Source organism: Lygodium microphyllum, chromosome 8 (assembly GCF_053477565.2).
Source record: "Lygodium microphyllum isolate KBCC chromosome 8, Lygodium_microphyllum_v1.1.10, whole genome shotgun sequence".
In the NCBI taxonomy this organism is placed as follows: domain Eukaryota; kingdom Viridiplantae; phylum Streptophyta; class Polypodiopsida; order Schizaeales; family Lygodiaceae; genus Lygodium; species Lygodium microphyllum.
In genome coordinates, this window is record NC_141142.1 from 162,934,851 (window position 1) to 163,079,029 (window position 144,179).

The window sequence follows — 144,179 nt, forward strand, 5'->3', positions numbered from 1 at the left end:
TCCAAAGTGTCTACAACCATCTAGTAGTCTATCGTGTGGAACTTTATCAAATGCTTTTTGAATACCCACAAAGCAGTAGTAGAGTCTCTCTCTTTCTCTTTCTCAATCATAGCCCTTGAGGTGAAGATGTAGTCTAGTGTAGAGAACCCTTGTGTGAATCAAGCATCTTTCACAACTCTTAGTCGCCCTCTCTTAACATAGGCACTCAACTTGGCCTCTATCATTGCTCCATAGATCTTGGCTATTGTTTGTCCCATTGTAATGGTAATGTAGTTGCCTGGATCTAGAAGATCTCTAAATTTGTGGATATGCATAATGGTGTGCATAGTCCACTCCTCTAGAAAACCTTCTATCAATGCCCTATTAAACATAAATGCAAGCAAGTGCTCACCTATATGCCTATATGATTCATCAATCATCCATGGTGTGTAGATGCTCAATAGCCTTCCTCACCATATCATCTGTGAAGAAAGTGGATGTGGTAAGGCAAGGCTCTGTGTGCTAGCTGTGTGTTGAGAGATTGAGTTGAATTATGCACAAAGAGAGTAGAGTAGAGTAGAGTAGTTTATTATTGTCCATGGAAGGCCAAATTATGATCCATGGGACATTTACTAATATTCAATGATTCTCCTCCCCCATGGTAGGAAAGGGTAGCTACGGTGAAAGAACAATCTATGCAGCGCGGTTCTCTCAAAAGCGTAACATGCGGGTGATGAGGGCCCCTAACTTCGATATAGGAGTAGTGGTCAAAAACTGGTGAAGTGGTCCCTGTAAAGGGATATCAAAGTCAGCCCGTATATGTGCATACGCTGGGCATGTCATAATCATGTGCTCCTCTGATTTTACACTATGTAGTCCACACAGCTTGCATAACCTTGTCTCTCTTACCTGTCTAGTCCAAGCACCTATCTCGATCAATAAAGGGTGTGATCGAGTTCGAAGTCGTGCAATACTTAATCTAAATACCACTGAGAGCGGGTTGGCTATGTATGGCTGCGTGTGTGCCTCTACCTGCATGTAGGATTCCCAACATAAAGGATAGATATGCATAATGTAATAAGCAAGTTTGCCATTTGCTCCCTTGCTTTGATGTTTTGCTTTATATGCTCATAAGAGGTCTAATTGAAATGTGTCCATGCATATATCTTTGGATGCCATATCTAGATATCTATCCACTCCCCACCCTTTAAACTATTTTCACATATCCAGCACCTATCCTGTTGAAAGCACTTTACTTTTCCATATTTTCTGTAAGCGTGTGCTAGCATCCCATGCCCGTTTGGGGAGCCTATTGTCATCCATTTGACGTATTTGGGTGGCATATCTCAGAACTTGGATCATAGCATGTACCTCAATTGGTCGACGGGGCCAGTTTTCAAAAGCATAAGTACATATGGTGTGGTGCTTGTGATGCCCAAATGTCTACGAATAAAAGCTTTTTGCAGCTTCTCAATGTCGTTCCATGCAAATGAGGAGATACTCCTCCCCACACTTCCACTCTATATAATACCGTCTGTTTAACATATGCATAAAAAATCATACAACTTATTTTCCAGCATTTAGTAAATGTATGGTTGCAGTCGTTTTCAAAGTGATAATACTTACTTTTTCCTACCGCTAATCGCCGCTCCACACATGTATGCCATTTGTGGTCTGCAAGTAACTCAATCCCCAAGTATTTAAAAGTAGATGCTACCTCTATAGACTGTCCCGCATAATGCACTTTTGGTGGGGTCTTTGATTGCTTGGTGCACATAGCCATTAGCTTTGTTTTTTATACATTCATCGTCAAACCACTATCTTGACAAGACTGTTCAAGAATCCCCATGAACTGCTGCATACATTCCCTAATATATGTAAAGAAGACCACATCATTTGCATAAAGCAAGAGCAAGATGGTAAACATACCAATATGCGGGCTTTTGGCTTCCTCTTCATTCATAGCCGTGAGAAGTATTTCCTCTAGCTTATAAATGCATAAACCAAATAATGTAGAGGAGAGCGGGCAACCTTGTTTGACTCCCATATTACTCTCAAATACTTGTGACAACCCATTGCGACCTCTGAGGCGGCACACCATTCGTTGATATATCGTGTAGATTCCCATGCATAGATCATTTGGGATCCCTAATTCTTGCATTCGTTGCCGTACGCCAACCCTTGGTACGATGTCAAAAGCCTTCTTAAAATGCACAAAATAGCATTGCAAGGTTGCTCCCTCAAGCTGACTCTCATCCATAAGCACACGTTAAGTAACCAAATGGTCTATGGTGTTATGACCAAGGCGAAAACCTGCTTGTCCATAAGCTCATTTGTTATTACTTTCTACCCATTTACTCAATTGCATTTCCAGGATAGTGCTAAATAGCTTTGCCATGGCTGAACTGACCATAATCATGCGATAGTTTGTGAGCAGATTGCAATCTCCTCCCTTATACAATGGTTGTATCCAATTCTCCTGCCATTCTTGGGGAAAACCAAATGCAAAAGCATGATGTATCACATGCAACATAAACAGTCTCGTCTCCTTTGTTGTCCATTTCAACATCTCCGCATTCAACTGCAAAGTATCACATGCTTTTCCATTAGCCATCTTGTTGAGGGCTACCTCCAATGTTTCTAAAGTGAACAGAGCACTAAATGACTGTGTATGTACATCACATTTGATGGGTTGTACCCCTTTATGCATGTAATGTTGTGTGTAAAGAGAGAGAGAGAGAGAGAGAGAGAGAGAGAGAGAGAGAGAGAGAGAGTGTGTGTGTGTGTGTGTGTGTGTGTAGTTATTTGAAGAGGAGTTTGAAACCTTGCCTTTTTCGTACCAAAGAGCTAATCGATCCTTAGGATACTATTGTTTTGATTCTAGGGAGAGCATGGATATTTGTTATGGGGTGTTTAATATATGCATGTTTAGTCGCTAACATGAAGCTTGGATTATAGCCCTTATTTTGGAAAGGAATGAATTTGGAGATTAGTTTCTTGCAGCAATCTATAGTTTTCTAAGATTTATGTATTGGTTCATGAAACTTTCAATTGTTGCTATGTGGGATATATAATAGTAGTAGGTATTCTCAAGGTGCTAACAATATTGTGGAATAGATTGCCTTCACATGGCTTATTTACTTTCTTATTTACTCCTTACACAAATGGTTTGTAGGATGCGGAGTGGTTAAATATGCTTGTCTAGTGAATAAGATTGATCAAGATGCTTTGTTGGAAATTTGAGGTATAAGCTTAAAGTAAAATATGATTTTCTTTAGAAATTCAAAAAAGTACATGATGTTATTTAGTAGGAGTGTAGGAGACATAGGTCTTACCATGGTACAAGAGAATCGGTTTAACATAACTTGGCGTGGCCTCTCACAAGCTACAAATCTTTGATGAAGAAATGATGCTAGCAAAAGAGTGGAAAATGAAAGATTGGGCTAGTTGTCACAATAGAACTAAGGATGAAGCATATTGTATCCACTAACCTTACAAGTAGAGACTCCTATGCAAATTTGAGATGCAATCACAAGTTTGGATATGCAAGTTCAAACAAAAATAACAAAAGATGAATCTTAACGAAGGCCACACAAAATATTTTCAATTAGCTTAAAAGCATGTGTGGCGGAGGAAGATGTGGAGGCCATAAAAGATAAATAATTCATGTGATCCAAATGCTTATAGTTAAAATAAATTACATGCAACTAGATGGACATGTATGTGTGGAAGAGATGATGGGATTTAATCGTCACTACAACAATGCATGAGACAAGCAACTTAGAATGGATGAATATTTGGAAAAGACCATCTGATTATGCAATCAAATTTGTTAATGGTTTTAGAGGTGGAGATTCAACATCATGCATTTTGAAAGCGCATATTTCAGACACCTATCAACATAGTTTTAGGTCTCATCCATCTATTTTCATCAAGCCTCTTAGACCATTGTGACCTTGAGATTAGATAAAAAATTGGTGGAAATATTATCATGAGAAATCAATAATTTAATACACGGGTCAAAACGCATGTAATCATATACAAATGTAAACTAGCAAAAGCTAGGTAAAGTATATGTCCACTGCATCCAAGCACCTCACTCAACAGCTTTATTATATTGACATCCACAACTACCTTCACATGCATATACTTCGTAGTCCATAGTTCTATGGTTATTTTCATGTCTTAGAATCCATATAGCTTCCTTTATGCAATGGTGATGTATGATGCTTATGACCTCATCCATATGCTTTGTTACCATTATGCTTTTAGCTTTGGCAAAACCATCCTTGTCTAGGAGCACATCAATTACATGCTGGAGAAACTAACACCCTCACACACTTGAGACAATGAAATTGTAGGCGAGTAATCCAAAAGCCAAAGTTGCCTAACGATCTTTCTTTGCATCTTCATAATTCTTTTCCTTTTACCATGTGCTATTGACTCGGATATGTTGCTTAGCAAATCTTCAAATATACTAAATTCTTCATTTGTAACATTCTCTCAGACTCATAATAAATGAGTTTAACTTCCTAACTAGGGGGACACTTTTTTTAAATCAACCAACAAGTCACACACTTCTCTGAGAACCGTTTGACATGAATTCAAGGCCATACCAACCATATAAGTTTGTCAAACATTTGAATTCACATGAAATACACATCATCACAATCAAAATTTGCAATGGTGCCAATTTTTTATCCCATTCGTTTGGTTTGAAATTGAAAAATCAAATCCCCAACGATATGCTTAAGCCTTTGTTTGGCAACTCTCATTGAATGCATACAAACAAGATTCCATCAACAATGCTCGTTAAAAGCATACAAGAACGATCTAAACTCTCGCTTCCAAAGTATCATGACATGTTATTGATAGCACATCCACATCAACAAAGTTTTATTATTCAGTTTGAATTCTTTCGAGTATTCTATTTAACAAACTTCTATAACACAAGAAAGGTGGAGGTTTTTCTTCAAAACAAAATGATAAACAAGAGTGGAGAAGACACATGTATTTAACTAGCTTGCTAGATCTCCGGACACTTGGTTGAGGCTAAGGCAAATAACAATCTAATAACAAAGCCGTTAGGGTAGAGGGGCCAATTACGAAACAGGTGCCAGTTATGAGAGAGTTGCTTGGTATTGTGAGGGGCAATAAATATATAATCTTTTTTGACATAGATACATGTGAGAGGTATACATCATAATGTTTGCTCTTAGCACTAAAGATTTGGATTCCTTGTAGCAGTGAGCCCTAACAATTGGGCTGCTCCTTGTATATGTATGGAGTATATTCTAGACTATCATAAGCCTTCCAGAATCCGTTTGAGAGGAAACAGACTCAACATCTGGCATTATTGCTTCAGGTTGTATCTGCCGGTCTCCAACTGTCTGCAACCGCTCCTGCTCTGAACCGATCGCATGGCCATGCTCATTCACAGCTCTTCTCCATCTCCTTAAACATACACAGACAGCATTGCAACTTATTGCCAGACTAAATCCAGTAAAAACTGCCATCAGGATCGCCACCACTGCAGGCTTTACACGTGCCTGTGCAAAAGGGAAACATCTACTTCTTAGTTGCCAAATTTTGGAAAAAATTTGGGCGTAATCTAACAAGCAAGAACTGCATAATTATCTAAATAATAAGCATGACGCATCATTATAATTGCAAGGCCAAAGGAAGAGTTCGGTCACAATATTACCATTTCCACAGTCAATCACAATATTACGGTTTGCACAGACAACCTTGGCAAAGCTCTCAAATTCAGGAAATAATATATGCGGTGGAAATGTGTTTAGCTGCAAAATAATTAAGCTGTTATTTGCATTAGATACATTAACTCTCAACACCCCAACCAAGCAAATCAAAGAAAAGACACATTTCTACCACTAGGGCTTTTTCGGGAGGTGATGGTTGTCTCCAACAGTCTGGTACCTTGCAGTTGCAGAATGTCTTTATCCAGAAGCAGGCAACCTGATCTATAAGCTAGGAAGATCAATTCTAAGGCATGTGGATGGCTGTTTTGGACTCAGTAATGACTGTTTTAGAGCCAGAACTGTTTGGCCTGCTTGTCTGGTTCTATAGTTGATTTGAGCATTTATGTGTACTTTGGCTAGGTCCTATGTTTTGTGGCATTTAGGATTAGATCTGTTGCGACAAATAGCAAGAGAAATAACTGATGAACACTGAAACAGATGAACAAGAAAGCAAAACAACACATGAACTCAATAAATGATGAAACAGGCCATGGAATCCACATACCAGAGCATTCGAAGTTGTGTACAAACCACGCAGGCTATGGCAACTACCAAAGTGCCTCTAGTTTCCCTCTCCAACGTATACAGATGTGCAACGAATGAAGGAGAATGGAGAGGAGGCACCTATAAATAAGTCAAGGGACAAGGACCGAGATGACTATGTCAGATATAAGTAGCTGCCCAACTGCCCACCCAAATGCCCAAATACAACCAACAGAACCCATGAACTGTACTAGTGCTGATACCCTCTCAGATCATACGTGACAAATTCAATGAAATATACAATGATAGTCAACAACGTGGCCCTAATGCTTGAGGCATTGGAGAATCATCAGGGATGACAACACACTAGAGCTAGAAGACTGATTCCGTGGTCACTGCAGCCTTGACCGAGCCACAAGAATCTGTATCAAAACCTTAGTATGATGGAGTCTGTGGAAGCCTTGCCCTTGGTCTCCTTTTGCTTCTGCGATGTCACTAATTTCTTGCAGTCCTTCCAAAAATACCACTTCTCACCACAAAAGTAGCATTGCCCCTTCGTCATCGTCGTCTTCTTCTACTCACTCCTCTCTGAAGCAGAAAATGCCTGATCATGGATGCTCCTAAACTGAGATGGTGCCCTCCCTTGTAACGTAGTGCAGACTCAAGCTCTAATAACATGAAGGTCATATGCTGGGAATTGACTAAAGCTGATGATGTCTAGACTTGTAAGGGGATTGCCAGATTCTTTGTGAGTTTTATATTATGTTATGATTGGTTGGTAATTTTCAGCATGTGTTGGGCATATGGAATGGTTGAGCAACAGTGCGCAATGTTGTGTTAACTATGATGCCTTGTGGAAATTCCAATCTACTATTTTTCTTTTGATGCATTTGGCAACACAATCGAGGACAATTGCAAGGATTTTAAGGGGGAAGGCTGTCATGAGGACATGTATTTGTGAAACCTGACTTAACATGCGGATTAATTTTTAATCAGATGGTTAAGTAAATATTGAACATGTGAGGTGTAACCAGGATTAGAGTAAATTTATGAGCCCGAGGCTCGAGGAAATCACAGGATGTCAAAGGCAAAACTTGCTATAAGTTATGCCACACAGATACTTGGGTGTATCTCGTGCCAATTGTTGGCTTAGGTCATTGATACCAGGATAGTGACATTTAATGATACCTAATGCCAATCTTATGGTCAAAGATGGCGTAGAGACACTCGGAAATGGAAAATGCCTAGACAATTTAATTATTGGCCAATCAGATTATTTTTCAAGGCACTGAAATCATTATTAGATTAATTTTCAGTATTTAAAGACTGAAAAATAATATTTAATTATGAATAATGCTGAAAAAACCGTTTGGGAAGGCTGCCACTAGTCCAAAATGCCCATGCAAGACTAAAAAACGTCTTTAGAGGCTAGAGAGGCATTTTTAGTTTATTCAACCTACAAGAGAAAGGGAGGAGATGTTGTTGGTCTAATTTGCAGCCATTGGAGGACCTTCTGAGGCAGCCATGGGCAGGAGAAGACCAATCAACAGCAGGTGACAGCATCTAAAGGCTGTTGAGATAGGGCAGCAATAGTAAATGATTGATTTTCTTTAGTTCTTTGCATCTACAAGCTGTTGGGACAGGGCAACAATAGTAAATGACAGATTTTCTTCAGTTCTTCGCGAAGAAAGTCTGAATTTTCTCTCCCCTCAGCATTCTCTCTCATCTCCCAACCTTTCTACGGCCTTGCTCCAAAGATTACAGCATTGAGATCACCACAGGCTGAGAAATTTCAGATTTATCTGTTGTAAATCCTAATTTGCAACAAAAATTAGGGTTTAGCAAGCAGCCTCAAGAAGCATGTCAGAAATTGGAAGTGGAGGAATCAACAAATCATTGAATTTCGGGCATTTTCTATCTCCATCAAACCAAGTGAAGGCCAATTGACTGCCCAAATCAAGGGGCAAATCAGATTGAAAACTTGCTGGTCATTTTGGACAGCAAGGGGAGTTGGAATACCTTAAGGGATTCGGAGAATCCTATTGTACATCAACTTCTTCTTCAATTAAGTTAAATAAATACCGAAAGGGGCACCAGTTTTGGGGCCAACAGGGTGTCCAATGTCCAAGATTATATGGTAAAGTGTGCATTTCAGTTTTGTGAATTTGTTAATTGCTATAAATAGTGCTTGATCAAATTATTTACCGCCCTATCCGAGGAGAAAGGCTGGTTACAACATCTCAAACCATATCTGTGCTGAAGAAGGTGAAGGAAGTGCGTCTACTTTCTCATAGTCAAGGGAGAGGAGGCTGTCCAAGCAGCTAGGAGAGGAGGCTCAATAGAAAGCTCGAGAGGCTACAAAATATATAAAAAAGAGGCCCGAGGATCCCATTGGGCTTCATTTGTGTTTTGCTACTAGGTAATCTCTCTCTCTCTCTCTCTCTCTCTCTCTCGTGAAGAAAACTGCTAGGGTTTCATTGAGGACACCCAGAGTGTACGAACATGATAGAAACACAAAGAGACAAATGTAGACACAGAGAACAAAACTCAAACCCTAAACGCAAAACTCAAAACTCAAACACAAACACAAGAAGGGAGAGAAAGAACGCAAATCTGAAGTAAATGAATGTTGTAAATGAATGTAAGAATGTACAATGTGCTCAAGGGCAGAGCAATGTCGGAGTGTCACGTCCACCGGAGACGGACCCCGAGTCTGTGACCACCAATCAATATGTCTGAGGAGGTAGATGCTGTAAACGCAAGTGCCAGCAGATGCTGATCAGCAAACGCAAATAGTAGCAGTGTGTGTGATGGTTGGCAGCTGTCCCAGACAGCAAATGCAGATCTGAAATTGCCGCAGGATGATGAACAGCTGACGCCTAGGCTGCACAGGTGCAAAGGCAAGCTGAAACAATGTCTGAAGTGGCTGGCGATGACTGGATGATCAGATCGCAGCAGCAGACGATGATGTCGCCAGCAGCTGACGTTAGCATGGATGAAGGCACCAGCAATAAGAGCAAACACGGATGGAGTGGCAGCAGTCACGAGGACTGGACAGCCATGTGGGGAGGAGACTGATGGCTGAAATCTGCACGTGGAGTGAGAACCCTGCACAGACAGAACAAAGGCTGAATGGGGGCAGCCTGTCCATTTATAGATGCGGAAGGGTGCCCCAAAAATTAGGGTTTTTGAGAGACCACTGAAACTCTCGGATCGCTCCCCTTTTTAGGGTTTTTCATTAATTAAGTGTGTTTTGGGGCTGTTTAAGAATGCTAATTAGCTGAAAAACGTGTTTTAGCTCAACATCTCTCTCTCTCTCATGTGAGTAGTAGGGTAGACCTGCCGATTGGCAACCCACCACCTAGAGTGTGTGTGTGTGTGTGTGACACAGTGTGTACACATACACTTATGTGTGTGATAGAAGGGGCATTTCAACTAGCATTCACCATAAATTTGGCGTATGCGTATAATGAGAATTAACGAGCCAATCCTCTACTATCACTCATTGTGAACATGGACCAACAGGCCATGGGTCGTGTGCTCTACGTCTCTAAGTGGCTCTGTCTAAGGTGACTCATGTAATGGAGCCATGAATCAGTGTGGAGTACAATATCTGTAACTCCAAAGAAGTTAGTAAGGATGCACTGCCATGAATCCCCAAGGTGCCTCCCTTGAGATTGTAAGAGGTAATCTCTATATTGGTGCAACTTCAAGAGGAAGAGTCCAAGGCAATACTGATACTTAAAACATCATGTTTCGCAAAAGTCCAAGGCAATATTCATACTTAAACTACCATATTTCCCAAGTAGAAAAAGAAAACCATTATCTAAGAGAAAACGTTCAGCTAGGAAAGGAACACAACTAGAAGGAGACTAAAATACTAGGGATGATACAATGGGAAACCAGACATGCTACAAGGTAAAAAGGGATCGGCATCATCACATTTTATTTCTCATGGATCTATCCAACATGGATAAGCTAAAGCATCAAGGTATGGCTGCTTGATGGCGTACCAATATCGTCTGTCCTCCAGTATGCTTCGAGCAGAGATGTAGACCTTACAGGCCATGGGCAACGTGCTCTACATCTCTCCATGGAACTATCTAAGGTGACTCAGTGTGATAGAACTGCAATACAATCTAAAATGTGCTCTAAAGTGTCAGATATAGCCACAGCTCTGGAAAATTCAGTAAGGATGTGTTGCCGTGTATCCCAAAGCTGCCTCCCTCAATTGTAGGAGCCACTCCATGTGTTGGTGCAGCTCCAAGGGGAAAAATCCAAGACAGTGCTAATCTGGGAAGTCTGTCACCCTAGATACTCATCCAAATCCTTTTCAGAACAGGGAGTGAAATCGCCCTCTAATCACATAATACACTGGGCACCTGCATATATAGTGCTCCTCACATCTCTGGCTCAAGCTGGGAAAGCTGGCAGATCCGGTCATCTGAGGAGAGGGAATTTGCTCCATAGCGGCCTAACTGGTGGGAAGATGTGCAGAGTCGACTGGTCAATGGTACACCACACTCCATAGGAAAGGTGTGTGTCCATGTATCTCAGACAAATTACAAAACCACCAGGCAACAGATGTAGAAGATGGTTTTGGTAGAAGCCTTCTTTGTCCCTAGCTCCTCAGTAGTGTCAATGAAGTCCTGGCTGTATGTAACTGAATAATATGCATCCTGATGATCATGTTGAGCTCCCTTGACTTAGCTCTAAGAAAGGGGAGTCCATGCTCTACAGTAGAGGCAGAAGGTGATCCATACAAAGCCCGTGCAGTTGCAGCCATGTGGTCATCTAAGCAGTTTAGCAATCAGCCACCAATGTAGTTGTGATGCTAACTGTCTAGTTGACTCCAAAGCAAGTCTAGAGTACCTGTGTCTCAGGGGACTCCAAAGCTTGAGGATCTAGGAACCAAGATGGCATAAGTTGGCATAATCAATAACTTGTTACCATCACAATAGAAGCTGCAAAGTGCCATTACATGCAATCTGAAGTTTACAAAAGTACCAAAGCAGTCAGTATATCAGCATGGATTCAAAGTAACAGAATGCAATCAGATCTTTACTGTTCAGTTTCACCTTATCCACAAGGGTGTGTTTCCGCTGTTATGTTTCAACCTTACCTATATCCCCTGTTTTCTCAGAAGCATTTTGTTAAACAAAGACGTGAGACAAAGCCTATTATGCTAACAAGGTATATTTTGATACCAAAACAGCTTCAGTAGAATTTGGATCAGTCTAAGATTTGACAAAATCACAGCATACAGACATGTTCATTGGCCTCAAGATTAAAGTTCCTTACCACTGAGTAGAACAAGTGTGCAAACAAAGTCACAAGACCAAACTGGAGTGCAGCATAGATCCACATGTAATTATTTGCTGCCAACAGAAGAGTTAGTCAGTCCAGGAAATCCTTCCTAGATTGCAGCTGAACCACGTTGTCATGAATGGTTGAATCGGATCAAATGCTACAAGTCTTTCTGAAAAGCTGAAGCAAATCATCTCACTGCAGTGAAATGAAGATGAAAATGTGCAACATGATAACAAATTGAAAAGACTTAAAGCTTACCAACAGTAGAAGCTGTAAGTGAGGCCAGAAACCCTAGTACACAAGCAAAGGGAAGTGCGATTGCAAGTGCAGCTGCACCCATGTCACCCATCTGTTGAGTAGTTAGTAAAGCAAAAAATTATATCCCTTACAAAGTTTTACAAAAGCTTCTGGTTTGAGTGTCCTACCAAAAGTTGTTCAAGGAAGCAAAAATAGCCCAACATGCTTATCATGACAAGGACTGGTACATCTTGCCAAACACTGCAACAGAGCTATAAAATTTGGTGAGATGAAGAAAATCACTGGAACCTTTGACATTGCAGGACTGTTAAAACCTCCACATGTTGGAAGAAACACTCAATCAAATGGGCGTATGGAAAAATGCATAACAGGTCGACTAGCTGAGTCAATGCATGTGGCAAACCACATTGAAGATTCTGACTGAAGAAAGATATGTTTCATGTGCAAATAAAAGCAAGGGGCATCAGCATTCTGTAGTCAGTTTTATGTGCGAAGCATGTATATCAATTTCCAAAGAGGCCTCAAATAACCACAGCCCTAAAGAGGCCTCAAGTAACCACAACCCTATGAAAAGTGATTTCCTCCAACCCAAATGATGGGAAGGCTGTGAATGAATTCTTCCCAACCACTCCCGAGTCCTAGCACTGCCCCCTTCCCAAGCCATATTTGTCTTTACACTCCAAGGTAACCGCGAAATATTTCACCCCCGAAACGTTTCACCCCTGAAACACCGAAACATTTCACACTGAAACATTTCACCTTTGGGCAAGTTGCAAGTGAAACGGTTAAACAATACACATGAGATAGTTTTCTTTACAAACAATGAGTTACAACTTGCACATTTATACCATGCAAATCCTTTCATATCTAAAAGTGATCTGTATCCTATATGTAGAGCGCCCAAAAACTCAAAAAAGTAAGAAAAATCTTTTTTTTTTTCTATTTTAAAATCATGTTTCACTGGCCGTTTCACTTGGGGAATTTCATATTTCAATGAAACGTTTCAGCTGTTTCGTGTTTCAGTGCCAGCAAAACACATTTCGCGGTTAGCATGTTATAGTCTCCTTTCTTAAGTAAGCAACACATGAAAGCCAGCATGAGCACCAAAGATGCCATCAGAACCATGAGGCTAGGATGTGGTCCAAAACCTGTAGTTAAATAAAACCTAATCCCAAGCATGCTCCTAGCTCAAAGAGTGAGCCTCAGAGAAACAAAGTAAGACCATCCTGAGAGAATCGTAAGCCCATCAGATAAAACAGTCATAATAGAAACAGTGGTATGCAAGATGAAAACACTTAATGAGAGAGTTAGAGATACTTGGCGCACTTATCAATCAGCCCGAAAAAACACAAGAGTTCAACAGTCCACACATACTTCAATCATGCATTTGTCATCAAAAGATACAAACAATAACCACAGTCAGAAGCAGGCCCAGCCCAAAAAATACAATATCCAAGAGATTTTAGAATAGTAGGTGATGATAGCAACAGTAGCAGCAAAGGCAGCAGTAAAAACTGCAGGATTCAGTACTTGAAGGAAAGGAAAAACAGGTTCTCTGCCCCAAAAAAAGGATCACCCAGCTGATAGACAAGCCACCCTGCAAGAGACGAAGGGCTATATATGGGGTTGTAACTTGTACTACTAGCGTCTTAGCCCACTTGCTGATCACATCAGAATAGAAATAGACTATTATGATGGCTAGGATAGCATACAAAGGCCTTTGATCATGATGATAGCACATATGATCAGGAGTAACCCCACATCCCATTGTTAGAGCAGAGTGAGAGCAGCACCTATAGTTAGGGATATGAAGAAACTGCTAGGGTTTGCACTGGAAACACAAAGTGTATGACCATGACAGAAACACAAAGAGATAAACAGTGACATGCAAAACTCAAATCCTGGATGCAAAACATAAAACTCAAAACTCAAAATGCAAAAACACAAACACAAACAAAAAGAGAAGAAGAACTCTAAAGTGAATGAATCAATTAAATGAATGTAAGAGTGTACAGAATGCTCAAGAGCAAAACAACGAAGTGTCAGAAGTGTGTGACGTCCACTACAGACACATCACGAGTGCTATAACCACTGGTCGGAGATGAGAGAGTGCTGAATAGTGAAGGGCAACAAGCTAGTTGCCAAAACACAGCAGTTTGAGGCTGAAATCTAGTAAGCACAGCAGTGTACCACCAAAGAAGGCTGAAAACTCATTAGTCAAGAAAACTGTCAAGGGACAACAGGAGAGGTGTTTGCTAATGTTGGCAACCTACAAATAGCAAAAACTCAAGTACTATAGCAATCGCCTGGTGAGAGAGATTGTAGCAGCCTGTCACTTAGCACCAAATGCTGAAATCACAAGCTGATCAGGTGCTATGATGACACAACAAATGGAGACCTCCAAACAACATGGCGATAGTTGGAAGCATGCCACCTAGGATTGGATGGGGATGGGCTGCAATCGTGATGGCTAGACAGCAGATGGTAGGTAGCTAATGACTTAAATCTGCATAGAAAAGTAAGAAACCTACACAAAAGGATGGGCTGAATGGTGGGTAGCCTGTCTATTTATTGACGTGGATGGACCCTCCCAAATTAGGGTTTGCATAGAAACTCTCTCGAACTGCTTCCCATTTTAGGGTTTTTCATTAGTTAAGCATGTTTTAAAGATGTTTAAGAGACTAATCAACATGTAATACATATTTTTACTCAACACCTCCTCTCATGCCCAAAACAAAGCTAGAAAGAAAGGCCAACCCAATTTTATCCCAAGGCATCCCACCGCAAAGTAGCCAGGGCATTGAAAAAAGGATGCATGGTGGTTGCCCAACGATCTACCAAGACTACAAAGACGATGGTCATCTTACCAAGGGAGTCCAAGTAGTCACCCCAAAGAAGCCAAGGCATTGAACAAAGGGTGCACATCGATTGCCCACTGTCCTACCAAGTCCCGCAAAGGTGAATGGAATTGCATTGAACTCTTTTTTGTAGGGGGTGAAAGATGTGATTGAATATGGTTTGTAGTGTATTAAGTAATTGTGCCCATATGGGAGAATGAAAAGAGATGGTTAGATCCAACATACCTTAAAACAAACAAGCTAACCCAACCACCCTCGAGGAAAAGGGTGATCGAGGAGGAGTGGTGGGATGTAAGAACCATCAGTGGAGATAGCTCAAGATCCGCTCAAGGGTGCTCTACACAATGAGATACATAATATGCTACATGTTGAGAATGCTCATATAGTAGGGCCCACTTGGACAATATTCCTCGTGGGAAAATTGTTCACTTGCCCAAGTGCCCATTACAAAGATGATGAAATTATGCAATACAAAGGAGAAGATACAACAAGGGGGGGAGGCCGATGTCGAAGACAAGTGCTGAAACCTGTAGAATACCATGAAAGGATAGGGACCCCCTCTTAACCCTGGATGTTAGTACCGAAGAAGGAAAAGAAGCCTGATGCCGACCTTCATGTGATACTGAGAACCGTGATGATAGATGAAGATAAGAACAAAGATGAAGCATCCCAACTCAAAGAGGAAGGTAGAAGTCACCGCCATGATAGCATCAAGAGAGACGTTGTATGATTTACCTCACGAGGGGAAGCCTTCATACTAGTAGAAGAGCAAATATCCTAGAAAGATGAAACCATGAAAGAAATGGTACACAGCCCATATCTCCATCCCAGAAAGGACCTGTGCAAACCTACATGTTAGTCTTACATTAAAATACGAAACCCTACAAGAGAGATGAAAATCTGCAAGACAAAGGTCAATAGTGAGATGCTCAAAAGCAAAACAAAATAGAAAGTAAAGTTTATTTAGAAAGTAAAGCTAAATAAACATTGCAATGAGGGTGTATGTGTGAGTGAATGTAGCAAAAGACTAAAGAAGAAAAGACTCCAAATGGGGCATCTATCGCATATATCCATCAATAGATCTGCCAATGAAGCACCTAACAAGTGGAAAAATGGTTCTAGATGAAGTGCAGCAAATGACCTAGGAATGGATGCAAAGAGTGCAATGGGTAAGGAGCTAGCAAACCAATCAACTAATCCTTCAAGAGTCCTAAAAGATGTAGGCTATTGAGGCTCTCTGTGTGCCGCATGTCTAGTAGCCACTAGGGTAGATAGAGCAGATAGGGAAGCAACGGCAGGCATAGCCCTACTACACTGCCCAACAAGAGTGGAGACACTCATAGCAATCTGCCGAGGTTTCTTAGGAGGAAAACCTTAGATCTCAGTACGATACTCCTCGCCCACATGGCCCGATCTCCAACAGTGTATGCAAAATCTATTTTTCTTAGGAAGTTCTTGCCAGATGGGTTTTGTTTCTTTGGTTCCATCAGAGGAAGGGGTGTCCCCCTTGTTTTGAGATTCTGTTGCATCTTGTGGGTTCTTGCCACCTCCAGTTTGCCCTTGCGAAGAAGAGGCAACCATACCCCTCTCTGAATACGAGTATGTGGAGGATTTCTTGTGGACTTGATTATGCAGCCTTCCATAACGCAAGACTTGACACTTGAACTCATAAAAGGTCGGCAACCAAGGCAATGAGTTTATCTATTGAATGAAATGGAAGTACTTTTTAGGTAGCTTATTCAAAAAGAACATAACCTGATCATTATCTAACTTCAGAGAGCCAATAGTGTTGAGCTAAAACACGCTTTTCAGCTGATTAGCATTCTTCAACAGCCCCACATCACACTTAATTAATGAAAAACCCTAAAAAGGGGAGTGGTCAGAGAGAGTTTCGGTGGTCCCCCAAAGACCCTAATTCTTTGGGGCACCCTTCAACATCTATAAATAGACAAGCTGTCCCCATTCAGCCTCATCCCTTTTTGCAGGTTTCTCACCCTTGTGTGCATATTTTAGCCGCCCCTTAAGAATCGGTTTCGTCCTCGAAAACGATATTTGGAAGGTCTAACTGTAAATCGGGAAACCTTTTCTTTAAAGTACTTACTCGCTCCCATGTTGAGCTTTCTTCTGAACAATCTTTCCACTTAACCAAATATTCTTGATAAATAGTATTCCTCGTTCGTCTATTACGAACATTTAATATTTTTTCTGGTTCATGTGGATTAGATTGGTCATAGAATAACTCCTCAATGTCATCATTTAAGACTAAATTATCCAAATCACCCAGCTTCTTCCTTAATTTGCTTACATGAAAAACTGGATGTATTTTACTACCAATAGGTAGTTGGAGCTTGTAAGCCAATTCTCCCACCCTTTTAAGTATTATGAAAGGACCACAATACCTTGGTGAAAGCTTTGGACAATGTCCCTTTTTCATAGTTTTAGTTTGTTCAGGCACCTTAAGATAGACCAATTCTCCTTCTTCAAAGGAGATGTCTCTTCGGTGAGGATCTGCATATGCTCTAGCTCGACTTTGAGCCTTTTTAATATTTTCTTGAGCAAATTTTAACATATTATTCATATCCTCCAAAAAGTCTTTAGCTGCCTGAACCTTTTCCTTATGCAGTCCTACTGCAAAAGGAGCTCTGGGCTGAAACCCATACATCAACATAAATGGACTATATCCAGTGGAAGAGTGTTTGGCACTGTTATATGCAAACTCTGCTATCGGTAAATACTCTTCCCAATTAGTTTGCCTTTTACTCACATATGCCCTAAGCATATCTTCAAGAATTTGGTTAACCCTTTCAGTTTGCCCATCAGTTTGGGGATGATCCGCCGTACTCATGCTAAGTTTAGTATCCAATTTCCTAAATACCGCACGCCAAAAATGGCTATCAAATTTTCTATCTCGATCAGAAATTATATTTGCCGGAAGGCCATACAATCGGTATATGTTCTCTACGAACAATCTAGCCAATTCTGGTGTTTTAACATCAGTTGAAGTTGGAATAAACCTAGCCATTTTGGTTAACCTATCCACAATTACCCACACAGAGTCGTGCCCCCTCTGTGTTCTAAGTAAAGCAACAATAAAGTCCATGGAGATACTCTCCCATTTTCCCGAAGGAATTTCTAATGGATGGAGAAGTCCTCCCATTTTTAATTTTTCAGCTTTATTAACCTGGCATTTATTACATTTGACCACATAGTCAAGGACGTCCTTATTCATTCCAGGCCAATAGAACTACCTTTTAATAAGACTATAAGTCTTATTAACTCCTGGATGTCCCGCACTAGGGGTATCATGACACTCAAAGAGTATCTGGCGCCTTATTTCTATATCTTTCGGGACACATACCCTACCCTTGTAGAGTAAATAACCATTATCAATGGTAAAATTCTTCCACTTGAATCCAGTTTGAGCAACCCCTGATGCTCCATTTCCTAGTTGAACATCCTCAGATATTCCTTCCTCAGTAGAAGCACTTTCATTTGGATCCCCATTTTTTATTACTTCCCATATGTTGGAATATGCCGGATCAACCTGACATTTCCCTTTTAAAGATTCAAGCAAATTGGAAGTGAACTGAGTAAAACTCAATTCATTAATGATGGGCATTCTGCTGAGTGCATCAGCTACTATATTATACTTTCCTTTTCTATATCTTATTTCATAGTCGAACTCTTGGAGGAGTTCGGCCCATCTGGCTTTACGCCCATGTAAATCTGGTTGATCATTAAGCCACTTAATGCTTTCATGATCCGATAAAATCAAAAGTTTGGCACCATACAAATAGTGCCTCCATTTCTTCATTGCATGTACTATTGCATACAACTCCCTCTCATAAACAGAATAATTCTGTTTTGCACGATCTAATTTCTTGCTTTCAAAAGCAATTGGTCGACCTTCTTGTAATAAGACCGCGCCTATTGCCTTATCACTGGCATCAGCTTCAACCACAAATGGTTTATTGGGATCCACTATTAATAATACTGGAGCTGTAGCAATAGCTACCTTAAGTTTTTGAAAACTTTCATTTTGGTCTGTTCCCCAATTAAAACTTTTCCCTTTCCCTTTAAGTTGGTCTGTCATTGGAACAGCTATTTTGGGATAATCTCGAATGAATCTACGATAAAATCCAGATAAACCTAGGAAGATCTGCAGCTCTTCCAGGTTCCGTGGAGGTGGCCATTCAATAATTGCCCTTACTTTTTCTGGATCCATGTTGATTCCCTCTTTCGAGATAATATGCCCTAGATATTTGACCTCTTGTGCAAAGAATTCACATTTAGTTTTCTTCGCATAAAGGGAATGTGTTCTTAACAGTTGGAATACTAATAATAAGTGTTCCAAATGTTCTTCTCTTGATTTACTAAAGATCAAGATATCATCCAAAAAGACTACCACAAAATGTCCTAGGTAGGGCCGTAAAACACTATTCATCAGCTTCATAAAAGTAGCTGGTGCATTAGTGAGACCAAAAGGCATCACCAAGAAATCATAATGCCCGTATCTAGTACGAAATGCCGTTTTGGAAATATCTTGTGCCTTAATTCTTATTTGGTGATAACCTGATCTTAAGTCTATCTTTGTGAAGAATTTTGCCCCTTGCAATTGATCAAAAAGATCTTCCATTCTGGGCATAGGAAATTTATTCTTCACCGTTATTTTATTAAGTGCTCTATAGTCAACACAAAGTCGCATAGAACCATCTTTTTTCTTTACCAATAAAATTGGTGAAGCCCAAGGTGAATTACTAGGTTGAATAAATCCTTTATCCAGGTAATCCTTAATTTGTCTCTCAACTTCTTGATGCTGTGTTTTACTTAACCTATATGGTGGTTTTGAAATTGGGTGTGTATCCTTATTTATATCAATTGGGTGATTTATTTCACCCCTATCTGGTGGAAGGCCACTAGGTAAATCAGAAGGAAACACATCTTTAAAATCATCTAACAAACTGTTCAATTCATTATTTACATTCAATTCGCAAACATAAGAAAATTGTTGCTTTATATTACAGGAAGTAAAAGTATTTTGTACAGGAAAAGACCATAGCATATATACCTCACAAACTTCCTTCTTTATCAGCTTTTGAACTTCAGTAGAACACAGCAAAGGATTATCAGATACTTCATGTTCACCTTGAATGACAAAAGTCTTACCATCCCTTTCAAATTCCAGTGTATTATGGTGATAGCTCCGTTTTAAGGATGGTTCCAATCCCCATAGCCACTCCCTCCCTAGAGCAATATCAGCTCTTTCCATATTCATTATTTGGAAATCAAGCTTATCTTTATATCCTTGAATCTCGATTTCCAAATTGGATACCATTGTATCCCATATTTTATTGTCTTGGCCTTGCATCATACGCACAACATATTGATGCTCACTGTTTTGTTGGGGAAGTTTCAATTTTTTGACAAGTGCATAATTTATAAAATTATGTGTGGCAGAGTCATCAATCATAACTCTAACCCGTTTTCCAACTATCAATCCATGTACTCTAAGTAAATCATGTGGCCCAAAAGTAGGCTGCCACAAAGAAGTTGACATACAACACTTATGTTGTACATCCATGTGCAAGACCTTTAAAGATTTATACTTTTCATGACCCTTTAATTCTAAGGTCTGCACTACATGGATTTGTTTTTCTTTTCCCTTGCCCTTGTCCTTTCCTTTGTCTTCCCCCTTTTTCTTTTGAGGGCAATTCCAAGCAGCATGGTTAGGGGATAGGCAATTAAAACACAATTTTTGTTTTTTGGCCTTATCAAAGTCATCAGGACTTAGCTTTGGCCTCATATATGGTTTCTTTTCAAAAGGTTGTTTTTAACCTTTGAAAAATGGCATTTTTCTTTTAAATTTGCCCACAAATTTTGAGGTTTCTAATTCCTTAGACTTGGGCTCCATATCAGTGAGACTGGTGAGTGTACCTGGACGCGTGCTATCTTCATAAATTAATGCAAATTTAATTGCCTCTTCAAGCGTCTTAGGTAAACTCCGTTTTACTTCCTTTTTACAGGCTTTATCCAGTCCCCTAATGAATCCTCTTGTTTTTTGGAATTCATCAATTCCTTCTAGTTTGAGGATTATCTCACGATATTCCTCCAAATATGTCAGTAGGGGTCGTCCCTTTTGTCTGACATAATCCCAATCTTCCCAATTTCTTTCCATTTCATTTTCAGGAAGAAATTCTTTTAAAAATACGGATTCAAATTGAGCCCAAGTTCAGGTATTTTATTCGCTTCCTTTAAGGTTCGCCACCACTTATATGCTTTGGGCCCCAAAGTTAAACTGGCCTCCAATGCTTGGAGATGTGGTGGTGTATTTTTTAATTTATGTAAATCTTCCCATTTTTGGAGGAAATTAAAGATTGTATCTTTATTCCTATCTTTTTCCTCCCCGTAAAATTGAGGTGGTTTCATATCCTTTAAAACCAGATTATCCCTCAATTTATGATAGGTTTGGGGTTCTTTAGAATCTCGAATGGTCGCATCTAAATCTTTCGATGAAGATGGGACATCTGAGATTTCTATTTTATTTTTATCTTTTTCCAACAATAAAGTTAGCTGAGATTTTATTTCAGTAAGTGTTTGAGTTAAAAACTCCATTTGAACCCCCTGAGTTTGCACACGAGCAGAAAGATCATCAAATTGCTCTCTCGTGGCAAAAAATTCTTCCCATTGTTCTTCTTGTATGTCTGGTTCATGGGGATCTACCATAGGTTGATCCCCGGAACTAGAACTTTCCATTACCCTTTCTTTGTCTTTCTCTGCCATTAATACACTGGAATTGGAAAGCAAAAATAAGAAATTTGCATACAAGATAAAATACTTCCCTGATTTTTTATGGCAGGCTGCGGCTTCAGTTGTGTATGAAGTTTTCTGCCTGTCTCACAGCAGTCGCAGTCTTATTCGCCTCAGGAGCAGTCCTGTCCGTCAACAGCAATCTGACACTGGCAGCTCCATTTCTGAGCTGGTTGGTCCTCGCGGATGCTGACGGCTGCCTGCCTGGTCTAGTTGGTCTTCGCGCTGGTCTGGTTGGTCTTCGTGACCCTGGTCCTTACGTTTTTTTATTATTCTTTTCTGTCCGTAACGAGACGGGTCGCCTTGATGTGGTGTAATCGTTTCCTGCCCGCAACGAAATGGTCACATTAATGTGACGTGACGTGGCTTCTCCTTTTAATTTTTTTCTTCGCGGCCCGTTTTCTTATGTGACGGGGCAGGGCGGAAATACTGCACGCGACGGGACAGGGTAGACGACACGCTTTCACTCGTGACGGAACAGGATACTTCTGACTGATGGCCCGCTTCTTGACTGACGGCCTGACAGATTCTTGTTTGATCAGAAACATAGGCTCTGATACCAATGTTAGATTACGGGAAACAGATTTTTTCAATCCAATGGAAGCACGAGTGTTCTTCACCTCCCAGCCACGCCTAGATAAGTGCTGGCCTTCAAACTTATCTCTTTGCCAGCCGTCAACTGGCTGGAGTCCTACTATTTCTGGACTCCCTTACTCTCTAGGCTCCCCTTGACCCCGTTCGGGCGCCCAAGAGCCCGAACGGTCACTCTCGTGCATGTTCCCCTAAATTTACCTTAATGTAACATTAAATATCCCTTTTAATGTCACATTTCACACTTATGACCTTAATGTAACATTAAATATTACTTTTAATGTCACAGCAACAGTCTGTCACCTGGCACCAAATCTTGAAAAAGCAAGCTGATTAGGTGCTATGATGACATAGCAGATGGAAACTTCCAAAAAACTCAATGATGGCTAGAAATAGACAGCCTAGGGCTAGATGGTGATGGGCTGCAATTGGTGAGGGCTAGACAGCAGATGGTAGGTGGTTGATGGCCGAAATTTGCGTAGTGGTGAGAAACTTGCACAAAATGATGGGCTCAATGGTGGGCAACCTATCTATTTATAGATTTGGATGGGCCCTATAACCAACCTTCCTTCCGTGGATGGGTGGTAAATCCCTGATTACAACTTAATTACAGCAACAAACAATTAATGCAAATCTGAAAATACAAAATTACCTATTGATCTTGGACAATGCACACCCAATTGGGCCCAAAATTGGCACCCCTTTCGGTATCTCTTTAGCTTTATTGAAGAAGAAGTTGATTTACAATGGGATTCTCTTGATCCCCTTCGCAATCCAAACTCGCCTTGCTGTCCAAAGTGACCAGCAAGTCTTCAATCTATTTTGCCCCTTGATTTGGGCACTTAATTGGCCTTCACCCACTTCATAGACGATGGAAATGCCCCAAATTCAATGGCTAGCTAGTCCTCCACCTGAATTTAGCTGAAATTCACCTTCAGCCTTATTGAACCCAAGTCTTGGAGCTTCCAATTTCTAGCACGCTTCCCAAGGCTGCTGCTAAATCCTAATTTCTATTGCTGAGAAATTTACAATTTCTCTGCCTCCAAGGGTCCAAATGCTGAGATCTTCGGAGCAAGGCTGCGAAATGGCTGGGAGATGAGAGAGAAAGCCGTAGAGAGAGAAAATTCAGAGTTTTGTCACGAAGAATGATTGAAAATCAGTCAAATGCAGGTGCTGCCCTGCCACAACGGCTTGTAGATGCGAAGAACTAAAGAAAATCAATCATTTACTATTGCTGCCCTATCTCAACAGCCCGTAGATGCTATCACTTGCTGTTGATTGGTCTTCTCCTGCCCTTGGTTGCCTCAAAAGGTCCTCCAATGGCTGCAAATCAGACCATAGCATCTCCTCCCTCTCTTTTGCAAGCTGAATCACTAAAAATGCCTCTCTCCAACCTCTAAAGACGTTTTTCAGTCTTGCATGGGCATTTTTGACAAGTGGCAACCTTCCCAAATGGTTTTTCCAACATTATCCATAATTAAATATTAATTTTCAGTCTTTAAATACTGAAAATTAATCTAATAATTATTTCGGTGCATTGAAAAATAATCTGACTGGCCAATAATTAAATTGGCTAGGCAACTTCCATTCTCGAGTGTCTCTGCGCCATCTTTGACCATCAAATTGGCGTTAGGTACCATTAAACGCCACTTCTCTAGTGTCACCAAAACTGACACTTATGGCCATTTGAATGACCTAGGCCAACAATTGGCACCAAATACCACCAAGTACCTTTGTGGCATAACTTATAGCAACTTTTGCCTTTGATATCCCGTGATTTTTCCGGGTCCCGGGCTTGTAAATTTACTTTAACCCCAATTGTACCTCAAATGTGCAACATTTACTTAATCATGTGATTAAAAATTAATCCACATGTTAAGTGAGGTTTCAAAAATACATGTCCTCATAACAGACCCTCCCAATTAGGGTTTGTATAAAAACTCTCTCGAACCACTCCCTGTTTTAGGATTTTTCATTAATTAAGCATGTTTTGGAGCTACTTCAGAGGCTAATCAACATGTAATACATTTTTTAGCTCAACAATGGAGGCACTCTTCAAGGCAATGAATTTTTGGCAACTCCCATATCATAGATACTCCAAATTGGCACTAACTTCATCTAGTCAACTAGCGGCAAAGGGCAAGAAAAACTATTGGGTTTCATATATAACTATTTGGATGAGCCTACACAGTTTGGATACCGACTGCCTTCCATCTTTTGACTACAGTCTTGACTGCCCTATACTTTCTCTCCATCGATCAAGGTTAAACCAGGTGATAACAATTAATTTCTTGAGGACTGAGACAACGAGAACATACCACTCCCTCCAGGATCGAGAATGGAGTTCTACCAAAGTCACTTCTTGCATCTCTCTAATGATTGATTCACTATTGAACCAGCATACATGGATACCCATCTCTCTCACAAGATACAAATTGCTATCGAATGGATTCACACCTCCTCCCATAAGCTATTGATGGAGACAAACAAATAGAAAAATACTCCACTAGAGGATAGAACTTGCCAACTTTGTGGCTAAGAGCATGAGATAGAGTAGCACTATATACGCAAATGCAAAGTACACGATGACATACAAGGACGGTACCACTATCTCTTTCGTGATGGTTTTGGACTGCTTCGTTGTATCATTAAGTACAAGGACCAGAGATGCCTGGGTCTTTTCCTCCTAGAGCTCCAAAGGTGCCACACAACACTACTGCAAGACAAGAGGCCAACTCACCCAAAGAGGCCCACACAAAGAGCAATGATAGACCTTTCCCTCATATCAAATGCTATTGACACTACTAGCCTAGCAAAGACAAGCTGCCCCACCAAACACCTTCCATTCCACACCGTGGAGTCACATTGGATAGAGCCACTTCAGTTCGCCGAGCACGACGACCCTATCTACCATGACCACGTTCGAGAAGCCGCACTACAACCGTATCAAAGCCATTATCACGAAACACCGAGGAGTCACCACCAAGCATATCAATGGAGTAGTTAGGGACTGTATCATAGCAGAGATCATGTGTATATCTTGAGATCAACTATAGCCCATAGTCTCCACCATAGTTTCTATAAATAATTCTATCAAATTAGGTTTTCCCTATCTTTCTACCAATGGGACAACACTAGAGTCTAGACATTGTTCTACTCTAGCATAGTCTCATCGTACAATTATTCTCAATATTGTTTCATAGGCTACTTACTTATTTTACTATTATCTTCACCTTACTGACAAGATGACATTAGACATAGATATACTCTAGTTTTTGTCTCATAGGCCACATTGGCCTTCTATATACAAGTTGATGGTAAGCTCTCCATAATGGGTGAGAATGGAAGTTTAACAACAAACGTATTAGGGGAGTGGTTCTCGAAACAAATCACTTTGAGATGCAAGTGAGACTCTCATCTCAATGCTCATGCCAGTGGTAGCCGCTCTTCAATTGGGTGGTGGCGGCCTGGAGATAAATACAATGATGATAATAACAAAGTAGATGAGATGTTCTTTCTATGGTGCCTCATTATTTTGTTTTGGATTATGGCCCTCATTTGGATCAAAATGCCTCATTGATTTTTCCATCAACTATTATTTGTTTGATTGTAATAAGTAAAAACAATTTCACAAAATAAAAATTGGGCCTTGTTTGGAATAAAAACGGCCTATTTATTGCCTTTCTTTAAGACTTTATAAGCCTTAAGGCTTAGTCATGCATAGTTGGCAATTTTACTTGCACATGGATTAAGTATATAGAGATTTTAACCTTAAAAATTTATATCTCAGCCAATTGGACTACTCACGAAGTTTTCAAGATGATAATTTCCTTGGAGGTTGGTGCTTAGTAACTTGAGAATCGGAAACATCTCTTTTTTTTTTCGTAAAAGGTAATTGTATTAATTACGAAAAAAGTACATGATTACTTGATTACAAGATACATGACGACAATCTAAGTCATCATGTGAAGAGATTCTAAGTACTACAAGTTACAACGTTATGGCAAGGATGCAGAGGAAATTGCCCTATGCCAGGGACGTAAGTCGTCCCTAGAGAGCAAATCAGAATGCCGGAGAAGATCCAACTGCCAATACAAGAGGCCCTTAAGCCTGGCAATATGCCGCTGAATATTATAGGCGGAGTCAAAAAGAAAAGCATTCCGAATGGTCCAGTTATGCCAGCAGCCCCAATATCGAAGAAAATGATACACGAGCTTCATATGTGGCTGTGCAGGAGCGGGGTATTTGGGCTGCCCGAAAACCCAATCAAAGGGGCGCAGGGTGGAACCAACCACTCCTTGCCAAACAGCCGACAAAAATAACCAGACTTTCTTTGCGATGGGGCAAGAAATAAATCGGTGGCGGGCGGATTCCACAGCAGTGGTGCAAAAGAAACAGTGGCCATTGGAGATTCGTCGCTTGGAGAGAGCCGAAGCAAGCGGAAGACCACCAACCATCATTCTCCAAAGAAAAACTTTACATTTGAAGGGTGTCTTGTTCAACCAGCCCACCATCACAGTAATCGGAAACATCTCTCTCTCTCTCTCTCTCTCTCTCTCTCTCTCTCTCTCTCTCTCTCTCTCAAGGTTGATGTGTACGTATTGTATGTAATGTACGGTGCGTATTTGTATGTTGTTCCGTACAGTTAAATTTTTGTGTAAAAATATGTACCATTGTAAAAAATATCAATCTATATGGCATTTCATATCAAAATAAACATAAAAAGATCCAAATACATTTTAAATTGTGAGAGAGACCTACAAAACAATCTAATAAGGTCTTTGCTAATATGCATTTGATTAGTAATCACAAAACCCTTGCTGCACGTTGTAAAACTTGTTACTTCAAAAATCAAATATCAGATACCAAAACCAGTTTTCAATCAGAGATCAATCTTCAATCACCAATCACCACTCTTAGCTCTATATAGACTGATGAATCAGTGTATACACAACAAAAGTCTGGACTCTCATTCATGTTAAAAGGCTGCAAATGCATCAAAACAAACTGAATACAATGCACATACTACATAGCAAGCTGCAACACTACATCATAGAAATGTCTTCAAAAGGCCCATAAGGGCTAGTCCAGATTCTAGACTCCACAATGAAACGTGATCTAAGAGTCAAAACTCCTCATCAGATGATGATGATGACGATGCACCAGAAGAGAGCAAGTCCCCATCTATCAGGACATTGCCCTCGTCGTCATACTCAAACTCTGCCATAAATGATAACCGGCACATGTGATGATGTGAAAGCTGTGAGAGGGACTTGAGAGGGAGCGAGAGAGAGACGAGATTAATCATGTAGTACATTGGCTGCTCGCGGTTGAGAGAGAGAGAGTACGAGACAGAGATGCATCATGAGGGACCAAGGCCATGAGCGAGAGAGAGCCTGAGAATTACCTGGTTGCAATGTGCACAGTGTGCGAAGACAGAGCGAAACAAAGAGCTACAGGCGAAATTCCGAAATAAGCCCAAATTCGAACGTTGAAGTTCAAAAAGGGGTTTTCAAAAAAAATAAACGTATGGATCAATCCGTACGTATGTAGGGTTGCAACCTCTCTCTCTCTCTCTCTCTCTCTCTCTCTCTCTCTCTCTCTCTCTCTCTCTTTGTAAAAGGTAATTGTATTAATTACGAAAAAAGGTACAAGGTTACATGATTACAAGATACACGATGGCTCTAAGCCACCGTGTGTGAACTTGTCAGTACAAAACACGGACTGAGATACACAAGTCATGGCAAAGACACAGAGGAAATTGCCCTATGTCAGGGAAGCAAGTCTTCCCGAGGGAGCAAGTCAGAGTGCCGAATGAGATCTATCTGCCAAAGCGAGAGGCCTTTAAGCCTGGCAATGTGTCCCAGAACATTAGAGGCCGAATCAAAAAGAAAGGCATTCCAAGTAGTCCAATTATGCCAGCATCCCCAGTATCTGAGAAAATGGAACAAGGTCTTCATATGCAACTGTGCCAGTGCAGGGTATTTTGGGCGTACAAAAACCCAATCGAAAGGACTCATTGAGAAACCAACCACAGCTCGCCAAACTGCTGACAAAAGTGACCAGATTTTCTTAGCGAGAGGGCAAGAGATAAATCGGTGACGGGCCGATTCCACAATAGTGGTGTAGAAGAAACAGTTGCCGTTAAAGATTCGACGCTTGGAAAGGGCCGAGGCAAGAGGAAGACCACCAATCATTACCCTCCAAAGAAAGACCTTGCATTTGAAAGGTGTCTTGTTCACCCAACCCTCCATCACAGTTGCCTTCCACCATGACTGAGATTTCCGCAGCCCCCATACAATATTAGCTTTAGTGACCAGCCATTGATGATCTTTAATTAGAAGATGGTACACCTAGTTAGCCGAGGCCTTTTCCAAATTTAACCGACCTCCAAGGACCCAGTCCTGCCAAGGGCGATCCACAGCAAGGGCAAGAAAGGGTTGCTTGCTCTAGAGCACTAACAAAAGCTGTTCCCATAAATTATGGTATCCACGAGGGATTCGGAAAAGCCTCCTGGCAGTACGAAATGATATGAAGACATTACGACTAGCAAGGGTGGCATCTGCAACTAAGGTCAAGTCCAAACGGACCATGCAGTTAAATTTTGGCCTAAGCTCCTGTTTGCCTTCCCATGAAAGTAATCTCGAGGCTGCCAACAATTCCAGTTGAAAAAAGTTAGTATTTACGCGGTCCTTCGCTCGAGACCAACGCGCCTTCTGAAGTACCAATTGCTAGGAGCCGACCAAATGAACAAGCAGAGATAAGGAAGGACTCGAAAACCGAGAGTCTGCATTAAGCACATGCCACCAAGAGCCTCGAATTTGTGTATTCCCATGCAGAAGCCCGCGGTCCTCAAGAAAATAACGGGCTATAGCGGCCCACGGGTGATGCTCCACACACATGGCACGAAAAAGAGACCAACGAAGTGACAACATATGAGTTTTGGCATCCAAAACAGCCCCACCACCCAGGCGTTTGGGGGTACATGTATGCGACCACGAAATCCACGAAATACCGGCATGCAATGAATCCTTCTTCCATAACATGAAACGAATGGGCCGGGTGAGAGCATTCAAAGTAGTAGGAGTCCAAGGCAGCAATGGTAAGAAATATGTGAGCATTGGCAGCATAATTGTTTGAGCCACTTTGAGGGGAACATGGAAGAGCCAAGCTTGCGACTTCCAATAGAGAAACTTCGCTGCCAGTTTCTGTGAAATCCACTATAGTAGTTGTTTTGACCGAACATCAACACCCAAAGGCCCAAGATGCCTGACAATGGAACCACGGGGCACAACCTGTCCCTGCCAGCCCAATGACTGTAAATCGGACTCCGTACAACTGAGAAGGGTCGATTTGAAAGTATTGATACGAAGACCAGAAGCCTGACCAAAGAGCGTCCAGACATCTAATGCCTTGCGAATATTGTCCTTATCCGCACGTAAAATCATAAAACTGTCATCTGCCAAAGATTGACTAACGAAGTGTTGACCAAAAGGAAGAGACAATCCGGCCAACTGAGCAGAAGCTGCCATGGAGGATAACATCGACAGAACCGGATGAGTCGCCAGGGCAAAGAAGAGAGGACTCAAAGGACAACCCTGTCTCACAGAACGTGCCAAGACAAAGGGCTCTGTAATACCACCATTTAGCATAACTCGCGAAGAGGCCGCCGCACTAATGGTGTAGATCAAGCGGGACATCCGAGTGCCAAAGCCCATCGTAGACATAAGTTCTGCAATGAAAGACCAGTCTAAATAGTCAAACGCTTTTTCCAGATCCAATTGGATCAATACCACTTCCTGACTAGAGTGCCTTGCATAGTCAATAGCCATTTGCACATTTAAGATATCAAGTAGAATGTTGCGGCCCTTAATGAAACCATATTGAAAAGGATGCACAATGGCCGGAAGATGTTTGTGGAGCCGATTCACCAGCACTTTGAAAAAGATTTTATACATCGAACCCATCAAAGAGATTGGTCTCCAATGTTGCAACATTGACGGCGAAGGAACCTTTGGAAGCAATTTGATAAGCCCTTCTTTCCATGAGGAAGGCATGAACCCTGTTTTCCAAACCTGCTGAAACATAGCCGTCAATGGCTTCACCAGTTGGGTAGCAGAACTCTCAAAGAATTCATTGGTGAGACTATCCCAACCGGGACTTTTATCCTTAGGTAGGCGCAACAAAACATCCATAACCTCCTCCTCACAAATATCAGACTCCAAAGTAGTTTGCATATCAAGTGGAACCTGATGTCGGACCAGATCATAGAAGACTGAACGTGCATGCGTAACCTGGTCAAAAGGTGACTGAGAAGAACCAAGAAGCTCCAGAAAATAATTCCCGCACATATTAACAATAGTCTGAGGGTCCGTGACCATTTGACCCTCTGAATTCTAGAGTCTAGTCATATTTTCTCGAGCCGGAGAGGCATGCAGCGCACGAAAGAACTTATGAGTTTGACAAGCACTATCTTACAAATTCTCAATCAACTTTTGTAATTTGGTCTGCTGATAAGATTTCAGCTGAAACTCTTTAATAAGATCAGCCAAACGCATTGCCAATGAAGACAGCAGAAATTCATCATCTGGAGTGTCTACCAGCAGAGAACGAACCAAAGCCAATAAGTCCTCCACTGCGTGTCGACGCCGCCGACAAAGAGAGGCATGGTGGATCCCATACTGCCGAGCTATCCGCTGCACATTGGAGAGCAATCGTTCAAAGCAAGCAGTGCCCTCAGAGGCGAAGTCCAATAAAAATCTATCAATCAATTGCTGCATATAGCCCCGAAAGAGCAAATGCTTCAAACAAGAGGAGTTGAAACGTAAAGGGAGTCTATCCAGCAGTTGCATAAAAGGTGCAATGGGTTGTGCAAGTATCTCAAGCTGGAGAGGGAAATGGTCCGACAAGGCATATTGCTGCAAGACTGTCATTTCCAGCATCTCAGGAAGAAAATCATCATCCTGCATGATGTACATTCGGTCCAACCGCGACCATGTAGTGGCATACTACGCCGAATGAAAAGTAAACCCTGTAGAAGAAGGGTGTAGCCAGGACCATAGATCTTGCTTAAGCACGGCAAGAGCAAACACATTCCACACCCGACTTTCCGGAGTGTCCATCACCGAATGCCCTGAAGTGGATTGTGAAGAATCAACACACATATTAAAATCCCCCATCAAAAAACCTTGTCTGCCAAGTGACAAGGAGGTCTTCAAGGTATTCCAAAGATCCCGGCGGAATAAAGGATCATTCGGAGCATATAGGCCCAGCAACCATAAGATTTTTCCTTCAAATAAAACTTCAACCACCACAAAGCGGCCATGTACATCATTTTTAATAAGAACCGGCTGATATTTCTCATGTACAATCATAAGCACACCAGAATAATGCCCAGCGGGTGTCCCTGCATAAAATAAGCGAAACCCATGGCAATCCACAACTTTTCTTGCTTCACCATGACTCTTGTGCTCTACCGCACACAAGACATCCCACTCATTCTCATGCAATACAGTCCACATGGCATGTTGCTTAGGGCGAGAACAAAAGCCTCGCACATTCGACGTCGCTATCTTCATGTGTATTCAAAAAGAAAATCACGAACGAGGCACCACTTGCCTCGATTTAACCTTTCCTGCTAGAAATATCCACTGTCTTGGGGATGGAACGGGGATAACGATGATCCCATGGCGTAATCACATTCCCTCGAGTATCAAAAGCCAACTTAGCAGGTAGGCCCTTTGGACCGTCGGTATATACTTTCCTAGAAGACTGATTACGGGGAGCAGAAGGAACCATAGTACGCGCAGCGTGCTCCGAAGACAACATTTCTTTCCTGCGCATATACGTGTGCATGGAATCTTGTGAAACATTAGGCCCAGTAGCTGCCAAGCCACCATCAACCTTTTTACCTTTTTTGGGATGTGCCTCTACCCAATCATTGCCACGGGAATCCAAACCTGAAGCAGGTTGTTTACCTTTATCCAGAACTTTATGTGGCTGGGGTGCATCTTGGGACGGAGCATCAAGCACCATGTCTTCCATCGGCAGTGCAACATGCTCATCATCTGAAGATGGTTTCTTCTCTAGGCATTCGGTCATAAAATGCCCCAATTTTCCACACGAAAAGCAGTGTCCTGCAAAGTTGCCCCATTTCAAACGAAAGTGCAAAGGATGCATGCCAGAGCAATTAATACAAAGCCATGTAGGCCTTTTCCTAGCAGTGTCCCATAACATACACAAACGGTTGCAATTCATGGCCCTTAGGCTCGGGGGGACCAGAACAGTTCCCACAACGGCCATGGCATCCTTTAACAACGGCCAATAGACAGCCGGGCAGTTTTCCACTTCAACCCACACCGGGCATTCACGTTGAAGGAGGTGCAGAAAGTCTGCCATAGGACGCCATGGCACAACATGGACCAAACGGCGATCAAAGAACAATGGCAGTTTAGACAAAAGCTCAGCCCGATGCGTCTCAGATTTCAATAGTACCTCATAGAAGCCTCAGGGCCCAACAAAAATCTCCTCAACACACTCCCCCTGTAGTAAATGATGCAACCACTGGCGAATGTGGGAAAGCACTGGAGTCCTTCCAGTGAAGAAGAGTATAACAGCACGGTCGTAAAACACCGAAAAAGAGCGCAATACACTTTTCGGGTCCACCGTGGCTTCCAGAACATCGTCAGTTCCAGAGTCAAAAAACGCTACATGATTGTGTTGGACATACTCGCCAAGTAGAGCGTTGGCAAACTCCAGTAAATGCTCCTAGTTAATATCCTGTGAATCCACAGAGTCAGAGGCAACCTGAGCATACGAGCGTTCCTGATGATCCATTATCTCTTCTGACGTATGCTTGGAGCGTTTGCCCGCAGGCTGGAAGTCCGGACCAGGGGGCATCTCCTCCATACACGGAACCATATCCTCTGGTTCCTCTGTATCAGAATCCGAACCAAGGGCTGCCACCGTTTGGTCGATAAAAGCCAAATCCAGTCCAGCCATGGTGTTTTAGTATGTGTGCAAGTCGGATGTCACACCAGGAGGCTCGCGGAAGACCGAGACAACACAAGTCTGTGTGTGTGTGTGTGTGTGTGTGTGTGTGTGTGTGTGTGTGTGTGTGTGTGTGTGTCTTGCTATAGCACAGATCTCTGTCTGCTGAGTTAGAAATCTGCTCCCCTGTAAGCTGGTTTCTCACACAGCAAAGGCCAACCCTCTACTGTATCACAGAATTCTTTCTGCTGTGCCAGAAACCTACAAGACTGCGTGTCAGTCGCTCTTAGTACAAGGGATTTGAAGGCCAGAAGAGATAGGGGACTGACGGTGAAGTCAGCAGTGCAGCCGCCTCCCGTTTGTACTGCTCCCGCTAGCTGATTCCCTCCCTCGCCTGTTGTAGATGCGATCACGGGGGTGGTGGGACAGAGTGCGCACAGGATAGGACAAGGACATCTGGAAGGCAAGGGCGGAATTCGACAGGTCTGGCAAGGAAGACAGACTGCGCCCGCTCTCTCTTACGCGCGTACCTGCTGTACAGAAGGTCAGGGTCATTGGGCAGGAAAAACGGCGTAGATTCGCCTTCGCTGGCTCACGGTCCGGCTGCACGCAGGGTCAAGTCGATCCTGTGCAGCCCTGGGGAAAGGATTCACGCGACGCGTAGGGCAGGGCGGCGCGCAGGGCAAGGATCCGCCATCGTTCCGTTAGCAGCTCTCTCTCTCTCTCTCTCTCTCTCTCTCTCTCTCTCTCTCTCTCTCTCTCTCTCTCTCTCTCTCTCTCGTAAAAGGTAATTGTATTAATTACGTAAAAAAGTACAAGATGACTTGATTACAAGATACATGACGACAATCTAAGCCATCATGTGAAAAGGTTCCTAAGTACTACAAGTTACAATGTTATGGCAAGGATGCAGATGAAATTGCCATATGCCAGGGACGTAAATCCTCCCTAGAGAGCAAATCAGAATGCTGGAGAAGATCCAACTGCCAATACAAGAGGCCCTTAAGCCTCGCAATATACCGCTGAACATTATAGGCGGAGTCAAAAAGAAAGGCATTCCTAATGGTCCAATTATGCCAACAGCCCCAATATCGAAGAAAATGATACATGAGCTTCATATGTGGTTGTGCAGGAGTGGGGTATTTGGGCTGCCCGAAAACCCAATCAAAGGGGCGTAGGGTGAATCCAACCACTCCTTGCCAAACAGCCGACAAAAATAACCAAACTTTCTTTGCGATGGGGCAAGAAATAAATCGGTGGTGGGCTGATTCCACAGCAGTGGTGCAAAAGAAACATTTGCCATTGGAGATTCGTCGCTTGGAAAGAGCCGACGCAAGCGGAAGACCACCAATCATCACTCTCCAAAGAAAGACTTTACATTTGAAGGGTGTCTTGTTCAACCAACCCTCCATCACTGTTGCCCTCCACCATGACCGGGATTTACGTAATCCCCATAAAGCATTCGCTTTGGTAACTAGCCATTGATGATCTTTAATCAGAATATGATAAACTTGGTTAGCAGAAGCTTTGCTTAAAGTCAGCCGGCCTTGTAGGTCCCAATCCTGCCAGGGATGATCTGAAGCAAGGGCAGGAAAGGGTTGTCTGCTCTGGAGCATCCGCAAAAGCTGTTCCCATAAAGGCCTATATCCCCGAGGGATCCTGAAAAGCCTCCGAGCTGTACGAAAAGATATAAGCACATTGCAACTGGCAAGGGTGGCATCCGCAACTGAAGACAAGCCCAAACGGGCCATCCGGTTGAATTGTGGTCTAAGCTCATGTTTACCTTCCCATGCAAGTAAACGCGAGACTGCCAGTAATTCCAATTGAAAAGAGTTAGTAGCCAAGCGATCCTCCGCTGGATGCCACTGGGCCTTCTGGAGGACCCGTTTCCAGGAGCATACCAAATGAGTAAGCAGCGACGAAGAAGAACTGGAGAACCTCGAATCAGCATTAAGAACATGCCACCAAGAACTCCTGATTTGGGTATTGCCATGTAGAAGCCCATGGCTCTCAAGGAAATAACGGGCTATATCGACCCATGGATGATGATCCGAGCACATGGCGCGGAAAAGAGACCAACGGAGTGCCTGCATGTGAGTTTGGGCATCCAAAATAGCTCCGCCACCCATGCGTTTGGGGGTGCACGCATGCGACCAAGAGATCCAGGAAATACCTGCATGCAATGAGTCCTTCTTCCATAGCATGAAGCGAATAGACTGAGTAAGAGCATTCAGAGTCGTAGTAGTCCAGGGCAACAATGGCAAGAAATATGTGAGCATTGGCAACATAATTGTCTGGGCCACTTTGAGGCGAATATGGAAGGGCCAGGCTTGAGATTTCCAATACATAAACTTAGCCACCATTTTCTGGGAAATCCACTGCAGAAGCTGCTTTGGTGGAACGTCAACACCCAAAGGGTACCCAAGGTGCCTAACAATGGAGCCACGAGGAACAACCAGACCCTGCCAGTCCAAGGACTGCAAGTCCGACTCCGTGCAGCTGAGAATGGCTGATTTGAGCGCATTGATACGAAGGCCGGACGCCTGACCAAAGATGCCCCAAACATCCAATGCTCGTCGAAGGTTGTCCTTGTCCGCACGCAAAATCATAAAAGTATCATCCGCCAGGGATTGGCTAATGAAGTGCTGTCCTGTAGGAAGCGACAGACCGGCCAACTGAGAAGAGGCTGCCATATGGGATAACATTGAAATAACTGGATGTGTCGCAAGGGCAAAGAATAGAGGGCTCAAAGGGCATCCTTGTCTGACAGAGCGGGCAAGGACAAATGGCTCAGTAACACCTCCGTTCAGCATGACTCGCGAAGACGCTGCAGCGCTGATGGTGTAGATTAGACGCGACATCCGGGGACCAAAGCCCATAGCAGACATAAGTTCAGCCACGAAAGACCAATCCAGATAGTCAAAAGCCTTTTCCAGGTCCAGTTGAATCAGTACTACCTCCTGATTAGAATGCCTTGCATAATCAATAGCCAGTTGAGCATTCAATACATTGTGCAGAATATTGCGGCCCTTGATGAAACCATACTGTAGAGGGTGCACAATGGCCGGGAGATGCTTATGAAGCCGATTCGCCATTACTTTGGAAAAGATTTTGTACATTGAATCCATCAAAGAAATGGGTCGCCACTGTGTCAACTTAGATGGCGAAGGAACTTTGGGAAGTAGTTTAATAAGGCCTTCTTTCCATGAGGAAGGCATAATCCCCGTTTGCCACACCTGCTGAAACAACGCCTGCAATGGCTTCGCCAGTTGGGTAGCAAAAGCTTCAAAGAACTCGTTGGTGAGACCATCCCAACCCGGACTTTTATCCTTGGGCAAGTGTAACAAGACGTCTATCACCTCTGCCTCACAAATATCGGACTCCATAGTAGCTTGCATGTCCTGTGGAAGCTGATTGCGGACCAGGTCAAAAAAACCCGAACGGGCCTGAGTTATTTGGGCTGAAGGTGGAGAAGTGGAGCCGAGAAGGTCACGGAAATAATTCCTGCACATATGCACAATAGTCTACGGATCCAGGATAAGGTGGCCTTCTGCATCCTCGAGTCTGGTCATATCTCTCTCTCTCTCTCTCTCTCTCTCTCTCTCTCTCTCTCTCTCTCTCTCTCTCTCTCTCTGCACGGGCTGACGGGCTGGCTGACGGAATGACGGGCGGGCTGACGGGCGTGCTGACGGGCGTCTGACGGGCGTGGACGAGCGTCTGACGGGCGTCTGACGGGCGGGACTGTCGTGAGTGCCGCCACCAGGGAGCTGCTCTGCAAGGTCACGTCTCTGCACAGGGAGACAGCCACTGTCCTGCAGGACACGAATGTACTTAGAATGACATGAATGCTGGCTTGTCTGCTGTGTCCTGGGTGAATGTTCTGTGGCAGCAGTGACGAATGCAGACACTCTCAGATTGCACTTACTCTCTCAGACTGACACAAATGCAGGCACTGTGAATGTACTGTGGCAGCAGTGACGAATGCAGACACTCTCTCAAATTGCAGACACTCTCTCAGACTGACATGGATGCAAACTGACATGAATGCAGACACTGTGAATGTATCGTGGCAGCAGTGACGTATGCATACACTCTCCCAGATTGCAGACACTCTCTTAGACTGATATGAATGCAGACGCTGTGAATACACTGAGATTGCAGATATACTCAGACTGATGTGAACCTTGCATGCTGTGTGGACTGGAAACCTACGGGATCTCAAACTGATGCACATTAACATTTCATGTTACAGTCATACCTTATGATGCAGTCACATTGACAGTCTATGATATACTGTCTCTAGTTCATGCTAGAGTGATAGTTTATGTCACTGGCTTACTACTCTACCCAGACTGTAAACAGTTTATGCTATAGCGCATACTATAATTACGATGGAAGAAACTGACAATGAAGGAATCACAAAACCAGCCATGGAGACAATGTTTCATACACCGCCAAAGAACACGAGATACAAAACCTATGGGCGTAAAACCCGAGATTGGAATGTCTCTCCAGGGTCGAGTAGATATGGGAAGACATCCCGCAAAATTAATGAAACACTATATGAGGAGATGTTGACCATACTCCGTGCTGAAATACGTACCATGAGGAAGGAAATGGAAAAGGACATACAAGAGCAGGTTCGAGCTGAAATGATGGAAGAACTAAAAAAGAAGATGCAAACTTTGGATGCACGCATGGCAGAGAAAGACTCATTGATCTCTAATCTACAAGAAGAACTAGACGAATGCAAAAAGAAACTGGACACACAAAAGGAACCACAAACCACACCGGAACTACAAAAAGAAATGGATGTTTTAAAAAAGGACATGCACACCTATGCAAGTGTGGTGGAAGGCACCCAAAAGAAAATGGAGAATGTTGAGAATACCGTCAAAGAAAATGCAGAATGGATAGATGTGGCAAAAAAGAACAAAGGAATGCATGGCAACAAAGTAGAAGTCATGAATGCCACCTTGGAAGAAGAGGCAAAAAGGCGGGTACGCGCACTCCACGTAAGAGTGGTTGGACTAGACGAGAAAAGCTCCCCAATTGAAGATGCTACAGCTCTTGCCACCAAAATTGGAGCTACAAATGTACCCATCGTTGGGGCTTGGCGAGTCGGGAAGGCTGACACAAAAACAAAAGTCCTCATCTTGAAGTTTGGAGACCTGGAAAAGAAGAGAGCCTTCCTCTCTAAGAGGATCGCTCTCAAAGGAGAAAAGATCTACCTAGATGAAGACCTCACCCCAGCCCAGTTAGCCCATAGGAGGGAAAATATGCCACGTGTTCTAGAGGCACGGAAAGCAGGTAAATGGGCTGTATACAGAGATGGAAGAGTCATCATCACAGAGAAAAGGACGGCATGACGGTGCGCGGCCTATGAGACCCTGAAGTTCACACTGTGGAATTGCAATGGCTCCCTTAAGACAGATGTAGGTTATTTTGAGGATACTTTCAAAGGTATAGACATTGCTATGTATACTGAGACACATCAATGTAAAGACAGCCGTTTACCTGATGTATATGGATACAGATGGGAAAGTGTATATCGCCCTCAGCCTAGACGGCCTGGAGGGACGAGGGGATCAGGAGGTGTGGCAATTCTATTTAGAGAAGAGCTCCGAGATACAGTCCAAGTGGTACATAGAGATGTAGAGGCAAGATACATGTGGATCAGGTTACGTACAAGCAGAACTCGCGACATGTATATTGCCATATGCTATTTTCCCCCTGCATACTCTAAGTTTGCCCCTAAAGAGGCATCCCCGTATACACCACTATATGAGGACATAATGGGATACATGAGAATTGGGGATGTTCTACTAGCAGGAGACTTTAATGCACGCACAGGAAACAACCAATCTGCTTTCTTTGACACTAGTGATGAGATGTTCAGAGATATTGCATTAGATGAAGTGGGATTAGTTAGATCAGCCCAAGATAGAGAGATAACAGAATATGGAACACACCTACTGGCACTAGGAAGTGCACATGGTTTGGCCATCCTTAACGGGCTACCACAGTGGCCAAGATCTAATGGCTTCACATGTTGGAATAACAAGAAGGGGTCAAGCACAGTGGACTATTTGATTGGATCACCCAACTTGCTACCTGACATAAAAAGTTTTGAAATCTCGGACAGACCAATTGGATTAGTAGCAGACCATGCTATTCTAGCTTTCACAATGCAATATGGGCATATACATGAAGCACAGTCACATATACCAAAATTACCACGCTATGATTTTGTGGAAGCGACCTCACACATATACAGCATTACTGTGCGAGATGCATTGAGGGAGCTAGACACACAGGCCTCTCTGGATGAGTTTACAGGACAGTTGGCCGAGATAATACACACTTCAGCAGCATACGCTTTCCCACACACTACACCGTCAGATAAACCTCCACGAGGTAATGCTCCACAGAATGGCTGGTATGATGATGAGTGCAGAGAGACACGAGCACGTTTTCAGCGAGAGCTGGCACTTGGTATATGCACCCATAAGCATGCTCGAACACTCTTCAGACGGTTGGTACGCAAAAAGAAGCAGGAATACCTGAGCAGACTAGAAACAGAAATGTATTCCATGTTCTTGGGGCAGGACAGCAAGAGAGCGTGGAAAAAGATGCATGAGAGCCAGCCACCCCTACAAATTACTAGACCGGATGATTGGCATGGATATGCTTGCACACTCTATGATATCCCTGGCCAAGAGCCTATGCCACTCCCCTCAACCTCAAGACCAGCAAATTGCAGATTTTTCACAGAAAAAAAAGTGAGGAATGCCATATGGAAGCTGAAAAATGGAAGAGCCCAAGACCATGAGGGTTTAGTGGCTGAACACTTCACGCATGCCTGTGATATTCTGGCACCAACGCTGGCTCACATCTTTAATAGGGCAGTTTGTGAGGGATTTCCAACCTGTTGGTCAGACCATATTATTGTGCCGCTCTTTAAGAGTGGAGACCCCGCGCTACCTAGTAACTACCGAACTATCATGATTGGACACATGCTGGCCAAGATATATGGCTCTATCGTGGAACAAGCATTGAGTGAATGGGCCGAGATGCATGGCCTGAGGTCAAAAGGCCAGGCTGGCTTCAGGAGGGGACATACAACTCTAGACCATATCTTTACGTTGAGGGCAATCATTGAAGAAGGCAAGGCATTCAAGAAAAAGATCTATTGCTGTTTTGTGGACTTTCGCAAGGCCTTTGACACAGTGCCACGTGCTAGACTCATGAAAAGAATGCAAAACATTGATGTGCCCGTAGAGATACAGTGGAGTATCTATGCCCTATATGAGACAGTGACAGGCAGAGTACGAACACCTGAGGGCATCTCAGATACAGTCAATAGCACCATTGGGGTGAAACAAGGCTGTCCACTTTCACCGACACTTTTTGGGCTGTATATAGATGAAATTTCAGAATATGTGGATAGGGCAGGTGGGGCCGGAGCCAGCCTAGCTGGAGTGCTGATACCATTACTGCTTTATGCCGATGATATTGTACTTATATCTGACTCACCTGAGGGACTAAATAGACACTTGGATGCATTATCAGCTTTTTGCAGAGATAGAGATCTTAAGGTGAACCTTGGGAAAACTAAAGTTATGGTATTTAACACTTCAGCTGCTTGGGTGACAAGAGCTGAGCACCAGTTTACTTTTGACGGAGAGCCAGTGGAGATGGTTAGGCAGTATGTTTATTTGGGGGTCACATTGAAGGGACCACAGTTCTCTTGGAGAGAGACATCAGAGGCTCGTTTGGCAAAAGCATATGCAGCCTTAGGGGCATTGGAGAGGCAATGTGCTCACATACAATTCCATGAGCCGCGCACCAAACTGTGGCTTTTTGACACCTTGGTTACACCCACACTCCTATATGGGGCAGCTATTTGGGGTCCGAGTCTGTTTCACACGAGGAGACAGCCTTTGGGAGACCAGGATGGACCAGAGAAGGAATACTATGATGGATGGGAGCATATGGAAAGACCACTCGTCATGATGATCTCACGCATGATACGAGCGAAGAGCTCGACCCCACATGAGATTATCAGAGCTGAGTTGGGGGCATCACCCATGGTGGCTGAGGCCTTGGTTCAGGCAGTGACTTTCATACATAAACTATGGGAGCTCCCCCAAGATAGATACCCACGGCTAGCCCTGGCCTCTTCTAGACAACTAGCAGCAGACGGTGACAGACACTGTTAGTATGCTCAGATGAGCACATGGATGCGTCTACATGGTCTGCAGATTGACAGACTACCCCCCTTTGACTATAGCCTGGATTGCCCTACACTTGACCTAAGCCGATCAGAGCTAAACCATGTGATCAGAGCAGACATACTGAAGTTAGATACGGAGAAGACCTGGATCCGACCCCCCTCGCCCCATGGCACGAGGATGGCACACTACCAGACCCACTTCCTCCAGGTATCTGAGGATGGTTTCATCACCCGACCCAATTACATGGACACACAGCTGCCTCATGGACTATGCACAGCTATTGGTCAGATCCGCACCTCATCCCACCACCTGAGGATTGAGACAGGCAGATGGGAGGGTATACAGACAGAAGAACGCATATGCCCACTATGCGACAGAGAGCCAGAGACAGAGGAACACTACATCTGCCGATGCACTGTATATTACGACATACGAGGTAGATACCACTGTCTGTTTCGAGAGGGTTTTGGACCCCTGAGACGGATCATGCAGTATGAGGATCAGAGATGCTTGGGATTTTTCCTCTTGGAGCTCCAGAGGCGCAGAGCAACAATTCTACGGAGTAGGAGGCCCCCACAGCTCGGCTCACATAGACAGAGAGCAGTCACTGACTTTTTCATGGATACACGACAGAATATGGCAGATACCACTACTACTGCCACACAGCCTACAGGAATACATCATCATTGGACCTCATCTTCTGTAGGTGTCCCTTTGGATAGAGCAGTGGCACTTAGCCGGTCTAGGCGCCCACGTCCACCCGGACGAAGGCCTAGACATCCACATTACAGACAAATTAAAGCCATCATTGAGCGCCACAGGAGACAGATGCCAAGACGCCTTAGCTATGCAGAGATACACTTCCCTAGAGAACAGACATATCATTGATGGAGGGTTTTCCTTTCTCTACTCTCACTTTCAGATCACTGACATGTTTCCCTTTATGGGACACTATTTCATTTCATTTCATTTCCTTTTCAGTCTTATAGGCATGTTCTTCATCTTTCTTCTCGTTCTAGATGAGAAACACATCATCATCATTGTATGTACTGTTTTGGTCTCATAGGCCACATTGGCCTTTTAGAGACGTTAATATACTCTCTCTCTCTCTCTCTCTCTCTCTCTCTCTCTCTCTCTCTCTCTCTCTCTCTCGGGTCGGACGGGTATGCTCTGACGGGTCTCTCTGACGCGCCTGGCGGGTCTCTTTGATGGGTCGGACGGGTATGCTCTTACGGGTATGCACTGACAGGGAGCTGACGCGACGAGGAGCTGGCACCTGGAGTGACGGGAAACTGACACGACGGGGAACTGGCGCGACGGGCGTGACGTGGCGGTCGTGACGTGGCGGTCGTGACGTGGCGGGCGCGACGGTCGCTAATGGGTATGCTCTGACGGGTCGGACGGGTATGTGCTAACGGGGAGCTGACGTGACGGGAAGCTAGCGCCTGGAGTGACAAAGAACTGGCGCGACGAGTGTGACGTGGCGGGCGTGACGCTGGCGTGTATGACGGGCGTGACGGGACCGTGAGCTACGTGACACTGGTGTGATGGGCACGACGGACGGATGTTGATACAACAGGTGTGACGAGCCGGATGAAGACAAGACAGACGTGACACCAGCACACGTATCTGGCAGAGCAGTGTACTCTGACGAATGTAGTTTGACGAATGCACTGTGACGAACGGACTGTGGCAGCAGCAACGAATGAATGTTGTGGCAGCAGTGACGGATGTACTGTGGCAGCAGTGACGAATGCAGACACTCTCTCAGATTGCACTTACTCTCTCAGACTGACATAAATGCAAGCACTGTGAATGTACTGTGGCAGCAGTGACGAATGCAAACACTCTCTCAGATTGCAGACACTCTCTCAGACTGACATGAATGCCAACTGACATGAATGCAGACACTGTGAATGTATTGTGGCAGCAGTGACGTATGCATACACTCTCTCAGATTGCAGACACTCTCTCAGGCTGACATGAATGCAGACACTGTGAATGCACTGAGATTGCAGATGTACTCAGACTGATGTGAACCTTGCATGCTGTGTGGACTGGAAACCTGCGTGATTTCAGACTAACGCACATTAACATTTCATGCTACAGTCATATCTTATGATGCGATCACATTGACAATCTATGATATACTGTCTCTAGTTCATGCTAGAGTGATAGTTTATATCACTGGTTTACTACTCTACTCAGACTGTAAACAGTTTTATCCTATAGCGCATACTATAATTACGATCGAAGAAACTGACAATGAAGGAATCACAAAACCAACCATGGAGACAATGTTTCATACACGGCCAAAGAACACAAGATGCAAAACCTATGGGCGTAAAACCCGAGATTGGAAAATGTCTCCAGGGTCGAGTAGATATGGGAAGACATCCCGTAAAATTAATGAAACACTATATGAGGAGATGTTGACCATACTCCGTGCTGAAATACGTACCATGAGGAAGGAAATGGAAAAGGACATACAAGAGTGGGTTCAAGCTGAAATGATGGAAGAACTAAAAAAGGAGATGCAACAAACATTGGATGCACGCATGGTAGAGAAAGACTCATTGATCTCTAATCTACAAGAAGAACTAGAGGAATGCAAAAAGAAATTGGACGCCCAAAAGGAACCACAAACCACACCAGAACTACAAAAAGAAATGGATGTTTTAAAAAAGGACATGCACACCTATGCAAGTGTGGTGGAAGGCACCCAAAAGAAAATGGAGAATGTTGAGAATACCGCCAAAAGAAAATGCAGAATGGATAGATGTGGCAAAAAAGAACAAAGGAATGCATGGCAACAAAGTGGAAGTCATAAATGCCACCTTCGAAGAAGAGGCAAAAAGACGAGTACGCGCACTCCATGTAAGAGTGGTTGGACTAGATGAGAAAAGCTCCCCAATTGAAGATGCTACAGCTCTTGCCACCAAAATTGAAGCTACAAATGTACCCATCATTGAGGCTTGGCGAGTCGGGAAGGCTGACACAAAAACAAAAGTCCTCATCTTGAAGTTTGGAGACCTGGAAAAGAAGAGAGCCTTCCTCTCCAAGAGGATCGCTCTCAAAGGAGAGAAGATCTACCTAGATGAAGACCTCACCCCATCCCAATTAGCCCACAGGAGGGAAAATATGCCACGTGTACTAGAGGCACGGAAAGCAGGTAAATGGGCTGTATACAGAGATGGAAGAGTCATCATCACAGAGAAAAGGAGGGCATGACGGTGCGCGGCCTATGAGACCCTGAAGTTCACACTGTGGAATTGCAATGGCTCCCTTAAGACAGATGTAGGTTATTTTGAGGATACTTTCAAAGGTATAGACATTGCTATGTATACTGAGACACATCAATGTAAAGACAGCCGTTTACCTGATGTATATGGATATAGATGGGAAAGTGTATATCGCCCTCAGCCTAGACGGCCTGGAGGGACGAGGGGATTAGGAGGTGTGGCAATTCTATTTAGAGAAGAGCTCCGAGATACAGTCCAAGTGGTACATAGAGATGTAGAGGCAAGATACATGTGGATCAGGTTACGTACAAGCAGAACTCGAGACATGTATATTGCCATATGCTATTTTCCCCCTGCATACTCTAATTTTGCCCCTAAAGAGGCATCCCCGTATACACCACTATATGAGGACATAATGGGATACATGAGAATTGGGGATGTTCTACTAGCAGGAGACTTTAATGCACGCACATGAAACAACCAATCTGCTTTCTTTGACACTAGTGATGAGATGTTCAAAGATATTGCATTAGATGAAGTGGGATTAGTTAGATCAGCCCAAGATAGAGAGAGAACAGAATATGGAACACACCTACTGGCACTGGGAAGTGCACATGGTTTGGCCATCCTTAATGGGCTACCACAGTGGCCAAGATCTAATGGCTTCACATGTTGGAATAACAAGAAAGGGTCAAGCACAGTGGACTATTTGATTGGATCACCCAACTTACTACCTAACATAAAAAGTTTTGAAATCTCAGATAGACCAATTGGATTAGTAGCAGACCATGCTATTCTAGCTTTCACAATGCAATATGGGCATATACATGAAGCACAGTCACACATACCAAAATTTTTGTGGACTTTCGCAAGGCCTTTGACACAGTGCCACGTGCTAGACTCATGAAAAGAATGCAAAACATTGATGTGCCCGTAGAGATACAGTGGAGTATCTATGCCCTGTATGAGAGGGTGACAGGCAAAGTACGAACACCTAAGGGCATCTCAGATACAATCAATAGCACCATTGGGGTGAAACAAGGTTGTCCACTTTCACCGACACTTTTTGGGCTGTATATAGATGAAATTTCAGAATATGTGGATAGGACTGGTGGGGCCGGAGCCAGCCTAGCTGGATTGCTGATACCATTACTGCTTTATGCCGATGATATTGTACTTATATCTGACTCACCTGAGGGACTAAATAGACACTTGGATGCATTATCAGCTTTTTGCAGAGATAGAGATCTTAAGGTGAACCTTGGGAAAACTAAAGTTATGGTATTTAACACTTCAGCTGCTTGGGTGACAAGAGCTGAGCACCAGTTTACTTTTGACGGAGAGCCAGTGGAGATGGTTAGGCAGTATGTTTATTTGGGGGTCACATTGAAGGGACCACAGTTCTCTTGGAGAGAGACATCAAAGGCTCGTTTGGCAAAAGCATATGCAGCCTTAGGTGCATTGGAGAGGCAATGTGCTCACATACAATTTCATGAGCCGCGCACCAAACTGTGGCTTTTTGACACCCTGGTTACACCCACACTCCTATATGGGGCAGCTATTTGGGGTCCGAGTCTCTTTCACACGAGGAGACAGCCTTTGGGAGACCAGGATGGACCAGAGAAGGAATACTATGACGGATGGGAGCATATGGAAAGGAAGGAATACTATGACGGATGGGAGCATATGGAAAGACCACTCGTCATGATGATCTCACGCATGATACGAGCGAAGAGCTCGACCCCACATGAGATTATCAGAGCTGAGTTGGGAGCATCACCCATGGTGGCTGAGGCCTTGGCCCAGGCAGTGACTTTCATACATAAACTATGGGAGCTCCCCCAAGATAGATACCCACGGCTAGCCCTGGCCTCTTCTAGACAACTAGCAGCAGACGGTGACAAACACTGTTGGTATGCTCAAATGAGTACATGGATGAGTCTACATGGGCTGCAGATTGACAGACTACCCCCCTTTGACTATAGCCTGGATTGCCCTACACTTGACCTAAGCCGATCAGAGCTAAACCATGTGATCAGAGCAGACATACTGAAGTTAGATACGGAGAAGACCTGGATCCGACCCCCCTCCCCCCATGGCACGAGGATGGCACACTACCAGACCCACTTCCTTCAGGTATCTGAGGATGGTTTCATCACCCGACCCAATTACATGGACACACAGCTGCCTCATGGACTACGCACAGTTATTGGTCAGATCCGCACCTCATCCCACCACCTAAGGATTGAGACAGGCAGATGGGAGGGTATACAGACAAAAGAACGCATATGCCCACTATGCGACAAAGAGCCAGAGACAGAGGAACACTACATCTGCCGATGCACTGTATATTATGACATATGAGGTAGATACCACTATCTGTTTCGAGAGGGTTTTGGACCCCTGAGACGGATCATGCAGTTTGAGGATTAGAGATACTTGGGATTTTTCTCTTGGAGCTCCAGAGGCGCAGAGCAACAATTCTACGGAGTAGGAGGCCCCCACAGCTCGGCTCACATAGACAGAGAGCAGTCACTAACTTTTTCACTGATACACGACAGGGTATGGCAGATACCACTACTACTGCCACACAGCCTACAGTAGTACATCATCATTGGACCTCATCTTCTGTAGGTGTCCCTTTGGATAGAGCAGTGGCACTTAGCCGCGGTCTAGGCGCCCACGTCCACCCGGACGAAGGCCTAGACATCCACACCACAGACAAATTAAAGTCATCATTGAGCACCACAGGAGACAGATGCTGAGACGCCTCAGCCATGTAGAGATACACCTCCCTAGAGAACAGACATATCATTGATGGAGAGTTTTCCTTTCTCTACTCTCACTTTTAGATCACTGACATGTTTCCCTTTTATAGGACACTATTTCATTTCTTTTTCAGTCTTATAGACATGTTTTTCATCTTTTTTCTCATTCCAGATGAGAAACACACCATCGTTGTATGTACTACTTTGGTCTCATAGGCCACATTGGCCTTTTAGAGACATTAATATACTCTCTCTCTCTCTCTCTCTCTCTCTCTCTCTCTCTCTCTCGCTCTCTCTCTCTCTCCATGAAAATAGTTGAATTAAATGGCATTGTTTACATCACGCCATTAGCTCGAGTAAGAACTACGCATAAAAACTTGAGAGCAAAGCGCACGTGGAAAATTCATGTCTTCTCTTCCAGTGTGTTATTCCTCAAATTTCACATTCTTGTGCAGCTTTTCTAATTGTTCAAATCTTTTATAATGTCATAATTCAGTCTTGCCTACCCCATCAACACTAATTATGAGTATTGTCGCATGGCAGGTACGCCCAATGGCAGGACAAGAGAAAGGCGGTAAGCTTCCATTCACAGAAGAAGAACAAGTCAAGTACGGGATAGGTGTGGAGACACGAGGATTTAATCAGTTCACCTTCAAGCATACTCTAAACTTGGACGAAGCCACCCTAGAGGAGCCACCAGTAAAGCAGTTGGTGGACAAGTGTGCTCTCCGGAAGTATGTGGAGAAAGTGGGACAAGTAGTGGATTACAATGCTTGTGCAGAGTTCCTGAGGAGTTTTGATGTTCATAGGAACTGTGGCTGGGAGACCTTAATAGACCTCTTGGAATTCAGCACATGCCACCAAGAAACTTGAATAACCGTGCAACCATGAGAGATACCAATCTTTTCAATGAAAAATTCTGCAATATCAATACAGGGATGACTCTGCAAACATAGAGCTTGTAAAAGTGCCAATCTCAAAGCAACCATATGGAAATTAATATCCAATAAAGCTGCTTCCCCCATCCTTTTAGGAGTAGTGACATGCTACCAAGAAATTCACATCTAGCCCAAATGATCCCCTTTCTTTTGCCACAACATGAAGCAGATAGGCTAAACGAGTTCCAAAGGAGACTTATTAGTCCAAGGAAGTAAGGTCAGAAAAGACAAGACAATACTAATCAAGATGCATTGAGCAACTTTAAGTCTCACATGAAGAGGCCACCTTGAGATTTCTAGTACATAAACCGATCATGTATACGAGATGACATCCAATCAAGCAAGGCGCGAGGAGCTACATCCACACCAATATCTCCTTTAGAAATCACAGCTCCTTGCCAACCCAAAGCTTGCAAATCACTCTCCGTGCAAGAAATTAGTGTAGATTTCTGAGTATTAATATGAAGCCCCGAAGCTAAAGCAAAGAGATACCACATAACCATTGCCCAATTCACATTCATCTGATCAGCCTTGAGAAACATAAAGAAATCATCAACCAAAGATTGGCCCAAAAGTTAGGCGCCATTAAGAAGAGACAAACCAACAATCTCACCTTGATCAGCCAACTTATCCAACAAAGAGAGCATTGGGTGAGTGACTAAGGCAAACCAACAATATAACCTTAATCAGCCAACTTATCCAATAAAGAGAGCATTGGGTGAGTGACTAAGGCAAATAACAAAGGACTGAGAAGGCAGCCTTGCCAAAGAGAACGAGACAGGGCAAATTCATCAATGATCCCCCTATTAAGTACAATACATACCACAACACCCTAACTAATGGTATCAACAAGAGAAGTCATGTGAGAACCAAAGCCCATGGTAGATATCAATTGCCGCAAGAAAGACCAGCTGACATGATCAAATGCCTTTTCAAGATCAAACTGAAGCATAACAACCTGTTGGCCAAAGGCTTTGGCATAATCAATCCCCAGTTGAGCATTCAAAATGTTATGCATGATATTCCATCCCTTAATGAAACCATATTGACATGGATGAACCAAGTGCGGGAATACTTTCTGCAATCTATTGGCAATGATTTTAGAAAAGATTTTATATAAGGAACTCATAACAGAAATGGGTCTCCATTGTTTCAAGGAAGTCGGAGAAGGAACCTTGGGCAACAACCGAATCACTGCAATTTTCCAATCTAAAGGCATCAAACCAAAATTCCAGACTTGCTGACACAAGCGAGTTAATGGATCCTTAAAGCTGCTCAACATGAGTTGAGAACAGCTCATTAGGAAGCCCATCCCAGCTAGGGCTTTTCCTCATGGTAAATGGGATAGTACATCCTCCACTTACTTTAACCTCTAAGATATCAGCCTCTATACCCATTCAGGATTAGCTTAATTACTAACCAAGTCACAAATGTATCGATGAGCATAGAGAACAGCATTAGAAAGAATCTCCGGTGGACCCAACAAAGATTTATAATATTCGATGCGCATTTGAATAATGAAGACAGGTTTAGTAACCATTTCACCTTGCTCATTCAACAAACGCACAATATTTTTCCAAGCGTATTGTGAGAACAGAGAATCGAGGTACAGCTGGGATTCCGTAGACAGTGTGAGAGAGAGAGAGACAGAGTTAAAGCACGACACCCAAGAGAATGGACTGAATGAGTGTAACCTGAAAGTACAAAGTACAACCCTTAAACCTTAGGGTTGTAGGGGGTGTTCACACCCGACACACACTAAGTGCCCAAATGTGTGTAACATGAGCACATAAGTACATATGACAATAAGACCATAAGTCTGGGGGAAAAAACCTCTCCTACCGAGAGTAAAAAGTGCCCCAGTGTCCTGCTGATCACCGACACTCCCATATGAGCGTAGGCGTAAGTAAGACGTGAGTCAAATACCCAACAAACCCCCCTGAAGTGAAGAGTGATCAAGAGTACAAGGATCATCCGCCACCAAAGGATATCAAATTTAAAGCATCTCGAAATGCTTCAAATTTTTCACGAGGAAGAGCTTTGGTGAAGATGTCTGCCACATTACTGGTGGTAGAACAATAGACAAGGCTGATATCACCTGTATGTAGCCTCTCTCTGACAAAGTGATAGTGAATCTCAATGTGTTTCGTGCGAGCATGAAACACTGGGTTCCGTGCCACTGCAATGGCACTCTGACTGTCAGTGAACAAAGGAGTAGGCTCAGTAACAAATACATCCAAATCAGCTAGCAAGCGTCTAAGCCATACGCATTCAACTGTGGTAGTGAAAGCTGCCTTGTATTCAGCTTCACATGACGATGTGGCAACAGTGGATTGTTTCTTGCTAAGCCAAGAAATGCAAGAAGAGCCAAGAAAGAAACAATTGCCACTAGTGGAGTGACGTGTATCATAATCACTAGCCCAATCAGAATCACTGTAAGCATGTAACTGCAGTGGTCCCCCCTTGGCATAAAGCAACCCAAGAGAACGAGTACCCTGCAAGTAGCGAAAAACACGCTTGACAGCTTGCCAATGTGACATACGTGGCTGATGCATATACCTGCTCAAAGCTGAAACTGCAAACTGTATGTCCGGCCTAGTATTGCATAGATAGATAAGACATCCAACTGCAGGAGCATATGTATGTATATCAAACAAATCACTGTCATCATGTAATGACAGTTTCAGTCCAGGTTCCATGGGAGTACAAACTGGCTTGCAATCCTGTAAGCCAAACTTCTCAAGAAGCTGCCCAATATACCTTGACTGTGATAACCCAATACCTCGAGCATTATGTATGAATTGGATGCCCAAGTAGTAATGCAAAACTCCCAAGTTAGACATGTCAAAAGTTTGCTGCAAATTTTGTTTGAATGCTGAAATCTGATCAGCATGTGTTCCAGTGAGCAAAAGGTCATCAACATAAAGACATAAAATCAGCATAGATCCCCCTTCTTTACATACGTAAAGGGTAGACTCAGATGAGCTGTTTAGAAACCCCTGACCAAGCAAGAAAGCATCTATTTTTTCATACCAAGCTCTAGGAGCTTGTTTCAAACCATATAGTGCCTTTTTGAGCTTACATACCAAATGTTCTGAGCCTTCAACTGCAAAACCAATGGGCTGTTGTACATAAACTTCCTCCTGAAGTTCCCCATGTAAAAATGCAGTCTTGATATCTAGCTGATGTACTGTCCAACCATAATGTGCAGCCAAAGCAATCATAGACCTGATGGTCGTCATACGGGAAGTAGGAGCAAATGTCTCCTCATAATCAATGCCCTTCTTCTGTGCATAGCCTTTAGCTACCAGCCGTGCCTTGTATTTATCAATGGATCCATCTGCTTTTCTTTTCAATTTGTAGACCCATTTCGTTCCAATGGCTTTCTTCCCAAATGGCAAGGACACCAAATCCCAAGTTTGATTCTTAGTAATAGAATCTAATTCAGCTTGCATAGCTGCCATCCAATGCACACTGTGTTGTGCATCCTCATAACATTCAGGCTCTTCATTATCAAAAGTACTTGCTGCCATAATAAACTCCATGGTGTGTGCTGAATCATGCAAACAAGTTTGCCTTCTAGTACGACCAGCCATGGGTGCATCCAAAGGACTATCTTGCATAGTTTGCAAATACCATCTAGGTAGCTGTCTAGCATCCTGGCTGTGTGCAAGCTCTTGCTGAATTTCAGTTTCAGCATGATGCTGAATATTCCGATCAGCCAATGGCTGAATTTCTGCACTTTCCATAGGAGCAACTGGCTGAACATTAGGTTCATTTTCTAAACCTCCAACTCAATCACCAAAAGTAATGGGCAGCAGCCCTTCAAAAACATCACGGGCAACCTGATATGTGTCCAAACCAGCCAAGGATAATTCTGATTTTTCATCAAAAACAACATCCCTGCTGACAAAAACCTTCTTTGTAACGGGATCATAGAGTCTGTAGCCTTTGCTCTCATTGCTATATCCCATAAAAATGCACTTAACAGCCTTGTTGTCCAATTTTTTTCTAAGTACCTGTGGAATATGGGCATAGGCAAGACACCCAAAGGTACGAAAGTGACCAACAGAAGGTTTACGGCTGTTCCAAGCCTCAAATGGTGTGATAGTCTTCAAGGCTTTGGTAGGGCATCTGTTCAAAATATGGCAAGCACACATGACTGCTTCCATCCAAAAACTATGAGGCAAGCTCTTTGCCTTCAGCATACATCTGGCCATCTCCATGAGTGACCGATTTTTCCTCTCTGCTACCCCATTCTGCTGTGGAGTATAAGCTGTAGTATACTGATGGACTATGCCCTTCTGCTGCAAAAAAGAATTCAGCATAGAGGACATGTATTCCCCCCCTCGGTCCGAACGGAGAGTCTTAATCTTGCATCCAGATTGGTTTTCAACAAGTGCACTAAAAGCCAAAAATGCATCATACACTTCTGACTTCTTTTTCAAACAGTAGACCCAGCAAAAACGTGTAAAGTCATCAATGAATGTCATAAAATAATAACAACCACCCAATGACATGGTCTGCATAGGCCCACAAACATCTGAATGCACCAACTGCAATCTGGTTGTTGCTCTGAAAGCAACATCACGAGGAAATGAGAACCGATGCATTTTCCCCAAAATGCATCCCTCACATAAGTGCTCAGGAGGTCTCTCCAAGAGAGGTAAGCCATCCAGCATCTGAGTACGCTGCAAAAGCATCAAGCTGCCAAAGTTTACATGCCCCAAACGAGTATGCCATAACTCCGCCTGTACCATAGCAGGAGTAAGAGTGGATGTCAAGTATGCTGACTGATCTACTAAAAGAGCATCCAACTCATATAAACCATGACACAAAGATCCTGTCAAGACCAAAGTCATGCATTCTTTTTCTCTAACCATGCAACGATCATCATCAAAGGTGACCTGCATACCAAAACGTGCCAAAGAAAAAATAGAAAGCAAATTCTTCTTGATTCCAGGCACAAACAAAGCATCCTGCAGGCGGAGAATAGAGCCATCAATGGCTGTGAGCTGAATCTCCCCTATACCACGAGCAGGGTATGATGCATTATTGGCACACTGTACCGATTTCCCAACGGGAGGTGCACTAACTGAAGCAAACAAATCTCTGCGAGATGTAATATATCTAGAAGCACCACTGTCAAAGAACCAAGTGTCAGCATCCTCTGTAGAGCTAAGTGCTCTATCGGCCCAAGAGATGTCATAACTGCAAGTGTAAAAACAATAGTCCCTGTCCACAACAAAGGACGCGGACTCGCTAGCAATGGAAGGAGTAGTAGAAACAGACATTCCTGACTCCTTCTTCTTCTCTTTGGCAATGCGCTTTCCGCACTCAGTGATATAGTGGCCGGGCTTCTTACAATAATGACATTTTCCTTTCTTTGCTTGCGTCCCCCCTTGTGACTGATTCTGCGATGTGCCTGAAGTGCCAGAACTCTGTGGAGCATTTTTCACCTTGCTGTTCTTGCCTTTCTGTCTTGCCACAAAAGCCTGCTCAGAGACTATAGCATCCACACCACTATTTTTCCGTGTTTGCTCCTCCTCTAGAAGCAAACTAACCAGCTGAATAAAAGTGAGTGGGTGCTCAACAATCCTCATGGTGAGGTTCAATGCAGTATGAAAAGACAAGTACGAAGGAGGTAAGGAATTCAAGGTGGTGGATATCAACCGTGCATCCGAAAAATACTCATCTACATTCATGAGCTGCTCCCTCAAGTCCTGAATCTTATTTAAGTGATCCTGCATAGAATCACCTTCATGCATCTTCAGAGTTTCCAACTCTTTCTTCAAGAAAGAGATCCGAGTCTCATTCTTTCCTGCAAACATATGCTCCAAAGTCAACCATGCATCTCTTGAAGAAGATGCCGAACGGATATGAGGTATGATGGACCGCTGAACTGCCAGAGCAATCAGCGACAAGGCCTGTGCATCACGTGTATCCCAAACTTTTTGAGCTGCAGTTCTTGGAGGAAGTGGCTGAGGTGGAGCGGGCTGAGGTCCCCGTTGTCCACGTGCGCCATGGGGAGGAGGAGTAACGGGAGCTACAACTCCCGGTCGAGTTTCCTCTCCACTGACATAATCCCATAAATTCTTGGCCACTAATACATTCTTCATCATGAATGACCAAAGGGAATAGTTGTTTCCATCCAGTTTGTCTTCCTTGGATACATACGTAAAGACATCACCTCCCTGATTTGCCATGATGACAAATTTCCAAAGACAAAATGAGCAATGTCAAAGCAGTATGAACTGGAAACCTGCAAATTTCCAGAAATTGCAGCAAACACGTTTCTGCAATTAATGTGCAAGGGCGTACTCTGTCAGAAAACTGTCTTTTAATGCACGCTTCCCAAGGTGCAAACAGTGCACTGCAACACTGTTATCTCAAAATCCCCAAAATTTTTGCCAAAATTTCTGTCAAAACAGTCTTTCTGTGATTGTACCAGCAATTCAAATGCAACTGTCCATAAAATAAACAAAAGCCCCAAAATTTCTGATGGTCCAGTCCACAAATTTGCATGAAATTTATCCCCCACTTGTTCTGTGCTTGCCGCGCGTGAACCTCCTCTTCCAGAACTGTGTTCTGGGCTGAAATTAAAAAAAATTTGTTTAAAATTTTACCTGACGTGGAGTAGGCTGGCGAGCAGACGCAGGTTGCTGGTCAAATCGTGCAAACGAAATGCAGGTTGCTGACGTGGACACGTGAGAACTGTCGCGAGCTGCAGGCGGGTGTCCAACGGCGGTTGGTTGCGTGGCAGGTTGTCTGGCGGACGGACTGCGCATGTTGTGTGGCAGGTCGTCGGGTGAGCGGGCTGCGCAGTGGCAGGTCGTCAGGCGAGCGGGCTGCCTGACGTGGAGCTGACCAACGTCTGATGGGCGGACTACAGGTGGACAGTCGAACGAAGGCAGCGCTGAGGAACAGCGTGCTGGTGAACAGCGCGCCTGCCTGCTGACGAGACAGACTGACGACAGGCAGACTGACTGCTGACGTGGAGCTGGAGCTGGCGTCGCCCTTCAGACTGGTGGCGACTGGCGAACGTGCTGGAGGCAGACGTGCTGGAGCGCCCAGACAAGCTGGCAACCACCCAGGCAGTTTAGAGAGAACCTAACGGGGACTGGCGACCAGTGTCAGGCGGTGCTGGAGCAGAACTGGCGTGGACTGCAGACTGCAGGCAGAAGCTGAGTTCAGAGCTGTGCTCTGATACCAAATGTGAGAACAGAGGATCGAGGTACAGCTGGGATTCTGTAGACAGTGTGAGAGAGAGAGAGACAGAGTTGAAGCACGACACCCAAGAGAATGGACTGAATGAGTGTAACCTGAAAGTACAAAGTACAACCCTTAAACCTTAGGGTTGTAGGGGGTGTTCACACCCGACACACACTAAGTGCCCAAATGTATGTAACATAAGCACATAAGTACATACGACAATAAGACCATAAGTCTGGGGGAAAAAACCTCTCCTACCGAGAGTAAAAAGTGCCCCAGTGTCCTGCTGATCACCAACACTCCCATATGAGCGTAGGCGTAAGTAAGGCATGAGTCAAATACCCAACACGTATTTCTAGTGTAAACGAGCAAAGAACTAATGAGATTGGCAATTATTATCATGCAAAGCTTCCGCTCAGGCCAACAATTTGTATTTAGCATATTCCACCACTTGAAGAGATTGAACTCTACATTTCAATCATTGATGCATGTAACCATGTCATCATCAATAGTATCCCCTGAGTGATACAAAGACAACGAGTGAGCCAACAAAGTTTGCAAATGTTGCAATTCAGCTCGAAAAGAAGAAGCATGCTGAATACCATATTATCGGGACAATGCACGCACATTATCCCTAAAAACAGCCCATGCTTCCATACCCCCAAATAGGATCCTCGAGCTAAAAGAAGCAATCCATTGCTTGATATACTCCAAAAAATGATTTTTCAGCAAAAAAGATTGATTGAAACACATAGGCAAACAAGCAAGCAAAGCCTTTAAGGCATGAACCGGCCTATGAGTCAATTCCAAAATCAAAGGATAGTGATCTAACAAGACATGTTATCACTCCACCCACATATCAATCACTGCTAGAAGAAAAGAATCGCTCTGATAAATGTATATCCTATCAAGTTTGGCTCAAGTATCCCGATGCTGAAGAGAGCAATAAGTATATCCAAATTGTGAAGGATGAATCCAAGACCACATGTCTTGTTTCAAAGACACAGCTGCCAGTGCAATCCAAGACTAATGCTCAGGACCATCCGTGACTGAGTGAGGTGAAGTCACCTGATCCGCAGATACGCGTGCATTAAAATCACCCATAATAAAACCTTGACAAGCCATGGAAAGGTAGTGCAAGTCATCCCAAAGCTGATGGCGTTCCCGAGCACTAGAAGGAGCATACAAACCTACTAGCCACAAAACCCCACCCTTGTATAAGATTTCCAACATCAAAAATCTACCACGAGCATCTTGAGAAACCAAGGATGGTTGCAAGGAAAATCGAACAGCCAACATAACTCCAAATTTATATGGAACCTTTCCACTAAAAAACATTTTATAACCCTTATATACATAAGAAGAACATGCCAAAGCATGTTGTTTGTGCTCCATGGCACAAAAAACATCCCAATTACCAGCAAAAACAATTCTCGACAATCGATATTGCTTACTGCCAGAAGAAATACCTTAAACATTCCATAAAGCAAGTCTCATAATAAACAAAAAGAGACAGAACTACTCAACCACCACTTTCCCTTTAACATCCATAGCTTTAGCAACCTCAAATCTCTCCATCTCACTACAGATCACATCCACAAGATCCACCCTCTGCAAACTAGCAATCGAAGCACGAGAAGGAAATTGTTGTTGCGGAGAACGGACCCTCTCTCTCTCTCTCTCTCCAAGTGATCTGATACAATTGAGAATATATGGAGCAAGGAGGGCCACTCGAGCCAAACAGTTCAGCCAATGAATGAACACTACTCAAGACCAAAATGTGCATTCTTAGTACCCTAAGGTGGTGCCCAACCTAAGCCCTAATAAAAGGGCCCAACACCCATGAAATGTACACTACTAACACATAGATGTTCATATAATAATACATAGAGGAGATTTGTACATCATGAACAACATCAAGGCACATAGGTGTTTCTATGCAAATATATAGAGGGGATTTGTACACACAACCTCATGATCATGAACCGGAGTCCTAACCTGTAGACCCAGTTCTGGACTTTCACCTTAATTCCATTTAGTTTTGAGATCATAGCAAGAAGTTACAATTGACATTGTTCCTGATTGTGTATTATACACATATTATTCTTGATTGTGTTTTCAAGCTTGCAATGCCAACTTGATTACTCATTTAAGAATACTGCTATCAGATGAAATTTGGAGAAAGGAGGTAGGAAGTTGTGAGGTTTTAATAATAATAATAATAATAATAGACCCAATGAGTGCATTATTGTAATCATTTTCAAAAACTCTTTCTAGAAATTCAGAAAACATGAAACACCTAAGTTCCTCAGACAAGAATGTCCAATTGGGACCATGAAAATAGAAAACTGTAGATCCAAGACACGTGACGTGTTTCCATGGATAAATTGTCAACTCAAGATCAGAATGTACTATACCGATAGTTTCCTCTTTGTTGAGGTGCTTGAGTAGCATTGTTCTGCGTTGGCAATCTTCTTAGTGTTACTGGTAGATTTTGAACTTCCTGACCGCAAACATCACAGGTTCGATTTCCTTTTATGTGGAACCATTTCAATGCACAATCTTTGTGTGCAAGAGCTAGTTCACCTTTGCAAGAACACTCCATCTTGAAAGTTTCACCCTCTTCATTCAAAATATCCATACATATTCTACATACAGCCTCTTCTTCAGGAATCTCATCTCCTGCCTCATCTGCTATTATTACAGGAAACAATGAAGAAGTCAGATAGAATTTTACAAAGGCACCCCAAAGATGACTGCATAGGAGAAATAAAAATTAGAAACCAAACCATTGCTGCCAGCCAGACTTTCTTTGGAAACATCTGTAGAGGTGGTCACAGCAGCCGCACCAGGAGTAGCAGGCCTAACAAGAATTACTCCACGTCCACTAACTTCACTGCCTTTCGAGTTTCTCCTTTTAGGTGCTGGAACAGATAGAGACCGTGATATGCGGCTTTTGCTAATTAATTTCTGCAATTTGTTAACCAAAAACACAAGAAAAGAAGAATTTTTCATCATCATCATCAGTCATCAATGAGAAAGAAGAGTCCACGCTCAAACACCCATAGCATTATTAAGGATTTCTAGATGAGTAGCCATAGCAACAATATCAAGGGCTCACTGTCATCTCCATTGATCAAGCAATTTGAACAATAATTAGAAAAAGGATCTCACAGATGATGATGAGCGATTGGTTGTAGGCAGACGTCGGATGGATCCAGAGGTGCTTGGCGATATGGGGTTCATTATAGGGGTCACTGGCATAGAAGATGTCCTCTTTGCAGACAGAGGCCTAAGAACATGGGCCCAGAAGGACCCTGAAGGTGATGGTTTCTGCTCATCTTGTGTTTGTGTAGAACCTGGGGTTAGAACTTGACCTTTCTGGATATCAATATTGGAAGCCTTGATGCTGGAAGTAGATCGAGGTACACACCCTCTGTTGTATAACTTATTGGATCTATTTGCTGCAGGACTTGATATAAGATTTTCCTGCATAAAATTGGATCCAGAGAACTCAATCGTTCTAGTGGGTATCTCCAGCCACAGGCTAGGGCGTCTATCAGATACACGTTTTGTGCGGTTTTCACTCCTTTGAGGGTTTGAACGTTCATTTTTCTGTAAGGGAATATCAGAGTTAGTGCAGTCGGTATGATACAATTAAAAAGAATGGCACGCAAGTACACCTGTATGTACTTGATTATAGTATTATTAGAACTACAAGTCATCCTTGTTCCCATGGTATTAGCTTTCTTTTTCAGTATTTATAACATTATTCTTGAACTTCTATCAGAGCCAGTGCTTTATGTCAGCATTTATATGCCTGCTATATTTGGTTTAGACCACAAAATGCACAAAATAAAGCCAATGTTTTAGTGCATCCATTTTTATTAGATCGCTAGAGCAGGAGCCACATTAACTAACATGCATTTAAATATTGGAGAAACTGCCCTGAGACCCTAAAATCATTGCTTTCGAAATCTTAAAGCTATTCACTATTCAAAATGTGGAAGAATACAACTCGTTGAGGCATAGTCCACTAGTCTGCATGTATTAATACTATATTCATGTTAGCATGTCCCATCACTTCAATGCATCAATCAGTGTTGGGCTTTTGTTGAATTTAACATTTATGAATTTGAGGCATGGTTTGGGTGGGGGAATGCAACAGCCTACACCGTGGTTTGGGATGAGCCATGCCATGGTGTGTGTTGAGGACAGAGGGTTGTCAAGGTAGGAGGAGGTACCAGCACTAACTTATGAGCCTTTATCGATTTGACCACTAGCTTGTGAGCCTCAAGATACATCATCAAGGAGCACTAAATAGAGGGCGATTTTCTTGGCATGCCACCATCCATGATTGAAACACTAAGAAGACTAGCAAAAATTTATCTATAACACCCACCTAGATCTTTCCTCATCAACCATGTAGAAGCAAACACAAACTGTACCCATGTTGACCGTGCTCTATTAGAAGTGATGCCACCACTGCAATACATTGCCTTTCAAAAATGTGGCTACCTTTCGCACTTTGGATGACTCAATTAAATTCCCTCCTAAGTATGCCGCATCAAACTGCTTAATAAAAGTCAAAGCCTTCAGTTTGTCTTGCACAGCACTAAATACCTTTAACTTCATTGCTTTACCACCCTTATTAAAGTATTTTGCCTTCCCTTTTGGTGCCATATTGTCATCAACAGTGGCTGCAAGAAAGGATACATTGGATGCACTTACATCATGACCAGCATTAAGTGGAGCATTCATATGACAAACATTCATTCCATAAGCCCCATAGATACCAGGGTTAGCAGATGCATTCCCAAACATACCCATTTGTACATTGCGAGCTATGCCCAATATGATTATACATTTGATTATGCATACCACCAGCCATTCTTTGATACATCAAACCATGCATTGCTTGCTACATAGCAAAAGTGTTTAGGCCATACATACCCATAGCTCATTCCATGCATTGCTTGCTACATAGCAAAAGTGTTTAGGCCATACATACCCATAGCTCATTCCATGCATTGCTTGCTACATACCAAAAGTGTTTAGGCCATACATACCCATAGCTAAACCATGACCAGCCATTGCACGGAAAATGGAACCACCTCCAAAGTATCTCAGATGCCCAACAACGGGATGCATGCTTTGCTGTCCAAAATTCATCGGATTGGCATTCCTGAAATTCCCATGCATCTATGGTGCTTGCCCCATGCATCTATGGTGCTTTTGCTCATTGTTAACATTGGATGCTTCTTGAGGCTGAACGACCTCACCCTTTGGCAACTCATGTTGTTCTGAAGCTTCGGATGATGATTTCTTCTTTTTACTCTTGCTGTCTTTCGTCAAAGAATGCAAAAATTCCACAAGCCAAGGATGCTTTGAAAGTTGTGCAAAGATATCAGCTCTTGTCCTCGATTATGTTTTGAACCAGTCTTCATACTTATCTTCCTCTTGCTGGTCATCGACATTTGGAGGCTTTGAAGGACACACTTCATGATCAAATCAACACTCTTACCATGTTGCCCATTTTACGTGCCCATACCAAGATCAAGCATTGCATTTTCTTCCCCTGCTCATTGATCCTTCAAGCTATGATGCATCACCATTGCTTGAACCCAATGATGCTTTGCAAGTTGTGCAAAGATATCAGCTCTTGTCCTCAATTATGTTTTGAACCAGTCTTCATACTTACCTTCCTCTTGCTGGTCATCAACGTTTGGAGGCCTTGAAGGACACACTTCATGATCAAATTAACACTCTTACCATGTTGCCCATTCTACGTGCCCAAACAGAGATCAAGAATTGCATTTCTTCCCATGCTCATTGATCCTTCAAGCTATGATGCATCACCATTGCTTGAACCCATATCACTACAATATGATTATGACATCTTGCTAGTTTGCACTCAGCTGATCATAAATTCAGCAAATTGCAAAATGCATTAGCTTGCAATCAAGTGCCTCATGCCCACCTACTCGAAGGAGTTAAAAGTATTTTGGCAATGGAACCATGAAACCAAACTTCCTTCTTGGACAGCTAGTAGATGACCTGATTACAGCAAGTATGAAATCCCCAAATCTAAAATAAACGTGAGAAATGCACCAGCTATGGAGGAGAGAGAAATGAGAGCCAGTGACAGTTGACAGAGGTGAAGTAAGAGAGTAAAGTGCACTAATTAACCAAACCTTGGAGGTTGTGAAACATAAACATCCTCATGTAGATCCCCATGTCAAGATAACAAGTATGCTCTGATACCATGTCAAGAAAATGACAAAGAGACCAGAGAGACAAAAGGGTTTTCAGAGAGAAACACGGTGTGTGTACGAAAAACACTAAGAGAGAAGAAAAATTTAGAAACACGAGAAGAACATGGTGATGACACTATGAATCATGCTATGAGAAGAAAAGATGATACAACAGAGCCGAAGCTTAGAACATATCTACATTGACTTGTTTGAATTAGGCAGCACCACCTATGGGAATCTGCACAGTGAAGGGAGCGAAACGCAATCCCTCCAGGTAGTGGGCTATGGAAGTAATCACTGGAAGGTGAAGGACAACTGTCAAGGGAGTGAGAACCGCAGTCCTCTGATGCCGTCGTCGAAGATATGGAAGATGATCACCAGTGTCGACGAAGCAAACCACAGTCCTCATGTGCCGGGGAGTGGCCTGCACAGCAAAATGCAAATCCCAAATTGTGTCGGAGCTATCAAACATAGGAAGAGCAGCCCAGATGCTGACACCAAGGGATGGATGATGGCATCATATGCAATGATAGCCACCAAGAGAATAAACGCAGCCTGTGAAGGCCTCTCAACCTAGAAACGCACATACCTAATACTCGGGGGAGGTGCAGAGGAGCCCCCTCTGCGGGGGGGGGGGGGGGAGTCCCCATCGGCCCGCAGGGCCGTTACGGTAAACACCATGTGCAATTTGGAGGACCGTTTATAGCCAAATTTTGAACTGCTTGCTCTAAGTTTCAGCCCAGTGACGGACCTGTGATGTGCCTTTAGCTCTACGTAGCCTTTGGGGTCAATTTCGGAGTTTAGATGCGTCAAAATTTGTGTTCTAGATACCTGTCTGATTTTGACAGTTTTTTGTCCGATTCTCAGATGTCCGATTTTCAGGAGTTCGATTATCAGAATCGACCGTCCGATTCTGGGTGGTCCGATCGGCCCAATGGTCCAATTTTGGTCACGTCCGATTCTGGGAATCGGATCGGACAGGATGGTCCAATTGCTTCGATCGGACGAGCGTCCGATCGGACAGGATGGTCCGAGTGGTCCAAGTCCGGGTGTCCGAGTGGTCCGAGTTCCAAAATCGGACGGGTTGGTCCGAGTGGTCCGATTATGGACTGGTCCGATTTTGGGTGGTCCGATTGTGGACTGGTCCGATTCTGGGACTCGGATGGCCTGGTCCGACGGCGCGGACAGCCACCTGCAAGTTGTGCGCGATGCCTCTAGGTCAACATCTACTCCACCAAATCATCCAGCGCCTTCCAAATAGGTACAAAACACTACAGGGAAATGCCAGACATGCCTCGAATCACTATGGTGCTCGAATCAAACGGCACTCCAAGGATCTGTGCCCCTATTTCCCTATTTTAGCCTGTTATACAGTAACAGAAAACCCTATTGTTTGCTTCTTTTTCTTTGTTTTTTCCTATCCTAAATGCATACAAATCACAAAGCAATCACCTACACTACTCCAACATGCTTTTCCAATTCCAAAAAACCAAAAAACCTACTTGCTAAAGAGATCGAATACCTCTTCAAACTCCCTCGCTTCCTACCTATCTACCTCAAGCACCAGTTCGGGGAAAACCCTACTCCAATGCTCGATTCGAAGCGCACAAGCGCTCAAGGCTTGAATCCGTTAGTCCCGGCAACAGAACCAAAATGTGGGAGCTTTCGCTCAACCGCCAAGACCCACGGACTGCTTATTACTTCAAGCGTTCCAAGCCGAGCACTAATGGCTACCTCTCACATAGCCGACGCGCCATCCATATCTACGGGTGTAGTGAGCTTACCTCCATGCCGATTGAGTTACCTCCTCTCTCGTGCACTCCGGTAGCTCCACGATCCAAGTGCAAGCTTCAAGCAAGCTCCATCCCCAAGCTCCGCGCTCCAAGCTCCATTGCCGCGAGCAAGACAAGAGAAGAGAAAAGAAGAGAAGAAGAGAGGAGAAGATGGAGAGCTTCTCCTCCCCGGTCCCTCACCCTCACACACTCACTCCCTCACACTCTCACACTCTCACACTCCCTCTCTCAAGCACAAGCTCAAGCAAGCAAGAAGAAGAAGAAGAAGAAGAAGAGGAGAGTTACTTTTGGCCACACACAAGAATGAGCTTCTCATTCACTTTTCAACTTTATATACAAAACCCTAAATCCCTTTTGGGCGGTCATCTCCTTTTTCCCTTTTTTACATGGCCGGCCGTAGCCTAGGCCCTTTTTCCCATTGCCCTTCTATCTTCCTAGCTTCCTTTCCACCGCCCGTCTACATTTACAAATTGCACGGGTGAGAACCCGGCGCTCTTTTACAAGATTTCAGGGTGCGCCTTTTTTTTTTTAAATGCGCCTTTCCCCTTTTGCATTTTCCTTGGACTTTTAAGGTTGCCCTTGCGCTTTTGGCCTTTTCTCCTATTCTTTCTTCAATCGGGCTACCTTTTTTCTGCCTTTACCCTACGTCTTTTTCATTTCCTTTTGCTTCTTTGTGTTGGGGTTAACATGCACCAACTTGATCTGTTTGACATTCATACATATGCTCTAGCAATTGGATGTCTCATTTATTTATATGACACAAGGCTAGATATTCAATTTGCAATTTCAGCCCTGAGTAGATATATGTACAGCCCATGCATATCACATTGACATGTTGTGAAGCATGTTCTTCGTTACTTGCAAGTGCTAGGACTCTTGAACTGCTTTATGCCAAGGGGAGACCATAGCAATTACGTGCTTACAATGATTCACATTGGGCTAGTGATTTTGATTCACGTCACTCTACAAGTGGAAACTGTTTCTTTCTTGGCTCATCTTGCATTTCTTGGCTTAGCAAGAAACAATCCGCGGTTACCACATCGTCTTATAAAGTTGAATACAAGGCAGCTTTCACTATTTCAATTGAGTGTGTATGGCTGAGACGTTTGTTGGCTAATCTTAATGTATCTATCACGGAGCCTACTCCTTTGTTTACTGATAGTCAGAGTACCATTGCAATGGCACAGAACCCAGTGTTTCATATCCGCACAAAACACATAGAGATACATTATCACTTTGTTAGAGAGAGGCTACATAAAGGGGATATCAACCTTTTCTATTGTCCTACCGACAACAATGTGGCAAACATATTCACCAAAGCTGTTCCTCGCAACAAATTTGAAGCATTTCGCAATGCTTTAAATTTGATCTCCTTTGGAGAATGATCCTTGTATGCTAATCACTTTTCACTCCAAGGGGGTTTGTTGGGTTTCACTCACACCTATGCTCCCACAAAGAAGTGTCAATGATCCGCAATAGGACACTCGAGCACTTTCTACTCTCCGTACGAGAGGTTTTTCTCCCCAGTCACATTATTCTTTATTTTGTGTGTTTATATTACACAGTTCCATCACTTACCGTACTTTATATCTTTCAGGTGTGAACACACCTTCAGGCACTCAACCCTAAGTTCTAAGGTCTGTACTTTGTACTTTCACTTACACACTTGGGTATTGCATCGTGCGTCATGTTGTGTCTTCACTCACACTCTCTACTATCTACTCTATCTCCAGCTTGTCGAAATGAACGGGATCTAGGACATGGCAGTGAGTTATGGTGGATGGAAGGAGAAGAGTGGACTCATGATGGAGAAGACAAAGAGACTGTTTGTTACACAAGTGAATTAGGTTCCAAGATTGAGACTTGGACTCATAAACACAATCTTGTGTATGTGGACAATGACATTGACACTTTACTGAAAAGAAAAGAGTACTACAATTGCATTAAGAAAAGGAAGCAAGTACAATGCTTTATAGGAAAGTAGGAAACTGCAGTAGGCACCACTGTGCATATGGGATAGGTAAGCCTGCATGTCCTTGGCCCTGAAGCTCCATACAAAGAGGCTGTTAGTGAGTGTGATTGCTGAATCTCAACACCCCTCCTCAATCACAACTAAAAAGGCACAAAGTGTATAGAGGTTGTAATGAGAACCACCTGCAAAGTGTGGGCATACCACAAACATGGTAGACACCAAAGGCTGTCGCAGAAAAGGCTAAGTATGGGCACCAAAACATGATGGACATCCAGAGGCTGTAACAGGGGCCTCACAAAGTGTACAGGGACTGTAATGCCAAGTTACATAAGGAGTTTACAAAGCTTATGGCAGGAAGCATTAGGGCAAGGAAATACAAGGCTTTTAAAACAGTCTATCAGAGTAATGAGAGTAGAAGGACTGATGAGTCTTGTCCTTCCGATCCTGGTGGTCTTCATCTTCATCTTCATCTTCTGGTCCATGGTCTTCTTCTTCTTTCACAGCTACAAGATAGGGCTTTTGGGACCTCTTTCTAGCATGACAGAACTTCTCAGTGTGTCCGGTCCTTTTGCAGAAGTCACAGAAGAGCGGTTCCTTTTTACCTTTGTATTTGTTGTTTACATATAACATTTGTTCATCCTTTGAAGTGCTAGGCTCTTCTTTGCTTTTAAGTTTCTTTTCTTCCTCTAACAGAGAGGCTTTAATGTCAACAAGTTGAGGATCAGGCATATTGGTTAGAGTGGTTGATACATTATCATAAGCAGGAGGTAGACTTTTTAACAAGACACCAATGCAAATATCTTCATCCATTTTTAGCTTTATCCCTGCAAGTTGAGTAAGCAGGCTTTCCATGTAGTTCAGATGGGATGCCAGGGATGTATGAGGCTTCATATCAAGTCGGGAAAATTTAATTAATAGACCATACTTAGGCGACTTTGACTGTGCACCAAATAAGGTATCCAATTTGTCCCAGGTGTCATGGGACGTGTCACAGGCATCCACATGATGAATGTAGCTGTCATCCAATTCCAGTTTAATGATGGCTTGTGCCTTGTCATCATTCTTCTACCAAGTAACTGCAAGGTCCGCATCCCGAGGTTTCTTTTCTTTGCCATTGGTAATGGCCCAAAGACCCTTCTTCATCAGAATGAGCTTAATGCGGGTTTGCCAGGTGTGAAACCCGACTCCCTTTAACCGAGCATTTGGAAAGTTTTTTCCCATGTTGGATAGCTGAAGCAGTAGCAAATCAGTACCAAGATTCTCAGATGTTACAGGTGAAGGAGCAGATTAAAATGTGTCAAGAGACACAAGTAATGGTAGTGTGAAAACACACTATGTAGAGACTTGATGTTAAGCTTGAATCTTCCTTGCTCGGGGTCGTTGATCCTTCTTTAGTCTTCTCCGGTCCTTGCCCTCCTTGATTTGGTGCTAGGACAGTAGATCAGAGTGGGCTTTAGCTTGGTTTAGTGGCAAGAGTGAGAAAATGAGAAAAAAAAATGAGCTTGGGAGATTTTGGCTATGGTGGAATTAGGGTTTCTGAGACAGGGGCCTGGTTTTTTACAGATTGCACGAGTTGTAGTTGATCATTTCCCAAACTTTTTACATGTATAGGAAGCTTATGTCATAGCCTTTTAAAGCCCCATGGTTGCAGCCTGGAATTCATCGTGTGCTGGCGGCGCAGACAGTACGATCAGCAACGGCGCAGTCTGGACAGCGACGACGAATTTTTGCAATGCCAGGGCTGTCGATTGCCAATGTGCCTCTGTGATGTGCTAGGAAGGAGCGCAGGGAGTCAAGGAATGATTCTCCAGAAAAGAGCTTGGGGAGATATTGCCTGGTTCAAGAGATCTAAGAGCTCAAAGGAAAGTAGATGCAGGTTTGGCTATGGCTGCCAAACAGGGCAGTGAGAAAAAAGAGTAGAAGATGAAGTCTTGAGCTGGACTGAGCTCAAGCTGAGCTAGATGAAAGTGAAATGGAGCTGAAGGAGTAGTGCCATGCCCGTCTGTGCTCTGATACCATGTCGAAATGAACGGGATCTAGGACATGGCAGTGAGTTATGGTGGATGGAAGGAGAAGAGTGGACTCATGATGGAGAAGACAAAGACACTGTTTGTTACACAAGTGAATTAGGTTCCAAGATTGAGACTTGGACTCATAAACACAATCTTGTGTATGTGGACAATGACACTGACACTTTACTGAAAAGAAAAGAGTACTATCATTGCATTAAGAAAAGGAAGTAAGTACAATGCTTTATAGGAAAGTCGGAAACTGCAGTAGGCACCACTGTGCATATGGGATAGGTAAGCCTGCATGTCCTTGGCCCTGAAGCTCCATACAAAGAGGCTGTTAGTGAGTGTGATTGCTGAATCTCAACACAGCTGAGAGCTGCCATCTCCACTCTTACAAGGACACCAAGGATGCTACTTTCATCATTATGCCCCTGACATGCCATGCTGCCAATGATGTACAAAAATCAACAATCAAATACTTCAAGCTGAAGCATTAGAATCTTTGATGAGTACCAAAAATCCCCACATATGATTAAAATGCAAGTACCAAACTATCATAAATCTTCACAAATGTACCCAAGGTTGTAAAAATCAGCACTCATCCAGCAAATTACAGAAATGCAGTGCGATACCACACTTGCCTCGAAATGTGTGTCCAAAAAGACAATTTACAACAATGCCAAGTCTCACTAAAGTTTACTGAGAATCCCCAAAATTTACCGCCAAATCTGACCGACACAGCAAGTTAATGCTGCTATACCACCTATTGTCTACCTTGGAATGCATGTGGGGCAAAAGCCCCAAATGTCTTCGCAAAATTTTAAAGAAATTGAAGAAATTTATACCTTACAATCTGAATTTCTGCCGAAATGTTACCTTAGGACACATAGCAAAGTAACCAACAGCTGAAATCCGCCTTGTGATGCATGCCAAAGCCTCTAGACCAAAAAGCCCCAAATTTTTATACAAATCTGGAAGAAATTGTGCAATGTCACATTGCCCAATGTTGATTCGCACACACTGGAGGCCGATTCGAGCAAAAGCCCCAAATTTAGGGCGCCTCGGGAAGCAAGTATAGATTTCAAACATTCGGGCTATTGTGGTGGCGGAGCTGACAGTTGGTGCTTGGCATATTGCAGACACACGAGGCACTGATGTGGCGCAGTTCTAGCACAGGCTATGCTTGCATGAGCTACCTGTTGTTGGCGACACTTCAAAATGGCACAGAGGGTGCCAGTGTCACAGGCACAGAGAAGGCAGTCCAGCACAGGCAGCAATGGCACAAATAAAAGCAAAGCAAGCAGCAGCAACAGCAGCAGCACTGGGCAGCAGATGTGGCACTGCAAGGGAGCACCACAGGCGCAAGAAGCGTTGACAGTGGTGGCACAGGTAACAGCAGCAGTGTTGGGTAGGCAAAGCACACACAAAGGCGATGACCACAAGAAGGCAGCGGTGCCTAGCAAGGTGGCAGAGGCACTATCAGTAGTGTAGCCCATGCTTGCTAGGCAGACCATCTTAGAGATTGTCATCTCTTGGACAGGCATTTCCTATTATTTGTGTGTGCTGGCACATCAGTACAGTCCACAGGTGTGCCACATCAGCAGGCAGGAGTGGCATGTGGCAGCATTGGGCTGATCGCCACATCAGCTGGTCCAGTCTGACAGTACAGTCGACTGCATTAAATACAGTTGACAGCATATTTTTCCCATTTTTTTGCACGCTATTTATTGCCTGTTTTCAGCACACACTTTCACAAATTCTGATCACAGGTTTCCAGATTGCTGATCGTGGAGACTGCCTCAGGGTTCACAGATTGTGAGATCTTCGAGGTGGAGACATACACAGCCAACCCATATACATATCCGCTTCCTTATACGGCATTCTTCATTGCAGATTTCTGTGTTCCACTGTCTCTTTCTCTCTCTCTCTCTCTCTCTCTATTCACTCTATCTTGGTCATACGCTTCCGCACTACTTCACTCTTACATGGTATCAAAGCATTGAAGGACTGACTAAGGGTGGACCTACCTAAAGAGGAGAAGGCTACGTTTTCAGCATTCAAGGGCGAGCAAGAGGGCTGTGCATCAAAACAAGGCTGAAGCAAGCATGGGCATGCGAGAAAGGAGTAAAGTTGCTGAAGCTGCTGCTGATTTTTGCTGTTTGAGAAGGAAGGCTACGTTTTGGACGTTGAGTGCAGATTTTACCTTTTCCTCGCCTCCAATGGGTGAAAAAGGATCAAGACATGCAGAGAAAAACCCTAGCAGGCTACATACACATAGTCAGAGGGGGCTGCTTTTTTGTGTTTTGTGCAAGCATTTTAAGTGAAGATGTCTTCAGAGGCCGAGACAGAGCTTCAAGTGATCATGGACCAAAAGGTGCCCATGTTACCAGCTCTACCATCATATCAAAAGCTCGATGGCAAGAACTACCGCACCTGGCAGGTTATGATGCTTGCCATTTTGGAGTCCTATGATTTGGTGGAGCTTGTTACAAAGGCTATCCATTGTCGTTCTTCACGAGACAGGTCCAGACTCTCTACAAGTGATAAGTTGGAGTTGGCAAAGGCTCAAGCACATTGGGACAAACTAAATGCTCGCATCCGCTCATTTTTATTTCTCTCATGCACTAGAGTTGTGATCTCCCATATTGAGCATTTGACAATGGCCCAAGAGATATAGCTGGAGCTTGTTGATCAAAAGTATAATCACATGACCGTCATGAAATGAGTTTCTTTGGAAGCGCAAATGGGAACCATGAGCATAAACAAGTCATCTTCTATGCGGGAGCATATCAATAAGCTAAGACAGCTTCAAATACAGGTACAAAACACAAGGAAGGTGATCACTTCTAAAGACATGGGGATAACTCTTCTTTCACAGTTACCGCCTCATTTCAATGGTTTTTATTCCGCCTTAATCAGGGCAATCAAAGACTCTTTGTTGGGATGAGTTGGTTCCTATGGTCGGGGACTAAGAGGAGCAGTTGAAAGGAACCAATGCTTCTAACTCTAAGGCATTGGTAAATCAATCCTCTGAAAAGAAGGGGAAGGACCAAAAGAAGAGGAAGGAGAACAAATCAAAATAATCAGCCTGCTAATTGTTAAGGGATAAACTTTGACAGAATAATGAAGCTTGGAACCAATTCCTTGTTTTTCGAGCAATGTACACATCTGCGCTTAACTCCATGGATGACGAGTGGAGAAGAGAAATGATGAGGATACTCAATCGCCTTTATGATCCATCCCCTATGAATCATGAAAGAAGATGATTCTAGGATAAGCATTACTATTACATCGAGTCCGATCGATTCTTCAACATGCAGACTAATCTGAAACACCTTGAATGGATGGAAAATTTAAAAGTAGTTGGAGCCTTTATCTTTTGTCCGTCCAAAAGGAATCCACTTATGATTACCAGTGGTCGGCAGATACGTCTAGACCGTTATGTCTATGACAAGGTACTAAAGGTAATCCCAGCCGACAAGATTATAATCCAAGGACGTCGTAAGTATCAAGATTATCGTATCCATGGTTTTCCAGATCTACCATTTCCACAGTATAGGTTTCTGGACATAATTAGCAATTGGCCTACTTTCTTCTACATGAATGTAACTGATATCCATCCTTCAAAAGGAAAGATATAATGATATCCTGTTTTGAAAATTGTACATAGCATCTAGCCTATCCTATCGATGTTGATGTATCTCTACTTGTAAACATCTATCATTTGTAAATATCCCTTACTTGTAAGAAAAATCGTAGCGTATGCCATTGATAATAAAATATAATAGTGGCTAGATTTTGTAAAAATATTGTGCTCTTTGGCCCATCATTGTTTTACAAAACTAATAAGATATATTAATGTGAAAACGAAGCTGAAAAGTGTAAGCACTAAATTAATTTGTGAAACTTATGATAACCCAGGGTAATACGGCTATATGTTTATCTCACTGCTTAAATATGCGCCTTCCATGACTATTGCTCAGCAGGTGTCTAAGTTTTGTCACGGATTGAATGCTCCTCTGAACACACGCCTTGAATCTATATGTCCAACTGATCTGCAAGATGCTTTGATTCACACAGCATCTCTTGTTTAGGAGATTCAGTCAAAGCCAAGGAATAATAGACTCTAGAATCAAAACAAAGAAAATCCACAGGGCTATGTTAAGCAAGCCCAAGGTCAGCGTCTGCCTAGTCAAGGAAAGAGGACCAAAACAAACGCAGTCGGGAACTTCATACCTATGGAAAGTAATTCAAGAGTACCTAGGTGTTTCCACTGCAATGAGCTAGGCCACTTTAAAAGACAATGCCCAAAGCTTGGCCAAATTCCTCGCCAAGGACAGTATAGAGGTCAAAACCAAGCTTCAATTGCAAAAGAAAAATCATTTGCTGTAATTCTTAAAGAGCTTGAATGAAGAGGAAAACCCAACTATGGAAGCCAATATGGAGAAAGCATGAGTTCACGCCACCCTCCATAAGAAAGGCCCAAAACGCAAGTTTTTGGTGATTCAAACACCAGCAAAATATCAGGGTAAGTCCTTTAAAATTCGGATTGACTGTGGAAGCACACACTTGTTCATATCACCAAAGTGTGCCAAGAAATTAGGTATAGAAACAATACCTACATCTAGGTTGCTTGTGGAACTTGCTAATGGAAAAGAAATCCTGTCTGCTCAGCAAACTTGCAAAGTGACATTAAGCCTGGGAAGCAATCTCTCTGAAATGAGATTTAGAATTATGAATTTAGGGACCTACGAATGTCTATTGGGTATGGACTAGCTAATCCCCAATGACGCAAATATTCACTACAGAAAAGGCCAGGTGACTTTTCAAAACTTAAATCATCTCGCATAATAAAAGGGTTAAGAAAAGAATTACCTATGTATCTCATAAAATTAAATAAGGTTGAGCAAAATAAACAAAACGAGGAAGAGTCATATTGCTAAAGGAATATGATGACATCTTCCCAGAAGAGCTGACTAAATTACCACCTTGAAGAGAAGTCGATCACGAGATCAGACTTGAACCAAGAGCTGCTCCAATCGCTAAGAGTCCATATAAAATGTCTATACTTGAAGCAATTGAGCTGAAAGAGCAACTCAAGCAGTTATTGGATAGGATACATCAGACCCAATAATTCGCCATGGGAAGCCCAAGTATTGTTTCAAAAGAAAAAGGACGGAACTCTCTGCCTTTGCACTGATTACCAAGGTCTAAACTAAGTAACAATCAAGAATAAGTATCCGATGCCAAGAATAGGCGAGCTACTTGATAAGTTGCAAGGGGCAAAAAAAAATTCCAAGATTGATCTCCGACCTGGTTATTACCAAATAAGGATTAAGGAAGAAGATACCTCCAAAACTGCCTTCAATACCAGATATGGTCATTTTGAATTTCTTGTAATGTCTTTTGGTCTAACTAATGCCCCTGCTACATTTAATAAATTAATGCAGGACATTTTTCGACCTTATCTTGATGAGTTTGTCCTAGTCTTCTTTTATGACATCCTAACATACTCTAAGAGAGACGAAGACCATGAGCTACAACTACGCATTGTATTGGACACAATGAGGACGCACAAGCTTTATGCGAAGAAAAAAAAGTATGCCTTTTTCAAACGACAAATGAAATATCTCAGATTCATAGTATCTGCTGAAGGATCTCTGTAGACTCAGCCAAAGTCAGAGATGTTCAAGAGTGATAACCTCCAACGACAGTTAAGGAAGTGAGAAGTTTCTTAGGGTTGACTGGATAATATAGAATTTTCATCAAAAATTACGCCCCAATCGCTGGACCTTTCACTGATTTGTTGAAAAAGCAAACTGCTATTGTGTGGACGCCCATTGAGACGGAAGTTCTCTTGCACTAGGTTGTGTGCTTATGCAGCAAGGTCATACAATAGCCTATTCCTCAAGGAAACTAAAAATCCATTAGAGAAATTACCCCACCCATAATCTTGAGCTGTTAGCTGTGATCCATGCTCTCAAATTGTGGCGACACTATTTGCTTGAAAGCAAGTTTACTTTAGTCACTGACCACAAAAGTCTCAAATGGATCTTTACTCAACCAAACCTCAACATGAGGCAACGTCGCTGGATTAAAGTCTTGCAAGAATTTGATTTTGAAATTAAGTTCAAACCTGGAAAAGAGAATGTGATTGCTAATGCATTAAGTCGTAAAGCTTTTCTGAATGCACTTATCATGGAATCTAAAGGAGAGACTTTAGCTACCATAATATTGATGCCTAGCAATCCAGTCATTAAGCTAGCCAAAGAAAAGGTAGACAAGGATCCTAGTATCAACTAATGCTTAGAGAAATCCTAGTTAAAGACACTAATCCTAAGCTCAGAGTCAAATACCAAAATTTTATTGTGGATGATAGACTTGTCTATTTCAAGACAAGGCTCTGCATTCCCCTCAATCAAGTGCTAAAAAAGAAGATATTATGGGAAGCCCATGACTCCCCGTTCTCAGGACACCCTAGCTATACAAAAACTCTTAATGCAATCAAGAAAAGTTACTACTGGGAAAGACTAAAGTATGATGTACTTAGATATGTTACCGAATGCCTAAGTTGCCAGTGGGTGAAAGCTAAGCATGTCAAAATGCCAAGCAAACTTCAGCCACTTAATATTCCACAAATGAAATGGGAGTTCATCAGTATGGATTTCGTAGTTGGCTTACCTTCTGTTCAAGGAGGGTATAATTCAATCATAGTGATTGTGGATATGATGACTAAGGTCACTCATCTTATCCCAGTCAGATATGTTACTAAATGCCTAAGTTGCCAGCAGGTGAAAGCTGAGCGTGTCAAAATGCTAGGCAAACTTCAACCACTTGACATTCCACAAATGAAATGGGAGTTCATCAGTATGGATTTCGTAGTTGGCTTACCTTCTATTCCAGGAAGGTATAATTCAATCATGGTGATTATGGATATGCTGACTAAGGTCACTCATCTTATCCCAATCAAGACCAACTACAAAGCTTCAGATATAGCACAACTGTTTGTGAAAGAAATCTTTAGGCTTCATGGATTGCCTAAACGGATTATTAGTGATCGCGACTCTCTATTTACGTCACATTTTCAAAATAAGGGGGGCAAGCTCCTCCCACCATAGAAGCTTCTCACAAGCCCTCAATGTAAGGAGGTTAGTGTAGAAGACATCAAACTAGGGAGATAGTAGCTGAGTCAAAAGAATCATAGCCATATCCTTTGAAGAGATCATCCTGCCATGGGACACAAGCTCATCCCTCATATCCTTCAACTTATTAATATGATCCTTCATGGAAGGAGAATCATCAATAACGAGCATTCATAATTTCTTCTCGAGAGTAATCCGGTGGGAAAATGTCTTTTGATGGTACAAAGAAACAAGCATTGTCCACACTTCCACTGCTTTCCACAACTTGTGCATGTACACTAGAACAAAATCATGTAAGCACATAAAGAGGAAAGAACAAGCCCTAGAATTGAGCCAATCCCATAAGGCCGCACACGATCCATCGATGATCCCATGATGGGATCCTCCACAAGATGGGGAATAGGATGGGTAACAAACTCCCAAAGATAGAAGATATTAAGGATACACTCCACCTTACATGACCAAAGTGAGTAGTTTGAACCATCAATCCGGTCCTCTTTGGGTAAAGAAGGGACTGCATGCGCTTGTATAGAGGATGCCATGGATGGCATATGAAGGTCAGCACAACAGGTTTTCTATGAGATATGGAGAGAATGGGGAGGAGAGGGTTCTCAACCAAATGGGCTACGTGACCTCCGTTCTTCAAGGTCTACACAATAATCTTATTGCTGTTTGGAGAAGTGCTCAAAAGGCTCCTCATTTGTATCATCAAAGCCACAAAACGGGTGGTAAGGCATCATCCAAATCTTGCAAGATACCCACAGGAAATTTGCATTTTGTGGTAAGACAACCTTGAAACAAAAGGAAATTGCTACATGATCACAAGGATGTTGATGAAGGGGGGTCTATCTTGGGAAGAAATATTGTTGCCTGCACAAAGAAGCTATCACCTTCAAGATGAAAGCTCCATTTTCAAAAAAATGTAGATGTGGATAGCCTCCTCTACAAGAATCGACTTTGTGTCTCTCTTAGACAATGATACTATGCTTTGATACCTTGTGAGAGTACACAATGGAAATAAACAGAAACACAAAGACAAATGAACAAAGAGAGATTGTAAGAAAAGAATAATGAAATATGCACTAAACAAGAAAGAATACTAATACAAATGGGAAAGTGAAAGGAGACAGATTAATCCCTGCATGCAACCCACAACGTTAGTGGTGAGGGCATCAGATCAAGCTGATGATGACGGCAGCACCAACAGAGACAAAGGAAGATGATGGAGTCGAAGTGTCACGAGGACGTGAAAATTTGATGCTTTGCTTATGTTTAATTGACATTTGATTAAAGGATTAATCAAACGTGCAATTAAAAGATGAACGTGTTGCACATGTGAGGTGCAAGCTACTTTTTCACAGTTGAAGGCCGAAGGACCCTATGAGAAAGATGGGTGTCAAAGGCAAAAGTTGTAACAAGTTACACTTGTTAGATTCTAGGTGAATTTTGGTGTCAGTTTGCCATTAGGACCATTAATTGGCCATTAAGTGTCAGTGGTGACACTAGGGACTAGGCATTAATTAATGGATTAATGCTTGTCCAAGGGTCAATTAATGCATGGGACCACTTTGGGTTGCAAATGGCCTAGCCAATTAATTTTTGGATGGGCAAGGTCAATTTTTTGGGCATGGATTAAGAGCTGAATTAATTTTCAAAATTAATTAAATCTGAAAATTAATTAAATGGCTGAAAATTGCTGAAAATGGATTAAGAAAGCTGCCACTTAGCAAAACTTTCCCATGCAAATGGGGAAAAGGCTAAATAGGGCTGAAGGGAGAGGGAAATCTCGTTTTTTCATTTTGCAGCTGTTGGGAAGAGGTGTTGGACGTTGCTGCCAGCTTTTGGGGCCATTTCCCAACCATTGCACTCCATTTGGTGATGGAGATTACATATTCTTGACCTTGGGAAGCTGACCATTGCTACTAATGCACTTTCTCCTGAAGATCATAGTCTCTAATGCTCCTATTGTTGTTGGTACATCCATTTGGGGCTAGTACAGCAGGGCAGCAACTGATTTTGATCAGTTCTTCGCGACAAATCTCAAAATTTTCTCTCTCTACAACATTCTCTCATCTCCTTCAGCCTATGCTCAGCCATTCTCAACAGTTCTCAGCCTTTTGGAGGAGATTTCAGCCATTTTTGGTGGGCTGATCTGTAATTTCTGCAATAAACCCTAATTTACAGCAGAAATTAGGGTTTAGCAGCCACCTTGGGATCCGTGCCAAAGGTTGAAGGCTCAAGGGACTGAAATTAGCAACTGATAATTGAAGATTATCAAGGGATTTCAGGAGCCAGCCCATCCCGAATTGATTTGGGGCAGCATTTGGCCAGCCAAGGTTCAAATTGGAGAAGAAGTCCTAGGTGAAACAAGGGGCGAATGACCCAAAAGGCTTGCTGGACATTTATGACAGCAAGAGCAATTGGTTAGCAGGAAGAGATTGAAGAATCTCAAGTTGTACTCCTTCCAATTGAATGAAAGCTAAAGAAATACCGCAAGGGGCGCCAATTTTGGGGCCAACAGTGTGCCTACTGTCCAAGAATGTTATGGTAAAGTGTGTATTCCATTTTATGTGCATTTATTTATTGCTGTAATTAACTCTTAAATCAGGTTATCACCACCCATTCCAAGAAGGAAGGCTGGTTTCACAAAGTGTGCACCTGCCACCAGGGAAGGAGGAAGATGAATGAATGATATGCCAAGTGGGAGAGGCTATAAATACCCAAATATCCCCAAATGTGGCCAACCAACATTTGGTAAAAATGCCAAAAATGCTCCAAAAATTTTTTCGAAAAGAATGAACAATGTCCAATAGGTGTAGGTAGGACTAGGAAACGCAAATTGCCTTGGAAATGCATACAAAATCTTGACTAGAGAAAATGCATTGAAAGGCAATAAGCTGAGTGCTCTAGAATGAGCTATCTCCTTCGTCAAAACAAGTAATAGATAAGTCAAAGCTCCTAAAGTCCTCATCTAACTCAGACTTAGGCTCACAAGTAGAAGATAACAAGGCATGTCAAACATGACTACTAGAAGGTATAACAAACTAAATATAATAAGTGATAAGACAGTGGCCATGTGAGGATCATAATACCACCGATGTGCTAAGTATAGATGTGCGGATCCATCTAACCAGGTGGTCTACAATCAATGTCTGCATATGTTCAACTTGCCATCTCAATAGGGAAGATAGTGAGGCCTTGTATGTGTAGTTACCTTACTTAGTGGCACACCCTTATGTATTTGCATACACTTGAGTATACAAGTATGCACTTGAGTGCATATGCACTAGTGTGCACCATGACTTTGCAATTGCATTAAACCCATCCCTTGACATACCCCAAAGCACCCTTGCACACCATAGTGCACTCGTTTCACTCTAGTGTAGTGCACTAGCACACTTGCACTTGTATACATAGACTTCCAACTCTAGTGCACTACTATGCAGTAGACTTTACCCAAGTACACTAGTGCACTACCTTGGTACACAGCACTATCCCACCCCTACATACAACCTTACACAACTACTTGCACTTAACTTATACACTTTATGCACTCATTGTGAACTTGATATCATTTAAGATCCTAAGTGCACGACACTGTATCGGGATTGTATCACTCCTATGTGCACTCGCAAGGGTCTTCTTTATCCTTACACCAACTAATGCCCACCCTATTTGTCACAAGGGAGGTTCAAGGGAAGGAGGGAAGAAGGTGACATCTCACAGTGCATTAGCAAGCACTAATGTGCTTACATGCACTAATGTGGACATGTGTGCACTAGCACTACCACTGGCAATAGCATTGGCATTGGCACTGGCACTAGCACTCACACTAGTGTTGGCACTGGCACTGGCACTCACATATTTACATGAACTTGAGTACCATTGAGTGCATTAGCATCCATAATCTCACCCACTCTACGTCCACCACTTAAACCTTGCACATAGTCTCACTTAGCTCAACTATGTGCGCTAAGGCGCACTTAGATACACTTGCACTGGCACTAACACACATTGGCATAATCACATACATGTACACACACGTGCACTTGTGACGCACTTATGTCAACAACTCTAGGTACCCTAGCTTAGTGCGCTCATACACACTTGTGTTGTATGCTCAAGTGTACTTGTGTGCACTTGAGATTTCTTGAGTACACTTAAGCACACATACACTTAGGAGCACTTGCACTTTAACCTAGGTGCACCTACACTCAACCTTACACCTAAATGTGCACTTTTGTGCTCGTATGCATGCTTAAGTGCACATACACTTGCATTGACATATAGTCCCATCTTAATACACTATCCTTAGATTTAGTAACATAGAAAAACCTAGCCTTCCATCCTAACCACGCCACACAAGTGCACTAGCATACTATACCTATGAAAGGAGGAAGGGCTAAGCACAAATGAGCACATAAGTGGAAGAAGCAAGCAAGATCTATGGAGGTTGGAGCAAGCAAAGAGAGAAAGGCAGTATGTGGGAACTCCAACAATCACAATGTTTGACTTGCCTTTCCTCATTCTATTGTCCTAATAAGAATAAAAAATAAAGTGGCAGTCATGGGTGGCCACGAACTGCAATATATGGTAGTGTGGGCATTAAAAGTACAAGATAAATGTGGGTGGCTAGACACAAGTGGCCTTTAACCCCCAATAGCAACCAAAATGTACTCATCAAAATTGTACTCTAATGCACCTATTTTCTCAATCTTGATAGTAGACTTTATGATGCTACGATCATCTGAAATCTTAACATTATCTTACACATTTCCCTTGCTTTTATATTGCCTATGTTGGTGCATTTTATAGCATTGTGGTTTAATATAACCCATATTGCCCGTAATAATGACATGCAAGAGATGACTTGGGGCCACGAGATTTACTGTGACCTTGTCCATAAGATCTAGACTTTAACTTGCCCTACTGTGCATCTGTAGCATGGCAGTCATTGCCATATTTGCCATCATTACAACCTCTAACAATGAGTGCATGAGAGGCATAGACTACATGAATATTCTTCCTACTTACTTGGAGAAGCCTATTTGAAGCAATTGGAACCCAACTTTGCTTTAGCACAACTTACCATCCCCAAACTGATGGTCAAACAAAGTGGGTTAATCAAGTCAATGAGGATATATTGAGAGCTTACTGTTCGAGAGAACCAACAAGGTGGATACAGTATTTGCCCTTAGTAGAATTTTCCTACAATGTCTCATATCACCAGAGTATTCAAATGACTCCATTTCAAGCATTGTATGGGCAAGATTGTTTGACACCACTGAATTTCTCTGATCCAACCCTAAAGGTTGAGGCTTCTAAGAAAATGCTAGAAGACATGGATGATCAAGTCAAAACTATCAGACAAGACATCCCAGCTGCCAAAGACCGCCAGAAAGCTTATGCTGATCTAGGACGGCAAAAGCGTATCTTCCAAGAGGGAGACATGGTTTTCATCCATGTACGCCCAAAAAAGAGTTCTCTGTCATTGGGAAAGTTCAAGAAGTTGAGTCCAAGGTATTGTTGACCATACAAGGTTCTCAAATGCCTAAGAGCTAATGCCTACAAACTGCAACTTCCTAATCATGTGAAAGTCCACAATGTATTTCACGTTAGTCTTCTGAAAGCTTATGTGGCCAATCAAGATCATATTCTTGATGACCAGCAAATTCTAATGCCTAGTCAAAGAGCCCTTAAACTCCAGCCTGATAAGATTCTAGAAGTAAAAGAGAAACCTCTGAGAAACAGAACCATTAGAGAGTATCTTATCCAGTGGAAAGACATTCCTGAGGAGGATGCTACTTGGATAGAAGAGACAACTCTAGAAAAACAGTTTCCCCGATTGTTTTTTTTCGAGATGAGGGCATCTCAATTCCTCTAAGCAGGAGAGGATATAATATTCCCACCACAGCGCTTCATATCAAGAAATGTATTCGGGCTTGAGGGGTTTTAAAGATTACTCGTCGAGCTATCACATAAGTAACCGCATGTAGCTTTCTTGATATCGAGTCTCACATTAAATCAATTTTGCAATCCGACGTGAGAAGACGTCTCCATGTTCCCAGCCAACAAAAAGCAAGGACGCCTTGTAAATAATATTACGACGGCTTGATCATAGATTTTTCCGCATTATATTTGATTTCGCATTCCTGATTCCATTTAATGCGTCAAAGCTCGCATTGATTTCGCAACCACAAGACAAATCACAAAAGCCTTAATCGGTAGACAAAGAACAAGCAAGAACACACATGATATTAAGTAAGTTAAGTATCAAAGAGTATGGCATGACTTTATAAACTAGATAAGTCATGAGGTAACTTGGCCAAAAATCACCAGATGAAGTCGTTTTCAAGAAAAAAAAAACGTTTTTTTTTTTAATAGGCTAAAAATCATGACCTTTTTTACGCCTAAAGGGAGAGAGAGCATTTTAAAATCATCCCCATACCACCATCCAACAAGCAGGTAATCAAAATGAATTTTTTATAAAGCTTACTTTGCTCTTGACAAGTAGCCAAAAGAATGAGTCAACTACATGCTCCCCCTCATGGCTATAAATACAACCCCCTCTCATTCACAAAGAAGGCAAGAATGAATACCTCCTGATGACGGAAAAATTTCTCCACTTCTCTTTTCCATTATAGCTTGAGCCTTGAAGGAGGAAAATACCCCTCTTCTACCTCATTTCCATTTTCTCTATCCCCTGTTACGTTTTCCTCCCATATAGCCAGATCCCTAAGCAAAACGCTGGCGAAATTTTTCTGGACGACTACCAACTCTCCCTAAACTACCACGTCAATTTCAACGTAGAAATTCAAAAAGCCCATTTGAAGCAAGGAAAGCAAAGAACACGGCCGATGAAGAAAATGACACAGTAGGAATTGGCGAAACCCCCATTATAGCAAACCTGAGAGAAGTAACATCTAGTCGGTTTGAAAAAAAATAATATTTATAAGCTTATCGCTATATTTGGCTTGAAATGATTATAAATGCATTTTAACGAAAATACATATGAAGTGCCACTTAAGAAAATAGCCTAAGTAATATATAATAATTAACTATTCAGTGGAAAGATTATTTCACAAAAAAAATTACATGCCTTTCATTAAGAAAATATCTTAATTATGCCTTGTTTTGTGATATTTATTGTTATTTCATTAATGACGTGTGTGATTATAATAACAGAAAAAAGGTAGATGGTGTTAGGGAATGAAATATTTTATTTTACTAATGATAAACAAACGCATATGAGTTTTATAATAATTTATAGAAAATCTTTCAGATAATATCATGAAATAATCAATGCATTAAATCAACAAAAAATTGCATAGAAAAATATATACTAGATGCGCATAAATTAGGTGCGTGGAAATATAATTTGATGTATGAAAGATAAAAGAAAAATTACACTTATGATTCCTGCATTGCTTAGAATAAAGTTTTCAGAAAAAAAATCAGCATTGCACTTAGAACATAGCTAGAAGAAAATTGATCTTTCTAGAAACCATTGAAAGTTCGACAAATGGTCATACATCATCAATTAAACCATGAAATATGAGTAGAATAAAATAAAAATTATTTTCTTACTGAAAACACACGTAATGTTAATATTAATGATTATATTAGCGAGAGCATCAATATCATGAGTTAACCCACGTATGAATCAGCAAGAAAACCTAACCTAAAATATCGAGAATATTAAAGAAAAAACAACTATGAAATACTCGACAACCCTGAAACTATCAGTATCAGAAATTAAATAAATATCAGAAGTTTGTAGGACTTGTTAGACATTGATAAGAATTTGTCAATACAAATTCTAAAGTCTAAACAGACTCGAAAAAGTATTTGAAATCTTGTTAAGTGTGGATTAGGGCAGGACAATGCATGAATTACCTGCCATAGGTATAAATGCCTATATTATCTTTTAGGACGGAAATACCAAATTTTTCATATGGATAAAATAGACTTCAAGTTCGTGAAATAAACTACGGATCCCGAAAAAGAGTTGCAAGTAGAAAGCGAAACCCTAAGAATAAGGTGGGACCTTAAAAGAGAAACGCTAGATTTAGGTCTGTTTCTTTTTTATTTTGTGCATGCATTGATGGTTGCACAGGAAATATTGATTGTGCTTGCAACTGTTAGATCTGATTGTAAATATATCACTAGGATAATAAGAGGAAAGATCGCGCTATGCCTTCCGCACGGCTAAACGCGAAACCCTGCTCCAAGGGGGATTGTTTTGTATCACCGTTAGGAGCTTTGGACTGGCCCCGACGGCAAGAGGATGCTCGGTGAGAAATCCATTAGGCAGGAGTGCCAAGGGGACTTTGGCCGCAAACCTCTCGATCGCTCCTAGGAACTGCCTGACCCTCACGCCAATCAAAATGGGATCCTGGAGTCCCCAGTACTAGTGAAGGGACGGAAATCTTGAAGGGTTTGTTTTCTTCTACACAGACAAAAGGGATTTTCTGGTGAATAGAGGTTTATTTTCTACGTAGGCAGAAGGGGAAAAGCATTGTAAATAACTTTGCGAAATATGTTTTGCCAAAAGACTGTTTTCTCTGTCTTTGTGTTGTGTCATAAAATTACACAAAGGAACCTATGATAACAAGTTCATTAACAAAGATGCTTTCATATGTCATAGCTTAATGTCATAGGTAATTAGAAAACTAAAGAAAGCCATTTGTGGAAAGCAAGTGGGCGAGATCCCTAACGGACCCGTCCTACGGATGGGTGGTCCCGGTAAGCTAGGAGCTTCTCTCAAGAGATTGAACGAAACGTTAATTAGGAAAAATTAGGTAGGGCCGAGCATTGACTTACCTAGGGTCAGGTCTTAAAACCTTGATCGGTAATTATCTTAGGGGAAAGGTGCGGCGGGTGTGCTAGAACTCTATTAAGATTCCCTGAATCTTAACCAATTGCTGGAAAAAAGCGTTGCACTCCATGAACTAAGGGTAACTACGATCGCTCTAGTCGGACGAGAAGCCCTTGTGGGACACCTCCGATGAAGCTAGTTGCTGCACTGAGACCTCAATTGTCAAATTAGGACCCCGAGCTTGCAAGTTGATCCTCGTGGGGATGGCCGGTACCTTCCGTTACGGGTTAGACTCTAGGAAACCTAGACGATAGACCCCATGCATTCTCACGAATGCCAGGCAAAGCCGTCTAGGATAGTTCCTTGATGGACCACTAAAACTGTTAGACAGTGTCATTTCCTGGACATTCAGCCAGTCGGACAGCAGAGCAATATGGCAGCAGTACGACCAAAGTGGATGCCACGTCAGTAGGGCAAACATGTGCCACGTGGCACATGTACAATCGGACTGTAGTTCTGTGCAGTCGGCTGCATTAAATGCAGCTGGGAATTCCTATTTTTCGGCTATTTATAGCCGGTTTTGTGGCACACTCCATTATTCATTATTTCAGATTCTGATCTTCAAATCTGTTGGCTGAGACAGACTGTGCTCGGGCTAACGGAGATCAAGGTCATCAAATCGAAGACATACGCAGATATTTCCTCTGCTCCCTTGTGTATTTCTACACTCTTAAATAGCATACTACACCGCAGATTTTCTGCGTTAACACTATCTCCTTTTCTCTCTCTCTCTTCTCTCTGTGTTCACTCTCTCTCAGTCTTTGTCCTACACTTCCGCATCGCTGCACTCTGACATGGTATCAGAGCGGTGAAGATGGACTGACTGAGGGCTGAACCTATCTGAAGAGGAGATTTCAGCGCAACACAAGGCTGCATTTCCAGGATTCGAGGGTGAGTGGGAGGGCTACGCATCGGATCAAGGCTGAAGCGAGCGTGGGCGTGCAAGAAAGGAGTCTCATCGGTAAATTTGCTACAGGTTATTGCTGTTCAAAGGGTAGAAAGGCTGCGTTTGAGGCCTCCATTGCAGATTTTACCTTTTCATCGCCTCCGACGCGTGAAAAAGGTTTGGGCAGCAGAGGAATCAGCCCTAGAAGGCTGCGTTTTCACAATCAGAGGGGGCTGATTTTCCATTTGTGCAAGTATTGCACGTTAACATGTCTACAGAGACTGATTTGGAGTTCCAGGCGATCATGGACAAGAAGCTGCTTGTCCTACCAGCTCTTCCATCGGATCAAAAGCTTGATGGTGACAATTACCGCATCTGAGAGTGATGATGTTGGCCATTTTGGAGTCTTATGATTTGGCAGAACTGGTGATGGAGGAGATTAACAGGCCCTCGGTGAGGGATGAGTCCAAACTCTCTTTCAATGCTCGTGCGGAGTTGAAAAAAGCCCAGTACAAACTGAATGCCAGGATTCAATCTTTTCTGTTTCTGTCTTACACGACAGCCATGATAGCTCACATCAAGCACTTAATGGTGACTCATGACATATGGCTGGAGCTCGATCAAATGTACAACTGGATGACCTTGATGAAGATGGTTTCTTTGGAGGTGCAGATGCCGACCTTGCCTGTGAATAAGTCTTCTTCGCTTCGGAAACACATCAACAAGCTTCGGCAGCTTCAGATGCAGGTTCAAAATGCAGGGAAGCCTATTTCCTCCGAAGACATGGCGATCACTTTACTATCCGAGTTGCCGCTACGATTCGGTACTTTTTATTCCGCTCTTATTGCATCAGGGCGGGAGTCGACTCTTCGGTGGGAAGAGTTGGTTCCTATGGTCTTGGACCAGGAGGAACAATTGAAGGGACAGAATGCTTCCAAATCAGAGGCATTGGTTGGTCAAGCCTCTCAGAAGAAGGGGAAGGACCAAAAGAAGAAGGAGGAGGACAACAAATCCAAGAAGGACAAGGAGAAGAAATTGACTTGCCATATTTGTGAAAAGACCGTCACTGGAAGAAGGATTTCCCCAAAAAAGACAAGAAGGATACCAAGAAGAAGGACACGAAGGATTCTGGAGCGGTGGCTGCACTCTCATCAACTGCTTTTCTACACTTAGCAGGTAGGACTCTACACCGAAGACTTCTGATGCTGTGATGACAACTCCCGAGGCTCGAGAGTGGATCGTGGACAGTGGTGCCTCCCAGCACATGACTCCTTCTACCGTTGGTGTTGCCCATTTGCGACCTTTGCGTGGGCAAATTCTCATTGGAGACAACTCTTATGTGTCTATTGTTGCGCGGGGTGAGATGCAGCTTATTCCAAATGGACGTGGTGGCACCCATACCTCTGAGGTGTTGCATGTGCAAGGTTTGGGGTATCATTTACTTTCGCTACATAAGATTTATGCTCTTGGCCGCTTGGTGAAGTTTGACAATGATACTATTCGATTCCTTGATCGTGGATCGAGGAAGATTCTCTCTGCAGGGTATGAGAAGAATGGAGTCTACAAATTGAAGTCTTCTTCAACTCTTACTGGCCGGCGATTGAAGACCTTGCATTCAAACAAGGGAGGTGAATTTATATCTAATGAATTTGCTCGTTTTTGTGCACATAGGGGCATTCACCAGGAGTTTGCTAACACCAACACTCCCCAAGAGAATGGCATCTTGGAGCGGAAGAACCGAAGTGTAATCAAGATATCAAGCACCATGATGGAGCACCGACAGACACCTCAGTTTCTGTGGACCGAGGCAGTGGCTACCGCAGTTCACATCCTCAATTGATCTCCCACTTCGGCCGTTGACAGGATGACACCTTTTGAGGCTTACTTCGAGACTAAGCCTGATGTCTCTTATTTCAAGATCTTTGGGTGTGACGCTTCTGTGCACATTCCGAAGACGCAGCGTGATAAGCTCGAGGTGGCTTCCCGACGACAAGTTTTTGTTGGCATAGCTCCCAGTCCCAAGGTTATCATTTGTTTGATCCCGTCGAGCAAGATGTCTACATGAGCCGAGATGTGTGGTTCATGGAAGTTCCGGCCACAGCGGGGGGGTGAGGAGCACCCCATCCTTGGAGATCCAGGGGAGAGTTGGGCTCCCGAGATAGTTCCTTTGGAGCCAGAGCCTCTTGATGGAGATTCTTCTTCTAATTCAGAGTCTTCTCTTCTACCGGTAACCCCCGAGGAGCTTCTGACAGATGGAGAGCGACGAGGAGAGGTTCATTCTCCTCCTCGTTGCGGCGTGACACACTCCAAGATTCAGGGATCGATGGGGTCCCTGAGGAGTGGGAACCGCAGGATGGACCGCGGAGGTCACGAAGGACCCAGGCACATTCTTCAAAGCTTGTCTGCTCCAACTATTATTTGCTGACCCGTGTTATGCAGGATCAAGAGCCCACTTCAGTGAAGAAGGCTTCGCAGTCTGATCATTGGCGGAAGGCCATGGAAGCCGAGTTACAGGCTATTGAGAGAAATGGCACTTGGTCTCTTGTGCCTCGTCCCTCTCACAAGAAAGTGATTGGTGTCAGGTGGGTCTTCAAGACCAAGTACCTTAGCGATGGTTCTTTGGACAAGCACAAGGCTCGCCTTGTTGCTAAAGGCTTTGCTGAACGCCCAAGCATTGATTTCCATGATACTTTTGCCCCCACTGCTCGTATGGCGACTATTCGAGTTGTTCTTGCCTTGGCTGGCCATAGGAGATGGCCTGTTTATCAGTTGGATGTGAAGTCGGCCTTTCTTAATGGTGACTTGTAGGAGGAGATCTATGTTGAGCAGCCTCCTGGTTTTGGATCCTCAGATGGGAAAGTTTACAGGTTATGGCCTCAAGCAGGCTCCGCATACATGGAACGAGAAGATTGACTCGTTTATTCAGTCGAAGTTGGGATATCGGCGCTCCAAGGCCGATCCGCAGCTTTATGTGCACACTTCCGAGGTTGGTCATGTGTTGTTTGTGTTATATGTTGATGATTTGATTTTGACAGGGGATCATGCACAAAAGGTCCGAGAGACCAAGACAGCTTTACATCAAGCATTCGAGATGACGGATTAGTGGCTTCTTTATTTCTTCTTGGGTCACGAGATCTATCAGTCTCAAAGGGGAATTTTCATCTCTCAGCAGAGGTACATTCAAGAGCTCTTGGTGACTTTTGAGATGGAGACTTGTTAGCCCATTACTACTCCTATGAATCCGAATTGGAAGGCCACTTCACACTGAGATTCTCTCGTGATGGATGCTTCACGCTACCATTAGTTGATTGGATTCTTGATTTGGCTTCTCAACACTCGTGTTAATCTTTGTTTTGCTGTGGGTCTTTTGGCAGGGTTCATGACAGAACCCAAATAGGTGCATTGGCAGGCTGCCCTAAGGATTCTTCGGTATTTGAGGGGGACCTCTGACTTAGGGATTTCTTATCCCACAGATATAGATGCTTCAGATCTGGTTCTTGCAGGTTGGAGTGACTCGGATTGGACTGGCAATGTGGACCACCGATGGTCTACTATAGGCTATTGTTTTATCTTGGGTACAAGTGTTATCTCTTGGAGTAGCAAGAAACAACCCACAGTTGCCCTTTCTTCTACTGAGGCAGAGTATCGGGCTGCATCTTCCACTACATGTGAGCTTCTGTGGCTTCAGAGATTATTGGAGGAGCTTGGCTGCCCCCAAACTCGTCCTACTCTTCTGCGGTGCGACAATGAGAGTTGCATTGCCTTGGTACGGAATCCTGTATTCCATGCTCGGACGAAGCACATTGAGATCCAGTATCACTTCATTCGGAAGAAGCTTCTGGATGGGACCATTGATGTGGAGTATTGCAAGACGGAGGATAATCTTGCAGATTTGTTCACGAAGGCGCTTCCCCAAGCTCTTCTTCGGCAGCATTCTAGATCCCTCAGTCTTTTGACCCGTCCAGGATCTGAGAGGGGGTGTTAGACAGTGTCATTTCCTGGACAGTCCGCCAGTCGGACAGCAGAGCAATACGGCAGCAGTACGGCCAGAGTGGATGCCACGTCAGCAGGGCAAACAAGTGCCACGTGGCACAGGTAGAGTCGGACTGCAGTTCTGTGCAGTCGGCCAGTTTTTCTGCAGTCGGCTGCATTAAATGCAGCTGACCTGGTGCTGGGAATTCCTATTTTTCGGCTATTTATAGCTGGTTTTGTGGCACACTCCATTATTCATTATTTCAGATTCTGATCTTGAGATCTGTTGGCTGAGACAGACTGTGCTCAGGCTGACGGAGATCAATGTCATCAAGTCGGAGACATACGTAGATATTTCCTCTGCTCCCTTGTGTATTTCTGCACTCGTATACAGCATACTACACCGCAGATTTTCTGCGTTTACACTGTCTCCTTTTCTCTCTCTCTTCTCTCTCTGTGTTCACTCTCTCTCAGTCTTTGTCCTACACTTTCCCATTGCTGCACTCTGACAAAAACGTGCTACCAGGGAATTGTTAGGTAGGCACGTGACAATGGCATACTGAAGTGGAAAAATCATAGTCTGATCGATATGGCCCGTACCATGATGGAGCATCGACAGACACTTCAATGTCTATGGGCTGAGGCTATGGCTACTGTAGTTCACATTCTTAATCGATCCCCTACTTCCATTGTTATCGGTATGACCCCTTATGAGGCATATTTTGGGTCTAAGCCAAATGTTTCTTATTTCAGAGTCTTTGGGTGTGACGTCTATGTTCACATCTCGACAACATAGCATAACAAATTTGAAGCGGCTTTCAAAAGGCAGTGCGTGTCAAACTAAATGTGGTAGGTAATTAGACAACTAAAGCAACCCTGAGGAAAGTGCGGGTGTTTATGGGCTATAGCTTGCAATCTCAAGGTTACCGATTGTATGATCCCATTAAGCGGAATGTCTGGAGGAGCAATACATTAGCGAGTAGTTGGAGAGCTTCATGGAGTACATAAGGCACCTCACAGGGGATGATCTAGATATGTTGAGAAAAGTAGACAATGATTTATTGGTATTCCACAATCATTCTCTTCATTTTGGCCGACCCACAACTAGCCTTCAAGAGAAGTAGCTTTAGTCTATCTCTTGGTGGGAGAATTATGGCAATTGTGCTTTTACTTTGATATGTAACTTGTGACTTTTATGTTTTAAATCTTAATAATCTAATACATTATACAACCTAGGTAATAGGTTCTATAATCTATTGTCTACTTAAATGTTACTTTTGCAACTTACATATTAACAATTACTTAACCTCAATCTCTTACATTTAAATAGAAACGCATTGTCATTTGTGTCCTCTCGTAGTATTATAATTTAGGACCTACTAAGAGAAATCAGAGCACATGTATCCTTTTCCACACCAAAATGAGGAACATGCTCACAACTGTTCAATTCAAGTGTTTAGTGTTTTTACCACTACAATCTCCACCTTCTTGAGAAAATCACGCTATTCCTAAGCCTTCACATGTAAATCAGTAATGAATAGTATTATGTAATTAACTTTTTAACTTTGACACTTGTTACTACTTGAAAGTTGGATAGTTCACCTTTACAGGTGTGTCAACAAGAGTGATATAGAGAAGGTGCGTGACATCTCAAAGATACCATAAGAGGAGCAAGATATTTACTTCATGCTTTATAAGGAGCTATCAACTCCAATGCATCAGACTCATACATAGAGAAGGACTAGAGCCACTAGAGCAAGACCCATGTTATGCATCACAAGCAAAGTCAAAGTCAAAGTCCGAGGCTGAGACTAAAACTGCTTCATCATCTTTTCGATCAAAATCCTCGAAGTCGAACGAGGAGATGGTACATGGATCCTTGAAGTTTGGATGAGTCATAACTTCAAGGATGAGTCATGACTCATGATACTTACGAGCCAATTTTGCATTGTAAACTACAGTTGCCAAGTGTCCATTTGATGTTGATACTTACTACTCAACAATAGTTACTAGAGTCTAGTACCCAATGCTCAGTGCTCTTTTTATCTTGATTTTACTTGTATCTTTTTAACTTAATTTTACTTGTTTTGTATCTTTTCACTATTCTTAATGTCAGTCTTCAGATCATAGATGATTCATCATAATTTATAATTCATTTTGTTATCTTAAGTTATGAAAACTGAGTCTTAACTATGTTAAGCTGTCTTAAGTTTTAACCATTGAGTCTTGACTCTTTACTCATGAATCATGACACATATAATGAATCATGATTTCAATCATATGACATGAAGACAAAGTTTTATATGAAATTTAGGTACATGTTGTAGGCATTGATATATTTACATGCCCACATAATAACGTATTTATTTTAGTATACAATCTGTGATGGTCCAATCCTCAGAGACCCGCGCGGAACCCCCTTTGGACCCTGTCTAGGCCCCGGAGCAGCTCTAGACCCTTCCCCCAACTCTGCCATCTTGACCCCTCAACACGTCACGGGGCACCTCAACACGTCACGAAACGCAACAAGGAATGCGACACGGAGCATAACACGACGGAGATTTGCACAAGGGCACATCTTGAGGGCTTTACGTCATATTCATAGCTAGAAAGCATTTACAAGTTTGCCGGGGCTCAGCAAGGGACCATGTCATGGTGGGTAGATGGAGCTATCAACGCCCTGCGACACGACGCCGACACCATGGGTGAGGGAGCTACAAGAGGTATTCCCTCATACACATCTCCCCTTGAAAAAACTAGATGACCACATCGAGTGAGGGAGGCACAACTTACTGGCCTTTCAAAGCAGCTTTTTGACTTGGACTCATATTTATCGTCGGGGGTCTTAACACGCCTCTCTATCAAGGCGGCCAGTGTCTACCCGCTGGGTGCCATGCTCACTAACTCTATTTACAACTGTGAAACATGGACTTTTGCATACTTCTTGAATTCCACCCACTGACTCTATTTACAACTATGGAATGGAATGGGACTTGGGCAGAATTGTGAAAGAGACTTTATTGGACACATCAACCCATCCACCTACTGACCAAATTTACAAGCACAAAATGAAGGGTAACCTAGTCGAAGACACGTTGTGCACCCATGCTCCAACTTGGGCCAAGCAGCTTGAGTGCGCAGAACTGCCTGTGGACTAAGGGCTCAACACACAGCTTTCACTCTGAATGCCAAGCCCAGAATGCAAGGGTCCAAGCAATGACACCTCGCAGGAGAAGGCCCTCTTTGGCCACATCTTGCAATTTGTTGCCGATAAAGAGAGTGTAAGAGATGTGTTTTGCCTTGAATGCACCTCCCCTTAAAAAGAGCTGGACCTTCATCGTCCAAATCTTCGATGATGCACGCCCTTGAGTCTTCTTGCCCTTGATGGCTTGAGTCTTCGTTGATGCGCCGTTCCTCTGGCTCTTCTTGTAGTGCCCTTGGAGGCACGAATCTTTCTTGAAGCACCTGTTGAAGAAAACCATCCGACCTACCGGGATGCAGCATGCCGTTTGGCCCTACGCGTAAGGTCCATTTCACTCGCGTCTAGAATCCTTCCCTGCGTTGCAGCACACACCTTGGAACAGACTTGGGGAAGCTTGGAACGGATTTGGGGAAGTCTTCTGTTGGACTGAGCTGCATGGGGAACACGTGTGACAAGAGCGAACCGTACAACACGCCTTAAAGTTACATGCTGCTTAGCCCGCCGCGCGAGATCCATGTCTCCCACATCAAATGCCCCCACCCTCATTGAAGCACACCCCCTTGAAAGGATAGGATGAAAGCACCGACCCTGGTTGTCTAGAATCCTTCCCCACGTTGCTACACACACCTTGGAACAGATTTGGGAAAGTCTTCTGTTGGACTAAGCTGTACGGGGAGCACGTGTGACAGGAGCGAATGACAGGAGCGAACCATACGACACGCCTGGAAGCTGCATGCCGCTTAGCCTGCCGCGCGAGATCCATGTCTCCCGCATCAAATGCCCTCACCCTCGTTGAAGCACACCCCTTTGAACAGATAGGATGAGAGCACCGATCCTGGTTGGACTAGAGAGCTGGAGCGCCTGGACAACTCATGACGACTTGATGGGTTGCATCAAACCACCGCGCCTATAAAGTGAGGACCATCTCCCTCGTTGTGATCACCTTCGGGCCTCTGTTGCCCAGATCTGACTGTATCATGCGCAAGAAAAGAAGGCAGGCTCTAGATCTATCCGTACATGCCACACCCACTTGAAATTTCAAGCCCTTGGTGGCCAAATCAATCTCTACGAAGAACATGAAAGCTTGTCGGGTCCATTTCATAGCATTGAACCTTCTGGCTTGCATCGTGAGGGTCATGTCCCCTGCCGTAGTCACGTCGAACTGGCCCTGCACGGCTTGAAAAGACAAGGAGGTTCCCATATGCTCAACCAACTCTCGGTGAGGGGCCACCACGCCTCGCTTTGTTTCAGGAAGGGGCCTGTGCACGCCCGGATCCATCTTGTCAACCCGAATGAGAGCTAAGCCTTCACAGCTCGCCCTCTCCTTCATCGCTTGCTCCTTGATGAGCCGGATCTACATGGAACTCTTTGGAGTGTGAAGCCTCCTTGCTTCCCCCTTGGTTCCATCTCATAGTCTTTCGGCCACTTTGACTTCGCCAAGACGGTTGCATCCCTTAGGCGGTAGAGACTTTCTTCTATTGGCCAGTCTTGAGATCTAATGTTGATGCATATGTATGATCTTGCCTTGTATGCCAAAAGGTCAAATTTGATAGACAGAAGGCACCAGGGTTATTGCAACCATTGCCTATTCCAGAAAGGCCATGGGAAAGTATTGCTATGGATTTCATTTTTGATCTTCCAAGAACTTCTTCAAGGAATGATGGAATCTAGACTATCATTTGCAAATTCAGCAAACATGCACATTTCATTCTTGTAAGGAAAAAGGTTAAGTCAGAATCGGTGTTCTACTTAAGAGTTTGCCTCCTAAATATAATGATGTATCAACAACTTTAATCAACATGCCAAATCCTGAACTTGTTGATATCCAGGCATCACTGTTAGAAGAGGAAAAGAAGCTAAAAACTAAGGAAGAACCAAGTACCTCTAGAGATGAGCATGCATTATATGTTGGCAACAGGTACAAAGGCAAGAAGGATCAGCTCTTCTGTGACTTGTGCAAAAGGACCGGACGCACCGAGAAGTTCTGCCACGCAAGAAAGAGGTCCCAAAAGGCCTATCTAGTTGCAGTCAAAGAAGAAGAAGAAAATGGAGCAAAGGAAGAAGAAGAAGAAGAAGACCAGCAGAAGAAGAACAAACCTCATCAGTCCTTCTATTCAGAGACTTTTTTAGTTTTGTATTTCCTAGCCCTAATGTCTCAAACATAAACTTGTAAAACTCCTCAGTTATCCTTGTACTACAGCCTCTGTACACTTTGTAAGGCCCCTACTACAGCCTCTGGATGTCCATCATGTTTGTGGTACCCACACTTAGCCTTTTCTGCGACAGCCTCTGGTGTTTTGCCATGTTTATAGTGTGCCCACACTTTGCAGGTGATACGCTGAGCAGAACGAAAACGTGGAAACAAGTAAAACCCAACTCACTAAGAGTTGATTTCCATATGAATAGTGGCACAAGTCCCGTTTCTCCTCCTAGCCTTGCCTAGATAGTTGCTGGCAACTTTCTTCGTGATGCGATTGCCAGCCGTCAACCTTTTGTGAGTCCTACTATTCTTGGACTCTAGTTCATTCTAGGCTCCCCTTAACCCCGTTCGGGCGCCCAAGGCCCCCGGACGGTCGTCCCTCGGGCCTATTTCCCGTAATTTACCTTATTAATATAACATTTCCTTCCCCTTAAGAATCGGTTTCGTCCTCGAAAACGATACTTGGAAGGTCTAACTGTAAATTGGGAAACCTTTTCCTTAGGGTACTTACTCGCTCCCATGTTGAGCTTTCTTCTGAATAATCTTTCCACTTTACAAAACATTCTTGATAAATAGTATTCCTTGTTCGTCTGTTACGAACATTTAATATTCTTTCTGGTTCATGTGGATTAGATTGGTCATCTAATAGCTCCTCAATGTTATCATTTAAAATTAAATTATCCAAATCACCCAGCTTCTTCCTTAACTTACTTACATGAAAAACTGGATGTATTTTACTACCAGCAGGTAGTTGGAGCTTGTAAGCCTGTTCTCCCACCTTTTTAAGTATTGTGAAAGGACCACAATACCTGGGTGAAAGCTTTGGACATTGTCCCGTTTTCATGGTTTTAGTTTGCTCAAGCACTTTAAGATAGACCCATTCTCCTTATTCAAAGGAGATGTCTCTTCGGTGAGGATCTGCATAAGCTCTAGCTCGATTTTGAGCTTTCTTAATATTTTCTTGAGCTAATTTTAACATACTATTCATATCCTCCAAAAAGTCTTTAGCTGCCTGAACCTTTTCCTTATGCAGTCCTATTGCATGAGGAGCTCTGGGCTGAAACCCATACATTAACATAAATGGACTATATCTAGTGGAAGAGTGCTTGGCACTATTATATGCAAACTCTGCTATCAGTAGATACTCTTCCCAATTAGTTTGCCTTTTACTTACATATGCCCTGAGCATATCTTCAAGGATTTGGTTAACCCTTTCAGTTTGCCCATCCGTTTGCGGGTGGTCCGCCGTACTCATGCTAAGTTTAGTATCCAACTTCCTAAATACCGCACGCCAAAATTGACTATCAAATTTTCTATCCCGATCAGAAACTATATTTGCCAGAAGGCCATACAATCGGTATATGTTCTCTACGAACAATCTAGCCAATTCTGGTGTTTTAACATCCGTTGAAGTTGGAATAAACCTAGCCATTTTGGTTAACCTATCCACAATCACCCACACAGAGTCATGCCCCCTCTGTGTTCTCGGTAATGCAACAATAAAATCCATGGAGATACTCTCCCATTTTCCTGAAGGAATCTCTAATGGATGGATAAGTCCTCCCATTTTCACTCTTTCAGCTTTATTAACTTGGCATTTATTACATTTGACCACAGTCAAGGACGTCCTTATTCATTCCAGGCCAATAGAAGTGCCTTTTAATAAGACTATAAGTCTTATTAACTCCTGGATGTCCCGCGCTAGGGTTATCATGACACTCAAAGAGTATCTGGCGCCTTATTTCTTTATCTTTCGGGACACATACCCTACCCTTGTAGAGTAAATAACCATTATCAATGGTAAAATTCTTCCACTTGAATCCAGTTTGAGCAGCCCCTGATGCTTCATTTCCTTGTTGAACATCCTTAGATATTCCTTCCTCAGTGGAAGCCCTTCCATTTGGATCCCCATTTTCTATTGCTTCCCATATGTTGGAATATGCTGGATCAACCTGGCATTTCCCTTTTAAGGATTCAAGCAAATCGAAAGTTAACTGAGTAAAACTCAATTCATTTATGATGGGCATTTTGCTGAGTGCATCAGCCACTATATTATACTTTCCTTTCTATACCTTATCTCATAGTAGAACTCTTGAAGGAGTTCAACCCATCTGGCTTTACGCCCTTGTAGTTTCGGTTGGTCATTAAGCCACTTAATGCTTTCATGATCCGACAAGATCAAAAGTTTGGCACCGTACAGATAGTGCCTCCATTTCTTCATTGCATACAGCTCCCTCTCATAAACAGAATAATTCTGATTTGCACGGTCTAATTTCTTGCTTTCAAAAGCAACTGGTCGACCTTCTTGTAATAAGACCGCGCCTATCGCCTTATCACTGGCATCGGCTTCAACCACAAATGGTTTATTGGAATCCACAATTAATAGTACTGGAGCTGTAGCAATAGCTACCTTAAGTTTTTGAAAACTTTCATTTTGGTCTGTTCCCCAATTAAAGCTCTTTCCTTTCCCTTTAAGTTGGTCTGTCATTGGAACAGCTATTTTGGCATAATCTCGAATGAATCTACGATAAAATCCGATCTGCAGCTCTTCCAAGTTCCTTGGAGATGGCCATTGAATAATTGCCCTTACTTTTTCTGGATCCATCTTGATTCCCTCTTTCGAGATAATATGCCCCAAATATTTGACCTCTTGTGCGAAGAATTCACATTTAGTTTTCTTCGCATAAAGGGAATGTGTTTTTAACAGTTGGAATACCAATTGTAAGTGTTCCAAATGTTCTTCTCTTGATTTACTAAAGATCAAGATATCATCCAAGAAGACTACTACAAAATGTCCTAGATAGGGCCGTAACACACTTTCATCAGCTTCATAAAGGTAGCTGGTGCATTAGTGAGGCCAAAAGGCATCACCAAAAAATCATAATGCCCGTATCTAGTACGAAATGCTGTCTTAGGGACATCTTGTGCCTTAATTCTTACTTGGTGATAGCCTGATCTTAAATCTATCTTTATGACGAATTTTGCCCCTTGTAATTGATCAAAAAGATCTTCCATTCTGGACATAGGAAATTTATTCTTCACCGTTTTCTTATTAAGAGCTCTATAATCAACACAAAGTCGCATAGAACCATCTTTTTTCTTTACCAATAAAATTAGCGAAGCCCAAGGTGAATTGCTGGGTTGTATAAACCCTTTATCAAGGTAATCCTTAATTTGTCTTTCAACTTCTTGGTGCTATGTTTCACTTAATTTATAAGGTGGTTTAGAAATAGGGTGTGTATCCTTATTTATGTCAATTGGATGATTTATATCACCCCTATCTGGTGGAAGGCCACTTGGTAAATCAGAAGGAAACACATCTTTAAATTCATCTAATAAACTACTTAATTCATTATTTACATTCAACTCATAAACATAAGAAAATTGTTGCTTTATATTACAGAAAGTAAAAGTGTTTTGTACAGAAAGAGACCATAACATATGTACCTCACAAGCTTCCTTCTTTATCAACTTCGGAATCTCAGTGGAACACAACAAAGGATTATCAGATACTTCATGTTCACCTTGAATCACAAAAGTCTTACCATCCCTTTCAAATTCCAGCGTATTATGATGATAACTACGTTTTAAGGATGGTTCCAATCCCCATAGCTACTCCGTCCCTAAAGCAATATCGGCTCTTTCCATATTCATAATTTGGAAATCAAGTTTATCTTTATATCCTTGGATCTCGATTTCCAAATTGGATACCATTGTATCCCATATTTTATTATCTTGACCTTGCATCATACGAACAACATATTAATGCCCACTCTTTTGTTGGGGAAGTTTCAATTTTTTGACAAGTGCATAATTTATGAAATTGTGGGTAGCAGAGTCATCAATCATGACTCTAACCCTCTTACCAGCTATCAATCCATGCACTCTAACTAAATCATGTGGCCCAAAGGTAGGCTGCCACAAAGAAGTTGACATACAACACCTATGTTGTACATCCTTGTGCAAAACCTCTAAAGATTTATACTTTTCATGCCCCTTTAATTCTAGAGTCTGTACTACATGGATTTGTTTTTCTTTTCCCTTGCCCTTGTCCTTATCCTTTCCTTTATCTTTCCCCTTTTTCCTTTGAGGGCAATTCCAAGCAGCATGGTTAGGGGATAGGCAATTGAAACACAACTTTTCTTTTTTGGCCTTATCAAAGTCATCTGGACTTAACTTTGGCCTTACAAATTGTTTCTTTTCAAAAGGTTGTTTCTTGCCCTTAAAAAATGGCATTTTCCTTTTAAATTTGCCTACAAATTTTGAGGTTTCCAATTCCTTAGTCTTGGGCTCCATATCAGTGAGACTAGTGAGTGTACCTGGACGCATATTATCTTCATTGATTAATGCAAATTTAATTGCCTCTTCAAGCGTCTTAGGTGAACTCCTTTTTACTTCCTTTTTACAGGTCTTATCTAGTCCCCTAATGAATCCTCTTGTCTTTTGAAATTCATCTATTCCTTCCAAATTGAGGATTATCTCACGATATTCCTCCAAATATGTCAACAGGTGTCTTCCCTTTTGTCTAACATAATCCCAATCTTCCCAATTTCTTTCCATTTCATTTTCAAGAAGGAATTCTTTCAAAAAGACCGGTTCAAATTGAGCCCAAGTTTCAGGTATTTTATTTGCCTCCTTTAAAGTTTGCTACCATTTATATGCCTTCAGCCCCAAAGTTAAACTGGCCTCCAGCGCTTGGAGATGTGGTGGAGTATTTTTAAGTTTGTGCAAATCTTCCCATTTTTGGAGAAAATTAAAGATAGTGTCTTTATTTCTATCTTTTTCCTCCCCGTGAAACTGAGGGGGTTTCATATCTTTTAAAACTGGATTATCCCTCAACTTGTGGTGGGGTTCCTTAGGATCTCGCATAGTCACATCCAAATCTTTCGATGAAGATGGGATATCCGAGGTTTCTATCCTATTTTTATCTCTTTCTAGTAATAAAGTTAATTGAGATTTTATTTCGGTGAGTGTTTGAGTTAAAAATTCCATTTGAACCCCCTGCGCCTGCACACGAGCAGTTAGATCATCAAATTGTTCTTGTGTGGCAAAAAATTATTCCCATTGTTCTTCTTGTATCTCCATTTCATGGGGATCTACCATAGGGTGGTCCCCCGAACTAGAACCCTCAACTATTCCCTCTTTCCCTTTCTCTTTCATTAACACACTGGAATTGGAAAGAAATATAAGAAATTTGCGTACAAAGTAAAGTACTTCCCTGGTTATAGTGACAAGGCAATTGTTGCTGGCTTTTAATAATAACCTCGAAGAGTGAGGAATAATTTGTCTTCCCGAACTGAGCCGGTCATGCTGGAAATGAAGCTTATTCGCAGAAACAGCTAGTAAGGAGGGGACTAAATATACCCCTTCTCACGTGAACCATCTGTACGTCTTCTACATATGAGACAGGTCCGACTGGCTTCGTCCGACTGATGACGGGTTTGACTGCCGTTCAATTACTGCGCTCCGAAATCAGTCGTGTATGACTCCCTACGGCCGTAAAACGTATGACGTGTGACGTGTGGAGTACCGTCTTCATGCTATACGACTCCCTGCGGCCAATTATGACGGGTGACGGGTGACGGGTGACGTGTCCGTCTTCACGGCAGTCCCGTGTAATGTATGGAGTACCGTCTAGTCGCCTGACCCGTAACGTATGGGGTACCGTCTAGTCACCTTAGTCACCTGACCCGTATGATGCCGAAGAAAGCCTTCGTGAGAAACTGACGAAAGCAGGACCCGACGGCTAAAACAGGACCCAACGGCTCCAGCAAAAGCAGAACGCGATGGCGGCTCTAATACCAATGATACGTTGAGCAGAACGAAAACGTGGAAACACGTAAAACCCAACTTACTAAAAGTTGATTTCCAGATGAATAGTGGCACAAGTCCCGTTTCTCCTCCCAGGCTTACCTAGATAGTTGCAGGCAACTCTCTTCGTGATCCGACTGCCAGCCTCAACCTTTTGTGAGTCCTACTATTCCTGGACTCTAGTTCATTCTAGGCTCCCCTTAAACCCGTTCAGGCGCCCAAGGCCCCCGGACGGTCGTCTCTCGCGCCTGTTTCCCATAATTTACCTTATTAATATAACAGCAGGTGTTGCTTTCACTAAAGCCTCTACACACTTTGTATTTTTGGTTGTGATTGAGGAGGGATGTTGAGATATTTGCAATCACACCTACTTTAGTCCCTTTGTATAGGACAGCTAGGCTAAGAAGATACAGTTCATTCTAGGAAGAGAGACAAAATCCCATATGCACAGTGGATGTTAAGTGCTACCAAAGAACTCTATATAATGATTTACTTGAACTATCACTTTCACATGATGATAATGCAATAGTACTTGTCTCTTTCTGTCAAGTCTCTGTGTTATTGTTGTCCATACACAAGATTGTGTTTATGAGTTCAAGTCTCAATCTTGAAACCTAATTCACTTGTGTAACAGTTGCCTACGTTGTCATGTCAACATGAGTTGTGTCTTTATCTTCCATCCTCCATAGCTTCCGCCTTTGCCATGCTCTAGATCCCGCATCTTCAACATGGACCGCACTTGGAGTTCCCCAACACTCCCAATCTTAATGCCGCGTGAGGGTCTATCACCCTCGGAATCGGCCCTTGCTCTGTACGCTTACTCGCTGCATGAGGGCTTTGCACCCTCTGAATCAAGCATTGAAGCACAAGTTAACTCCTCGGTTTCGTAGCAGTAGGACCTCACTTTCTTGCAAAAGCTAACCCGTTGTCGCCTATAGCCGATTCGGATTCAAGGGGCATCGGATTCAACAAGTTTGTCTTCTCCTTTGCCCCAGAAACGGATGAAAAGTTCACAAGTTTCCAAAGTTTTCTCCTCTTCTTCTCACCACTTCCTTCCTCTCCAACACGCTTCTTCCTCTTCTCCATACCACTCCCTTCCACTCCAACTCTCCTCTTCCTCTTCTCCTTCACCCAACATGCAACCATTCGTTTACCCTCCCGGCGCAAGGAGCCTTCCTCAACACACCCGGCCGTTCGTTTACCCTTGCGGCTTACGAGCTCCTCCTCACACTCCTCAACACATCCGGCCATTTGTTTACCCTCGCGGCTCACGAGCTCCTCAAGACATCCGACCATTCGTTTACCCTCGCGGCTCACGAGCTCCTCAACACCTTTTTCCTCAAAACCAGCCATTCTTTTACCCTCACAGCTCATGAGCTCATCACAAGGGTTGCCCATTCGTTTATTCTCCCGGCGCAAGGAGTCTTCCTCAACATCATTCTTCATCTTCGTATCCGCATCAGAAAAAACACAAGGTCCCAGTTCATTTATGCTTGCTGGGCCGGACGAACCTTCCTTCACCTCCTCTACTCCTACATAACTCGCTTCAGCATCAATACATGACAAAAAACAAGGTCCCAGTTCATTTATGTTCGCTGGGCCGGACAAGCCTTTCTTCACCTCCTCATCAACACTACTCAACAAATCCTCTATACACAACAACTCCTCACCTAACTCAACATCACACTTTATCTCGTCTTTAGCACATAGTAAAATACAAGGTCCCAATTTGTTTATGCTCACTGGGCCGGACGAGCCTTCCTTCCCCTCCTCCACTCCAACACAACTCAAAACATCATCTCTCTTCGCCTCAACATCTATACATGGTAAAATACAAGGCTCCAGTTCGTTTATGCTCGCTGGGCCGGACGAGCCTTCCTTCACCTCTTCCCCTCCGACACAACTCCCTTCAGCATCATACTTCAACTCAACTTCAGCACAAAACTTCAACACTTCACCTCCTCTTAACTCAACACGCTTCTTACTCCTCACCTCAACATCTGTACATGGTCAAATACAAGGCTCCAGTTTGTTTATGCTTGCTGGGCCGGACGAGCCTTCCTTCTCCTCTTCCACTCCAACATATCTCAACTCAACATCACGCTTCAACACTTCAGCTTCTTTCAGCCCAGCACACTTCACCTCAACTTCACTCTTCAACTTAGCACCAACATGCTTCAAGACTTTATCTTCCTTCAACTCAACCATTTCCACATGACGCTTCACCTCAACATCAACACAAGACTTCAACTCATCAGACTTTTTCAACTTAATCACAAGACAAAACATGTGGTCCCAGTTCCTTTATGCTCGTTGGGTCGGATGAGCCTTCCTTCTTCTCTCCCTTCACCTCTCCTACCTCTTCCAATACATGGGGCGTATAAACCCACAGCATGCTATGAGCACAAGATTTTGACTTAGTCTCTTTGGCCTCGTCCACTTCCTCAATGAACACTCCATCCACAACACACTTCTTTCCATCAACACCCTTGAACATAACATTCTTCTTCAGCTTTCTCTCCTCATGCACCCTCTGCCTCATCACCAAATCTGCATCCCGTTTCATCACCACGCCCTTCTCATTAACACAAACCTTCTTCAAACAAGGGGCCAGCGACTTTGCCTTAGCCCGCATCGCATCCTTCTCCTTCTCCTCCTCCATACACTTCTTCACTAGCTTAACCGGGGAGGCACCTTTTGCCTTAGCATCTTTCAAAGCACCCCGCTCCTTCAAACCCTTTTGCATAATTTTCATTAAGTTAACAAACTGGGCCTTTATAGCCCACTCCTTCTCCTCATCCTCATCTTCTTCTTCAAACCCAGAGCTCAAACTCGGCTCCACATACTTTGAAGACACAGGCCGCCGTAGCGGCACATCCACAGGTCTAGGCATAGATTTCTTCATCTCAACATCATTCATTTTCTTCTTCTCCACCCCCTTTTTACTCCCACACTCCTCATCCACACTTCTCCTCACAACACCTTCTCTCTTTTCCCCTGGCATTTTCCACCTTTGTTCTCTTTGCAATCCATTTTTCAATATCCTCATTCAAATCCGTCAACTCCATCTTCGACTCCTCTTGTTCTTCTTCAATCTTCCATACCTTCTTTTTCAACTCACTTTTTACCTTCTCACCTCCTACCTCCATCTTCCCCTTCAACCCTCTTATCTCCTCTCCCAACTCAAAATACTCTTTCAAAACCTTCTTCTTTTTTTTATAGAAATTCTCCACTACATCAATTTTTGACGCTAGCAAGGCACTCTTCAAAGTTTTCTCAATACGTCTCAGCCCAGGCTCCCCGACACGGGGGTTTGCACACGCCATTCGCGAAGGCGGCTCTGATACCAAGTGTGATGGTCCAACCCTCAAAGACCCGCGTGGGACCCCCTTTGGACCCCGTCTAGGTCCCGGAGCAGCTCTAGACCCTTCCCCCAACTCTGCCATCTTGACCCCTCAACACATCACGGGGCACCTCAACACGTCACGGAACGCGACAAGAAACGCGAATGGAGCATAACACGACGCGAGATTTGCACAAGGGCCCATCTTGAGGGCTTTACGTCATATTCATAGCTAGAAAGCATTTACAAGTTTGCCGGGGCTCAGCAAGGGACCATGTCACGGTGGGTAGGTGGAGCTATCAACGCGCTGCGACACGACGGCGACACCGTGGGTGAGGGAGCTACAAGAGGTACTCCCTCATACAATTCAAAACGTCGTTTCTCCATTTCCAAAATTTAACCAAAACTCCAAAACTCCGATTTTTTGCATTTCCATTTTCCCTATTTTCAAAACTCCCCCGTACTATGACCGAGGATATCAAGGATGGCGTCTTCACTTCAAATGGAACCTTTTGTGATAGATCAATAGAAGGGAGACGGATGCGAGTAGGAGACTCCTCTCGTTGACAATACTTGTAACAAACCTTTTGTATATCAATTGTTACGAAGACATATTGGCTCAACGACTCCAAATTAATTTAATGCTAATGTACTTTGAAAGGCATTTTATATTATTTAAGTGTTTTAGAATATGATTAGATATTCATCTTTCTATTTAAGGATAGTAAATGGCCAAAAACGCCCTATAATTATACTTGGGTCATCATTGACGAGATACCCAAGAGAAATTAAAAGTTTAGTTAAGCAATCAAATTGACCAAAAAGCTCAGATGACCAAGACTTTTACACTCACATAGTTACATTGATTAGAAACCCATATAATGAGTGGTTTCAAAAAGTGAAACCAGATGCTCATGATCAAAGAAACAAGCCATGAACTGATGAACCTATATAATGAAGCTCTCCAGAAGTGTTGCTCAAACGGAAATTCTGTTCACAATAAAAGCTCTGAATTTTCGCAAGGAACAATTTTGTCTAAGATTTTTAGAGAAGAAGATTTGAAAGCTTCTTTTCTCTAGAAAAGTAATATGTAGCATCTAGAATACGACATGTGTCGAGACAAGTGTCTCTACATTTATCATTTTCAACAAACACTTGTCATTTATAGCCTCTACTTTCCACTTTTAAGCACCCAAGCCCCACACCTATATATTAGATGTCTTTCTCTTCATTTGGAATAAACTCTCATGCTGAAATTTCAGCCACACACTTTGTACTCTCCTATCTATCTCTAATCCAAGAAGCACTTTCTACTTAGCTTCATCTAATCCAAGCACTAAAGAAGAAATCAGCTTGCTGCTTGGAGTTTGCAAAAATTAGAGTTTCAAAATCCTAATTTTCAGAATTGCAGCAAATCAACCTTTTGTATATGGTTCAAGCACTTAGTGCCCGTGGCTTTGTTTCAATAAATTCCTGTAAAGAGGGGAAGAAACTAGTTCCCCTCTCAACATGGTATCGACTCCTCTCTCTCTCTCTCTCTCTCTCTCTCTCTCTCTCTCTCTCTCTCTCTCCTAATTTGCATAGTAATAATTGATCAAGTTAGCAGATATGTCAGCTCATGTGTGAGTCTATGCATGCTTTAGGGCTAGACATTATTTAGATTATTTTAGGCATTTTTTATGGTCTTCATTTTGGTCATATTTAGCATTTATTGCTAGCCAAACAGCATTAAAAGCTGGCCAACCTGATCATATTGAGGACATGTTTTTGTCCTATTATTTAGGCTCCTCCTCAGTCAGTCACTCACTCACCATCACATGTGTGGATCTTCTGCTAGAGAGAAGAGCAAGTGTCAGTGCCCACACAGCCATTGACTCACTGTTGTATGCGATTGTCTCGTGTTGAACATATGGATTCCATTCCCCAAGCATACATCTGAGTTCTCATCCGTATTGTGTTCTTCAGTGTTCCTTCTTTCTTCTCTCTTTTGTCTTGCGTTCAACAATTTATTTCAGCACATGTTTATGCTTCCATTGCTACATTCACTTCTGTTCAAAGTGTTCTCATTGTCACATTCTCTCCAACACTTACAATACTTACGATAGTGGCGTCTCCACTCAAAAGAGTGTTTGAAAAGAAGCTCCTCCTCCAAGTCATCAAAGCTTGTGAACTAGTAAGATATCTTCAATCCTATAATCACCCAGAAAACTCCATTTTGACAACACGAAAGATGGGAAGCAATCAACTACAGTGAATGTAGATGTGCCGCCTACATACAGTATATTGTCACCTGCCTGCCACCAAAAGGATATCGCCTACACCAAGAGTATATGCTGACAGCTAGACAATAAATGCTATTGCCTTGACCAAAAAATTGACGACTAGTTGCCAGATGTGGTTGCCTCTACACAAATCCTCCAAAAACGGCTACATAGGCAGAAAATGCAAGGTGTAGAGCTTGCGTTTTGGGACTAGGAAGCCCCTCTACAAAAGATCTCCAAACAGTGTCCTCACATAGGCAATGACACCACTTGAGAGTGCGCAACAAAAGAGAAACGCAAAAACAAAGAGAAACAGAGAGAGTAAAATGAAGAAAGAGTATTGCACTGACTAAAGAAGAATGTTGATAGAAAGGGGATGGACTAATCAATCCCTGCACACAGCCCACAATGTCAATGAGGGCACCAAATCAGGCGGATGATGATGGCAACACCAAGCACAAAATGTTGAAGTGTGCACTTGCCAATGAAGAAAAGAAGACCGAAGCGAGTGAGTGACTGATAAGTGGAAGGGCTGGCTATATATAGCCATAAATACCCAACATTGGCCGACTTGCCCTTGGCAGTGCCATAAATATTGGCCAACCAGCATTTATATAGCCATAAATACCCAAAACTAGCTGACCTGCCCTTGGAAGTGCCATAAATACTAGCCCAACATGCTGGTCCCACATTGAAGAAAATGCCAAAAAAATATTAGGTGGCCACAAAAAAATCCCAACTGGCATGGACAATGTCCAAAGAGTGGAGGCAAACTAGGGAATGCAGAAACTGACCTAGAAATGCACATAGGAAGCCGACAACTCAAGGAAATGCTTCTAAAACTGTTGAAGCTCACCCTTACTTGCTCCAATGATCAATCATTTTAATGGATTGATCCATGCAACATAGAGGTAAATATCATGTCCTAGACAAATCAATTGTCAAGAATAAGTTCCCGCTTTCTACAAGAACACCCTTGGCCAAAGGACAATCACCACCTTTAGTGAGAAAATAGGCATTTTTGCTCTTTTAGTCATGTGACTTTTGTGCTCTTTTAATCATTTGATATAATATAATCACTCATTTCCAAAAAAGGAATAAACAATTGCATTGATAAGAGATACCAAAGACCTACATTGTCATCATTTTTTATCCTCCATATTACCATAGACCATGACTAGACACAACAACATAGCCAATCCTTGACAAGAACCAACTCGGCCTATTAGAAACCCAACATGCGCGCGTGCGTGTGTGTGTGTTTTCTTTGATTAGATTGCACTGTTTGTTACTAAACAAAGAGGTTTGCTGGATTCTAGTATCCATCAATGCTAAGTCTATAAGAGTTGGAATGTAAAGATATCTCTGATCTGCTAAGCATAACTTGAGATACATACACTAAGATTTTAGAATATAAGTCTCCCTTTCATGCATGAATGGGAGCATGCATACTAATCTCAAAGAAGACATTTTAATATGCTTTCAATGCATTGAACAAAGTCCTAGAATTTTATGACTTAGATAATATGTATGATTGTACTAAATCTTGATACACGTTAATGCTAGAATAGAATTTTTTACAGGCACATTGGTGGATGATTCAATAATATTCCATGGAACCGTTGATACTACCATTTCGGTTCCATAGGCTTGCTGGGCCGTTAAGGTTAGTCTCTCTCTCTCAAAAATGTGGGAATTTGGAGCTCCATTAAGGAATTTTCGAACGGTTTTATAACCTGAAAACTGTGTCGAGGGGAAGATTTTCTCTCTCCCGTCACCCTCAAAGTTAAACACGGCTGTTCTTCGGCTGTTTTAGATCGTGGTGGAGAAATATACCAGGACAAACGAGGCGAAAGAGACATCGAAGAAGGAGGGGGAACAAACCTGATGAGGATCGTCCATCAGATTAGGGATAGGAATCGCTGTGAAGCTGCCATTGGCATGATCGGATTCAGTCTTTGAATCGTCCTCTTCTGCTTTGACGATTTCCATGTTAGGCGAAAGGAAATCCCTCTCTCTCTCTCTCTCTCTCTCTCTCTCTCTCTCTCTCTCTCTCTCTCTCTCTCTCCTTCTTCTTCTTCTTCTTCTTCTTCAATTATCTTCTGCAAGCTGCTGCTGGCCGTGCGCTGTGGAAGTCATGGCAGATAAGCAACGACAAAGGATGGCTGCCAAGGGAAAGGGCCACCGCGTACGGTAGCTTTTTGGCGGTAAGGGACTTTCGTAGAGCTGCCCGTCGACTTTGCACACACACACACACAGAGAGAGAGAGAGAGAGAGAGAGGCGTCCCCTCTCTCCCATGTCACGTGTGGGGCGTGCGAGCCCGAGCATGCACAGGCCCATTCCTTTCTCTGTGCGCTCACACGCAAGTGAAGCACTCATGATGACGTCATCTCAAAATGCACATCCTGCTTTGCGTGATGGGTTTATTGTTAACTGATACGCAAAATTTGCCCCAGAAAAAAAAGAAAAAAAAACCTTAAGATTCGAAAGAGGAATGTTCAAAACCTTTGAGTTTCACAAAACTTTTAATTGCAAACAATGGCAAATATATATCATTTTAGAATTGATTCAAACGATTTTGTCATAAAGGTTTTCATATCTATTACCAAATGTATTTTTTGTGACCATTAAATGGAACCCTTTGGAAAAAAAATTAGTTATATCCAAGAGCGTTTAGACACTAAGCAACCAATAAGGCATATATGTGTCTTGTGTCAAACTCCTATTCCCAATATGAACTAATAGATTTCTAGTTTTACGCATAAAGGGAATTGTAAGGGTACCAATTTACAAATAGACTACCAGTTATTGTTTTGTAATGTTTTTCATATGATTAAAACGGGAGGTTTTGGGGACGCAAGCTGTCGTGTTGTGGTTCCCCCATAACCTCCTGCTTCGAGCTTCACAGCCGGGGCATCCTCTACGCACCCCAACACATTCGCACCTTGGCCGTCCTCACACACCCTGACTTCACACCATGGCTTGTCTTTGCACCACACCTTCATAAGACATTCGAAGTCTTTGTAGCTCTTGTCATCTATAGATCGCAAAGTTATTTATATTTGTTTTTATTTTTTGTATGTTATTATTTTTACTTTTGTTATAAAATATATATGTTCTTTCATCTGTGTGTGTGTGTGTGTGTGTGTGTGTGTGTGTGTGTGTATGTGTGCTCTGTTTTTTTTTTTCTTTTAATTATTTCAATTGTAATTGTTGTTTTTCTATTGTGTTAAATTTTTAGTATATATACCTATATTTTCTTCAACCTTTTATTTTTTGTTTGTTATTATTATATTTTATTTATGTCTTATTGTATTTTTAGTTGTGATTTATTGTCTTATTGATATGTTGTGATTATGTACTTTTTCTTATGTTTTATTCTCCCTCCCTCTCTTACTAATGATATTAAAATTTGAAACATTTATTTATGGCTAAGTACAAATTTTTGTTTATGCTTAACTAACCTATCCTTTTTTTGTTATTATTGTTTATTTTTAATGGGTATCATAGTATATTTTATTTATATTTTTATGATATAATGTTTATTTTTTGTATATTACAATTTATATTTCTATTATAAGATATTACAAGTCTAATCTTCTTTTTTATAATTTTGTTAATGATAATGTTTATGTTGATGTTCTCTCTCTCTCTCTCTCTCTCTCTCTCTCTCTCTCTCTCTCTCTCTCTCTCTCTCTCTCTCTCTCTCTCTCCACCATGCTCCCCCTATTATTTTTTAATAAGTATTATAGTATTTTCTATATAGTACCGAGAGGTTTATGTTATTAACTTATCCTTTGATAGTATTAGTTTTATTAGTATATGTAAGCTATTTTCTATTAGTTTGTAAGTTCTTCATCCGTGTTTAATATCACTCTTAAATGTTGAATTGAATTAAGCCCTCGACTTGCAATTCTAATGATAATAGTACTATTTATTTTTGTTATTCTTCTTACTTTGTGTTATTATAAAACTAACTTTTCATAATAAAAATAGTTATTTATTCTTTATACTTATTTTGAGAGATTAGTTAATGTTAATATTTATTTTTTGGAACCTATCCTTCACTTTTTTTAGTTTTAAATAAGTATTTTTATGCATTGGTGATTTCTTTTCAATGCACTTACTACTCTAGTTTTGCTTTTGCTTTTGTTTGCTTTTCCATCTCTCTTTAAATTTAACGTGATTTTAGTACTTACTTTTCATTTATTCATTTATTACTTCATAAGTTATTCATCCACATTTTAGATATTCTTGAATGTTGAATTCAATTAACATAATTAGTTAAGTTATATCATCATTCAATGTGGACTTGATTTGACTTAATTAGTTTAGTTATTGCTAATGTTTATGTTTTAGTTAATTTTATGTTTATTATTTTTATGCATTTTACTTTTTGATGGTTTACTTCCATTTGCTCTATTTTTTCTCTTTGATTGTTTCCTCTCTATCTCTCTCATGTATTTTGATTATTTTTCTATTTCATATATATCGATTGTAATTGTTATATTTCTATTGTGTTGAATTTTCACCATATGTACCTATATTTTCTTCAACCTTTTATTTTTTGTTATGTTATTATTATCTTTTATTGTATGTTTAGATGTCATTTATTGTATTAATGATGTGTTATGTGTATGTGTTTTTTCTTATGTTCTCTCTCTCTCTCTCTCTCTCTCTCTCTCTCTCTCTCTCTCTCTCTCTCTCTCTCTCTCTCTCTCTCTCTCTCTCTCTCTCTCTCTCTCTCTCTCTCTCTCTCTTAACGATATTAACATTTGAAAAAACTATTTATGGCTGAGTATGGCTTTTTTGTTTATGCTTAAGTAACCTATCCTTTTTTTTCATTATTATGTGTTTTTTGTGTGTATTATAATATATCTTATTTATGTCTTTATTATATGTTGTTATTCAAATATGATTTTTTATTACATGTTATTATTTATGTTTCTATTATAAAATATTGCAAATCTAATCTTTATTTTTAATGATATTTATTTTTATAAATTTGTTAATGATAATGTTTTATGTTGATGCTCTCTCTCTCTCTCTCTCTCTCTCTCTCTCTCTCTCTCATGTGCCACCATGCTCCCCCTATTATTTTTTAATAAGTATTATAATATTTTCTATATATAACTAGGAGGTTTATGTTGCTAAGTAACCTATCCTTCAATAATATTAGTTTTATCAATATATGTAAGCTATTTCCTATTACTTTGTAAGTTTCTTTATCCATGTTTAATATCGCCTTGAATGTTGAATTGAATTAGACATCCAACATATGCTTGTAATGATATTAGTACTATTTATTTTTGTTAGTTTTATTATTTTGTATGATTATAAAACTAATATTTCATAATGTAAAATAATTATTTATTCTTTAGACTTATTTTTAAAGGTTAGTTAATGTTAATATTTATTTTTTGAAACGTATCCTTCATTTATCTTTTGTTTTGAATTTTGATTTTTATACTCTCTCACCTTACATTGGTGATTTTATAAATGCACTTATTACTCTTTTGCATTTGCATTCATTTGTTAGCTTCATCTTTGTCGATATGTGCTTATTTTTCATTTATTAGCTCGCAAAGTATTAGTTCGTATTTAATGTCATTCTTGAATGTTGAATTTAATTAACATAAATAGTTTAATTATGTTTAATATCATCGTTGACTACTAATTGACTTGACTTGATTAGTTTGGTTATTATTAATGTTTAATTTTAGTTAATTTTTATGTCTATTATTTTTATGTATTTTACTTTTTGACAATTAGTTTGATGGTTTACTTATATATGCTCTATTTTGCTTTGTGTGTGTGTATAATGAATTAATGTCTTTTCATTAATGTCTTTTAAATTTTTCAATTATAATTATTGTCTTTCTATTGTGTTAAATTTTCACTAGCTTTACCTGTATTTTCTTAAACTTTTTTAGTTATGTTATTATTATATTTTATTGTAAGTTTAGTTGTCATTTACTATCTTATCAATGTGTTATGTTTATGTGATTTTTCTTGTGTTCTATGCTCTCTCTCTCTCTCTCTCTCTCTCTCTCTCTCTCTCTCTCTCTCTCTCTCTCTCTCTCTCTCTCTCTCTCTCTCTCTCTCTCTCTCTCTCATGATATTAAAATTTGAAATGTTTATCAAATTAAAATTTTTGAGTTTTTTTTGTTTTGTTTGCTAAATATTGTAGCATCAAATGGTTGAAAATAGTTTGAACGTGTATATAAATATTAATTGTTATTTGTCCCTCTAGGGCTTGGATCCCTAAAAAATAGACCTCCGTTTTCCTTCGCCTTGCTTCAAACCCTTTTCTTCATAAACCTGAGCATAGTTTCTTAGATTTGTTATTATGACTTCTAAAAGGGGTGTATTTTCTATCTATTTTACTGTACATCCTCCTTTGGCCCTCAAATTGGATACTTCATGCTCCTGTCGTCACTCTCGTGAGCACACCGCCAAGACCCACAAACTACTTATTGCTTCAAGCGTTTAAAGCCAAAAGCTATGGCTACATCTCGCATAGCCATGCACATTCTCCCACACACAAACGTAATGAGCTTACCTTTGAATCTAATTGAGTTTCCTCCTCCCATGAATTAACCAATAGCTCCACAATCCAATATGTGCTTCAAGCAAGCTCCATCTCCAAGCTTCAAGCTTTGACCTCCATAGCCATGCATGCAAGAAAGGAGAAGAGAAGAAGAAGATGATGAAGAGAGGAGAAGAAGAGCTTCTCCATGGTCCCACACACACACACACACACACACTCTCTCTCTCTCTCTCTCTCTCTCTCTCTCTCTCTCTCTCTCTCTCTCTCTCTCATGAAGGAAGTAAGAGCAAGAAGCAAGAAGAGAAGAGGTTTGACCACACACCAAGAATGAGCTTCTCCATTCACTTTTTTAACTTTTATGCATGCCCTATCTCCTTCTTGGGTGGCCATCCCCTCATTTGGTCGGCCTTTGTCCATTCTTCCACTCTTTTTTCCTTCTCCTTCCTATTAGCATTAGCCTCAGCCCACGCCTCTCATTCTTTACAACTTACATGTGAGAGAGCTTGGTGTTTTTTAACAAAATAAATCACAATGCATCTAGTGCTCTTCTTACTAAAATATTAAGATGTGCTTATTCTTGTGCGCTTCCTTCTACATTTAGAATTTTTCATGCACTTCGTGCCTTTAGATTTTTTTGAGTGTGCCTTGTCCTCCGTCTTCCTCTTGCCTTGGGAATGTCTTCCACTTCTATTTTTTTGGATTTTTTCATATTGGTCTTCTCATGGTTAACAACTCCATATAGCCTCTGTAGCACAAATGGCCTCTCTATTGTGGTGTTGCTTTTGTATGCATATCCCATACCTCCTTTTGTAGCCTCTTTTGTTATTTTTTAAAATAAAACTAAATGAATAGAGAAGAGACTCTTCCTTTTAAATACAATCTCAAGTTCACTTTTATCATTACAAGGCCTCCTCTCTCTCTCTCTCTCTCTCTCTCTCTCTCTCTCTCTCTCTCATAGAATGACTTTTGATTAGATAGTTTTTTGAATCATTAATAATTCAACTCCTTACTTAGTCTTTTTCTTTTACTTGCACATACACATGCTACGTCTCTCTATGTATGCATGTAGTGTGTTGAATATCTACCAAGTTTTAGTGGTTTTGCTCATCTCTTTACTTTGTTTAGTAGAGCATTTAGTTTTTGTTTAACTTGCTAAAAAAATCAGATGGATTGATTATGTGGCTTGCACACATATATCTTTGACATATATTCTTTATCATCTCACTCTTGCTAGGTGTACTCTCAACTTATTTATATGTTAATAATTAGATAAATAATAATATCCATATACCTTGAAAATTGATTTGAATTAGATATTACTTTGAAATTAAGTGCATGAGGGCATTACATGTAAATTCTTTTCTTTTGAGTAGTTATATAGGCTCATGTCACAAGGACTACATGGTTGGCCTCACCTACCCCCTACCCCCCACCTCCCAACATGTACACATTGAATTTGATTGCCATATACAGGATAAATAGGGCACTAGAAGCTAATTCCTTTTTTTTTTTGCAAGCATTGCATGGTTGGCTATACTTACCCCCGATCCCTATGCACAATGCTAGTTGTCACCATACTTTGGATATATATATTTTGATTATGTTTTCAATAAATCCTATCACTTTTAAAATCACATTCTAAAAAATCTAAATAATTTAACTATAGCTTTTCATTGTTGTTTTCCATTGTCATGAGATTTACTGAGTTCAATTGAATTCTCTTCATAATACTAAATGGTTTAGAAGGCTGTTCCCTTTAAGCATAAAATTAACAAGTTTAGAAGGCTCTTTCTTTTATCAAGGCTATCATTCCAACTAGTACCTAATGTATGCAGACATATGTGTTCCAGTTCTCTCTCTCTCTCTCTCTCTCTCTCTCTCTCTCTCTCTCTCTCTCTCTCTCTCTCTCTCTCTCTCTCTCTCTCTCTCTCTCTCTCTCTCTCTCTCTCTCTCTCTCTCTCTCTCTCTCTCTCTCTCTCTCTCTCTCTCAAACGTAAATTCAAGGTGGCTAAGCAACACTTATAAGGACTTTTGATTAGATAGTTCTTTAGAGAATTAATATTTTAACTCATTATTTAGTATTTTTCTTTTTCTTGCAAACACATAAGATATGTCTCTCTACATAAGCATTTAGTGTACTATATATCTACCATGTTTTTCTGGTTGTGATAATATCATTGCTTTGTTTAGTAGAGCATTTAATTTTTTTTGGTTGACCATAGAAATCAACAATGTAAATCATATCATAAATCATTGTAACTTTTTAAAACTAATATTGATTGTATTTATTAGTGTTCCAATATTAGTATTGCAAATGAAGAACTCAAAAGCCAAGCCTAATAAGAGCTAAGCATTATTTGGATAGTGCATGTGATAATTTGTCCATCATTTTTTGAAATGCGCAGCGTGGAATGTAGTCTATCATTTAATGTGAGAGACCATGTATTTAACCCTGATGTTGTACTCTACATTCCTAATGCTAGAATGAATGTGCGCAAAATGAAGGATATGGCAAAAAAGACATCAAGTAGTCATATCCTTAAGTGTGTTGGATTTCAAGTGTGTGATGATACTAATGCATGTCTCTTGCATGGCAGCCATTTGCTACAACAATACATTGGTGATACTTATCATAGCATCTAATAATGTAGATTAGCTTAGTGTCATCATAATCAAGCAGCCTTGCAAACAAAATTATATAAAGGATTGACAGATCATATGGTCGATACAATGGATGCAACTAAGAATCATATTAGTGGTCTATTGTAGGCAAAAGAACAATATTGCCATCTTCCTTTTTATAGGTAGACATCCAAGGTTCATGCACTATTTATGTCAAGATGTTATGGCCATTGTATGGAGCAAGGGAAAACCAAATTAGTTTATAACCATGATATGTAATCCCAAGTGGATAGAAATCAAGGATGATTTGTTGCCTAGCCAGACTAAATGCAATCGCCCAATTCTTATTGGTCGAGTTTTCCATGAGAAGCATGAGAAATAGGATATGGTAAATACTACCATCAACATTGTATATAGTGAAGTTTTACAAAAATCTCTCATTTCCTACTTTAACAGTTTATCAATATTTGGTTTGGTTTGTGTAAAGTCTTTCATTGCTTGCTTAAAGTCTTCAGTTTTGATATAATTAAAAACATACTCATATATAATTTCAAATTATGTTTCATGAGTACTTAATTGTCTCTAAATATATCCACATGTAATTAATAAATTTACCACTATCAAACAAAGAAGACTTGAACAATTTAAAAATGATAATATTTAGTATTTTCTCTAGTTTGTTCATAGAATTTATTTAAAATTCAATTCTCTACATCATGTGTTGTTTCAATTTAACTATCATAAAAGTTGTTATCTCTTTGCTTATTTGTTTTTATTTTATTATTTCATCTTAAGGTTAGTTTTCTTTTGAAATAATTAAAGAAACTCAAAAATGATAATCATTACTGTTTTAAAGATTTCTTAAATCACCTTTATTTTCTTTGCTTATTTTTTCTTTGTGTATTCTTAGTTGTAAAGAGATCTTATCTTTATAATTGAGATTATGAAAAATCAATAACAATTACCAAATTTGATGCTTTTTAATTATGTTTTGTTGGATGGCCCAACCAGTACTCTTCCAATATTATCATGCCTCAACTTCTTAAATAAGTTGCAAGAGGCATTGTGGCCATTTTAGCACAACAAATAATATTATTTGTAGATCTCTTTGCAAGGGTGATCGAAACATTGCCAATAAATGGGTTTACCAATGGAAACTCTCCTTCATATATAGAGATTTTGTATCATGGTTATATCTAATGCTACCATATTGTGCAAACAGATGATGACTACTATATATACTAGTTGGATATCAAACGATTGGATTCGATAGGAGTTTCATGATCTCTCATATTTTCTTACTTTGCACCATTCTTAGTTTCATCCAAATTACTCTACCAATGCTAGCGGTCAGCATATCATCACTCCAAGTAATACTTAGAAACTTCTTATTCTTGAAAATTTCTTACATAAAATACATTCTATAAAAAAAAATTCATAAATTTTAAAAAGTTTTTTTAGGTGTGGTGAGCAATGTTTGTAGGCCACTCACTGTTCTCTAGCCAGTGCTACAATTCCCTCATGCATTGGATCAGTTTGCATGTGCTGGAGAACGTGGTAGCGCGCACCTTGGATGAGGTTGACTAGAATGGCTATGTGCATAAGACCATAGACCAAGCAGCAAAAGCACTAGCCTTGGGGAGCACCCAGTAGGTTTCAACGCTGAATTCATAGTTTGGGAGCGACACAAAAGGGACAAAAAACCCTTCTCCTTTAGCTTCCTTCTGCCCAATAGCTTGAGGAGAGTCATGCCACTTAAAGTAGTGGAGGAAGTGATTGCGATTGGAAGACGACTAGGCCAGCAGTGGTTGGACAAGCAATAATGTCATCCCCTGTGTCTTCGACTAGGTCTGTGGCCAGAGTTAAGAACGATTTCCACTCATAGGAGGGTTTAAGGCCTGTAGTGGTGGTTGGGGTTTGATGGGGCTAGAAGGCTTGAAAGCAGATGGTGGTAGTTGCCCATGAAGCGGTGGTTGAGCCTCGTGGATGAGTGTCAGAGTAGTAGCTGCTACAGATAGGCTACTACACTCGGATTGGATTTGGCAAGTCTTATCAGCACTAACAGGGATTGAAGTGTGTAAAGGCATTTATGGTTTGGGCTGATAGGCTTGCTCACCTCTTTTGGGCTTATGTATGGGTGAGCTTATAGGAGGTGAGTCCTGAAAGCGCTGCAGCTTTTGGTTCTGAGGTTCTATGGGGCTCGAGGTGATCAAGCTTGAGGGCGGCGTGTGAGTAGTTCCTTGGGCCATTAGGGCCTTAGGGATCCATATCTAGGTATTTCCCTCATAGTAGCCTTGCGCGTGCAAGAGGGCTCTAGGAACCCATCTTGGCTTGATCATGCTTCAATTTCTGTAACTACGTCTTGGCCTCCCAGGTTTAGAGTTCTTGGGTTACGAGGATGTGAGTGTCTACTCCTAGGCAACGGTTGCGGTTGTTTAGGCCTCCATTGAAACTTAAGTTGTTGGGCCTTAGCTATTGCTGTTGTGAGCGGCGGCTTGTGAGATTCGGTGGATGGTGGCCGAGCACTACCCCCCTTCGTAGACTTGGATGCGAGTATTTCTAACGGTGGCCTTGTGGACTTTGATGAGGTCGTGCATCCCTTACTAAAGGCTATAACAATGTGGGCGTTGCCTATGGCGAGGTGGATGCGTTGCCACTCATAATCGACATTGCAGTGAGTTTACTTCTTGAAGGTTCGCCCTAGCAGCGACTCCGTGCATGCATCTTTAGTGTTTGGCAACACGTAAAAGATCATTGGTATAGTCTCAAACTTGATAGCAACAGCGGCCCTGCACTTGCTAAGAAGTGCGTTTGAGCGGCTCCCATATGGGCTTAATTTGGCATTAGTGGGCTGTAGTGGTGGTTTACCAAGTTGGGTCCAATGATCGTGACTTAAGACATTGAAGTTTGCTCCCTCGTCGATCAAGGCATTGAAAGAGCATGTTTGCTTGGCAATGATCGTGATGTGGAGGTATGCGGGTTCTACGGCTTCCGCATCCTCATCATTAATTTCCGTGATTATGGCGACTCGTACTTTGACAAGGGGTTCTAACATTGGTGGCTCATGCAGTGGATGCGTGGAAGGGTAGTACTTCTTAATGCGATTGCCATTGAAGAAGCCTATGCCCTCTTCGTCTAGAGTCTTGAACTCAATGTTGCCAGTTCGGATGATTGCACGAACTTTGAAAGGCCCAAAACCTCTAAACTTCATTTTCTGCTTGTGTCCTTTAATTGAGTACAGGAGCACTAAGTCACCTTGTTCAAAGTCGCGCTACTTGACATGCTTGTCAAACTAGCTCTTGCGTCGTGCCTTCTCGCATATGAGCGCATGAGTGGCTAGAAGGCGAGTTTTCGAGAGGCGTTCAAGTTTAACTAGGTGTTGCGTCCGTGCCTCCTTCCCTTCCCATCATTCTTGAAGCACTATTCTCAGGCTAGGAACGAAGAACTCTACTGGTAGAATTACCTCAGTCCCATAGGTCAACCTAAAGGGAGTTTGGCCAACAGCTCTTTTATAAGTTGTACGATAAGCCCACAAGGTTGCCATCAGCTTGTTATTCCAGTCGGTGCATGAAGCAGAGACTACATTGGTCAGGACATTTACAAGGATCCTATTTGTGGATTCTACCGGCTTGTTTGCCTGAGGGTAATATGGATAGGATTTTCAATGGATAATTAGAAAGGTGGATAGAAGATGCGCTATCACTTCATTGATGAAGTGCGTATCCTGGTCATTTACTAGTTCGATGGGACAACCGAATCGTGAGATCACCTGCTCCCATAAGAACTTGGCAGTTGTTCTAGCGTCATTCTTTCGTGTTACTCTCGCTTCTGCCCATTTCATTAGGTAGTCTGTGGCCACAATGATATATTTGGCCTGCGAATACTCTACCGCAGGACTAGTGGGTCCTATGAAGTTGATCCCCCATTTTTAGAAGGGTTGTCATGCAATGATTGGGGTCAACTTCATTTGGTCCTTGCGAATCGGGACCTTTGTCTGCTGACACACTCATCACAATGCTTGACGAATCGTGCTGCGTTGCGAAAAAGCGTGGGCCACCACAGTTGAGACTGCAGCACCTTACGGGCTGTCATGTCTCCGCTAAAGTGCCCTCCAGCAATTCCACTGTGCCCCTCTGCGAGCACATCGTACATCTCATGCTCGTATACACATCTATGCAATAACTTGTCTTGCCCTAGTCTATATAGTTGGCCTGCTATCAACTGATAGGGTTGGATTTTGAGGATAAGTCACCTAAGTCAGGCTTTTTCTATCGGTTGCTCAGGCAGTCCATGCTCAAGCACTTGGACGATGTTATCTACCTAATATGCGTTAGATCAGCCTTGAATAAATCTCTCTTGCTGAAAAGGTTAAATAGATGGGTGCCTGGCAATTCATCGGCAATGCCTTGTCCAGCAGCCTCTCTGGTGGGGATGCATGACATGTGGTCAGCCATGTAGTGCTGTTTTCCCTTCCATACAACCACGGAAAAGTCGAATTCTAAAAGCAAAAGGAGCCAACGAGCTATGCGTCCTATAGCATATGGTTTGTTTACTAGATATAATAAGGCTTGATGGTCCACAAAGAAAGTAAAAGGCGTAGCCAATAGATAATGCCGAAACTTCTTAACAGCAAATACCATGGCTAAACCCTCTCTCTCAGTTGTCGAGTAATTCATTTGAATCTTAGTTATTACCGTGTTTCCGCAGCACAGAGGAGCGGAAAATGAAAAAAATGGAAATAGCAAAAAAGGTGCATGATAAAAACAGAAAAAGGCACCTTGACCAGTAGCCAGTCCCTGAAAAATTCAAATATTCGGGCACGACCATCAGAAAGCTTCGGTGTCGGCCCGAGGCAATAAAAGAGAAAAAGGGCGCACCATTAAAATGCGGAAGCGCCCTCGAATCTTTATAAAAGAGTGCCAGGCTCATTCCTGTGCAAAGTGTACGCATTAGTTGGGAATATGATAAATTAGAGTGGTGGGAAATGGGAAAAAGGGCCTAGGCTACGGCCGGCCATGTAAAAGAGGGAAAAGGGGATGACCACCCAAAAAGGATTTAGGGCTTTGTATATAAAGTTGAAAAGTGAATGAGAAGCTCATTCTTTGGTGTGTGGCAAAAAGATTCTTCTTCTTCCTCTCTTCTTCTCTCCTTCTTGCTTGTGTGTGCTCTTGCGGAGTGTGAGAGTGTGAGGGAGTGTGTGTGTGTGTGTGAGTGAGGGATCAAGATGGTGAAGCTCTTCACCATCTCCTCTTCTCTTCTTCTCTCTTCTTCTCTTCTCTTCTCTTGCACGCGCGGCTATGGAGGATGGAGCTTGGAGATGGAGGAGGTTTGAGGATGCTTGAACTAGCATCAAGAATCATGGGGCTACCGGAGTGCAAGAGAGAGGAGGGTACTCGTTCGAGCATCAAGGTAAGCTCACTACACTCGTAGGATCGATGACGCGTCAACTAGGTGAGAGATAGCCATTAGAGCGCACTTGCGCGCCCCATATCAAGCATCGAAGTAGGGTACTCATCCCCAAAACGGAGCTTGGGATAGGTAGGAAGTTGGGTGTTTTTAATCTTCAAAACAAGTAAGTATTTTGGGATATTTTGGTTGTTTGATGATTGGAAAGCATGGAGGATCTATTTCAGTTTTTTGCCTTCGATCTTCGTTGCATTTAGCGTAGGTTAGAATTAAGAAATTGAACCGGAAAAGGGTAGGGTTTACCGTTTCAAAACATGGCAAAAAGGGGAAAAATCGTGCAAAATGTGCAAAATGCTCACTAATGAGGCCTAAGATCAACAAGAGAGTGATTGGGGGCGTCAATGCTACATTTGGGAAGGCATATAAGAGCCAGGAGGCCAAAAGAGAGCTCATTTGTGCCATTTCAGAGAGAGAGAGAGAGAGAGAGAGAGAGAGAGAGAGAGAGAGAGAGAGAGAGAGAGAGAGAGAGAGAGAGAGAGAGAGAGAGAGAGAGAGAGAGAGAGAGAGAGAGAGCTAGAGAACCCCAACCCGTGTGATTCGATCGCATCACCGACGCACTTACCGGCCCGTTCAGGTATACAAACCTCTCCCTCTACTTCCCTAGATACGATCTGGAAGTGCATGACCATGGCGTCGGCCTACATTGGGTGAAACGATCGAAATCGCATTCGCATGGGTTACGTGCGCCGCGTTCGGCCCGTCCTAGTCTCAATTCAGCACTCGGCCACACCCGGGATTCGGCCCTCGGCCAAGTGTCGTTCGGCCCATTCGAATTACCTGTTCGAACCTGCCATTCGGCCCGTCCGAATCAAAATCGTCTGAGTCAAATTTGGAAATTCGGCCCGCGACCCCGTGCCTCGGCTCGTCCGAGTGACCTACTCGGGGGACCAGTTGGTCCGAGTGCAACTTTTTTTCAAATCTATCAGAAATTTGACCCGACCCGACAAATACGCATTAGTGCAACTTGTCGAAACCCTTCGGGCGCTCAGAACTTGATTCTGGCATACGTGATAAGAGAAATTGTAGTACACAGCCGCTTAACAGTTAGCAGTAGACAGTTAAGGGACCCAAGGACTTGGACGGGAGCCGCTGAACCGTAAAACCTAATCGATTGGAAGCGAACAAGGCAACATACAAGGAAACCCTAAACCCTGACTAAACGGCCGAAAAATGGACCTACAAGCCTATTAGGCTCGAAACAAGCGAGAGTGAGTAAGACGCCGAGGAATTGCTTGTGGCACTCACATTGAATTTCCGCACTTGAAGTACAGTTAAGAAAGCTGAAAGCCTGATTGGGCACAAGTGCACGAGAAACAACACACTCACCGAGTGACCATAAATTAAGGTTTGTATTCAATAATCAAAGGAACTCACTCAAATAAATCACTTAAGGAACCCACTAGTAGGAGAAGACCCCAAGACTTAGACAGGTGCCTGAGTGCCCTACTAGTAGGACCTGGAGAAGACACGAAGACACGAAAAGCAACAAGATAGAGGATTGGACGCTACCGAAGCTGCTTGGATTTATTAACAACCTCATGGAGCTGGAAGCAGAAACAATGTCGGGAGCAAGAGGCGAACGAGGAGAGGACCAATTAGACTTAGGAGAATTTCCAACCTCAGTCCAAGAACTGGTCCACAACTACGATCTACTCACTAGGACCGTGATCCAGGGCAGACCTGTAGAGGAAGTGGTAGCAAACCTGGAAGAAGAGAAAAGAGCAATCAAGAGAGCGCTAGAAGGCATAATTGCCTACAATCATGAGCAAAGGGCTAGAAGGCTTCATCAAAACGTAGATATGTACGAGGCTAGACAAGTGCTAGATCTAGCTGGAGCGGCCAAATCTGGACCGAATGTAGAGAGGGAACGGGCAGTAGAGGCTGACATGACATTGAGCGAACTGGTAGCAAAGTGACTCTTGGACAACACATCCGTTGAACAGAGCGCTATTGCCCTAGCCACCGTGCTACTATCGGGATTGGGAGTCACGCAAGGGGCTAAAGGGCAGGCTAGAATCCCCATCGTAGCAAAACAACTAGCTAGATACAAACCTACCAGTGACCCATACAGCTTCATGGAGCAGTTCGAGCAAGTATGTGAGGCAAACGGTCTTACTGACCCTGCGCAGCGAGCTCAAGCTTTCGGCCTATGCTTAGGCGATAAGGGGAGGACCTGGTATTCTAGTCTAGATGACGCAGAACGTACGAACTTTGTTCGCCTTAAGGGCCTCTTCATCAAGAGGTTTTTGGAGGCTGGGTATTCGGATAACCTAATCGTTAGGTTGATGAATATCAGTTAAAGGGAGAAGGAAGACATTAGGGATTACGTTACTCAAGTGCGTAGCCTCTACAAGAGAATCCCTGCCAATGAGCGACCTACCGAGAGGGCAGTGTTTACAGTGTTCATGAATGGGATTCGGACTAAGGAGCTCTACAAGGCTTTGGCCAGTAACTCCACCTTGCAACGAGACGTGCTAGCTAGAGTTTTCGAGGAGGAAATACGCATAGATGATCAACTCAGGGAACGCAGCATGAGGACTACCAACCGAGAGAGTGCAAGCCAGAGGGACCCTGAGAGATCAACTACTTTGGGGGAAAAAGCAACTGCTAGTGTGCAGGATAAGGGGAAGAGTGTAGACCATGACCAGGGAATGGCAGAAATGAGAATGGAGATTGCACGGTTGTAAGAGCTGGTAAGGAAGCCTGTGAGATCACATATACAATGTATATACTGCAGCGGCAATCACCTCCCAGTTGAGTGCCAAGATCCTAGATCTCGGCCGTGCTCAAATTGCGGTAGATTCAGGCATGATGCAGTGCATTGCAGAATCTCGAGGAGATTCCCATACACGCAGCAGTACAACCCTCCATACTTAGATAATAGGCTACCCAATTTCTTTGGGAGAGGAGCCCAGTTAGCTCTTCCAGCACTGACTGACTCAAGACCTGCTGTACCTAGGTTGGAGATGAACCCAACTGGTATACCCAGACCACCAGGCCTTTTGTAATCCACCCATCTAGTGATGCTCCTGTTCACTTTGTGGAAGAGCCTAATGAGGAAGAAACATATGTCAACCCGTACATATCCTATGACGAGGAGGGCAACCCAGTCCTGATGGACTATCGGCCAGTGCCGGTGATGTCTTTAGGAAGAGGAAGAGGTAGAGGCTTTGGAGGGCCAAGCCAAGATCCAGTCACATGCTGGACTTGTGGCCACCCAGGCCACATTTCATCACACTGCCCAGAATGGGAACAAGTTAACAAGGACAAAGCGGATCTCCGATGCACAGAGTGTGGAATCACACATCTGTTTCCTGACTGTCCTAGGTGGAAACCATCAACCAGCTCTGCCAACATGCCATCGGTGCCTTTGGGGCTCTTTGGAGTGGAAACCTTTGGTAGTGAGGATACGCCCATCCCACTACATGTTATGACACAAGCTCAAACAAAACAGGAAGGCATCTCTTTGCCAGGGCCAAGTAACCTTGATGCAACCTCAATAGGAAAGAAAGCCCGGAGGAGACGGAAAAAGAGAACCGATGCAAAGATAACTCTTAAAACCGAGAAAGTGACTACGTTAGTAACAAGAAAGAAGGTCATAGACACAGAGGCGGAGACCTCAGCTCCTAAGACAGCCGAGCAAGGGAGTGCCAAGGTAGGGGAATATCCCCATCCCAAATGGCAGCTCGAGGCTATAGCTAAGGTCAAGGAGTGGGTCAGGGATGCCCAAAAGCACCTCAAGGATGCTGAACCCATATTAGAAGATCCTATTGACGATTTCTCCAGCGTGAGCACACCAGTCTCACCTTCAAGACCACAAGTTGTGAGCATACCTGCACCACTGGGGGCAACTCAGTAGCAAGGCCAGGGGAAACCTGCGAGGGCCGACCGAACACATGGCCTAGAAATTCTAGCCTCAGGGGAAGACAAGAGCCCAGTAGCCTCCTCACAACCTTGTTGTCTACTCTAGTAACTCTAAGCTTGGAAGATCTTCTTAGGCAGAATCATTCCTTATGGTAGGAGTTAAAAGACTTGATGGAGGGACACACAGGACTTACGGGTGCTAATCCGCAAGACCATGATGCGGTCACACAGATCCCAAGTCTAACTCTACACTCAAATCCTAAGTCTTTGCACATCAATGTTTTTTGGGAAGGCACTGAAATGCATGCAGTTGTACCCGTCCTAGCCTTAGGAGATATGACGCGAAAAGGAGTTATAGACACAAGCGCATGTGTTAGTATACTAAGCCATGCAGTCTTAGAGGCATGGGGAAACCCTCCTGTGGAGACTGCCAGGTTTAACATCACGTTAGCAAATGGAATGAAGGTAAGACCATTTGGGGTCTTAAAGAATTGGCTAGTAAAGATTGCCGGTGTGCAGTTTTCCGTAAACTTCATAGTCATGAAGGGAGTGGATTATGACATACTATTAGGCCGACCTTGGATGAGGAATGCGCGTGTCATTGAGGACTGGGGCAATGGTTTGATTTTCCTAGGGAACAGAACTAGTGCAGTGAGGGTAGAGATGGACACTTGGAAGACGACCCCTATTGACCTAGATGCCATCTCAGTTATGCTGAAAGGCGATACTCAAACGACCAAACCCTATGGATCACTCACTAAATATATTCCTTGCCCTGAGGATGAGAGGGATTGGATACACGTTTCGGCAACCATTGACCTACCATTCTCGGATGAGGAAGAACTATATTGGCAGGTTGCTAAAGCCACAACCATGCCAATTGAGGAGCCAATTGTGCCACTCTGCATGATGGCAGGAAGCTCACTCAACCCAGGCAAACCAGCCTCGTTCCATATCCCCAACAACAAACTAGAGCTTCAGGAAATCGTAGAGTATCTGACCAATAAACTGGAAGGCAACTTGGCTACTAACTTAAAACCCCTACGTGATCTATTAGCTAAGCCAGAATGGAAATGGACCAAAGTCCACAACCTGAATTTGTTATATAACTGGGCTTTAGTTACTGATGACACGAAGACTAAAGCGGAAAGCTTAGGAGATGATGAGCAGTCAAAAGGACAGGACTCTAATGATGAGGGTATGAGGACTGTCGCTCTATGGAAGAGGAGAGTAAAGAAGAGATAGATACAATAGAGTACGACACGGAAGGAAAAGCGATAGAACAAATCATGGCAGACTCGAGGCCTAGGAGAGGAAGGATGAGTCAGAATGAAAAAGGAGCCATGCAAATGGAGTGTGACAAATCCTGGCTAGAATGCATAGGAGCCGTGGATTACGAGCAAGCCGGAGTGGCATGACCATGGGTAATCCCAGTGCTCAAGACGGATGCACCTACTGAACTACGACCCCCTGGGGAAACACCTTCCTCAAGTGAGGGATGCCAGTTTAACTCAGAGTCAGAAGTCAGCATTGAGAGTGATCCCGAGATACCACAACCTTCTAAAGTCAAACGCACCAAGGGAGACTTGCCAGTCCACCTAAGGCGTAGGAGGCTAAAGGAGGAGGCCAGGAAGCAAGCAAAGGACTCAGAAGTAGAAAGGCAAAAGAAACCGCATGATCTACCCAAACGATTTACAAAATTTAAAAAGGGTGACAGAGTGGTGATTTTGCTAGGTGTGAAAAGACATGGCCAAACTAGTGAACCAATCGAGGGACCCGCCAAAGTCAAGGAAGTTAACTTGGCTGGGGAAGGTAAAAAGCCAAGTCCTGTATGCATTGCTGATGACTTGACGGAGGATGAGGAGACCAAACTCGTTGCACTCTTGCAAGAGTACATTGATGTATTTGCTTGAACATTGGATGAACTTAAGGGAGTCGACCCTAGGGTTGTGACTCATAATATCCTAATGGTCCCTGATGCAGTGCCAACAAAACAAGGACCTTACCCCATGAATCCCAAACACGCCCATTCAGTAAAAGAGGAGTTTGATAAACTCATGAGGGCAGGATTTATATATGAGATCCAGCACACGGACTGGGTATCACCTATCGTGATTGTCATGAAGAAAAATGGAAAAATCCGAGTGTGCATGAACTACAAGAAAGTGAATGCCGCTACAAAGAGGGATAACTATCCTTTACCTTACACCGAGCACATGCTTGAGAGGGTAGCAGGTAAAGAAGCCTACAGTTTTCTGGATGGTTTCTCGGGCTATAATCAAGTGCAAGTGCATCCCGAGGACAAGCACAAGACTGCCTTTGCCATGGAATGGGGTGTATTTGCCTACATTGTCATGCCTTTTGGGCTGATGAATGCACCTGCAACTTTTCAACGCCTAATGTGCACTATCTTTAAGGACATGCTTAGGCGCGAACTGGAAGTGTTCGTAGATGACTTATGCTTACACTCTAGTTGGGTCGAACACTTAGAGAAATTGAGAGCTGTCTTTGAAAGGTGTAGGTTGTACCACCTCTCGTTGAACCCCTTAAAGTGCCAGTTCTGGGTGAAACACGGATGCATCTTAGGGCATGTAGTGTCAAGGAACGACATTGCCATTGACTTTTCTAAAGTCAGAGTCATTGTTGACTTACCGCCACCCGATAACTACAAGGGAGTTCAGTGCTTCTTAGGACACACTGGATATTATCGACGCTTTGTACTAAATTATACATTAATTGCTAGACCATTGTACAAGTTATTGATAGTGTTCGAGTGGACTGAGGAATGCCAGCGTGCATATGAGAAGTTGAAAAAGGCTCTTACGACTGCACCAATCTTACGAGCCCCAGACTGGAACATAACGTTTCATGTACACATAGACGCCTCTAAGTTCGCTATTGGAGCCGTGCTATGCCAGCCTAGTGAACATAACTTAGATTACCCGGTCAGTTTTGCCAGTAGGTAGCTCACAGAGACCGAGATGAACTATTCCACGATAGAAAGGGAGGGGTTGGCCATGGTATTTGTGGTAAAGAAATTTAGGCATTACTTGTTGGTCACTCCCTTTGTCTTCTTTGTTGACAATCAAGCCTTGCTATATTTGGTGAACAAGCCTTGCGATACTGAACGCATAGCTAGATGGTTACTCCTTCTACTGGAGTTTGACTTCTCTGTGGTTGTACGCAAAGGAAAGCAGCATTACATGGCTGACCACATGTCCCGCATACCCACAAGAGAAGCCACTGGACAAGGCATACCTGACGATTTACCGGATGCTCATCTCTTTAACCTGTCTAGTGAGAGAGAAATTTTTAAAGCTGATCTGACACCGTATTCGGTCGATGACATAGTGCAAGTGCTAGAGAACGGACTACTTGAGAGACCCATTGAGAAAGCCAGGCTGAGAAGACTTATCCTGAAAATTCAGCCATATCAACTGATAGCCGGCCAACTCTACAGGTTGGGACAAGACAGTTTATTGCGCAGATACGTATGTGAGCACGAGATGCACGATGCATTGAAAGAAGCACATGGCGGAATCACTGGAGGTGCTACAATCCCAACTATGGTGGCCCACCCTTTTCCGCGATGCAGCTAAATTCGTAAAGCACTGCGATGAGTGCCAAAGGACCGAAGTGCCTGTGCGGAAAGACAAGATGGAGTTGACCCCTGTCATAGCCCGACAACCCTTTGAAAAATGGGGCATCGATTTTATTGGACCTATTAGTCCTGCGGCACAATATTCCCAAGCTCGCTACATCATAGTGGCAACCGATTATCTAACAAAGTGGTCAGAGGCACGAGCCACAAGGAAGAATGATGCTAGAACCACTGCAAAGTTCTTGTGGGAGTAGGTCATTTCACGGTTTGGTTGTCCAATCAAACTTGTAAGCGACCAAGGCACGCACTTCATTAATGAGGTGATTTCCCACTTGCTCTCTACCTTCCTAATAATTCATCGGAAGTCCTCTCCCTATTACCCTCAGGCTAACGGCCAAGCCGAATCCATGAATAAAATCTTAGTCAACGTGCTTACAAAGGTAGTGTCTACTTCAAGAAGTGACTGGGACAACAAGCTAGTGGCGGCCTTGTGGGCCTATCGCACAGCTTATAAAACAGCTGTAGGACAAATGCCTTTTAGGCTGACGTACGAAACTAAAGCCATTTTACCCTTAGAATTCTTCATCCCTAGCTTAAGGATAGCAATCTAGGAGCGTTGGGAGGGAAGAGAGGCTTGGACCAATCGCTCAGTGGAGTTAGAGCGCCTAACGGAGACCCGACTCCTCGCCACTCACTCTCTGATTTGTGAGAAGGCTCGACGAAATATATGGTTTGACAAGCATGTCAAACAGCGAGACTTTGAACAAGGGGACCTTATTCTGCTATACTTCATAAAAGGACATAAACAGAAGATGAAGTTTCGGGGGCTAGGGCCTTTCAGAGTACGCATGATTGGTAGAACAGGGAATGTTGAGTTAGAGACACTTGAAGGCGAAGGAATAGGCTTTTTTAATGGCAGCCGCATAAAGAAGTACTATCCTCCTTCCCATCCATTACATGAACTACCCATGCTAGAATCCCCAATGAACGCGTACATGGCTACTATAACCGACCTTACAGATCGGGACGAAGAAGGAGTGGCATCGGCGTATCTACGAATCACAGTCACAGCAGGAGCGACGTATTCTTAACTCTACTTCCATTTGCGGTAAATCTATATTGAAAGGGACCGACGGATCGAAGGTTGGACTCGAGAGCTATGGCGGGAGAGCAAGAGCAAGAAAGGGAGAGACTAGAAATGGGAACTCCAACAGTCACAATGTGTGACTGGGCCTTCCTTTATTCAAATTGTCACTAAAAGAATAAAGAATAAAGTGACGGTGACGGGCGCTCGCCACCTGCAGTGTGTAGTGGCGGTGACTGTTAGTGTGTAGTAATACACGGGCGGCTAGGCAGAGGCGCCTTTACCTCCAACAACCTCCCACTTAAAGGCGAATCTGAACCAGTGAGGAGTGAAAAGAAAAATAAAGGCAAATCTGAACCAGTGAGGAGTGAAAAGAAAAATAAAAAAGACAGGACAACATGTACACATGTACAACAGGATGAGGAAAGACGTCATCTCATCCCATGCCCGTCAACCACCTGAGGAAGGCAAAGTGCTCTGTAGAGAGGCTTTTCGTGAGCAGATCTGTAGGATTCTAGTCAGTCGAGATCTTGACAAGATCAATAGACTTGTCCTCAACGACCCCACGTATGAAGTGATACCTCATCTCAATGTGTTTCATCTTCGCGTAGAAGACCGGATTCTTAACTAACTGAATAGCACTCACAGAATCTGAATGCAGTGTAGGGATAGCATCAATACCAAGGTCGGCAACTAAACGACCCAACCAAATGGCCTCGTTGCAAGCCTTAGTGGTGGCTGCAACATACTCGGCCTCTGTAGTAGAAAGGGCCGTGCATTTCTGCACCCTGGACATCCAAGAAACAATACCTCCAGCATAGGTGAATACATACCCGGAAGTGGACTTCCTACTATCTGCATGTCCTGCATAATCTGAGTTAGTGTACCCCACAATTCCTGTATCCTAGCTGCCATAGCATATGCACATATCTGTAGTACCCTTCAGTTACCTCATGATACCCTTCACGGCATCCCAATGCTTCTTGCGAAGTGTAGCCATATAGCGTGCCACAACACCAACTGCAAAGGCAATATTTGGACGAGTGGCTATCATGGCATACATAAGACTGCCCACTGCGGATGCATAGGGAATCTTGGCCATCTCGGCCCTTTGCTCATCTGTCTGCGGACAATCAACCTATGATATTTTCACATAAGAAGGCAATGGACATCCAATAGGCTTTACGTCCTGCAAGCGGAAGTGCTCAAGGACTTTATGAATGTACTCCCTCTGTGACAAGTAGAGGAGTCCTTCATGCCTATTGCGTCTAATGCGCATGTCAAGATTGTGGGAGAGAAGGAATGAGTCTCACTTGTAGCTTTCTTGCTTGCACAATGGGGGAATACACACACAGGTGGAGGCTGAAAACAGTTTTCCTCTTCTTAGTTGTGTAAGCCAAAAAGAACTCTAGTACATAGAAATAGAAGAACCCTATATGTGGGTCTCAAACCAAACTCAACTAACTAAGGTGGCATACTAACTGAGCCACGAACTAGAGTAGATAAGGATAGCTGTCATCTAGTTATTATTCATGGGTGGTGTACCAACCGCATCTGTAACTGACAAGTCGGTGACATAAATGCACAACTGTCACCCTGGCATATCACGAGTGGAGCTTGATATCTCAACACTCCCCCTCGAGCTCAATCCCAATTCCTGCACACCAAGCAGGTCTCTGAACTTGCGCAGCTTCTTTGCGCCCAATGCCTTCGTAAATATGTCAGCTACCTGATCCTCTATGCTGACATAAACTAGATCAATAAGACCTAGTAAAACCCTCTCCCGCACATAGTGATAATGCACCTCAATGTGCTTTGTTCTAGCATGATAGACTGGGTTATTTGCCAAGTGTATAATGCTCATGTTGTTACAATAAATGACAACTGGCCCATTTGTAGGCTGATGCATATCATAAAGTAGCTTATGCAACCAAGCTACCTCACATGCAGCCATTGCTGCATCCCTGTACTCAGCCTCTGTGCTTGACAAGGCAACTTTAGGTTGTTTCTTGCTGCTCCAAGTGACTGTAGCACTCCCAAAAGAGAACACATATCCACTGGTAGATCGTCTATCAGAATTACTACCAGCCTAATCAGCATCAGTGTATCCATGCAACTGTATCTGAACCCCAGTCTCATAAAGTAGTCCATACTGCAATGTGGACTCAATACATACCTGAGTATGCATCTAGCCACATCCAAATGTGGTTTCCTTGGAGCCTGCATAAACTGACTTACCAATCCAACAACATAGCTCAAATCTGGCCTGGTAATAGTCATATAAATCAAACTTCCTACTATGCGTCTGTACATAGTAGGGTCTTCGAGAAGCTCACCTGCATCTGCGCTCAACTTCACATTTTGCTCCAAAGAAACTGAAATAGGCTTACAACCTATCATCCCATATTTGGACAGCATGTCCAATCCATACTACCTCTGCAAGAGCCATATCCCACTTGGTGATCTAATCACCTCAATGCCCAAGAAATAACGGAGCTCTCCCAAATCCTTAATCTCAAACTTTTGCTTCAATAGCATTTTCACATGAAGGATATCTTCACCACTATCATCTGTGATAATCAAATCATCAACATAAATGACAAGCAGCATAATACCTTTCTCTATTTTTCTCACATAAAGTGAGAAATCTGCCTTGGATATCTGAAAGCCAATAGTGACAAGATACTGTCCTATCTTATCAGACCATGCTCTAGGTGCTTGCTTCAAGCCATACAAGGCTTTCTTCAACCTGCAAACAAACTCAGGATGAACAACATGCACATAACCTGGTGGCTGCTCCATATAGACCTCTTCTTGCAAATCACCATGCAAGAAGGTATTCTTTACATCCATCTGATGTAAAGACCATTCCTTTGATGCAGCCATAGCAATGATTGCTCTTACGGTTGCCATCCTTGTAACCGGACTGAATGTTTCTTCATAATCAATGCCATATGTTTGTGCATACCCCTTGACTACTAATCTTGCCTTGTATCTGTTCACAGAACCATCTGCATTGTGCTTCACCTTATAAACCCACTTACAACCAATTGGATTCTTATTGTTAGGCAAAGGTACCAATTCCCATGTAGCATTTGCTTCCAAGGCATCCATTTCTTCATCCATGGCTTTCTCCCATTTTTCTTTTCCCATGGCTTGCTTAAAAGAAGTGGGTTCTGGTTCCTGTATCACTTTGACCATATATGCATAGTGAATGACTGTAAATCCATCATATTTCAGCTTATCCACAGGATACCTAGCTCTGATAGACCTGCGTAAAGTAGGTTCACTTCCAAGTGCTCTCAAAACATCCTTGGTCTTCCTTACTCCAGGTGTAACAATAGAAGGAATACCCAACTCATCATCAATGCTCTGTTCTGAGCCATTGGATTCACCATCCACATAAGAGTGACCTGCATTCACATCAAACATGGGCTGATCTACCTTCTCTTTTCCTTTTCGTGATACCTGCATACCACTATCTCCATTGCTTTGAGAAGATTCTCCTGATCTCAATCTGCCTGTCCATGGCGAAGAATGTGAACCACTGCTAGAGGACGCTCCAGGTCCACTAATATCTTGTGACTGCTGCTATGAATTCTGTGCCGCATTACCATTTTGTGCATCTACATTATCAATCACATTTATTGGTTTATACCAGCTACTCATCTCATCAAAAACAACATCTCTGCTCACTGTAAACTTACGAGTAGAAGGGTTATAGCATCTATACCCTTTTTGCTGCAAAGAGTAACCAATAAAGATGCACTTCTCAGCTTTTGGATCTAACTTGGATCTCAACTCATCTGGCACATGAACATAGGCAATGCAACAAAAAATTTTCAAATGAGAAATATCTGGTTTCCTACCAGTATACCTCGCCTCTGGAGTCATCCCATGTATTGCTGCAGTGGGAGTCATGTTCATTATGTAGACTGTTGTAGCAACTGCTTCAGCCCAATAAAAATCAGGCAAGTCTTTTTCATTGAGCATGGCACGAGATACCTCTCCAATATGCCTGTTTTTCCTTTCTGCAATTCCATTTTGTTGTGGGGTATGACTGCATGAATATTGCTGCTTTATGCCATGCTCCTGTAGGAACCTTGCAAACTCATTTGAGAGGTACTCTCCCCCTCCATTTGACCTTAGGCATTTTATTTGCGGGCCTATTTCTTTTTCAACAATAGGTTTAAGAGTTTTGAAATGCCCAAAAACTTCAATTTTCTTTTTCATAAAATACACCCAAACTTTTCTGCTATAGTCATCAATAAAAGTGACAAAATAATGATAGCCTCCAAGAGATGCAACTTTAGTAGTCCACACATCAGAGTGGATTAATTCCAATGGCCTGCATTGATTTAAGTCGCTGTACATTAATATGACCAATGCGTTTATGCCAGCTATCAATATCTGCAACTACACCGGTCCCATGTGCAAACATTGCTGCACTCAATTCAGGCATGTCTGCATCCAACGTAAACATTCTGCCCTTCTTCTTTCCTTTTGCTATCAAGCGACCTTTATTTTTCATATCCTCAACAAAGCATCCATGATGATTAAATCTGACCTGCAAGCCCTGCTCAACCATTTGACCAACAGAAACCAGATTCTTGGTGACATTCGGGACATGAAATACATCGGACATGTATTTCTTTTTCCCATCTTGCATAGACAAGGGAATTTTTCCAATCTGCACAATAGGATGTGCAGTATCATCACCAGTCTCCACAAATCCTAGTTTTTCCATTTTCCTTACATCCTCCATCCATTCTGCATGACCTGTCATGTGGTTTGATGCACCTGAGTCAACATACCATACATCGTTGCTTCCTTCTGCACTTATCACATAATTGTTTATGTGCTGCACCATAAACAAATGCTCATTTCTGTCATCACCCTGTCTATTAGAAGATGCATAATTCCCTTGTTGCAATTTTCCATTCATGATGTCATTCTGCTTTTTATAGCAGTCTTTAGCCATATGACCCATTTTACCACAGTAGTAGCATTCAACATTACTGTTTGCATTTTGGCCTTTTTGCCATCCACCACGACTTCTTTGGCTCCCCCTGCCTCTAGAGTTACCATGTCCTCCTCCATAGGAATGGTTTTCTTGAGTTTGCTGCATATTCTGATTTCTACCACGGCCTCCAGATCGGCCTCCTCTACCTCTGCCTCTACCTCTTCCAGCATTTGAGTAGAAGACAGCTTCTTTTGAAGTTCCTCCTGAAGAAGATGCACCACCATTTCTCTGCTCCTCAGAAATTAGAAGAGCAATCAACTCCTCAAAATCAGGAAATCTTTCACGGACGAAAATGGATGTTCGGAACTGTGCATAATCCTTTCCTAGACCATTCAAGGTCACAGAAACTAAATCATCATCTTCCACTGGCGACCCAATGGAAGCAAGTGCATCTGCAATCTTCTTCACCTTCATGTGGTAGTCATTGATGCTCATATTTTCTCTTTGCACATTGTGCAACTCTTGCTTGAGCTGCATTTTCCTGGCTTGCGTATTTGTGCTATACATTTTTGACAAAGTATCCCATGCCTCCTTGAATATGCACAATCATAGAGTCTGAAATGCTGATAGACAGCCAGTACATAACTTTCCTGGCTCTCTCATGCCATGCTTTAAATGTCTGCATTTGCTGTTGATTGGGAACATCAGGAAGAACTCGTTCTTCTTCATTTCTTGCAACGAATTCCCAATATCCTTTTCCATAAGGAAATTCGTCATTCTGAACTTCCATGCTTGGAAGTTGTTCTTGTCAAGCTTTTCAGTGACAATCTGTGAAAGAGAATCAGACGCCATTACAAAACACTGCAAAAAATTCTGTCACTGCAAAGAACACAGCTTCAGCCTCACAAGAGCAAATCTGCAAAACTGAGTAAAGTGGTATTTGACCACACAGTCACTTCCCAGTGACAATTTTGCATCAACAGGCAACAAGGATAATTCTGTAACTCCCAATGTCTCTGCGCACAGGCATACGATGCAATTTCTACAGTAACTTTTCACCGACCTGTAGAACAGTGGTCGCATAGCATAAAACACGGCCTTTTCTTGAGTGCGTGCAGAAAACTTCCACCTCCAAAACAAGCCCCGAAATGGCCTCAAATAAAAAAAAAACAGAGCTACACCGTGAAGGGCGTCTCAATCTGAGACAATGCACTCTTGCACTTTCCGGCTGTGCTACCTGCAGAGACTTACTCCCAAAACAGAAAAATGAAAGCAACACTGGTCCTCTTACCAGAACACTACGAACTTGGCTTGCTTTCTTGAGCTCCTTACCACGAACAAGGCTATGATACCATGTCAAGATTGTGGGAGAGAAGGAAGGAGTCTCACTTGTAGCTTTCTTGCTTGCACAATGGGGGAATACACACACAGGTGGAGGCTGAAAACAGTTTTCCTCTTCTTAGTTGTGTAAGCCAAAAAGAACTCTAGTACATAGAAATAGAAGAACCCTATATATGGGTCTCAAACCAAACTCAACTAGCTAAGGTGGCATACTAACCGAGCCACGAATTAGAGTAGATAAGGATAGCTGTCATCTAGTTATTATTCATGGGCGGTGTACCAACCGCATCTGTAACTGACAAGTCGGTGACATAAATGCACAACGGTCACCCTGGCATATCACGAGTGGAGCTCGATATCTCAACAGCGCATACCAAGTATATGAGCGGCCTATCCCAGATCTTTCATCCCAAAGCTCTTCTTGAGTTGAGCCTTAAGAGCATCTAGCTCATCATGAGCTTTCCTGCTATCAGCATATCATCCACATAGAGTGCCAAAATCAATAAAGAACCATCACGGGCTTTCTTCGTGTAAAGACACAGATCCATAGCACTCTGGATGTAGCCCTATGATTGCATAAAGGCATCAAACTTATGATACCACTCCCTAGGTGCCTGCTTCAAGCCATAAAGGCTTTTCTTCAATTTGCACACTAGGTGCTCCCTGCCAGGTTTTGCAAAGCCCTTAGGCTACTCCATATAAATCTCATCATGCAAGTCCCCCTGTAAGAAAGTCGTCTTGACATCCATCTTGTATAAATCCAAGTCAAGCTGAGCAACCAAAGCCAAGACTAAGTGCAGGGTGGTCATCTTAACCACAGGAGAAAGGACCTCATCAAAGTCCACACCATGCTCCTGCTTAAAACCCTTTGCTACCAATCTAGCCTTGTATGCCGGCTTGGGTCTGTCGAGGGATACTTTTTAGCTTGTACACCCACTTGCATGGCAAAGCCTTCTTGCCCATAGTAAGGAAACCAAATCCCAACTGTCATTCTTATGTAGGGAGTCTATCTCAGACTGCATAGCCCTCTCCCAAGAGTGACTGTCACCCTTGCGCATAGCCTCATCATAAGTGAAAGGCTCTCTTGCATCTGTAACCAAGACATAATGCATTGAGGGCTGAAATCTATCAAGTGGACGTCGGTCTCTAGTAGACTGTCTCATGGCAGGCTCTGCTGCTTGCCCAGCTGGCTATCCAATGTCATGACCATTAGCATCTACTACAGCTGTAGGCTGTCCAACTGGTTGTATGGGAGCTCTCAGCTCCTCGTGAAATATGATCCTGCGGATCTTAACAACTCTCTCAGACTGCCTATGCATCTTGTCTTGATGGAAGACTACATCATGACTGCGGATGACTTTTCGTGCCTGCGGATCCCAGAGATGGTAACCCATCTCGCATGTATCCCCATTACCAAGGAAAATGCATTTGACACTCTTGGGATCCAGCTTACTTCTCTTATCCCTGGGCACATGGCAAAATGCCTCACATCCAAAGACACGAGATGCACATAAGAGGGAGGTTTTCCAGTCCATACCTCCTCTACAACCTGGAAATCCAAACCACTAGAAGGTGATCTGTTTATGATATGCATAGCTGTACTAACTACCTTAGTTGAAAAGCTCTGTGGTAGGCCTACATGACTAAGCATACTACGTACACAGTCCTGGATGGTTCTATTCATCTGCTCAGCCAAACCATTCTGGGGGGGTGTAGGGGGCGGTCAACTGACGCTTAATACCCCTCTCATCACATAATTGCTCAAAAGCACGTGAGACATACTCACCCCCATTATTTGTCCTTAGGAATTTTAGCCTATACCCAGACTGGTTCTCAACCAATGCAAGCCATCTCTGAAACACATCCAAGACATCAAATTTCAGCTTAATGGAATAAGCCCAAACTTTCCGTGAAAAATCATCTATGAACGTAACAAAATACTTTTCACCATCCATAGATTGATAAGGCATGGGCCCATAGACATCTGAATATACCAATGCCAAGGGCTCACTCATGCGTAGCCTACCAGACTTCTCATGCATAGACCTAGTCTGCCTGCCATAAAGACAATGCTCACATGAATCAAAACATGCATAATCAAGTGGCGGTAAGTACTGCAAACCAGAAAGCATTTTCATTTCCTTCAAAGACATATGGCCCAAACGGGCATGCCAAAGAGATACATGTGGGATAGAACCCATAGACAAAACATGATCAAGGGAAGAAGTTGATACAATCAAGGGATAGAGGCTGCCAGCCTTGGCACCTCTCGCAATCACAAGTCTGCCACGAGTGATCTTCCATGCAGAGTCTCCAAAACATACATGATATCCTGCGTCATCAAGCTGTTCATCTGACATGAGATTGCGTGTCAAAGCAGGGACATGATGTACATCCTGCATAACAAAACTGTTGCCAGAAGGAAACTACAGCCTAACATCACCAATGCCCACAGTATCAAGAGAGCTGTCATCACCCAAGCGCACAAAACCCAAAACAGTATGGTATGAATGAAACTACTCTCGGTAAGGTGTCACATGAAAGGACGCACTCGAGTCCAAGAGCCAACACTGTGCATACATAGAGTGTATCTTTGTCATCTGCGAAGCACTAGAAGAAGCTGTTAGGATATAATCATCATCATCAACATCCTCGGGTTGCATAACATTGATCTCTTCAATTTTAACACTGGACTTTGCAGGCACTATGCTGCGATCAGAAGACTTATCATGCACTTTGTCTTTCCACTTATCTTTGCACCTTTCATTGCGCAATTCATGGCATTGTGGCCTAATATGGCCCTTTTTCCCACAATGGTAACAAGTAACATCTACATTCCTACCAAGGATTTGCTACGTGACTTCTCACAAGACTTGGACCGAGATTTCTGAGAATCCCGTCCATGGCCACTACCACTGCCATGCTTTCCATATCCATCATTCCTGCCTCTAACTGTCATAGCATGAGACACAAGAGAGGCATCCAAATTCTTACGGTTAACCTCTTCCTGCAGAAGAGCACTCTCAATATCAGATAATTTCAAGGTAGTAGTAGAGGCACATAATGTAGTGCGGAATACATCCCATGACTCATTAAGAGTACCAAGCAAGAAAAGAGGAGTGACATCCTTTGCAAAAGTGATGTCCTGCGAAGTTAAGTTCTTGAGTATAGAATGGAACTGGCTCAAGTGGGCAGACATAGTCACATTCTCCTTCATGCGCAGATCCATAAGTTGCTTCGGCCAATACATTTGACTCGCTGGGCTTTTCTTGTCATAGAGATTCTTGGTTTTATCCCACAACTGCCATGCACTATGCTCTTCCTCAAATACATTGTAGTGAACCTATTTTGTGAGAGACAATACAATGGTGGACTTGCATAACTCATCAAGCTCAAGCCATTCCTCATCTGGCATAGTTGCAGGCAGATGCCCGCTTAACCTTAAAGGTTTGATCTGCGATTTCTGCACCAACACCTGCCAAATCTGGCTCTTTCAATAAGACTAATTCGTACCATCAAGATTAGTGATGTTGAAAATAACATGATCAGTGGATGAACTCGCCATAATGTAGGTTGGAAGACTGTAGATAGTTCAAAACTGCTTGCTGTTTACTGCAAAAAATGACAAAAAAATCACCAAAATCGAGGGAAAATGGCGAGGAAAGTGGAATCAAAGTTGCTGCCCACCAAGTACTAGTGAAAGTACATCATTTCAGAGTGTTTCAGCATGAAAAATCCATATCAGTCTATACATATATACTTGCTGTAATAAATTTCAGATTTCAGTAAAAGAGAGCTAACAGTGCTAAAATTAGATCCCAAGGCAATCAGATACTGCCAAGACCAAAGCCGGCATCATGCGGGTTTAGCATAAGCATATGACGGTCGATAAACATGAATCCAACAACCAAGTATATCATACAAACATCTGCCTAGTGAGTAGGCACACCCCCTAGTCAACGGGGCAATACCAAAACTTGATACAAGTAGGTGTCAGTTCACAAAGATACGGATCCAAAACTAAGACTTAGATCATAAGCATACAATGAACCAAGACATATGATGTATCATCCCAAAAGGTAAGAAGTCCCATAGTCTCAAGTGTTTGTAACTGCTCAATGGCATATAACGGGTCAATGCATAAAAGTATTGCCTGCTCAATGTCTGATAAGCATTCAAGAATGCTTTCACTGGCACAAAAGTTGTATGTACGAGCTCAAGAGCTCAAGCCAAGGCAAGACACAGTGCCAATGACATAAGTCCAAGACAATACATCAATAGTACATCCCGAACATGTAGGCGGTAGAGCATCCATATGTAGCATCGGTAAGCATGTAAGACATCAAATACATCCCAATCCAAACTCTGACAAGCCAAGTAATATCGAAGACTACTCTAGATAATAAGAAAATTCCCATGATACCCGATCGGTTTCGACCTGGTCGACAAAGTTGCAGAAGAAACTTTTTTCAGATTCTTCACGGATTTGAAGTTACGAATGCGCAGACTGCTAGCTATATGCAATTTGCTTCTCTCTTTTACCACACCAACTTTCCACTCTATCCTTCTTGTAAATATATTATAATAATATGCTTTGGGCACCCACCTCTTGTAATCTAGCTCCATTTCTCTATTTTATCTACCACCGCCCTTGGCTTCTTGCATTATGATCAAGGTGGGGACTTGTCCCATCCACTATTCTCCATATTTTTAAAGATGCCATACATCATCTAGGATTATGTTAATCAAGAAGATTAGCTTAATCTAATCCCTCATGGAGGCTATATAAAGAGCCCATGGAGAATGAAGAAAAGGGGGAGAAGGGAGGAGGACAATGACAAGCCCATGAGAGCACTCTAGAATACCCTCATGCTAGTCCATCTCTTTGAGGTGAGCTATGAGTGAGTTCTTTTATTATGTAGCATAATGGCAAGCTTCCTCTACCTCTTCTCCTATTGTCTCCCTCTCTTCTCATCTTCTCATTCCATGTAGCATAACGGCAAGCTTCCTCTATCTCTTCTCCTATTATCTCCCTCTCCTCTCATCTCTCTCTCTCATATTCTAATATGGTGTCTAGTACATATATTCTCTCTTGTAAATTTGTGTCTTGGTTCTCTTGATTCTCTTTGAGAAAAAGGATGTCCTAGCCCATCCTCCCTTTGGCTAGGTGGTGCCCCTCTTTAGTTCTCTTAGTGAGGATTGGAGGTTGGATGGGTAAGAGGCAACCTGTTCATCATTTCATTCCTCATTTTTGGTGCCCCCAATGAGGACATTCTCAACCACAATTCTCTACCTTCTTATGTGGGACGATACAACACATGGTGGTGCATCCTCTACAACAAGTTCCCCAAGTGGCTCTTCCTCAATGCCTTCACCAACTGTTTTTGAAGCTGGTCGAAGTCCACGACTCCCACAATGGTCTCTTAAGGAAGCCCAAGAAAGGAAGTATGCCTATCGGATGACGGCACGTATGCGGGTAAAAGGTGTTCACCTTAGAAATTCCATTCTCTCACAACGGAAAAAATCATGTTGCCATCAATTGCTAGGTTCTCATAATTGTGATGAGTGTTTTGCAAACAAAGTAAAGGCCCTTCCGGGAGGTCCTCGTCTCCAAATCATCAAATCCCTCTCTCTCTCTGGCCTAATCCACATCAAAGGAGGACAACCATGCATGAACGGTGTGGAGTTTTGTAGAAATGCAAAGTATGAAGACTACCTTCAACTGTTGTTAGCTCTAAGGTTGGGTGTGGTTGAAAAGGTGGCCATCACACCTTATGAAATATATGTCGCCGAGGATGGACACCAAGGCAAGAACAATCACTGGTGAGCAAATTCTCTGTATAGCAAAGTTGGTGGGTTCCAAAAAGAAACACTTTGGGGAAAATCCTTCATAATTCAAGAAAGTGCATTTCCTCTACTCCCTTAAGTAGTCTCCACTCATGAATAATAATAATGGCCCGAATTTCTACACCTTCCACTCTGTACAAAACATCCGAGTTAATGTATGCATCAGTATGAAGATTTTCCTCTAGCAGCGCCTTGTCATGTACTTTGGGGCTGAAAGATTAAGGGAGATTCTTGTATCACCAGAACCTATAATCTTCCCAATGCTAGACTACAATGCATCCTTCAATGTACATGTCTTTATCTTATTATAATAGTTTCTCATGAATCACTACGAGTTGTATGGACTTATCCGTCCACTTGCTATGCAAACTGTGCATATTGTAGCTAGCACAAAGCTTAGATTCCAGGGCATTATTAGAAGCATACTGGGGCCTAGGTGTCTTGCTGAAATCAATGCATCTATGAACCCATTCATCCTTCCCCTCATAAAATACAACTTAAGTCTAGACGTTTTCATCTTCGTACTCTACTAAGGCAACATGGCATTTCCAAGTTTTTTTGGGCACAAAGGGGAGAAAGCTCTAGACTTTTTGGATGACTTAGAAATGACCTTCCTAGTCACAGGCCGGGATAATGAAGCAACCAAAGTACGGGCCTTCCCTTTAGTTCTAAAGGGTGATGCTCGACTGTGGTATCAAGCTCTCTTGGAGGCTACAAGGGGTAATTGGGAGGATCTCAAGACCGCATTCATACACAAGTACCAAGATATAGAGCCACCTGAAGATATTTAGAGACATCTCTTAGATCTTCGCCAAACCATAGCAGGGGAGTACCAAGCCTATGAAGGCATGTTTATAAAATTGTGGGATAAATGGACAACCTCCTTAGCCGAGGGAGAAAGAGTACCTGATTGCCTTAAGAAAGATTGTTTTCTAACCGGACTCCATCCTCTACTAAGGGAGAAGGTCAAAGGAAAGTTTCCCACATCCTATGAAGAATCAGTCACTTATGCGAGGGAGAAAGATAGAAAATTGAAGTATCAAGCCCAGTTGAAGGGGGGAGTTGAGCCCATGCAGGTTTTACCAACCATGCCAAGGCCTAGAGAAATAGAAGAGGCCCCACCTGAACCAAAGATGCCACAGCAAGAGCTCCTACAATGCATTACTAATCAACTTGAAAGCCTTTCATTAAATTTGGTGCAAGGAGTATGACCCCCTCCCCTCATAAATTAAGGCAATTGAGGTCCAAGGAGACAAGAAAGAGAGTGTGTTTGCTATAATTGTGGGGAGACTGGCCATGATATGTACTTTTGTCTTCATCCTAGGTGTTTTCCAGGAAATGGTTTCCAACCAAGAAGGAGGGGACAACAAGTGACACCACCTAGGGAAAGGTTTGTTCCACCGAATCCAGGGCCTCCACCACCGGTTCAAGTTCTCCAGCATCCTCGACCACTTGCAGAGGTGCCGCCCTTGCTTGTCCAGCTGCCAGAGAATCATGATGTCAAGATAATTAGTTTAGATGAGAGTGATGTCAAAGGGAAGGCCAAAGTAGTAGAGGTTGAAGCAATGCCGGTGAAGAAAGCCCTTAGAATTGAGAGAATGGAGCCTACATCACCAAAGGAGGTTGAAAATATGGAAGAGGAGGCAGAGTCATCAATGGCTGCAAAGACACGCAACAGTAAAAAGAGGAGGGCTTGCTCACGCTGACACATTGAGCCATATGATTTTTCCCTGGGTAAAGGTACTAGAGTTTATGATTTGCTTGCTGATGTGAGAAATCAAGGGCTAAAAATTTCATGGCCACAATTACTACATCTATCTCCAACAGTGCGGCGACAATGGTCCAAGATGGTAAGCATTAGACCCATAAAGAATAGACATGTGAATGCAATCCAGGCTAGAAAGATGAAAGATATTGTGCCTCTAGTGGAAGCCGAAATCAATGGGCAGAGAGACTCAAAGACATATGTGGATGGCGATGCAGAGATTTATGTCATGACGGAAAAGTTGATGCATCGTTTGGGATTAGAGGTAAATGAAACTACTAAATTTGGGGCCAAAATGGCTAACAATGTAGTAGTAAATTGTTTGGGAGTTATAAAGAAAGTCAAGGTAAAGGTGTGTGGAGTGCAATTGGAGCTTGACATATATGTGATGCCAGTGAAGGGGGATGGCTATCCGCTCATTCTCGAGTGATCATGGCTAATGGGAATGAAAGCCAGACAAGATTGGGAGACAGGGGCTTTAGAGCTAAGGCCACAAAAGGGGCTGTAGAAAAAATGGAAGAGCACTATCTACAACATGAAGCAGGGCTGACAGGAGGATCTTGTGTTAGAGACCACTGCTGATGAATGGAGTTCCATCGAGGGTTGGTCATCTATGATAGAGGGAGAGTCTTCTAATGAGGAGGAAGAAAGCTCTCTAGAAGTGATGGGGATTACATTAAAAGGGCTTTCTAGTAGTGAAATTCCACAGCAGCTTCCAAAGGTCGAGAAGGAGGGGTTAGAAAAAATGTTGGCTAAGGATCTATCAGTTGAGGAGAAGGCAGCCTATATGGAAGTGGTGATAAAATACTATGCACTTTTTATTTCTGATTATGAACACATCATAGGTGTGACAGCAGTACAACATCACATTAATCTAAAAGAGGGAGCAAGGCCGGTGGTGTAACGAGTACAACGATTGGGAGTAGTTCAACAAAACGCTCTACTCACTGAGGTGTAACGACTTTTGAAGACAGGCTTCATCTATCCAATAGGGGACTCAGAGTGGGTTTCACCTGTGGTGGTGACACCCAAGAAGAATGGAAAATGGAGGATTTGTGTGGATTACAAGCCGCTAAATGCTGCAACAAAGAGAGATCACTTTCCTCTTCCCTTTCAGGTTGAAATACTCAACGAGGTGGCCGGGCATGAGAGATACACTGTTTGTGATGGGTATTCAGGTTATTTCCAGATCCGAATAGCTGAGGAGCATCAACAGAAGACCACCTTCATTACAGCTTGGGGTTGTTTTGCTTACAAAGTAATGCCATTTGGATTAATAAATGCCCCAGCTACCTTTCAACGATTCATGAATTATGTCTTCCAGCCATATTTTGGGAAATCCATCAGGGTCTTTATTGATTATTTTTGTATTTATAGTTCTAAGGATCTACATCTAGGGAAGGTGGATGAAGCTTTCAACCGACTCGCACAAATGGGGGGGCAGTTAAACCATGAGAAGTGTCGCATTGGCGAAAGCAGTGTAAGTTTGTTAGGGCATGTCGTAAGTGAGAGGGGCATTGAAGTAGATCCAAACAAAGTTAAGGCCCTATTCTCGGTGCCATCACCATCTTTTGTGAAGTAACTAACCTCTTTCATTCAGAAGGTATGATATGTGGGGCGGTTCATTCATCTCCTCTCCCAATTAATATTTCCACTGCAACAATTAACCCACTCTGAGGAGCTCCTCTGGAGTGACGAAAGCGAAAGTGCTTTCACAAGGTGAAGAAGGCTCTTAGCACCCTTTTTATAATTTTACAGCCTTGCTGGGATCAAGAGTTTTTTGTCAACTTGAGTTTTGGGGAAGATGCTCTAGGGGTAGCATTAATACAAAAGGATGCTAAAACTGGCCTAATGAGACCGATTTACTTTTCTAGTAGAGTAATGACAGCATCAGAATGAGGGTACAAGATGGTCGAGG

At 42.6% G+C, this 144,179-nt stretch overlaps 1 protein-coding gene across 5 annotated transcripts; it reads right to left on the reverse strand.

The window, feature by feature from the left end:
• Positions 1-4,975: 4,975 nt before the first annotated feature.
• Positions 4,976-107,559, reverse strand: LOC148033092 (uncharacterized). 5 transcript variants are annotated; one of them, XR_015691712.1, is made up of 10 exons: positions 107,042-107,559; positions 58,606-59,046; positions 58,221-58,401; positions 57,849-58,125; positions 11,957-12,029; positions 11,790-11,880; positions 11,523-11,599; positions 6,244-6,362; positions 5,684-5,780; positions 5,500-5,528 (listed from the first exon to the last, which is right to left on the reverse strand). XR_015691712.1 is itself a non-coding variant. In XM_087683819.1 (9 exons), exons 1-9 carry the CDS (start codon positions 107,147-107,149, stop codon positions 5,473-5,475), a joined length of 1,401 nt encoding a protein of 466 aa, XP_087539945.1. In that variant the 5' UTR covers positions 107,150-107,558; the 3' UTR covers positions 5,338-5,472. The 5 variants fall into 5 exon arrangements, 4 of the variants coding, with proteins under 4 accessions (XP_087539944.1, XP_087539943.1, XP_087539945.1 ...); XM_087683819.1 differs by lacking the exon at positions 6,244-6,362 and having other exon boundaries at positions 5,338-5,528; positions 107,042-107,558; XM_087683820.1 differs by lacking the exon at positions 5,684-5,780 and having other exon boundaries at positions 5,386-5,528.
• Positions 107,560-144,179: the final 36,620 nt, after the last annotated feature.

What these genes read in the sequence shown, in the direction of transcription:
- LOC148033092 (XM_087683817.1), bottom strand. Translation starts at nt 107,149, where the DNA reads ATGGAAATCGTCAAAGCAGAAGAGGACGATTCAAAGACTGAATCCGAT. An exon ending in TGATGGACGATCCTCATCAG is followed by an intron (nt 59,047 to 107,041) that starts GTTTGTTCCCCC and finishes ATTCCCTTACAG; the next exon opens with AAAAATGAACGTTCAAACCC. An exon ending in ACTTACAGCTTCTACTGTTG is followed by an intron (nt 11,600 to 11,789) that starts GTAAGCTTTAAG and finishes TTCTGTTGGCAG; the next exon opens with CAAATAATTACATGTGGATC.